This window comes from Myiozetetes cayanensis, unplaced genomic scaffold, assembly GCF_022539395.1.
Source record: "Myiozetetes cayanensis isolate MyiCay16 unplaced genomic scaffold, myiCay2020 scf2-11, whole genome shotgun sequence".
In the NCBI taxonomy this organism is placed as follows: domain Eukaryota; kingdom Metazoa; phylum Chordata; class Aves; order Passeriformes; family Tyrannidae; genus Myiozetetes; species Myiozetetes cayanensis.
Genome location: NW_026087411.1, coordinates 1,748,359 through 1,892,537, shown reverse-complemented (window position 1 = coordinate 1,892,537; position 144,179 = coordinate 1,748,359). Strand labels below are relative to the sequence as shown.

At 44.8% G+C, this 144,179-nt stretch overlaps 1 long non-coding RNA gene across 2 annotated transcripts; it reads left to right on the top strand.

Annotated features, from left to right (window-relative positions):
• The first annotated feature begins 61,786 nt into the window (after window positions 1–61,786).
• LOC126639605 (uncharacterized) lies at window positions 61,787–117,300 on the top strand. Of its 2 annotated transcripts, none has more exons than XR_007628847.1 (8): window positions 61,787–61,849; window positions 82,385–82,501; window positions 82,606–82,788; window positions 83,825–89,477; window positions 96,547–96,636; window positions 101,486–103,819; window positions 115,885–115,963; window positions 116,431–117,300. It is a non-coding gene; the product is annotated as an uncharacterized LOC126639605 (long non-coding RNA). The 2 variants fall into 2 exon arrangements; XR_007628846.1 differs by lacking the exon at window positions 61,787–61,849 and adding an exon at window positions 75,209–75,313.
• The last annotated feature ends 26,879 nt before the right edge of the window (window positions 117,301–144,179 follow it).

The window sequence follows — 144,179 nt, the reverse complement described above, 5'->3', positions numbered from 1 at the left end:
GGAGAGCAGCCTGTGCATTTAATTATAATACTGAATATTAATTAATAAAAAACATCAAAAATAAGTTGCTGGCTGCTGTATAATTAGGTATCTACACCCATCAGATCAAAGTATGTAAATGAACTACATTCTAATAAGCCCCACTGTTTAGCTCGAGAATGATAATGAATCTAATTTGCCTGCCTTAACTTAGCCAAAGCCACTAACTGTGATTTTCTTCTCTTTGTACCTTTTTTTGAGTTGGTACAAAACCGAGCTAATCAATAATGGGGGAGAGTCTCCTGAGTGATTCCCACTAATGCTAATGGGAGTTAATTGCTTATATTTAGAGGAGACTGTGCAGTTCTGGCACCCCAGTGAATATAAATTACACAGACTGCACAATGGGCTAAATCATCCCCACCCACAGGAGGAGGGAAGTTCCTTTGGGAAAACCGCTTTATTCCTTCTGTGGCATCTTGTCCTGCTGCTCACATGGGGGGTTTGTTGGCCAGGTGAGAGGGGTCTCACAGGGAACATCACCAGTGGTCTTGGGACCTGTGGGATGTGTCCTTGGTGTCCATGGCCCCCTTGGGGTTTGGCAGTGCTGGGTAACCAGAGAAAGGCAAAGCGTCTTGACCCTGCTCTCACTTTTCCTGTCCTCGCCTTTCACTTGCCTTTTATCCTCCTCTTCACTTCCTTGCACCAGCCCTGGGGCACAGATGGAAACCCTGCCACAGACTGTTGGCTGCAGGAAGTCCCCAGAGTCACTGGCACAGGGCACAGCTGCTCCGGGCTTTCGTTTGCCCTGTGCTGTGTTGGCATCTGCTCCCGGGGGTTTGGCACTGAAGGGCTTGGGAAGTGCAGCTGGAAGAATGGGATCAGCTCAGGGCATTTACAGCTCCTGAGGCTTCATGAGGTGGGGTCAGGAAGCCCCAGGGTGCTGTGCTCTTCCTTCGTCCTCTGGGCTGGGGAAAGGGCCTGGAGAGAGTTCTGGGGGTTGGTCTGGAACCTCGGGGGTGCCCCATGGTGGAATCAGCCTCTGCTGGGTGACGTCCCAGGAGCAGCCGACTCTCTGTTCCCCTCCTTGCTGCCACAGGCCTGGCACTAATGAGGGGAAACCAAGTTTTTCATGTGATCAGGAGTTTGTCAGAGCCTGTTTGGAAGGGCTGTGCAGTGAGGCTGGATTGCTAATTCTCCTTATTAGCATCATGTAGAGCCCAAGTTCTGCCACTTCACTTCTTACTCTCCGAACATCCTATTTAAATTAAATCGGCCAGACATGCCTTTATCCATTTTTAAACAAGAAACAAGACAAAACAAACAAAAGCTATCACAGTTTAGCTGAGTCTGTGAAAAGTGCTGTATTATCTGAGCTACAAAAAAACCCCCGTAGACTTATTTGAAGATGAAATTTTGCATATTGTTAGTCTGTAATTTAGGCACTTCAGGGTTTAAAAAATTATATGGCTGAGTTATTTACAGCAGAAGAGAGGGAGTTGTGTGGAAAGATTAGCTTCTTGTCATCATGTTTTTAAATCTGTAATGGCCATAATGGATCCGGCTGTACAGTGGTAATTTGCAAAGCCCCATTGATTTCAATGAAAGTGCAATGAGGACCCTGAAAGGTATTGGGAGGGCTGATGCTTCCAAATGGAGGGAGATTAGAAAGGCCAATATTAGCAGAAGGAACAAATAGAAATGGATGGGATTAGACAGCAGGTTTATTACCCAGAACTCCAGGCACAGGTTAGCTGGTCACTGCAGCAAAATCGCCCTGAATTTAAGCAGAACACAACAGTTTGCGTGCTTCCATTGCAGGTGTTTGAGTCATAAATATCATTTAAATTTCATCTCTTATGCTCTTCAAACTGGTGTTCAGTGCTTTGGAGGTCATTCATTGCTGTTACTTTTTATCAAGTGAGCAGGACAGGATGAGCTGCCCTGCAGCTTTGCCAAACCTGACCCGCTGGAGCACAACTTGTCTGGCTCCCTGTAGCTCCTGCTTTTGGAAAGCTGTGGCTGAAGTGACCCAGCTGTGTCCAGACATGAGGTTAGGAAGGAGGAAAAGGCAAACTCTTTGGATAGACCTTGGGAAGCTCCCCACAGAGGTGGTTTGTGTGTTGGGGACGCTGCCGAGGAGCTCTCCATTTCTCTGCTATGAGAACCAGCCCTGGCCAAAGGAAGCTTTGGAAGCTCTGTGTGGGTCAGGAGGAGATGAAGTTAGAAGTGTGTTCAAGAACTCTCTTGGTTACTGGGCATAGGGGAGTGCTGGGACAGCAGTACATGCAGTGAATTAGTGTCCTGTCTGGTTGCTCCCTCAATTCCAGACATGTCCCAGCTCAGCTGTTCCCCCTCTGGCACCATGAAATGAGGCTGCTTTTGAGCTCCTTTTGAGTTTTTCACTATCACGTGAAGTCACTTCACAAAGTCCTCTCATTGCTATTTCCTAAATCCTTCCCCAGAGGAACGTCCTGTTCCTGGGAAGGGAGAAGTGATGTTTTCCTGTGACATTTCTGTGGCAGCATCTCAAGACCATTCCAAACAGAAATGGTGTTTCCTTGTACTCTTGTGTGAGGATCTCCCCCAAATATTACCAGTGGCAACTTCCAGCAATCAGTAATTAGCACCATCAAGGCATAAGTCAGTGAAAAACTGACAATTATTCCCAAATAACGAGTATCCAACATCTCATTACTTCTATTAAAAATTATCACCTGAGATTCAGAGGGATTCTGTTTGCATATGAGGGTTATAAGTACGTGAAGACAGTTTCTGGTTTGTTAAGGCCTGCTGTACAGAAGGCACTTCATGCTAACTTTATATCGTGCTGAAGAAGAGTTTTCTCCTTTTAATTCCTCTCTTAAGCTCTGTTGGGACAGGATGTTATGCAAAAACGCAACACCAGCTGGTGTGCAGAGTCCCTAAGGAGTCAAATTCTTACTGTAAATCATGAATTTTCTAGATTTGTGTTGTGGTGTTAAACTAAGGGAACTGTCCCGAGGTTCTAGAAACAATTTCTTTTATATCAGCTTGTCCTTGAGTAACAGTGTGTTACTGTTCTCAGCAGTGACAGAGGCACAGGAAGTTTTATGTCTGGCACTGAACATGAAAAAGGAGCAATCCTGCCAAAGAATAAAAAGAAATATCAAGATAATATCAAGAAATACTACAATTAATTTCAGGGTGTTCCGTGTCTCTGCATTTTGAGGGCTAAAACCACCAAGGAAGTTAAATAGTTGTGTCAGTGCTGCTTAAATAGAACCAGTTTTACATGACTGAGCTACAGAAGGTCTGAATCACCAAACATCTCATTTTAGCAGTTAACAGTAAAAGTAATACAATCTACCTTTGTAGATAGTCAGGGGTATCTAGATTGCTTTTAAATTCCAACTTCCCTCTTGTAAATGGTGTTACGAATAAGTACCACAACACATAATGCACACAAACACAGTGGAGCTCCTGGGTGACACTTGTCTTTATTGTGGTAAATCTCTTGACTTAAATGGGGATAACTCGTGTAAAGGACGGACATTCAGATCAGAGATAGAGTGCTGGGAAGCTGATTTCTGTGTGCTTAAGCTGGACATAAGTGCAGGTTTTCAATCCAGAGTGTATTTTGTTGTGAACCGTGTTCTTAGACTTGAAAGTACTGCAAGCTCTTTATCTGACACTGCCAGTCCTGTGCAGGGTTTCAGTGGAGGAACATCTCGATTGCATCGGTGAGAATGACACCAGTGACAGAGCCACGATCTATCCTCACACCTACACGCCTCTTTCCTTTTGGCTTTGGTTTATCCAGGAAAAACGTGCCAGATCTTTAGAGCTGAGGTGTAAGCAGCAACAAATGGGCTTAATTCCAGAGTACAGAGACTGGTCCTTATTTTTGTATTTCAGAGCATTGTCTGTACTCTGAGATACAGGCTGAGGCATAACATTTCCTGGCTAAAAGGAAAAGAAGAGAAGTTGCATAAGAAATTTAAAGTTAAGGTATTTCCCCAGAACTTCCTCTGATTATTAATTGTAATAATGCCAAAGCCCCAGATGTTTTCCTTACCTATGAAGTTATACCAAGTACACCTCAGCTGTGTCTCAGGTGCAGTTGTTTTTAGTTATTCTGCAGACAGTGGGCTCCTCTTTTTTCAATTGATTTATTTTACAAACCCACAGTTTAGAGTAGCTCAGTGTTACACTGTGTTGTGTGACACTCTGGTGTCTCTGTGGTCCTTCAGCTTTCTCAAAATCCCAGTTCACAGAGGAGTGCTGTGTGTTTGCAGCCAGGCCTGAGGATGGCTGGGTGTTTTATACCTGTCCAGTTCCTCAGAGCATGTGACAAATGGGGACAGTGTTTCTGGAGTGAGTCCAGCCTTAAGGTGCATGAGGCATCTTGCAGGATGAATGCAAGGAGTGCCACAGCTCAGAAATGTGGGAAGCTGATGGAAGCCAACAGGGAGCTGGTTAAATCTACTTCACTTGAGTGGCCAGCCTAGGAGCACAAAAAGGTCAATATATCCATAATAATTATTATAATTTACTGTTTAAAATATGCCAAGTTCTGTAGGAAGAAAAAAAAATAAAAAGAACTAGTTTCTTTTAAAAAAACTTCTAAATTACAGCTTCAAAGCATTAACTTGTCTAGTAGCTTCCTAATTTCCCCGAGGATCTAAGAAATAGGCATTAGGATTCCTGGAGCAAGACAAAGACTTTTAAAATTCTAGATTTTTAATATACAAGCATTTTATATATGTTCCTGAAATGGAGCAGCTAATTTGGTGTGACTGTAGCTGGTTCCTGGAGCCTGTACAAAAGCAGTTGTAGTTATAGGAAGAGTGTACTGTGTTTTTACCTTCAGCACTTGGAAGAAACAAACCTATTTCCATTTTGCATGGCTCTTTGGCAAAATGTGTGGCTTGTGGAGAAGAATGACTTCTATTTCTGAACTTGGAAGGTTGTACAGGTTGTAAATAATACTCATCTTCTGCGTTCAACATGTTTATTTTCTATGGCAAACAAATGTACTCCGTGGTGATGACAATGAGGGAAAAGTGATGTGCCAACTGCATCCTACTTGCTCCTAATTCAGCTTAACAGGAAGCATTAAATTAGGAGTGTTGCAGTACCTTCCCATCAGAGAATATTCAGGAGCATGCGAGGATCTGTGTCTGCTGGTAAAGCAAACAGTGTTTGTGGGAAGAACTGTTGTATGTTGAGGGGCTAACCTAAAGACCTCTCAGCTTGGAGCAATCAGGGATGAGATTATTAGGAAAGGGGAGAATTGAACAGGAGCACTGATTCATCACAGCACCTAAGTATAGAATAAAGAGGCCACCATTTCTAGGGACTATTTTTGTTTTGTGTTTAGGCAGGAGAACGTCCATGTGGTCACACCCAACAGTGGTAAGGAAATACTTTCCATTCCAACCATAATTCAGGAGAATAATTATTGGGAATTTCTCGGTGGGGAATGGCAGGATAAAATGTGTGTCCCTGGGTTTGTTGTGGATGATCTGTGAGCTCTGAGGAGACACCATGGCCTCAAGGGCTAATGAGATTCTTGGCCCTGAGATTCAGGGCATAGGCTTGGCTTGGCACACAGCTGAGGTGGGGAACTCTTGGAGCATCTGGGACTGGTGGAAGGTGTCCTTGCTACAGCAGGGGGGTGGAACAATGTGATCTTTAAGGTCCCTTCCAACCCAACCGTTCTGTGATTGCTCCTGTTTCTCTGTTCTAACATCCCAGCCCCGGAGCCACAAGCTCATGGTATGAGAGGGAGTTTTACTGTAAAATATATACAAGGTTCTTTAATGCCTCGAGGTAGCGCCTAGGGAGTAAGCCACAGGCTTGTTCCCACGAGGCGCTTTTAGTGATACTTTAGTCATACTTTAGTGGTACTTTAGTGATACTTTGGTGATACTTTGGTGGTACTTTAGTGATACTTTAGTGATACTTTGGTGGTACTTTAGTGGTACTTTAGTGATTCTTTAGTGATTTTTTAGTGGTACTTCAGTGACTGGCGGCCCGGCCCGGGCCGTGTGGGGGGTTTGTTTTCCCGCCGTTGCTCCGGGGCTGCCCCGGGCGCGCTGCAGGGGCTGCCGTGAGGGACGCGGAGCCGCCTCAGCTCCAGGAGGAGCCGCCGGCCCTTCCCCAACACACACACCCCAACACACGAGGGGTTCTGACCAATAATTACCCACCTGCTGTCCCACACCTGCTCTGGAGGTCAGTGCAGTCCTGCCTTCTGATCTTCTCTCCCTGATATCGCGAGCAAGCGTCAAAATGAGCCCTGCAGACCTGCAGTTAGTCAGGATTAAATCCCTCCTGCATTTCCTCTCGAGGCATTTCATTGTCAGAGTTGACTCTACTGAAACAGGTAGGAAACAGTTATTACTATCCTTACCCTGTGTTTATCCGTGTGACTAGAGGGGCAGCTCCTCTGCTTGGCTTGTTGTTAATTTGGTTAATTGGATGTGCATTCATTTACACCCTGTTGAATTTGGTTGCTAGTGTGAAGGTATTGTTCCTTGGACATTTAATTTCAGTGGTTTGTTTGAGTAAACATTGTTTCCAAGGCCAGTGTATTAGGCCTTTACGTAAATGCTGAATAACTTTTATCAAAATAAGAAAAAAAGAAGAAAATCATTATTGCCATGTAATTTAAATGTTGGCCTTAGAAGAACACAGCGTAATAGAACTTTGCAAGGTAAAATGTGTCCTGACTAAGAGGCTTTATGAACTTGAGGCTATACAAGTTAGAAAGGTTAAAGCTTAATAACGTCATGAAATCTATATGGATATGTAGAAAATATTTGCTTTCTTTTTGAGGTGCAAATTAGAAGTTCATATCTATTGTTTTTCATTGAAAATATGGAAACATTTAGAGGTTATTGATGTAAGAGGTATTAATGGTCTGAAATACCTTGGATACAGTTTATCTTTGGCAATGGATTTGAGGTCATTTTATTACCTGCTATTTCAAGAACTATCCTTGGGCCCCATCGATTTCAAAACTGGGTGGTAAAGAAATGTACGTGACATCAATTACGCTGTGAAAAAACTCAGTTCTTTTCAAGCATTTTAAAAGACTTTGTTATTAAATTAGTCACAAGCTACAAAATACCACAAGAAAGAAAAGAAAAGATATTGTTGTTGGTTCAGGGGCTGATGAGGGAAATTGAGAATCTGGTGAAACAAAATTTGAATTTGAACAAAATCGTGATTTCTTAACTGCTGCCGTAGGAATGGAGCAGCAATCCCATCGGAGAAGGGCTTGCATTTGTCAGTTCTTGTGTTCTCTGTCCTCAGCTTGAACTGGGCTGAGGGACTCCTGCTATGGGAGGGGACATGGGCAACAAAAAAAGGGACAAAGGCAATAAAAAAATGCAGGATGCACCACGTAGAGGAAAAAGTGTCAGAAAAGGCTGCAGAAAAATACACAAGTTTAGCTTCTTGCTCTAGGGAAAAACATCATATTTAGCTCTCTTAATGAGAACTAGAACCATATTTCATTTTATAAACAAATATTTTCTTTAAAACAATTCACACGAGTGATTTATCATTTTAAAACCATTTATATGGAGAAAAAGCAAAAAAAGAGGGAGTTTTGTTTCCTGGATGAAAGCATAGCTCACTATTTAACTTCTGCTTTTATTTTGATGCATATATTAATCCTCTGACCACAGATCTGAGGAAAAAAATCCTGTTTTATATGCACATAATACAATAAGCCCGTTGCACCCTCTGATACAAGTGTGAGCCTGGCAAGCCCTTGAATATTGAATTCTCCTGTTCTGGAGCCTTGGAGGTTTGAAAGCAGAGATTCAGAGCTCATCCCTGACAGACAGCAGGATGCCTGGAGTCTGTCCTGTTGCACAGCCCAGCCCAATCCCAGCATTAGCCCTTTCCCAGGATTAGCCCCTTCCCAGGACCAGCACAAGTCCTGCAGCATCACTGTTGGTTTTCTCCTGGTCCACAGCTTAAATACCAACAGTTTGGGTCCCACCTGTGGCAAATCTGATCCGCTCAGAGGACATGGAATGCTGCCCAGAGGGAGAAGCCTAACCTGGGATTTGCATCCCGCATGAGCAGGGTTTTTGACACAGCAGCACGAGGGATTTTATGGGAGTCCCTCTCTTTCCTACAGGTGGTTTGCAGGGCCTGCTGTTCTGGGCAATAGGAGGAGAGCAAATAACATGGGAAAACTGTTGAGTCTTGGGTGGTGAGCAGGGGGAGGTTGACATTTTGGCAGGCAGGAGTTTGTTGGGAGGCGCTGGGGATCTCCTGGGCTGTTGCTGGCAGAGTTGGGGGGCAGATCCTTCCCTTCCCCACAGCACCCCTTTCCTGCAGCCCCAGGGCGAGACTGGAGGGGGCTGTGGGTGCTCCCACCCCTGTGCTGCCCAGGTGGGGTGGCAGGGATGGGAGCAGGGGCTGTCACAGCAATGAGGCAGATAAATAGGAGCTGAAAGGCTCTCAGTGAATGCCGAGCAGGGCAGTAATCCCGGGCAAGCTTTGCTCTTGGCAAACATTTATTCAATGGCTCTTTAATAGCTCCTGACTGACAGCAAGGCTGGAGTGTAATCCAAGTCATTCCCTCCCCCCGTCCCTCCGTCACTCTGGAGAGAGTTCCCTCTCCCGTGAACTGCGAGGGAGAAAGGATATAACTGTTCTTTCTGGAAATTCCACTTGAACCCGGGTTCAAGGATAAATATTACCTCCCCTCGGATATGTTAACTATTTTTTAATGATGTGATCTGATATTTTACCAGTGTACTCAGAGCAACAGAGCTTTGGGTTTGTTGTTTAAATATCTTTGATGGTATGTCATAACAAATTAGTTTCTAAATGTTGCCAATTTGGCAGACAAAGCTGATTATTTCCTGCAATCACACTGCATATGTGCACAAGATTATAATTAATGACCAGGGATGCCAAGCACACTTTAATAATGATCCTTCAGCATTTAAGGGACTGTTAGAGTTATTGGCATTTGTGCCTTGTGTTGCAGAGGAGAGGGGCAATGAATACTGATAGATCTATCAGTGTCAGGGAATCCAATAGTTCCCTGATTTTCCTTATAAATTGGAGGATTCACTGGGAGTTATTGACAAAGCAGCTGCAGTGAATATTAACAGTGTTTGTGCTGCTTTCACTGGAGCAGCACGAACTCCTAATTAGGTTGGAATTGCTCTTTTGGCAACTTTGCAAGGCGCTTTTCCTCAGCATATTGTCCGTTTTGTGTAAGGATTGCAAGGAAATCAGGGACGGGTTTTTTGAAGAGCACCTGAATGTCAAGACAGCAGAGGGTTGGATCAGAATAAAAACTGAAGTGGGAAGGCACAGTGGATGGTTAAAGAAAATAAAGGTAAAGCTTGTGAGAAACCCCAACAGAAATGGGACATGGAACCAACTTGAGGGCTCTTCTCAGGACCCTCCAGGAAACTCTCTTGTTGAAATTGTTGGTAGTAAATGTGATCTAGGTAAAAATCTATACTTTTTTTTAAAATTACCACTTTATGGACAATGTCTTGGCTATAGATATTTTCATCCATATTTCTGGAGAAGTTTATTAAAAAGGCAGGTTTTTTGTAAAATGGTATAATTCAAACTGGGTGAGGGTGAAAAGTTAATCATCAGTTATTTTACTTCTTGTCAACTTTGGTTTTCAGATTTGTTTCATTCAGATCTAATTCTTCACCCCTAAATTTTCAATATGATTTCTGAATAGGATCCTGGGATTTTTGATTATATTTTGAGGGTGAACTCATTTCAGTAAAGAAACATTTTTTAAAGAGGACAGACTTCAGCTCATTTTCTTCAGCAAGTTGTCTTACTTGTCAGATTTTATGGAGACAGGCTTGGGGATTGATACATATGCCTTAAATTAAAACCCACTTAGCTCAGGTATCTCTGAGGGAGGAATTTCCCAAGAAAGGGAAAGCTGTGTTGGTGCTGATACATCTCATTAAGTGCAAACCACAAAGTTCCAACCCACAGAAAGTTCAGTTTTGCTCTGACTCGTGTAATTGAACCAAATTCGAGTGTGTGCTGGGTTTTACTGAGCAGGCAGGGGCGTGTGAAGGAAGGGGATGGCAATGGGAATTAAACCCCTCGGCTGTTTGCTCGGGGCAGTGCTGGGAGTGACAGGAGGGGCTGGAATGTGTGCCCTGCAGTCCCAGGGACAGGCAGGGAGCTCCCTGCAAGAGGGGACACCGGTGCTGAGTGGGTGTGACCTTTGCATTTCCTTGGGCTGACTTACAGGGCATGGTTTTCTTAATTGTACGCGATGATCTTTATGCCTGAAACGCTGCGAGAACTGGAGGTGGGAGAAAGGAAAGGAACAATATCATAAAGGAGGTTTGTTAAAGGAACTGTGAAGATGAAATCCGAGCAGGGCTTCTGTCCTTGTAAATATTGGCCCTCCTTTCAGAAGTTCCACACGGGTCTTTGTTTGGAGGATCCAGGATGACCTGGGTGCACTCAGAGAGCGGCGGGGCCTCTGCTTCTCCCTGCAGGTCTGGGCAGTTTGGGTTGGGGGCTTCTGAAACAGGATAGTCACAATTTTTTAGTCATTTCTTTAAAGGAAAAAAGTCTCCTCTTGCTGTGAAGGCCTGGAGGGACTGGCTTTGCCAGAAAACAAAGTCCCTTGGGCTCAGGGGATCTCCCACCTTCTGCCCTTGGCCTCAGAGGGGTCAGGTACATCTCCTGCAGCTCAGCTTTCCACACTGGGAGATCACCTGCTGATATGTAAATCTGCTCCCAGTGACACTGCCCAAAACACCTGGTTATTATTCACTCCTAAAAAGGAATTAAAATTTCCCTGGTGATAAAAGTTCTGTTATTGTGAGCAAGTAAGGATATAAGAGAGGGCTGGCACGCAGAGAGGTGCCGGTGTCTGAGCTGCTGCTGCTGCTGATCAATAACCATCTCTCCCTGTAATCGTCCCAGCTTGTTTACTGCTGGCCATGGGAGTTATTGATCTTCTCTCTCGGCTGTCTTTGTGTTCTTCCAGTTTCTAATTCAGGGCTTTTTTTCTCGTGGAGAGTTTAAATAAAAGCTTGAGAAGGATTATCAAACTGAGCCTGGAGAAGAGGGGGCTTAAAGGCAGCGTTCACACCCCCCTGAGAAAATAAATCCATAGACCTGATGACCATCCCAGGACAGCAAACTAGTGCCCAGCTTCACTTTAGATTTCATGAAGTAAAATATAATCTTTCTCATAACTAATCCTAAGAAATCTCTGACGTAATCACTTCTTTTGACGTGCTCTCTGGGAGTGCCTTTGAATTGTGGAACTGGAATGGAGATGTGCTGCCCTACCAGTGATGCACAAACTTTTCCTTTCTCACACCACCCTTCTGAGCAGCAAAACACTGATTTAAATACCTGAAAGAGGATTTAAGGCTCATAGGTTTTAACCTAGCTCGCTGATGAAACGATGAATTCCCCCATCCTGAGCTTTTTGCATTTCTCTTCATAACTTTATCAAGACCTTAGAGCAATAACTTTAAGAGTGGCCCTTCTTCTCCTTTCCCTACTTTCATCCCTGGCACCAGGTATTAAAGTGGCTTGTTTCCAGATAAGAAAAATATACATCATATAAAATATCTGTTCTTTTCTAAATGGCTTGCACATCTCATTAACTCAATATTTTTTCCCATTGGTCACTTTGGATTTATTACTTTCCAACCATAATTTTTTGAATTTAATTTTGACCTGGCATTAGCCTAACATTAAATTCTGATCTCCCCTCCACCCGAGATGGGCTGGGGAGGAAGCCATTTTGCATGACATTATCATCCTATCAAATTTAACTAATTTAGAGGTGACATGAATAAAATATTCATTAAGAGTCCAGTAAGCCTTTGTCTGTGATCTTTAGTGATGTCCCCATTAACTTTCAGTTGACTCTCAGCTGGAAACAGCAACCTCTGTTTCTGAGCCTTTCTGGAACCACTTTGATTTCCATGGAGAACACAACCTGTCTTCTGGCTCTCTTAACTCATTATTTGGTAAAGCTCCCTTTTATTGCCTGTCTCTGGGCTAAAATACTTCCCCTCATAACAGTCTGGAGTCCTGGTGCACTGATTATCAGAGCAGGAAGATATGATGGCATTATCCAGCTTCCTTTACCAATTCCTGGGGGAATTCAGCAGCTCTTTGGGGGATTCAGTGTTTGCTGTTTAGTTAAGGAACTTCTCACTGGTTGCTTTGCATCATTCCTTGCTCTTGAAGTTCCCTGAGTCTCCTTAGAAGAAAGGTACTGGGAATCATGAATTCATCTACCAGAGAAGTTGTGTTTAGTCCTTAGGACAGGAGTGATACAAATATGGATTTATAACCTGCCTCATTTGCATAAAAAGGCCCAAGAAATAATCTTTCAGATGTCTTGCACTTACACAGGAGTTACTACTGTTGTAAAATGGTCTGCAATCTTTGAAATGTAATTCCTTTCTAAGGAGAGAAAAGTCAATATCAGGACACATCAGTAGCTCCACGGCTGTTCTTATATTTGGCTCTGCACTAAGGAATGCAGCCAGGTTGGGATCTTTTGCCACAGTAATCAGTGAAGTGCTTCATTCTGGGCTGGATTCTGCTTGTAAATGGGGATAGCTCAGCCTTACCAGGACCTGCATTGATTCGTCCTGGGTTAAAACCCAGCCCAGACTTGACAGGAGAACACAGGCAGAGGATATTCTTGTGCACTTTTACTGTTTGTAATTGCAGCTGGAAATATCTCGTACATAAGCTTATATTGAATAATAAACAGACATCAAAATTCCGTTGGGCATTTTAAATTTGGTTTGTGGCTCATATGAAACTCTTGGATATTTAGAAATTGTCTATTCCCAAGTTACAGGTGTGATGTTATAACAGTGTGATGGAATCATAACTCTTCTACACACTCTGGGTTTGCCTTATTGATTGTGAAATGAGGGGATAATTCCAGGGGCTTTTTTCCTTAGAGATTGTCAGATTAAGGGTTTTCCTGCTTTCCAAAGTTAATAACCAAACTCAGTTGATGCCACTGGGGTGGGGATTGGTCCATAATACAAACACTTGTCATTCTTCTCCCCCTTTCAAATGGGAGTACTCTGGATTACTTTAACTGAAGTTCAACATTTCTTTCTTTTTCAGACCCTAGCACCTGAAGCTTTTATGATTTATAAAACCTTGAATTATTTTAAAAAGCAATTTCAAAAATCTGTTTATCTGTATATGTAATTTGGACAAAAATAGCAGTAAGTTGATAACAGCAGAAATGAATCTTCCTAGCCCGGTGTCCAAACCTGAATTCTTCCAATTTTCTCACTAAAACTGGTGAAACTTCTGTTCCCATAAGAGAAATTGGGGCAGTCCCAGGGAAGTCACAATGTTTTCCCTCAGCAGAGCTGAGTTTTGAGCAGGCCCAGCCTCCTCCTCACCAAGCCTGACTACCAGGAATCAGAGAGGATGAGATGGAACCCTCTGTGTTATTAGTGATGGGGTTTAATTGGTTGTGTAGGAACACAGTGATCACTGGTCTGGCATTTCCAAAAAGCTGAGGCCCCGTTAGATCTTCCTCATATTTACATTCAGGGATAAATTGCAGATTTGTTTGCCAGCTCTCCATTTTCTGCCATAATCAGTACTCAAGTGACAGTGATGTTACTCCAACTCATCCACAGGCAGGGATCTCATAGATTAAAAACCAAACAATGAAACCCACAACCAGAACAACTCCCAACATGCCCACAGGGATTTAATACCTTTGCAGGTTGGGTTCAATTTTTAAGGAGTCCAGTGAGTGCACAAAAATCAAAATTAAATTAAAATCAAATGCACTCAAGTCAATACAGCGTAAATGAATTTAGCAGATACATACCTTGAAAATTCCCTCAGGGTCAGCCAGGAAAACTCTGCCAATATGTGCCAAAGGGCCAGCAAAAGGCCCAGCAGGAATTACAGAGCGGAGGCAAATGTTTAGTGCTAAGTTTTGCTTTCTGTATCTTTCCTGTACACAAATATCAAGCCCAGGAAATGAGTATTTCTCATCTCTGCGGCAGCGAGAATTTATGAATCCAATAATTTCTCAGATGCTCCTTGAAAAATGTTTCTTTATCCAAAGGTTAACTCCTGTAGGAGTGCAAACCTCTAAATTTTCTGCCTTGCTCTATTAGTTGGTACAGCTGGATTCGCTGGGGTTATAAATCTCTCCGTTTTCTGCTCTAGAACAGAATAATCCCTGCAATCTCACAGATATAAATGGAATTGCTAATTTTCCATAAATCTGCGGTAACAGGTGATGGTGTCGTGGTCCCCAGTGCCCATCATTTCTGCAGTAATAAATGACACTACAGAGGACTCACTTTGGGCTGTAAAATTTACTGTTCAGGGCACAGGTTTTAACCCCCAAAGTACTTAAGCAGTCCCCCTGTCTTTGCTGCTGTCACTGCTGCACCACAGCATCTGTTCCTGGGGTGGGATCAGGGCCATCCAGAGCCACACAAGTTATTTATGGGCTGGTTTGGGCAGCAAATGGAGAGTGGTTTTCCTACTTGTATTTTCAGCCTGGCAGTTTTCAGTCCAGAGGGGCAAATTCAGGCCATTTGTAAGAGCCCAGGGACAGATGCAATTGCCCTGAAGTTCCCTTCCTGCCCAAACTCAAGCCTGAAATTGAACTGTGAGGTCAGACAAGGGCACAGATGCCACAGTCCCTGAAGGAAATGGGCTCTGCTGCCTGTGGAGGCTTCAGAGCTCCTGCCCAGCTGCTGCTGAGGGCCCAGGGACTCCCTAATTGCCTAAATTCCCTAAAGATCAGGCAGAACTGGCTCATTTTTCTGCCATTTTTGGCATTCCAGTCTGCAAACCTAGTGTGTTTTTTTGGGGGGTGGGACAGGTAGATTAACTTTGGAAGCACCACATTTTATAGATAAATCAGCCCAGTTCAGCACAACTTAAATCCAAAGAGTCAAATGCTGCATTTAATAGTAACTTTGAGTCCCAGTCATGCAGTTCACTCATGACCTTCACAGTTCATCCAATCCAATCCATGCATTCATCTTTCCAGGAACAAGGCCCAGAAGGGAATGGCTGGGAAGGGACACGAGGGCCTGGAGAGCTGTTCTTACTTGTCCAAGATGTTAAAAATGGCTCCAAGTGTAGAAAACACCTCTGGAGTCCCAGTTCAGGGACCTGCAGACATGGCTTGGGCTTACAGTGCCAGCAGAGTAACACTGGAAAATATTAAATATGTTAGAAACAGGCTGAAAGGGAAAGTTGTATTAACAAGAGATGTCTCTCTGAGCTGTATCAATTTTCAGCTCTGGGTGGAAGAAACTCTCCAGGCAGACATTTAAACATATTATTGTCTTCTATTTCCTCAACAGATCTACCTAACACGCTTTATGAGAGCAGTTGAGGAGGGAAGAAGTCAATTAAAATCTGAATCTCATGCAGTTAGAGAAGATTAAAATAACCCTTCTTCGTTACCCTGAGCTCGATGCTCACACCCAAAGCACAGGAGCACCTGAGCCTCCCTTTGAATCCTGGACTGCACTTCCCTGAACGTGTTCAGAGAACTGGCCCGAGGTTAACAAAGTACAGGAACAAAGCTCTTTTGCTTAACATGCTTCCAGTTGTTCAGCGAGGGACGAGTGATGGGTCAGGAGGCAGCTCCTGGGCTGCTCTCAGCCACAACAAACCCCTGTGCTGGACACATCAGCATCTTACGCTGCTTTCTTAAGGATCTGTCTGTCTGTGGGGGCTGGGGTGTGAGGAGTGAATCCAAGAGGAACCATTTGCGTGACAGATTGATGGGACTTTGCTGAGCTGTGTGACTTTGTGGGAGTCACTTTGTGCCTCAGTTTCCCTCTTGTCAAGTGCAGACATTGGGATTGTCCTCTCTCTGAAGTAGTTTCAGATCTGCAGGCAAAACTCCGTGGAAGGGGACTGAAATAAAAAGGCAGTGCCCATCCTAAAGAGGTTCTTTAGGAACAGGGCAGTTCTTTTCACACTCACATTTCAGCTTTGTGCCAGCTGGACTGCTCCACTTTATTCCAGGGAACACTGGCCAAGGAATCCCTACCTGGATCCATCAAATATGGCCTATCCCGTTGTCCTGTCAATACCTTGCCATGAGCAGTGCAAGTGTGAATTTTTGCTTCACTAAATGTCAGTTGGGTGTGCTCTTGCCCTTCAGCCAAAAACACCATTGAGCTTTTTCCAGGATGCCTGAGGTAACTGCTTGATCTTCCTGAGGTTTCCCTCTAAAGGAAGACTTCTGCTCCTTTCCATGCAGTGGGCACAGGATTAAGTATTGGTAGCAGAGCAAATACTAAATATATGTTTATTCTGTAGGTTTCTGAGTGACAGAAAGGCCAGAATCCATGTCCTGGTACTGACATTTGATTTAACATACTAACATTTTGCACAAAAAAGAGGCGCTGGCACTGCACAAAATAGATCTTGTGCATTGGGAGCACATCTGGGAAATAGGATTGCACATACACAAGTGTGGGCACTGAAGGGAAATGCTCAAGAAATGCCTTTAGACCAAAATCTGCTCCCTTTGATGTCAGTGAAGTCCCACTGTCCTAATCCCAGTGCCAGCAGAGGTGTCTGAGTGGGACCATCTCTGTACAAAGGGGAAAAAGAAATACAAGTCTCCCAGTGAAATCCTTACAGGGGATACAGGCTTTGATACAGGAATTAGAAGACAAATAGGAATGTAAACAAAAATAAAAATTCTGTGATCTTCACACCTCAAATTGCAGGAAAGTGTCCATGCCCAAATCTATGCAGAAAATGAAAAGCCAATCAAGTGAAGGCCCAAGTGATGCAGTAAAGGGGCTGTAAATGCAGGCAGGTGCAGGGGGAGTTTGAAGGTAGAAGAGTCAGAGGTAATTAAAAAGTACAATGGATATTCTGTTAAGAGTATTAGGAAGTAAATGAGAAATGGATGAGTTAAAAAGAGAAAGGGAAAGATCAATAGTGAGAGAGAAGTAGGTAAATAAAATTCCACTGGAGACATAACAGATGTCTCTGTTTGAGCCCGGTGTGGATCAGTGAGCTGGGGATGCTGTGCTGGGTACAGGGAAGGGGCCATTCCTGGGGCTCCAGGGGAAGGTGCTGCAGGAAGTGTCAGAGGAAGCAGCACCACCTTACCAGGCAGGGAGGGTATTTAGCCAAGAGTCTGGAAGGAATTGGGGAGTGCAGTAGCTGAGTCAAGTTGGATTTTACAGACTCATTACAACCAGTAAATACCTCAGGAAGTGCAGAGTAACATCTGTCTCACATTCCAGCCACTTTCCAGTACTTCCCGCTTTGTTTGAAATGGGAATCCAGGCTGGAATGTAGAGGCATCTTGGGTAATGCTTTCCAGGAGGAAGGAGCCAGGACACCTTCTGGAAACACAGGCTGGAGCCAGTGCTCCCACTAAGGGCCCTCTCACAAACTGCATCTGAACTTGCTCCTGTCCAGCTCTTTGGTAAATTGGTCTGATGCTGAATAATGTGCCTAATTCAGTCACGCTCCACACCCTGGCTCTGCTTTCTGTATATATAATAACACATCTCAGTACAGGATCTTCTTGAAGTAGTAGAGTGTGACTTCCAAGATTTTGGCAATTGTGGACTTCGTTTTCTATCTCTTTTTTGCTTCTGCAAGAAGGGCCAAGCCTTTGTGGAAATAGGTGGGATTCCCATTACTTTCCTCATTATTTTGTGGATACACACAAAAACATTGCTTTGATTAATGGGCTGCAAATTGTGATAGAAGGATTTTCTGTCTGACAGGCTTCCAAATCCTGCAGAACATCTAGGAGCTGCTCCTCAAGATAATTCCATCATTTAAAAAAAAAAAAAGGAAAAAAGAAACAGAGACAGATGTCTTTTCACCTTCTATCCACCTGTTAAATAAATTTGTCATTTCTACAGCCAATTCAGGGAAGGAGTTATCGGATCCTTTCCTTGGAGACCCAGGTGTAACCCTGCAGGTCTCTGGGGTCAAGCTCATGCCTCCTCAGGAAAGCTCCCTGCACAATTTGCTAGTCAGGGCAGTCATTATCAACCAGCCTGGCACAGGCCTCCAGGGCTTTCCCATTGCCCAGGCTCTGAACTGTGCTGCCCAGTCCTCCTCTCACCAATTATAAGTTCTGTACAGTTTTTTAAAAGACTGCAAAAACATATCAACATCATTCCCTTCCTTGTAATGAGGAAGCAATTTTACCTTATTATAACTGACTAAATATGCATGGGCTGACCCAGTAGGACCCTCATTCACCCTTATTCTTTCCCTCTGGAAATCATATTCCATTTTCATCGTTTCCGTTTCAAATTTCTCTTCCTCCCCATCCTTCCTCTGCACTCTCTCTTGATCCCAATCTTGTTCCATCTTTGTCTTTCCCGTGCTGAATTGAACTCCTCATGCTCCTGCTCTCATTCCAGCTTCCTTTGTGTTTGATGCTCCCTCACACCGTTTGCAATCGTCTCCTTTTTACCTTGAGCCTTTTGAACACCTGGCTTAGCATTTTATGCAGTGGGTTTGCAGCTCAGGCTTCAATTAGTTGATAGGAGTCATTAATGCTGTTTCCTGCCTCCCCAGATGGAATTCCCCACTGAGTTACTCCGAGGACTCCCAGAGTGGACCTGGATCCTCCCTGGGAGTTTGTGTGTAGCTGTGGCTGTCTGGAGACCACAGGCTGGACTGGGAGGGAATTTACAGCTTTGTGAAAATCACTTTCCAGCCTCCTTAGAAGCATCTGCTGAGATTGTTTAGCAGGGTGTGTGAAACCCCCTTTCCCAGTGCCAAAATGCTGGATGTTCTCCATGCCCATCGTGCCCCAGGCCTTGGCAGGGGAATGAGGGAGGTGCTGCACAGTAGGACAAGGAGACTCTGAAACCCCTCAGAAAATCTGTGCCCTGAAAAGCGCCCTGGGCCTTGACATCAAAGATAAGAGGGCACATCAAGGCTGTGAATCCTTGTGACCACTGGAGATAACCCCCAGCTGGTCTCAGATTGGTCTTGGGTCTTGCATTTACAGAAGTGACGTAGCTTTGAGAGCTCTACCTGGGCTAAACTGGCAGTTCTGTCAGCTGAGTACCCGACCCAGGTGCCAGCAAAGGGACAGAGACACTCCCAAAGCTGCCAAAGGCTCTTAGACCAGCACACGTTCCCAACTGCCCAAGTCCTGATACAGGGCTGTGGTGAACACTCCACACCCACAGGGACAAGGGAAATACAGAATGGACAGGTGTGAGGTGTGAGCAGACAGCTCAGAAAGCTGAGGCACTGCCCCTGTCCTGTGACAGGCTGACCACATCTAAACCAGTGCTGCCAGTCTGGGGGTTACTGCACTAGGGACAGAAGGTGCTTTGTTTGGGTTGACCAAACTCTCTCTTTCTATATTTTATGCCCCACATGTATCATTTGACATTCGACAAATACTGCTCTCCTTTCAGCGTTTGAAAAGCATGACAAGCAGCCACATTTTCACATGCAGGTCAGATCTCCCCTGATCTCTGACAAGGTGAGCAGCCCAGCAGACCTTGGCTGTTAGGTGTGGGAGACAGGAAAATGAGTGAAAGCATCCAAGTATCTCTGTAATGTGCCTTCAGCCAGAGGTGGAGTGCTCCCAGCTGGTGCTGGGAGAGCAGCACCACATTTCTGTGTGGCCCTGTCTTCAGTCTTCCACAGGGCTGTGTGTACGTCTTGTTTGGAGGAGTTGAGGCTGAGAAAGGATCAGCCTGGATATTTCCCTTTATCGATCTCTGCTCGTGTTCACACGCGCAGAGAAATTCTCTCTGTGCAAACAAGCTGAACTAATTGAGCCAGTGGAGTGAGCATCTCTTAACAGCTCCTTATTATCATCTGTCTCCTCTTCAGATGCTTTCTGCTGTGCCACACATTGAGCTCTGTCTGCTGGAGAAGTAAAAAAGGTCAACTGAAGGTGAGAATGCTTCATTCATAATTTTGATGAGTTACTCAGCCCCACTGTATCATCACCCCTCGGAAACATATGTTTTCTGATGGCAGTTTAGAAAATATTCAGCACATCTCGACAGTCTCTCCTAAGTGATACAGATCAGTTGTCACACTTTGTCATGTGGCATCAGGTTGTGCAGTGCAGTGAATTTGCTGTGGTGTGATGTATTACAGCCATTTGAGAGCCCATCCTGATAATTCCTGTGTCTCTAAAGTTAATGCTGCATGATGTGTCTTCCCAGGAGTCAGGAGTGTTTTAGTGTATCCCCCTCTGAGTTACAGTTTAAAGGTTTTCTCAGGAAATACCTGGTCACCCACCTCCTACTCACTCTGATAGGAGCATGTTAAACATAACTTCTGATTAAATAGTTATTTGAGAAGGCATACCAATTTTTGGCTTTTCAAGGTGAGTATTCTCAAAACTCCTTTTTGCCCAGGGAAGCTGCACCTCCCACATCCAGGTGTTGGAACTTGGTGTTTCCCTTAGGGAATTCCAGGGACTGTGCTGCCATCAAAGACAGATAGAGGAGAAAATTTTGCCAAACCTTTCTGTTTACTGTTGTCTTACCAAAAAAACCTAATGTCCATAACTGGGTTTTAATTTAATTAACTTCACTGAAAAGATTTTCACAGTAGAATTTTGCAGCAGTTGGACAGAGACCTTACCTGATACTCTTTTAATTTGTGATAGTCCTCTATTTGGAGGAGAGTTGAGCCACTGAAAGAGAAAGCTCTTTAAAAGTGTGTGTAACCCAGACCATTGGGAAGGTTATCAGCATCTCAGCTACCAGGAGAGTTAGACTGGACAGGGCACACAGAGCTGCATTCACAGCTCCACGGTCACCCAGTTTGTTGGGACCACGTCAAGCCTTCCTAATTCCAGGTGCACAATGTAAGGCTCACGTATTTCAATCTGGTCTCCTAAATCTGCATGTTGGATATGGCCCCCAAACCTTTTGAACAGTGTCTGACGGGTCTCAAGCAGCCTCTGCATCCTCCCCCACCCTCAAGCCCCCACTGTAACACATGGGGGAGCTGAAGGAACCATTTTTTGGGTTTGCCCCCAGTGGGTGAACACTGGAGGGGTTCACTGGAGGTGAAACTTTCCAGACTTCAAAAATAATCCAACTTTATCCCAGCACTCAAAATGCTTTAGAAAAAAAAATGAAATTGTGAGAGTTTACAGCCACATTTACAAACACCTGCTGGGCGAGGAGAGTTTTGTTGTGGCTGTAAGAGCTGACAGAGGCTTAAAGGACAGGGCTGTGCAGCTCCCTGGTGCTGAGCTGCAGGGTGAGAACACCAGTCCCTGCTCCCATCCCGGGCAGAGCAGGTGGGAGAGCAGAGACACCACATTTGTTTGGAGCGGCCCAATGGTTTTCCTTGCTTTTCTTGCTGATTGCATCCTCTGAAATGCTGCAGGACTGGAAGGCTGGAGGCTCTTCCCTCGCTTGCCCCATAACACTGGCCTTAAACATCATTCTTTTTGGGTCTCTGTGCCGAGCGGTGCCAACTCTGTGGGGCCCCTCACAGGCAGAGGGGCTTTGCTTTATGGTGAACACATTTCTGAAGCACAGCAAGCCCTTGCTTTCCCAGCCTCCTGCTGAACATTCGGAGGTTTGTGCAGGGCTGAGCCAACATGGAAGGTGCCATTATGGATTCGGAGCCATCCATTGCGGTGCTTAACTGCATCTGCTTTCCCACCACCACCTCATCAGTGGCAATTTGGAAATTGTAACCACAAAACAAGGAGCAGGCCAAGTGTGTAACCAGCACATCCAAATGATCTCACCCCCCTGGTTTCTATAGGTTCTAATAGCCTAATAAATGGGTTTTTAGTACTGAGCTAAGTACAGTCATACATAATTGCCATTATTCTCACATTAAGCTGCAGGGAAGTGGCAAACCCAATTAGATTAAATCCTACCGGGTCTCCTTGGGATTTGTGGTAGACATTTAAAGCACAGAGACATGTCACTTCCAGAGACCAATTTGCTTGTACCTGTCTGCTTAGATTTATTGTGATTTGTCCTTGGTTTTGTGTGTGTTTGTTTGCAGAAGGCAGCTCCAGATGCAAAACACGTCAGTGGAGCTTTGGAACATTATTTTTAATTAGCTGGGTTTGGTTTCTAGTACCATGCTTGAATTGCTTCTGGGCTACTAATGGAGTGTGGAAAATAAATATTGTTGCTCTCAGATCTGTTTTTTCTGGTTGTAGAAAACTTGCCATGCTTTGGCAGGGAGGCTTTATGTGCCAGGAGCCTCAGAACAGGGGGCAGCCAGTCCAGACAGAAAGTTACCGCTGAGTTGTCCTCAGTTTTGTTCTCCTTTCTAAAACCCAGATAGAAATCCTAATTACACCAGAAAATATTACAGAAACTGCAGGGAAAAGTTGAATTTATTTTTGTTTCTTTCTGCATTTGACCTGAAATGGGCAAAGTTTACCTCAAGCAGCAGTTGGAAGAAATAGAACATAAATCAGACACTGAAATGGGGGTCCTAATCCCAAGGAAGAGAATTTGCTTCTCTCTGCCAGGTGTAGTTTTGTGTTCTCCTCTACATTTGTATGAGGAAACAGCAAACCCTTTTCTTCTCCTCTGTGTTCTGTGCTTGTGGAAGTGACTGTACAGGAAGCAGCAGATGAAGGGCCGAGGATGGGATATGCAGACAATTGCTTGTTTTCTTTGCAGGAAAACATCACTCAGAAATCATTACCAGGCTAAGATATATCACACAGGACACATTTCTTCTTTCAGAGGGAGGAAACAACACAGATTGACACCAAAGAGCGGAGTTCAAAGTTTCCACAAAGCCAGGGCTGCCTCCATCTGACAAATCCTACAGTTAAATTCCCAGTGAGGGAGCCTAAAGCCCTGCAGCCCTGGGAGCATTTGGGTTGGGATAATTGTGGTTGCAAATAGCAGGAATGGCAGTAGGGATGCCATCTGCTGCTCGCAGGGTGAACAGCTGGGAATGAGGCTCCAGGAACACTTCCCTCAGAGTCGTTGCTGGGTTTGTGTGGCTCTGTGTGTGTGCATGGATGTCACATTTTACACGTGGATATCACGTGGCAGTGACGCATTTGGGGCAGTGCAGCTCACCAAGGGTCTGAGCTGCAGAGTGGGTAAAGGCAGGAATGAGGTCATGGGGTGAGAGAGCAGCAAATGGGAATTCCATGTTTTGTGATCCTGTTTGCTCATCCCAAATGTACTGAAAATTTCTAAATACTCTCCTGATTGCTGCAGTGTCTCCCCTGGGGGACTCCAAACCACCCCAGTGGCTGAAGGAGCACAGTGGGACCCCTGCCAGTCCCACTCACAGCCACGTGTGCCATGTCAGCGCCATCAGATCCCAGGGCTGTGCCACAGCATCTCCAGTCCTGTGGCAGGAGAAACTCCTTCCTGAAATGTGGCCAAGGAGAAGTTAGTTTAGTCGTGTCAGTGGTTATTTAGATACCAATAACAGACTGTGGGAACACAATTATGTCATCATTTATGTCTGCCTGGTGAACTGCTGGGACCAGTGTGATGGTTTGGAAAACAAGTCAGAAGGTGTCTGTTCAGTGGCCTCTTCTATTGATTGTTATCAAACAACAACTCATAATTTTGCACAGGGAGAATTTTGTGACTGCAGTGATCTGAAGAATGTCTCTGCTCACAAACCAAGCTGCTTATTTAATGAAGTACTTCTGGCTCTTTGGATTTAATAATTCCAATTAAATTGTTATGGTTATGACTTGCATTTGGATTATGCCCACAGTCTCAGTTGTGAGAGGACTTCACAAGCACGTGGAAGGACACATTGCATTGGTTTTATCCAAACAGTGCTGAGCACAAGCACCTTCTGCTGCTTTGTGGCTGCTCAGTGAATGTGAAAAGCAGTGTGGTTGTCACAAAGAAGGGCCAAGAGTCCAATTTTAGACACTTGAGTTCAAAAATTCCTCTGGGATTGTGAGCGTTATCTTTAAACACAGTGTGGATTCTGTTCTAGCTGTGTTTTGAGACCCCCCTCGAGTGAGAAATGGGGTCTTTAAGCAAAGACCACCAGCTACTCTGGCCAGGCAGATGTTGTAGGCTCCTAAATCTGTTCCTCCTACTGAAAGAATCCCTGTTGGTTTTATGGCACAGCCTTGCCTGCAGGGGGCCCATGGGGCAGCTTCTCCGGGGACTGAGAGGGGCAGATGGAGCCTCGGGGAGAAGGGACTGAACGTTCCAAAGGGAAAGCCCGGGGAGATGGAGGTTATTGTTTGAGTTGCTGGGAAGAGAGAAAGGAAAACTTCCCTGCACTTGCAGTGTTAGGCAGGTGGTCACATGACGCAGTTTTGTAGAGAGGAAAGGAACGAACCAGCGTCAGGGGTTCTCGGCTAGCTTTTAGCTGTTAGGGTAGCAGCCGAGGAGAAGGCTAGCAGGTAAAGTTCAGGGAATGACGCAGCCCCAAGAAGAGACACACGACAAGCATCCAAACACCTGCACAGCCAAGGACTGATTCAACTTTATTAACACAAAATGGTGGGTTTTATAGGGTCTGTTGGGGTAGGTTCTAGAAACTGGGTGGAGATGGGGCGGAGCATGCAAATCTGCTAACAGCTACTGGTTAAGGGTTCATGAATAAACATTAAGAGGCAGGGATAAGGGAGGAGATAACTGGGGGAAACATGATTGGTCCGTACCTCAGGGTACACGGAGCAATGAGGGGATTGTCTCTATGCCTGGCAGGCAAAAAGTCCATAAGAGAAAATGGGGGAAATCAACCTACGAATAGGTTTCACAAGCTTAACACAGCTACCACTGTAAAGTCTTTAATCATTATGGTTGTTGCAGAGGCAATAGCAGAGTTGGTCTTCCAGTCTTCAAACGAAACTTCTCCCTTCCCTTGGTCCTTCCATGCGGCGAATGCTGTTTCCTGGTTTTCCTCATCCCCAACAGTCACACAACCAGGAGCTGAAGCTGTAGAAACTTTGGCTGGGAAAGAACCACGTTTGGATAATGGCAGCTGGATCTCATGGAGCATTGAGGATACCTGGGTTTTTATAGCCATCGGTGAGTAAAATGCACCTGACACTTCCAGTTCTGTCACTTCAGAGTGTGACAACCAGAAATCCATTTTTTTCTTGCTTTGAGAGAGCCATGTGCTCCAAGATCCTGTTGTCCTCCTGGATGGCACCCAGAGGATGGGAATGAGTGCTCATGGTTGGAAGGAGGGCTGTGACTTGTCTGTAAGAAAGGATGAACTCTCCTGGCATTAGAACTGTGGGTAGAATTGTGATGTCAGTCTGGTGATGGTCCCACAGGAAATCCCAGGGGATTCCTTATCCTCAGGGATGCTGCTGAGCCCCTCAGATCCTTCAGCAGGAGTGTTTTGCTGAGGCAATCACTTCCTCAGCCCCAGAATCAGCTGGATCTCTGTTCCTGGCCAGTTCTGCATCCACTGAGGGACTGTGGCTCAAAAGCTCTGCAGGATTGTACAGAATGTCCCATCTTTACCTTCTGGATCACCTCTGGTCATGAAACTGAGATTGAGCAGAGCTATTACTATTAATAAAAATTAGGGCTGTTACTGATCCAGGCTTCTTTCCAATGTGAACAGTGTCTGGATGAAATTACAGCAATCTGCAAACTTAATTTGCATTCCTGTCTTTGCTAGATGGTGGGTTAACCTTTCTCCTAGCATTTTTTGTCCCAGGTTGTTGTACATCTTTACCTGTTTGACACTGATACCTGAAATCACCTCCCAGATTGCACCTCCAGAGGCTTGTTGGGTTCCCAGCCCTGCACTGGCTCAGACACAGCAGCTTTCAGTGTTTTGGAAGCTTTTTACACATGTCAAAATAGGAAACCAGATACTGGTTAGGGCACTCTGCACTAATCCATTAGCTCGTGTGGGGCTGACAGCACATTCAAAGGGAGTGATTTCCCCCTCCATGTGAAAGATGGGATCTTTTCCAACTGTGTTTTATGCCTGTCACTGAGTTCAGCAATCCTTTGGTGAGAGGTGTGTGAACCACACGGGGCAAAGCTGATAAAAGCCAGGCCAGCACTGAGTGGAAAAGTCAGGTGGAGGGGTTGTAGTTTGAAGATGCATCTCCAAATAGAGCCAGGCAAGGTTTGACCCTGGAATTTTTGCATATGGAACTTATCTTTTCATGCTCTACCTGTGCAGAGGTAGAGCTGGAGATGTTGGAGAGAGGGGCAGCTGATGGTCATGACAGATGACCCCCCCAGCTCTGACTGATGAGGTTCTCCTTTAAAGGGAAAAGAGATTTTTCCAAGTGCTTTCCCCAGATAAGCCTTTAATGACAGTGCTGGGAACTGGCTGGTACGAGGACCACACAGATATTCCTCAGGAACTGCCGTGGCTGGTTCTGTACCTTGGCCAAAGGACTGCTTAGGATCTGCCAGTGCAGAGAGCAGATGTCAGGAATAATTTAGGAATGCTCGGATAACTTTTGCATATTGGTACCACCAAGAAATTTTAACATCTACAGAGAAAGAGTTGGTTATTTAACTTAATTGTATTAATTTATTGCAATTGTAATAATTTATTGCAATCATGAGATATTATTCTATTTCCTACAAAGTGAAGGAAGGAATCTTCATTTTATATTTTTGGTATAAATAGGTGAATTCTTGGTATGAATAAAAGCAGCTGCAAAACTGGTACCAACACATCCATCCCTGTTTCACTTATCTACTGTGCCAAATTATTTACATTGTTTTTCTTGAAGACCTATACTCTTGTCTGCTTAGTGTGGGCCAGGTCCCACTGCTGTACACCTGTATTCTGTTTACTCTCCCTGGTGTCCCATTTTTCCCCTCACTCTCTTGACATGTTTTCCTGAGCTCCTTTAATATGTACTTTGGCAAAGCTTCCTCATCTTCCCCTTGGTTTTCTTGGGAAGTTTACACAAATTATTTTTTCCACTTGTTTCCCTGAAATTTTCTCTGATCATTATTAGCTTTGGGCTAAGTTTTATTTCTCGTGAGTTCGTGTTTCACATCATTCACTCTCCCCTAAATCGTTGACTGCTCTCGGTGCTATGGCGAGCACAGGCCACCAGAGGACTCTGTTTGCCACCCTAAAGCAGCGCTCTGGAATCGGGCTTTTGCTCTTCTGTCTTTTTAAGGGATATATTTGTACAGAGTGCACAAATATACTCGTGTGCACAACCGTCCTCATTTACAGGATGACATTCAGCAGTCAGAAGTGCAGTCCAAATGATGGTGAAGCCCCTACAGAAAATGTGGTCTTGTGTTCTGCTTCCTGTAGACCAAAAATACATCATCTGGGCACATCTGCCCAGCTCTGTACACGAGTATTTGCTGCAGTGTTGAGATCCTGGCTGCAGTTCTGGCCTGCACTGCCTCCTTTGGTTCTGGGCTTTTCAAATACCCCAGTGATGTAAGTAAGGGGATTTCAGAGGCTCTCAAGGATTAATGATTTTAAAAACCTTTCCCCCAGCTTTTCCCACTGGACTCTCACAGGAAACTTTCCCATCTTGAAAGGTGTATTGGATTTGGATCCATTCCAAAGACTTTCAAATCAGTTTTGAGGGTAAGGAGATCCTTGCTGTAATTTGAAGGAAAGGAGCCAGAATAAAGCAGATTATATCTCTGTTGTCTTGGGGCAGACAAGACAGAACTGCGATTCAGAGCCATTCTTTGGGGTTTTTTCCAACCTGTTTTTGTCCCAGAACAGCAGAGATTGTGCTGTTGGTCTCCATGGCTGCTCACCCAGCGGTGAAAATTGTCCCTCCCCTGCAGCCAAGTCACAGCTGCCAGGGGGTCCCTGCCCTCTGCTTGCTGTCCCAACAGAGCCCAGCAGAGGCACAGGGGACTCGGGCAGCCAGGGAGGATTTACAGCTCATCAGCTCGATGGAAAACAACCAAACTGCCCCCCGGGTTCCTCAGTCCTACAGGGAGTGCTCAGAGTCTGCTCCAGTGAGCACAGGGCCCTCAGAGAACCTCCTGCTAATGACTGGGTTTGGTTTATAACCCAGTGACACGCTGGAATGTTCTGATCCCATGAACTCACTCTTTAAAAAGAGCAGATACTTGGCATTCTGAGAACATTTCAGCATGATCTACTGCAGCCAAAAAAAGAGCCCTGGATGGCAATAACCCCTGCTCTGAGGAGGGGCAAATGAAGTGAGCAGAGAGGGGGCTCTTCAGTGGGTTTGTGGTGTCTGTGATGCCCTCCTGGTTTCCTTCTGGTTCGTTTGGGCTCTGCTTGGTCCTTACCAGCAGCCTCCAGTGTTGGAAGGCCAGTTAGAAATGATTTCAAGTAGGAATGATTCTGTAGCTGCTGATGCAGTGTTTGGATGCCTTTCATGAAATCAGTCAGTTCTGCAGTCTGTGAAGGAAGAGGAAAACTTGAGAACATTGTTCCTAGATTTTTATGATCAGTAATTTTTAGTAGTTTTTTCTGGACTTACTGGAATTCTGTGAGGAGCTGAGGGTTTGTACAGAAGAACAGCACAAGAACACAAACAAACCCCCTTCAAGAATCAATTTTGAGTCTTGACAGCACTGAATTAGAAGCGTGCTTTGTTTTCAAGAGACAGAGCACAGGTATTATAGCCCAGACTGGGTCATTTTCTATCCACATTTCCTGACCGTAACTTGTGCTTATCCAGTTTCTTCCTTTTGAGAACGTATTTCTGTCTTTTCGTGGACACAACACATCTACTGCCTTTGAAGTCTGTAGTGAAATAGGAAATTATCTTTTCTTCTGTTCCATTTCTTCTCCCTGCTCTATTGAGCACAATGTAAAGAATGCACAAAGGAACCCAGCAAAAGTGTTTAAATACCATTTGTGTCTTGAGTTGAGTTCTGGTCACCCTTGCACTGGGATCCAGAGGGTAGAAACTTCTTTGAAGAAAAAATAACAGCTCTTAATAATCCCAGAAGTTCCCAATGAAGAAAAATACTAATTGATGAATTTCAGGGAGTTTCATGCTGAGCTTTGAGTATGAAAATACTTTGACATGGGCAGTGCCACTTTCTGTCAAAGCAACCTGCATAATTTTTAAATATCATCTAAAAATCTAAACATCCTCCTTGACAAGGTATAGAACTTACATTGGAACAGTGTTAATCTGGTTTAATCACTCTAATTACAAAAATGGCTCTTCTCCATTCTCCATGTGAAGCCCAGGAGTGGAATTTGGCAGAACTGCCTGTAAAACACAGCATTTGTGGCTCCCATTTGACATGTCTTTGATGTTGTTGGCAGGGCCAGGGCACACCAAGATCAGAATCAGATCAAATCAGTCGTAAGGGGTGTGCACAAAAGTGAGAAGTTTACATTATTATATATACTGTGTGAAGCAAAGGCCCTCAAGTCAGGAGAATGTTGTGCTTGTGAGAACGTTTGGAAAGCAGCTGAGGGCAGGGATGGTGTGGTGTGACTGACTCTGGAGAGCAGTGCAGGCACCTTAGTGCAGGACAGAAGGTGCTGTGAGTGCTGTTAAATCTATTCCTGCCCTGAGTGCTCTGGGAATTGCTCTGTGAGAGGGAGTTCAGGTCCCCTGGGTGACACAGCCCAGGGACTGCCCTGCACACCCCTCAGGCAGCTGTTGCTGCCTCCCAGAGGGGTTCAGCTCTGGGATACCGACTTCAAAAGAGCACAGCAAAGGCATTTCCTGAACCACAGGCAATATCTGGGACTAGATCAATGTCGTAAGGATTTATGGAGATGGGAAAACTACCCAGTGATCCGTGGCTGCCTGTCTTGATATCAGAGTTGGCAGGAGAAATAACAATTCTGTTCTGCAACAAGTGTCATGATTTCCACATTTATTTTTACTTTAGACTGAAATAAACCCAAGGCTCCTCTTTTTTTAAATACTGACGTGAAACTCTCTGGGTTTCAGATCAAAAGTATCAAGTGTGCTCCACCTAGCAGGGAGTTTGGCCTGCACATATTAAAATGTTAATGTCTGCGGTCCCTGTAGAATCTCCCAGCTCTCATGAAACAGAGTTTCACTGAGCAAGTGGTTCCTGTCCCCTCATACAGACAGAGGCATTTTTATACACTGTATATTATGCTAAAGTGAGGGATGTGATTAATTATTGCCTAAACGCACGTATTTCCCATAGGGCCACTTGACATCCCCTCGCTCATGGCTCTGCCTTTGTCTCTGCCTGCTTTGTGCCTTCCTCAGGGAGCGGAACTTGTTTGGTTTGGGATTTCTCATGGGCACTTTTACAGCACAGTCCAATCACTCTGCAAACCACTCACACACTGCCAGTGGGGCTGACAGCAAATTGTTTGAATGCCTAACAATATAGAATAAACATGTAACGAAAACCATTGCCAGCACCGCAGCAGGAGGGCTCATTTTGGTTTACAGACATCCCCTGAAAGTGGGAAATGCGGGAGGGCAGTGTGGGAATGATGCTGTGTGTGCTGCAGCTCCCTCCCTATGGCTGTTGGTGTCACTGGAAGGTACAGCAAACACTGGCCCAGGTTTCAAGGGGAGGATTTGTGATCCCTGAGCACCACCAGGGGCTCGTTTGGCTTGGCCAAGCCGCCGTGTGGGCACAGGCACAGCCGGGACTGCTCTCGGGTCCGTGGGCTGGTGCCATCCGGGCACTGAAAACCCAACCCGGAGCTCCCTGAGCTGCAGCACTTGCCCAGCCCTTGCTGGTCCCTGATGAGACAGGGGGGTGTCCAGGGAATAATTTCTGAGACAATTCCATAAAAAGAGGAATGAGGCACAGAGCTGCTGTTGGATTGTCCTGGGGGAATCTCAGATGCACAACTGCCCCAGTTCCTTGTGTGGCTCCCTATGTGGCTCTCTGTGTGGGTCTGTGTGTGGCCATGCTGTGCTTCTGGGGCTGCTGGAGGTGAGAAAAGGACTCTGTGCCTGACTTCATCAGCTGATAGAGGCATTGTTATTCATCTCCCAGCACCTTGTGTAGGGATGCAAAGAGCTTCTGGAGTTACCGACTTCCATTCCCTGCTGTAGCAGGGCCTGTGTGGTGGGAACATGCAGTCACACTCACTTCTGTTCCAGTTGCACTTTCCTGACCATTATTTCTCCCATATTTCCCTTTTTTCCTAGGCCCAGTACAGCCCTCAGCCTTCTGATCCCTTTCCCCATGCCAGTAGTCTGAGATGCATGAGTTTGCTTGGCAGTATTTCCAGAACCAGAAGACAGTTGTTTTCTTAAAAATTAGAGTATTTGTGGCCTTGCCAGCAGTAATGACTGAGACTGAGCTGCTCCCACCCCCCTGAATCAGGCTGGCAGTAAGATAATGGCATTTGTGTTACACTCCCAGTGTTGTAGGCTGAAATGAAATAAAAAATCACGGGGCAGTTCAAAGCAATTAAAGTGTGAGGGCCTGGCTCAGCTTTCCAAACATACCTACGTGTTTATCTTCCCCCCAGCATCAATCAGCTCTGGCTCACAGAGCTGTGCTGGATGAGGAATGGCTCTTAACAGAGACTCTTGCAGTCCTGGTGTGTTTATTTAATGTGGCAAAAGAAATCTATAACTCCCTGTATGTGTGTGTATGAGAATCTCATCACTCACACAGTTCTGCTGTCTGGGCTGAGCAATTCACAACCCTTACTAAGAGTTCTCTGTCCTGCACTGCAGCACCTTAAAGAACACCCTGCCTGGATAGGGGAAGGCAGCAGAATGAGGGGCTTGCCCGTTCCCCTGGGTATCTGTGTTTGTGCACAGTTCAACACTTGTGCCTTTTCCCACAGGGATCATCACAGGACGAGCTCCTTCCATGTCCTGATCAGCTGTGGGCACGTGAAGTTTAATTTCATATCCAGCCCTCACTCAGTGGAAGATCCTTTCCAGCAGCAGAGGAGGCAGTGATGAGGGAGCAGGTGAGTTCCCACTGTAGGGAAGATCTCTAAGATCTGTTCAAATCCACTTGTAGGTCACTTCACGCCCCAAGAAATTATCAAAGCCCTGCAGGGGCATCCACAATCCCAAGATTCAGCCCCTTTAACAGAGTTAAAGGCTGCTGCCTGCTTTCAACAAGTGAAAGCTTTTTAGATTTCAAGTCTATTTTAAAAATGCAAACCTTTGGTTTGGAAAGGTCAGGGGTTTTTTTTGGCTTTCAGGAGATGAGAGCCTTGAGAGTGTGTTGGTTGTAGCTGAAAAGAATCCCTACCAAAGGAGGCTTAAAGCAGGAGTGGGTGCCCAGAGATGTCACTGGATAGAAAGAGTTTGTGTGATGGTTCTGGATGGACTGCAGGACCTGGAAAAATGTGCAGTTGATGTGGGTGAGCATCTCCAGGTTCCTCTGCAAATGTTACCCAGTCAGGGATTTCCCACTTTCCCTGGAATGTGGGACAATTTAACAGCAACTCATTGCACATCATTTCTTTGAAAACTGTATGGAAAGGCTGGTTCATTTTAGCCTGGAGCTCAGATGGCATTTCAGGGGATGTTGGAAATTTCTGGAAGCGTTTTAATACATTTAAAAATGGACATGATTCTGCCTCATACACAAACCTAAATCAGTAAATTCCACTGTATTACTCCATATTTTTTCTCTCTGATGTTAGACCTTTACCAGGCTCTTCAAGACTGATACAGACCTGGAAATAAATATGGACAAAATTAAATACTACTTTTTGTTTAATATTTCGGCCCATTTTAGTATGACAGGCAGTGTCAGTTTGGATGTAACTACCCACTGTTCCACATAGTTTTTGGTAGCTGAATCCAATTTTCTTGGATTACAGAAGGGGGCAGTGATGGTTCATTTTTTGGAACTGGAATCCCCAGCTGAGAAAAGCTTTGCCTTTATTGAACACAGAAATAGAAAAGCCCAAGACTGCTCTTGCTATTTTGCTTCCTCCCCTTACAATCCTTCTTCCTCCTGGTTACTTGATTTTCTCAAGGAAAAAGGTCCCATCTAGGAGGGAACATGAAGGATTGCACAGTGTTCCTGTCACCACTACATGGCCCCTTAGCAAAGTCATGAAATATTTATATTATTATTATTATACAATAAAACAACCCCTGGGAACTGGGGTTCATGATTGCTTGGTGTCTTCTGCATAGCCCAGCCTTTTTGGGGCAGAATTCTATCCTGTCATTCTACCCTTCTCCAACAGTCTCTGCTGTTGGAGAAGCCTAAATACTTCTTAAAAGCCTTATAATTAATAAACCAAGTTGACTTTTGTAGAGTGAAATCAAAATAAAGCCTGTGATATGTTTATTTCTAGCCAGTTATTAAAACCTTCCATTCCAAATTTGGTAAGATCATATACACACAGCCCTCAACACATTCCTGGGTGAAAATGCTTGTTGTAACAATTACTTTATTGTGCATACAATCAACTTTCAAAAGAATTCTCCAGGAAAAGAATAATTCTGGAACATTTCTCAAGTTATAGAAGGGCATACAATCTTCGATTTTTTACTAAAACACACAGGGAAGAAAAGTGATCTTATCCTGGATTTGTTTTGAACTTCAGTGCCCACATCAGCACTATTTTAATGAGATAACTTCTCCCAGGTGTCCTGCCACAGGATCAGGGCCTCTCCTGGAAGTACAGCTGCTCACAAATCTTATTTCCTGATGCAGCCCTGGAGGGTTTGGGGGGTGTCCTCTTGGGGTTATCTGAAAGTGCTCTGACTTGTGTTTTCTCCCAGCAGGGTCTGCAGGTGTTCCCAGGGCAGTGGTGCAGCTGAGAGCATTTACCTGGGTCCACCAGAGCCTGGAGGGCAGGAAATGTGGGACATCCTCTGCCCGAAGCAGCCAGAGGGGTAAGTGCTCTGTGTGTGGCAGCAGTTTCAGTTTACTATAAATATATATATATATTTACTATAAAAATATATATAATAACTGTTAAATGTCCTAAAAGAAGCTTCTCTGAACTCTGTAAGTTTTTAAGTGGGGGCATCAAAGCCCCTGAGATTAAACACAACATAGGTTTCATGTGTTTAAACTTAACAGTGTTATGTCTGTGGACCCAAGCTGGGAAATTGTACCAAATACACAGTTCAGAGCAGTTAAGAAATGGAGCTGGAAGAGTTTCAGGTGGTGTTCTTGAAAGATGGTGTTAATGAAGTTGGTCTCTGCTTTTGGTGGATCAAACAGTCCCTTGATTTCCCTTATTCAGGGATCAGCAGGGTGACATTAAGGATTTGTGGATGCTCTGCTTTGCCAAGGTCATTTCAATTAACCAAAAAATAACAGCAGGCGATAGAATATTGGATTTAAAACCCGGATAACAGTGGGGATAAATGAGGAATAATTCCAACTGCATGTGCCAGAGGTGTTGGTATGGATAAGTACTATCACACTTCATTTTATACAGAGGTATGTGGAAAGCCTTTAAAATAAACTCATTTATTTAGGCAGTCAATCTCTGCTGAACAGCCAGAAGCCAGTGTGTCATGTGCTGATGGCTGTTTTTAAAATGGCTTTACAAATGTCTTTTGTTTTCCGGTTTTTAAGCTCCATTAAATTGGTCAAAGTGCTGCTCCCTGGGTGGGTGAACCAGGCAGAGCAGCAGCAGAGAAGAGACACTTGTGATGGAGGGCCAGCAAAGGCTGCTCTGGGAATGATTTCTACGTGTTAATTTTATTAAGACAGTTGAACTCTCTGTAACTCCAAATAAAGAATCACTTCAGAGTTACTTTTATTAGGAGGCAGATAAATAAGGATGGGATCCATAAAAACCCTGCAATTGAAGCAAATCATGTCAGGGACAAACTGAATGCATCCCAGATACTCATGATTCCACTAAATATGTAAGGATGGCATTCCCAGATGGATTTGGCTGCTTTGGCAATGCACACTCTGCTTCTCTGTCCTCACTTTTGATGCCAATGCCTGGAAAATATTCCTTTAATTAGCTAAGATCAGCTTTATTTGAAAAAGCCAAACTGTGGCCCCTGTAGCTTGGTGGGGAATGTGGATTGAACCCAGAGCAGCTTCACCTGGTGCTCCTCAACTCCAACCCCTCTGCCCAACAGAACAGCCCTGGCAGCTCTGGTGTGCTCTAAGAGATTCATTTTTCCCTCTGCATTTTAAAACAAAGGCAGAACTTACAGAAATTCCTGAGGTAAACAGAGGCACCTGGAGCTTGGCTGGGAAGAGCAGAGGGAAGTTGCTGTAGTGGGCAGAATTCCCGTCTGACATGGGCATTATTCACTATTGTAGCACAGCAAATACTGGTTAGTGGAACAGAAGGAATTAGAATGAATATTTTATCCTTCTACCAGAATAGGTGCTTAACTACTCCTAATTGTGAGTGCACTCTCAGTGTTTCCTGGAACATGGCAGGCTTTTTGTGTGCCGTGTATTCCAGTCCAGTATTCCCACTGTCAGAGCATTCCTGTCTCACTGGAAGGGCTGGGTTCAAGCTCCAGCCTCTCCTGGTTAGATCTGCACAACCTCCTGCCCTGTTTAGGACTGAACATGGCATTGGGGGAGCAGTTGTTGCCTCCCTCTTCACCTGTTTTCCACTCCCTGTCAGTGGAAGTGACACATCCGTAGATAAGGGTCACGGAACACTGGGATGAGTCAGGAGGCTTCTGTCGGTTCTTTTGGTTTAGATGTGTCACTAATTAGTGAATTGAGCTGCTCAAAAAGGTAACAGTAAATATTTCCATAATCTACCAGTGTGACATGTTATTACATACCCTGACAACGTTAACATTTCCAACTTTATTTTAACCCCGAGTGTTTGGGGCTGTAACAGTTCATTTAGCATTTATCTTTCTGTAGGCCAGAAATACCACCTGAGGTGCAATCTGCTGCTTGGCACTTGGGTTTTTACAGGGGTGGGAAAGATGTGAAGGACACAGACAGACAGCACCTGCTTTTCACATCCAGAGAGGTTTGAGGTGGATGGATCAGGTCTGCAGAGGAGCACACTCCTCTCTTTCTTCATCATTAGCACAAAGAAGAAACTGCTTTCTCTGAACCCAGTGCCACACAATTCCTTGGAGCTTGACCTCAGAACGTAACCCTGCAGCAGCTCTGAAGAGCAGGAGGATTGGAGAGTGTTACTTTTAAGAGCCCAAACTTGTTGCTAAACAGTTCCTGACTTTGCCTGGGGGTTGTCAGAGGAGAAGGTGCAGCTGGTGCTGCCGAGAATCCGCAGTAGCAGAGGAGAATCCTCAGCAGCACGGAGCTCTTGGGAGCACTGGGGAGACACTGCTGCTGTTGATGACATGTGCCTTGATAAGACTGATCCCTACCAAGAGCAGTAGTGCTGATTGCAATGCCAGTACTAACTCCTACAAGCTGACTTGGCCTGTGTTCTCCCCAGAAAAGGGTCACTTACTTGCCTTGTTCTTTAACCATTTAGGCACCCAGTGCTTATGAAATGGCAGATATTCTCAAGCTGCTTTTCATTTAGGAGTGATGTTTGCCCCTGTATGTGTAGACCAGTTTTCAGCCCTGCCTCGTGGATGTTTGAGCTCATCCCAAGGTCTTGATTTCTGGATGAAAAGTTGCATTTCCTTTGAACCTGCTTGGTAGATTTCCCTGTGTTGCTATCACAGTCACTTTGAAAACAAGCTTCAGACTCTTCATGATATTCCTCTATTTTTTGCTACTTTAACCATCGCTCTTAACCACATTCTTCAAATGCAGTGGAGGATTGTGGGGGCATTTACTCCTTTCTGTATTATTTAGCACATAAGGGCTTCTGAGGCTCAGTTGCAGCTGTTTGGGTCCATATGTCAGACACAGGACATAAAGATGTTTTTACACCTTGTCTTTCCCCAGGGTTTTGATTTCTGGCTGAAATGTTGCCTTGGCTTTGAAGCTGCTTGGGAGATTTTGCTGCATTAACATGATGGTCAGTAGTAGTGAGTTTACTGTGCTGAGCACTGAGTGTGAGAGGCTGCAGAAAGGCCCTGCCATTGCATTGCTGTGAAAGGAAAAAAGGGATTTTGACCCTGGGCAGTTGTATCCTTTAGATTTTCTGGATGCCTCTCCAAGAACTGGAGGTTCAGCAGTGCTTCAGGGGTTACTTCAGTAATAGAGCTGGATTAGGAGCTTGCCCTTTTTTATTCTTTGCAGTTGTGGTTTAAAAGGAAACTTTATGAAACCACTGCAGAAAGGAGGAAATGGCACTGAACAGACTGACAGGGAAAAAGATCCTGGGAGGAATTTCTGATTTCCAGGCACCAGTTGTAGGAACTCTTCCCAAACCTGTATTAGTTCCATGCCTGCATCTCTGATGAACATGGCCTGAGTCTTATCTGAGTTAATTTTTTAATGTTTCATGTATTAAAATACAATCATTCCATAACCTCGTGTTAACTGCAGGAAAAGTTTCTGATGTAGAACAGTTTCCTAGAAGGGAAGAAACACTCTGGGCATAGTTTGAAAGTGTAAGTAAAACAGAATAATTCTGCAGATCTTCCAAATAGCTTTGTTGTTTTTCTTCAGACCCTCCAGTTTTCCTTTTGTGACTGTTTCAATAAATATTCTGGCACTTTGATGACAAAGAAAATCGAGCAAATATTGATCCGTTGATATAAAACCAATACTGAGCTGCAATCATGAGTAGATGTGACCCTCTATTGCTTCTATTCTGATTGGAAAACTAGAAAAAAAAAAAAATGGGGTTTTCAAATTGGTTTTAACAAATAGTTTTCCAGATCAGCAATTTGGGACCCATTACTTTCATCAAACTATATGCAAGTTACTAATTCACAGATTCTTTTCTAAATAAGTGACAATATTAATTTGCAGAAAACTGAAGCTTCAGGCAAATTAGGAGTCCCAGACAATGAGAAAATATTCACACTGCAGTTGTATAAGGTTTGATGGGATTCAGGGGAATACCCTTTGCCTTTGGAAAACTCAGTGCAAGGAATTCGCAGTGAAGTAGGTGTGACTGATAGCAATATATATATATATATATAAAATAAGGTGTGTTGAATTGAAGTGGCAGGGAGGGGTAGAAGAGTTGAAGGTGCTTAAATTCTTTTCCCTCAGTCTTGGAAAAAAAGCATCCAAGTTTTCTGTGAGGGAAGGAGATTGATGTGACTGGAGGTAATTGTGTCTCTGACCTATGGACTGCATTTCTTAAGCTGGGCTTGTGAATTGCAAAAGTTGAATTCCTTTTGAAACCTCGTTAGGAACTACCTCCTGAGAATGCAGCAGTATGAACTGAGCCCTGGTTTTATTAGAGCAGCTGCTGGGAGGGTGACTTTGGTTCATGTAATTGCTTGGGGACCTCTGTCTGATCTCTTCACTCGAAGCTGATACTGCAGGCTTTAATTGAGTCAGGCTCCTCTGGAAGTGCTGATTGTTTATATCATGAGATTCATTTCCAGAGCTGAATATCTTGGCCTTTGTCTCAGAGAAAAATTGATTTTACACCCCTGCATACAGCCCTGCTGACAGCAGCACTTACTGATGCCCCTCCAGCCTGGAGACTTGGCATTTCCAGGATCAACTCCCCTTTGCAGGTGGTTCAGATGCAGGGATGATCTCTGTCCCTTTCTAAAATCCACCACACCAAGGGAGCCCAGATCTCAAATCCAAGAAAATGAGATTGGCAGCCTATTAAAAAAACAAAAACAAAACCAAAAAAAAACCCCACTGTATTGTTTGTTTTCCCACTTTCCACTTTGAGTTGTCTTATGAGCATATTACTAATGCTTCTTAAACTCGGGATAATCACAGAATGTCTGAAATCCTCCTGGAGATGAGGTGAAAATCAGTGACAATTCCGTGCTTCAAGTAACATTTTGACTTAGAGATGGCAATTCCAGGGGCAGCAGATTCAGAGGGATGACAGGAATCTTGAAGGGGTTGGGGTTGATTGGTAAAAATAAGGAAAGCCCTGTGGGAAGGGAGCAGGCAGAATAAAGGGCAGATAAGGCAAAATAATGCCATGAATAGCAGCTTGTCTTGTACACATCCCAGAGCCCAGGCTGTGTGTGAGGTCAGGGCAGGTGGGGACTGCAGGGTGCTCTGATCAGTGCAGGTTATCAGGACAGAAGTATTTGAGTGATCCTGTGCTGAAAGGAGTCTTGGCATGAATGAAACCCTCTGTGTAGGTTTAGTAACACAGAGCCTTTCTGGTCCCTGGTGTCAATCTTCTTTAGGCAGGTGCTGTACAGCCCTGCTCCTGCCAGGTTTCATCTCTGCTGCTGTGAAATGTGGTGCTTGGCTGGCGCTTGTAAAGCTGCTTTGCACTGAAGGAAAAACCTTGGTATTGATGAGACAACAGAGTTTTATTTTTAAATTCCTTGAACCTTCTGTAGCTGAGGAAACACAGAACAGTTTGGCTCAGTCATGCTGCTGTTCAGTACTCAAAAGTAGGTGCAAGGAAGACGAAAGGAATTCCTGCAGAAGGAGGAACCCAGTGAGAGTATCTGTTTATTATTATTTCTGTTTATCTGTCTGTTTGTTGCAGGAGGGAGGTAACTGATGCTGGTGGTAGAGCTTTTCTTAGAGCCTGCTTCAGGAAAAAGCAGTAAAGTCTTGGATTTTTGGAGAGTCATTGCTGATCTTGGATCTTTGCAATCCCCCTTTGTGTTTTACACTCCGGCTGTTACTGCAAACACAGCCTGGTTTAAAATAGAAATTACACAGCACTGGTTAGGAAGCACATGTGTTTTGTTGGCTCAGGGTTGGATGTCCTGGGGTTTTTTTGGTTGTTTTCCTCTTTGCCTTGCCTTCCTTTGGCAGCTTTCATGGACTAGAAGACCTGTCAGGATAAGTCCAAGGTCTCTGTGCGTTTATCAGGGGTGTTGGCTGCCTGTCACCACGTGGCTGCTGCAAGTTTAGGTGATGTCACGAGCTTGAGTCTCCAGCCACATTCCTTTAGTGACCTACCTTGGATTTAATCTGAAAGGATTCTGTCTGCAAAGCATTTACATTCCCTTGGGATTTGTCAGGACGATGACAAGGTATTACTGCCCGTCTTACAATGATATCTGCAGTAACGAGCTAGATAAATGTAAATGCTCCCTGCACTGGAGATGAAATCCTGTCTGAGAGTTATCCATTGCCTCCCGAGGAAAAGTATTTGAGTGGAAAGAACATACAGTGAGCATTTGAGCCGATCCCTTTGATCACGGTGACATTCCAGATATCCAGTTTCTCCTCCTCTTTGAGAACATGAGGTGCTATTTCCCACCCCCAGGATGGAGCACTGGCAGAGCAGAGGCTGCTCTCAGTGCCTGGCTCTGGAAGGTGCATTTTTGTCAAGGCAGAACTGATTAAAAGTCATTAATGATTAATGTATGATTCGCACACTGAGCGTTTGTTGTTGGGGCTGAAATCTCTATTTGACTTCAGCCTGATGGAATATTCTCAGGGACATGAAGCAAAACCACTTCAGTACTTTTTGCAGTGAAAGGATTTAAAGCAAGAAAGGTTTTCCAGCTGCTGAAAAATGGAGACCACCTATCTTTGATCAGGTTTCTTTAGTCCAACAGTGTTTTAGAAGGGAAGGTTGGTTTAAAATGAAAATTTTCAAGCCTGAATTTTAAGAAAAATAAATTTGAAGATAAGGTTTCCTGAATAATTGTCCTTTATAATATGTATAATAATCTGTAGCAAACAGATTAGTTTGAAGCTTAATCAGACAACACTGTCAGTACTTAAACCTGAAAAAAGAGTCCTCGTCAGAGGAGGGAGCCCTTGATGCCATTCAGAAGGCTGAATACAATTCTCCACACCTTCCTCATACACTTCCAGATTCCATACAGACACCTTGCAGCTTTGCTGAATGCTTTGATCTGATTCTCAGATTGCCCAAAATCCCAGTCCTGAGCTGGAGGGAAAAAGCTGCAGCCACAGTGGTGTGAAAGGGGCAAAGCAGAAGAGGCAGAGTCCAAGCCAGTCTGCCTGCACTGCTTGGGAAGAGCTGCTACAGCTCATGGTGTGAAGTCTCTTGGCCCTAAGTGGATTTCAAGTCTTAATTTAGGTGGCATTAAAAGAAAAATAAAAGAATCAATATCAATTTGTAGAACAGCTCTGTCTTAGTGCATTCTTTGTTTTGTGTGTCACCCACACAACAAAAAAGGGAGGAACATGCAGCAGTTTAATTGTGTAAAATTTTCCTAAAATGGCTTCTTGTGCTCTTCTTCTTTGGTTTGTGGTGAGATCTCCTCTTTAACATTCTGCTTGTAGACTCAGGGCTTTGCTGACCTGCTAAAAAAGGCTTTACTGTGCTGTTCCAAATGCATCCAAATGCAGGTGTTTGTGCCATGCAGGGTATGTCAGGCCATCCCCAGCAGGTTCACAAGAGGTTCTGTGGTTCTGAGCTTCAGCCTGTGCAGTATCCAGGCTTTCCAGGTCCATCCTAAATGCACATTAAAGAGATGGATGGAAGAAGCTGAAGGGGGATGTCTCCTCTTACATGGCAATTTAGGTGTTTTGGTGACAAGTCTAGGAAACAGAACTAAAGAGATAAAGGACTAAGAGATTAAAAACTGCTGCTGTGGTTTTCTGCAGAGTCCTTGGACTCTGTCCACCAAATAAAAGAAAATGTTTTATTCAATTTGGAATTATATTTCAGATTAAATATTTAATTTCAAGTGTTAAATTTCTTTTCCTCAACACACTCTTTTTTTTCTTTTCCCTCCTTAAACTCTTGATGAATACTGTTCATCCAAAAATAATCCTCCAGTGATGATTTCTTTCAGGAGCACTTCTGTTTTCAGCCTATAGAAACAATTTTATCTTCTTGCTGTTACGGCAGTGACAGATGATATTTTCTTTTTCTCTGCATTTAGACACCTTATATTACCCAGCTCACTGAGGTAAAAAAGACCCTTCACATGTTGAAGCTTCAAAACCTTTGATGTGCTTAGAAAAGAAATTACATTATTTATTGTCATTTTCCCCTCATTTTTTATCATTACAACGGTAATCACTTTTTGCATAAGGTTATTTCTGAGAGCTATAAAAGGAAGAAAAAAATGGCTTGTTTTGCTTGAGACCAGGAAGGCTGTTTCCTGATGAATTTTCGTATCGAAACTGCTGTGCTTGGATTGCTTCTGCACTACGAGACAGCTGAGCTGTATGTATAATATATCAGAAGGGATAAACGATGCACACTGAAAATGATACCCTGAATTCTGGAGATGGGACTTGTGGAACAGGAGAGAACAAAGAGAGCTCGTCAGTATGGTAGTTGAGGGGTCTGAGGTTTTTCTTCGTGCACACACACAGGTTATTTGTTTAAAATTCCATGTATATATGAATTGTGTGGGTGCTGAATTTTGGCGCCGCCATTTTCTGAACTGCCATCCTGAGCCACGTTGCATTATTTGGAAGGGATGCACTTGGGGGTGAGGGGGCTCGAGTCCCCACTGCCCTGAGTGTGGTAATCTCACCATCCCAGACCATAGCCACCAGGTAGGTTTTGCTCTCAGATCCCTGGGAAATGTGTTTTCCTGTGTAAGACACTAGGTGTTTGCTGTTTCAGATGATTTTCTCAGGCCAGGGGACCCTTTTGCCCCTCAGATGAGGCTGAGGGGCTGAGAGGCCTGTCCGTGCCACACCCGCCTCCCCTCACAGCGCCCGCAGCCCCGGCTGCTTCCCAAAGCTCTTAGGGCAGTTTGCACTGCAGATATTTTGGGAATTGAGCTTGGTCCTTGGATCAGGAGGCTTTTCCCACAACTTGCCAAGGGCCTTGGCAGCTGGGCTGTAATTTTTCCCCTCAGAGTTGTGAGGAAAAGCGTGCTGGGAATGTGCCGATGAGGGCAGTCAATGGCGACTGGGCTGCCTCAGGTGAGTCTGGGCTGTTTGGGGACATGAGTGTTTGATAACATGTGCTAGTTTCTGTTTTCAAGGTAGTTAAAATGTAAATATTTATTTTTAACCCCCTGAACACAGTGAGTGAGTTGCTGAGGGGAGTTTGTGTTTAAAAAAACCCAAAAAACAACAAAACAAAAACACCCCCCCCCCAAAAAAAACACCACACCATGGGTGTAACTTGCATAATTAGAAGAGCACTGGTAAATACAAAATGACTTGAGAGAAATTCGTATTCAGCAAATCTACAAGTATTGTATAGAAAAGCTAATGTGTGTCTCTGTGTGTCGGTACTTTCTTCCTTTAAGTTATTATTTATTATTGCCGCTACTGGTTTTAGTCTTATCCATTGAAGTTCTTTCTTTCATAATGTCCTGGGTAGAGCACTGGATTATTCATCTCTTACATGTTTTATTTTCATGATACCATGTAGCACAGCGATATTGATAAAACCTTGTTTTATCCCTTTACAATGTTCTTGACTCAAGGTAACCTTGACATTCACTCTCTGGGACTTGATTCATTTTCAAAAGTTAAATGGCTTTGTTAATTAACAAACAATTTAGGCTTTTTTACCAAAATTGGTGAAATCAGCCTTTTTGCTGTTGGGGGATCTAAAATGAGAGTGACCCAATTGCTGTTTCCCTGAACTAATTTAGAAAGGGAACTTGAAGTACCGTGAGGCAAACTTTGGTTTATTGCAGTATTTTATGTATCCCATTACCTTCTTCAGTTGTCTTAGCAATGCAGGAGCAAAATGGTGGTGAGCCTTGGTTTGCTGTTCATGGTTTAAATAAGGCAAATAAAACTTTTTAAAAGATAAGTATGGTTGATACATAGCGCAAGCCTAACTGTGCTATGCTTCCGGGACTCCTTTGAATTCCTGTTCCTGAAAATGAAAGAATCACTCTATGTGTCAGATGCAGAGGGAATTTCCTGTGTGGGGAAAGAAAAAAAAAACAAAACCACACACAAAAATAAAACCCAAACCAGAAAACAACCCACCCTAATTAAACTTCCTGCTGAAAGGAAGTCTGCAGGGAGTCAGAGGAGCTTCTCTGAAATTGCCAGATGTGGAATTTGAATTTTGGGCACTTACTCATGGAAATCATTGGGTTTGTGTGGAGTTTTTGTGTGCTCTTTCCCCCCCCCTCCCCTCTCCTTTAATTAGTGTCATATTTATGATCCTCGTTGGTTCCAAACTGGTGTGATTCCACCCTGAATTCAGTGTCACAGTGGCATCCCACCTGTGTGTGCTGTTCAAGGAGTGTCATCAGGGACTGGGGCAAAAAATGAGTAGCTGGAGATTTAGGATCAGTCAGGAATGCCTTGTTACTCTCTTTCTAAATACAGTTAGATTTTTTTTTTTTAAATTATTTTGGGGGAGTGGGGGTAAAAGGAAGTATCAAAAAATCAGGCGAGAGAGATGTATGAGGTACTGTCCTAAGAAATTACTGAAAGTTGCTCACTTGATCTGTGTAGTAGTTATTGCCACAGGCTGGCATTTCATGACAAACAGTCCAAAGATTCCCTTAAAAAGATAAAACATGGGGCGGTTGGGGATGATTCATCTGTAGCTCTTTCTTCCGTCTCTCCACCTTTCCCTCCAGCCGTACAACTGCAGCTCCTTCTTTAGTGTTACATTGAGACAAGCTCTGATAAACCACTTAACCTCCTTTCCCTAAAAGCCCTTTGTAAATAAGTATCACATGGACAACCTTTTGGGCACGGTTCAGTTCAGAGTTGAGGTACAAGTGTGGTTACCTGGGTGCTCTTATTCGGCTCTCAGCACAGCTGCCCAGAATTTCCCAGAATTCCTCCCAGAATTTCCATCTGTGGCTATTTAGGAGCCCATGTCTGTACAGTGCTTATGTGGACATGCCAAACCTAGCTGATAAAGTGCTAACTGTTGTCCATCTTGATCCGTAAGCAGCATCAGATGGAACTGGTTCCTGGTGTAGGCATTGGTGCTGTGCAGGTGCCCAGTTATGTCATGAAATGGCCCAGTTCCTCCTGTTCCTTTGGTCCCTTTTTGGTTTTATTTCCCTGCTACAAATCATTTCTCCAAATTATGTTTTTGAAGTGCACTCCAGGCGGCTTTTTCTGTTTCCCATAGTTTTCAATTTAGTAATTTAGCAAGGCTGAAACCTCGTGCTGCAATCCGTCCTTTCAGCAGGAAGCCCCTAATCTTCTGTAGCTGTTTGGTTGAACTCAGCAATTACTGAAAATAACCTCTGTAATTTTCCAGCATCTTCCCCTCACAGTGATTTCCCAGTGCACTTGTCAGATGTGCAGTTTCACTATGAAGTTATGTAAATCAAGCTAAATGGACATTTGTCCACCGCGTAGTTACCATTAACTGGTGATAGTAAAGAAGCCTAATTAGCTGCTGTAAGGCACAAGGGGATGGTTTCAAATTTCCTAAACTGGTGGAGATAGAAAATAGAATTTTGGTTACACAAGGTCGACAGTAAATCACTTATTAATCTTAGAACAGTATTTGACCCAAATTTATTAATTTGGTTTTTTTCAAATCCATGGAAGTAAATGAGATTTCAGGATCAGCCAGTGTTGGCGATTATTTGATTTCATGGGAAGTAAAAAACTGAGGCTTAGCAAACATTTGGATTTTTGTTTTTCCTTCTAGTGAAACAATGAGAGTGAAGTCAAGCAATGTGAATTGTTTGTAATTCCCTCTGGAAAAGCTTCAAACATGTAACCTCAAGATAGAAAAGCAAATGCATCTTGTGTTAATCAGGCAGAACAAGGAGTAGGAAAATAGGAGACTGGATGGAAACATTTGACTGATCTCAACCATGTGAGAAGTGAATATTGTATACATTTATACTAATTAACTTGCTTCCTGAATTACTCTGAGTTGTGTTATTGTTGCCACTGGAACACAAAAGTTTCAAGGTGCTAGCAGGGAACACAAAAGAAAGTTTCTTTCTACACACTGTTTATCTGTGAGAATGAACCCTTCCCTCTCTCCAGGAAAAATAAATTAAAAATTGTTAATATAATGAGAAGAGGGAACAATCCCAGAGGTGTTTGTGGATCAATGTTATGTTGAAAATAAGAGGTTTGATGTTCCCAGAGGTTACAAATGGTATAAACTGATGTGTAAAGAAAGAATTTCCTCTGCAAGAAGCACTTGAAGCACTACCATGAATTCACAGCTGCTTTTGCAGTTGAGTTCCAGGTCAGGTCAAGTGTCTTCTGAGTAGTGTCTTCTGCTTGATGGCTTTGCAAAGGGCTGCGAAACAAGGTTGGCATCAGGGCAGGATTATACTTGGCAACAGGGATGGAGGGTACTCGCTGCAGCCAGGGAAACCTTCACTCCAAATGAGTTAGGTCCTGAGGAGAGGAAAAAAAAAAAAGGAAAAATAAGTTTAAACCTTCTAAAACACAAGGGATGATGACTAAGAAAATCTCTCTGGGTGAACAAGGTGTTATTGTAAAGTATAACCTAACAGCAGCAGTTAAAATGACCTAAAATTGTGCAGCTGTACCGAAGTTCCATGTGTCAGGTTAGCATTTCTGGTTTATTTCCTGTTTGAGTTCTTCTATTTCACACTATAACTGCATGAAACTCTTACTGAGAGCAGGGCCCAAATGTTGCTGCTGATTGTTATGTTTTGTTGTTGTGCAGAAGGGAAATAATACCTGACTTATTGTGATAGAAACGCTGTGGAGACAAATGCAAGCATCAGGATTGGATTTAAATGATGTTGCTACAAGTGTGATGAATTTTTCCCTTTTCCTAAACCCCCTGCAAGGCTTCTGGTGCAATATTCTGCAGTCTGTGTACAATCCAACCTTCCTGAAGTCAGAGAAATTTATAGTTTTGTGCTTTTGTCACTCAGAGCAAGGTCAAAACTGTTTCCCAGAAGGAAAACAAAGACTGCTTGTTCTCAAAGGAAGGCAAAGAGACTCTGAGCACAGTTCCAGGTAGAGTCTCAAACACTGCAGATTCCCGGAACTGCTTCTCTACTTTATCTCTTGGAATCACAGAATCCTTTAGATGATAAAGATTTCTGGAGGCCTCCATTCCAACTCAGGCCAGTCACATTGCTCAGGGCCTTGGCCAGCAGAATTTAAGGGGATCTGTGGCTTCTCTGGGCCCCTGTCTCTGAGCTTTGTGGTGAAAGACCTTTCCTCCTCTCATCAGAATTTCCTGTGCCCCAAGCTTGCTTTTAACTTGCTAATAGATGCTATCTTGTCTATACAGGCAAGACAGAAAGGATTGTCCCCCCTCCTTGGTGACTCACTGATGTGGTTTGACACGAGATACCGAACACTCATCCCTATTTATACACCAACTGACATGTGTGATGCAAATGGATAAATATAGGGAATTCTGGCTCCTGATAGAGACCAGATATGATGGGAATCACTTTGGAGTGGCTTTGGAGTGATTTCCATGTTGTTTGTACCAGGCTTATCCTCAGTCACTCCTGCTGAATCTGTTAATGCACTTTTAATCATAACATGCTTTCAGATAGTTTAAAAAGTGGCCCCACTGTGAGAACTGTAATTTGCTGTTAATAAAATGTTAATACAAAAGAACTTGCCATTCCTGTGTGGTTGTCACTCCTGTTTTCTGAGGGGCAGAACCTCGAGCACAGGTATGTAAATACCTGCCTCGGGGCTGCCCCCAGCACTGGTAATTACAGCAGTTACAGTCATTAATTAATGAATTCTGCTTGGCTAAGGGTGTGCACCTGGAGGCTCTGGAGCTCATGGTGCACCCACTTCTCTGATGGCCCCTTAGGAAAAAAAATCCTCCTTAAAAAGCCTTAAATACTTTTTTTTTTTCGTTTTCGCCTATTAAGAGTGGGATTTCCATCACACAAATCAGTGTGTAGTGCATGAGCTGCAGTGGGGAAATACACGACTGTGCAGGCACTTGGACATTTACTGGAGCTTGCAGTTTGTCCCAATGCACTTGGTTTAAAAATATATTTTAAAAAATAATTTAATAAAAGAGTTTTCCCATTCCATGAGACTTGTGCTCATTCCTGCTTTGCTTTAGGTCAAAAACTGTCTTTACTTTGGATTTTTTCTAGGTTGTGATGAGAGAGGAAATGTTTATCTTCAGTTCTCTAATGTAGCAATTTAAATCTGGATTTCAGGTGATGCTGACTTTAATGATTAATGGTCACTTGACTACTTTAGGGTGTAAATCTTTTTCTTTTCATCTTGAAATTCCATCGAATACCTAAAGGCTTAATTTCAAAAAGTAGCAGAAGCTCTGGATTTAAGTATCTGCTGCTTTTTCTTCCGATAGAAATAGCACATGAATTGTTGGGGGTGGAACCCTAATGGATATCACATCTCAGAGGGGAAAATAAGGGCTCAAATCCCCACAGTAACTTCCAGGAGAAGGTATATTCAAGAGAGGAAAAGTAGCATTTAAATGCCTTTGAAAACTCAGTTCTCTCTGTGGTGAAATTGTTAAGTGTGTTATAGGTTACGAGCAATGCCTTAAAGAAATTGAAGGAGCCAATTTACAATAGTAAGCAAATTTATTAGTAAGCGGTAGATAAACAATCGGCGCGCCGGGAGGGGGGGGCTGTTTAGAACAAAAGAAAGTTCTCTCACAGCTCGCCGCCGCCGCCGCCCCTCAAGCTCTCAAACTTCCCCTTTTGAATCCCCCGGTTCACCGTCCAGACATGCTCAGTACATAGGTTCTTATCCATACATAGTCCGGGGCATGTGCTTTTTGCACATGCTCAGTTGCAAAGTTTTCCCCATGCATGTTCCTGGGCTGTGTTACCGGCGTCCGTGGTCTGGGGGTTTCTTTGTGGGCCGGGGTCTCTGTGATGAAGATTTTTAGTCTTCCTCGATGTCCGCTAGATGAACCCGGCTTGGAGCATGCGCCTTTAGTAGGTATTTTTCCTCCCCTTCCAGTCTTATCGTCTATATAAATCACTTTGACTTCTTGTTTAGAGGAAGCTCCTCAGTATCCCCAGCTGGTGCCGTTTGATTACAGTGCCAGACTTCCCTCCCCCCTTTCTTATCAGCCTCGAGAACAAACGCCAGCTTGTTAGAGGCAGTTAACAGATATGTGGGAAATCACATATCAATGTCCTGAAGTTTTACTAAGTTTAACAAAAAAGAATCCCCTCTAAAATGTAGCTTATTACAATCCATTTTTTTTTTTTTTTTTAATTGATTCTGTTCGTGGAATCTCTCTAAGACATTTCTTGCTCTTTGGAGAGTCTGAGTGTTTTCTCCTTCTGCAACTGGTTCGTATTGTGTTCGTAATACTAGCAGATGGGCTGCTTCCAAGCGTTGTTTTATAATAGTGATCAATCGATTAAAAATACATGGACCAAATGTTAAACCTATGATTAAGAGGATCAGGGGTCCTGCAATTGTGGACAACAAGGTAGTTATCCAAGGGGAGTGATCAAACATAGATTCATACCAACTTCGTTGCATTTCACGTTCCTTTTGTCGTTTTTCTAGTCCTTCCCTCAGCTTAGACATCGTATCTTTAACCACTCCTGTATGATCTGCGAAAACACAACACTCCTCCCGCAAAGCAGCACACAACCCTCCCTGTTGTAAGAACAGTAAGTCTAGTCCCCGTCTATTTTGTAGTACAACTTCCGATAGAGATTTTACAGATTTTTCTAGGGCCGTCATTGCTGTTTCTATTCTAGCCAAATCTTCATCCACAGCCTCTCTTAGGGATTGAAACCTGTGGTTTTGCTGTATGAGAGAGGATATCCCAGTTCCTGCCCCAACCGCTCCAATAGCCATAAGGGCTGCTACAGTAAATGTCGTGAAGGGTTCACGCCTTTGTAAATGATGAGACTGAGTGGTTTGATAGTCATATACATAATTTTCCGGATGATAGATAAGTCTTGGTACAATAATCACTTGGATACAATATTCAGTAGTCGCATTAAAGATTTTTAGAGACACACAAGGAGTAATGCCTGCCCGAGAACAAAGCCATTTGGCATTCTTAGCAGGCAATAACCATTCCGCTGCTGTAGTTTGTCCTTTCGGGTCTTTTTCAATAGTGTTACACAGGTGTCGTTTGTTGGTGGGGATGTTACCTATACACCTTCCCACCCCTGATATTTGCGACATGGTCAAACCTCGTTTATTTTCCTCATTCCACAAACATGGGGCTGGATTGGCACCAGTAAGTTTTGTAACCTCAGTCGGAATCCCAATTGCTTCATAAAAAGGTGGCCTGATGTCATAGCATAACCAACAGTGTTCGGTTATATTGGGGTTGGTAAAATTCAACACATGATAGCTAGCTTGTAATATGTTCCATAAGGGATTGACTCGTGGGGCAGGTGTTGAAACTTCCCCTTCTATTTGGGCATCCAGATTAGAGTTTATGGCTGAGACAACCCCAGGGGTAGAGGCAACTAAAGCTTTATCTTTCTTTATTTCTTTCGCTATAGCTGGGTTTGGTCCAATTCCAGATGGTTGGCTCTGTACTGGTTCTTTTTTTATTAAAATGTGTCCCCCCTTATCAGAGCGAGGGCCCGGTTGGTAGAGTCGCACCCCCCACATTTTCCCAAGAATCCATCCTAAGTCTCCCGGATTTGTGATGTTTAAATACAAAAACTTACAATCTCCCCTATCTGTTATTTCCCAGACTCTATCAATTTGCGGAGGTTGACATCCAAAGGGTCCCCAGGTTGCTGTTAAAAACTTGTCTTTTCCCCCTCCCGGGGCCCAGTAATTTGATATAGTCTCACAGCCCCAGTAGGCGCAATAAAAATGCCCTGGGTAATTACAATACGACTTCCCGGGATTTGAAGCTGGACAAAAGTAATATCCCATGAGTCTCTGGCAGGATTGTATGGGTACTAACTCACACAGATGTACTCGAAAACTGGGCGCGCCAGGAGTAATGAGAGTTCGTATTACCCGACCTGTATCAACCTGTTTCAGTGACCATTGAAAGGGCTGATGGCTGATGCTGGACCCCACGGCTGCTTTAACTATAGTAGGGGCAGATATTAGTAAAATTATCCAAATATGGAATGATGGTGGAAACCTCTGGGGAATACAAATCCGTATATGCGCCAATTCCCTTCTATCCCCACTTGGAAGTGTATTTTGTCTCCCATTAGCACTTGCCAAGAGATCAGACGACTCACGCTCCTGTTCTGACACAGCTCTGCTCCCACTGCCTACTCCGGTGCGTGAAGCAGCAGGGTTCTGCATCTTCTTCGCAGCAGTTGTGTTTCTCAGGGGCGAGTTCTCAGTCTGTCATGAGGCTCCTCAATCCTCAGTTTTCACAGAGGGGTATACTGGCAGTTGTGCTACGTGAGAATATAAAACACTTGTAGGGTTAGATTCAAGAGGGGATATGTGGTGTAGTGTGGGCTGCCCCTTCCAATATTCCCTCCAATTTTAGGGCTTATTTGTTTTCGGTCCCTTCCCTTTCTGGGTTAAATCCACCAACAGTCCTTACTTGGAAAAATAATCTGTTTAGTTGATTCTCAAGCGAATCAAAGGTAGAGGTGATGTTCCTATATACGCCACAAGGGGGAAGTACAGCTCTACAATCTTCTACAAGTTAGTCTTCTCTAAAGAATTGCTCCAAAGTGGAGGGGTTAAAACCGTGTTCTCTCAGATATTCCCATTCATCCTCAAATATTTCCCAAGTTTGTGGAATTCCCAACCTCCTCCCACAGCGGATAGTAATTATTTCAACTCTTTCTAGTTCATAACCTGTCAGGAATCTACTTTCCCTACAAATCATGCAGTGCACATGACGAAGTACAGAATAACAAAACCACCTTACCCCACATTTTTGGCATTTACATTCCACCCAAGCATCATGTCTGTCGTAAGGATGACCCAGGCAAGGTATAATCCAAAAATTGTGATTTGGTACCAATATATCAGTTTCTACTTCACAGCAGAAAGGGAGGAATACAGGGTTACCAAGTATACGATATATACCAGAGCCTCCTGTTTGATGTGGTATCAGTCCTGTGATCCACGGAGCACAATTAGTATATATAAGAGTATTCTCAGATGATATTTGAAACCATCGATATAAACTACGCCTTACAGTCCCATCGGTATTCATTCATTCCTTCTTTTTCTTCAGTACGAATCTGAGGCTTCCTGGAGTCCCTGCTACTTCCCAGTTGTCGTCCCTTAGAGGTCCTTTGATCCGCGAGGCATGTGTCCACCCCCGTTCTGCAGTCCGGACAGCAGTTTCTGTAGTGATTAAAACAAGAAAAGGTCCTTCCCAATTGGGAGTGAGAGAGGTCTCTTTCCAAGTTTTTATTAACACCATATCCCCTGGTTTCACGGAATGCATGGATATGTCTAATGGAGGTCTTTGTGTCACCATTCCTTTTTTTCGCAGCTCTTCCCTCCTTTTCATTAATTGTATTATATATGGGTTGATGTTATTCTCATCTAGCACAGGGTGATTTGCCGGGCATTCCATGTCATATGGCATACCATATAACATTTCAAATGGTGATATTCCTGTGTCTGTTCGAGGCTGGGTTCTTATGTTTAGTAGGGCCATTGGCAAACATTTAACCCAAGACATTTTAGTTTCTGACATTAGTTTGGTCAATTGTTTCTTTATTTCTCCATTCATTCTTTCCACCTTGCCAGAACTTTGGGGGTGCCAGGGAGTATGATACTCCCATTTAGTTCCAAAAGGGGCTAATGTCTCCTGTACCACTTTAGATATGAAGTGAGGGCCTCTGTCTGAGTCTATAGTTTCAATGTTTCCATATCGTGGCATAATATGTTCCAGGATCACTTTTACCACCGTATTAGCTGTTGCCCGGGCTGTAGGAAAGGCCTCTACATAATGAGTGAGATGATCTACTAATACTAATAAATGTTTATAACGGCCCACCTTAGGGAGATCGGTGAAATCTACTTGGATTTTTGCAAACGGCCTATGTGCCAGGTCTCGTCCCCCTGGGATACGCTGCCTAAGATGCTGCTTGTTAATTTTCTGACATTTCACACAACTCCGTACTACTCCCTTAGCTACATTATAGACTCCAATACACATATATTTAATTGCAAAGTGATCAACTAGTGCTTGAGTACCCCAGTGTGTTTTACCATGCATGCCTTTCATTATTTTCCAGGTTAGTGCTTTAGGCAACACCCGTCGCCCATCAGGCAGCTCCCATCCCCCTGACTTTTCAATCACTCCCATTTCTTTGAGTTTCTCAGTTTCCTGTTTGGTAAACTGAGGTGTTAAAGTTTTCTCCTGTCCTTTATTCCCCCTTAAGTCAGTTAATAAGGCTGCAGCTTTAGCCTCTTGGTCAGCTAAGTTATTTCCCCGTATTTCAGGACTCATTCCTTTCTGATGTCCCCTAATATGCACCACTGCTATTTGCTCAGGTCCTCTTATAGCTTGTAGAGTCCTTATAATAAGTTCCTCATGAATTAATCCCTTCCCCTGTGAGTTAATAAGTCCCCTTTCCTCCCAGATTTTTCCAAAAGTGTGTATAACTCCATATGCATACTTTGAATCCGTAAATATTGTGCCTCTTTTCTCTCTCAGAAGTTCTAATGCTCGTAGTACTGCATACAATTCACATGCCTGTGCTGACCAGGTAGGGTTAAGGGATCCAGATTCTATTAATCTCAGTCCTTTACCATCCACTACAGCATATCCTGATCTCCTCTTCCCTTCTATAACTCGGGAAGAGCCATCTACAAATAATTTCTCTCCTTCTTCTAATTCTGTTTCCTCCAAATCTGGTCTGAGTTTAGTTTGTTCTTCGATTGCCTGAAGACAATCATGGGTTAAATCCTCTTCAGGACTCCCATATAAAAACTGTGCTGGATTCTGCAAGTTAGTTGTTCCTATTTCCAATGAGGGAGAATTTATTAATATTCCCTCATATTTCAGGAGTCTGGCATCAGTAATCCACTTTTCAGCTTTCTGTTGAAGCACCCCCCAAATATTATGGGGGGTATAAACTTTCAATTCTCCTCCAAATGTTATTTTGTTTGCTTCTTCTATAATTAGTGCAGCAGCTACCACCGCCTGCAAACACGTAGGCCACCCTCTGCTAACCGGATCCAGTAATTTAGAAATATATCCCACAGGCTTTTTCTTTCCCGCCCATTCCTGAGTTAAAACTCCATATGCTGTCCCATTATCCATGGCCACAAACAGATAAAAAGGTCTCTTTACATCAGGTAAACTTAAAACGGGAGCATTCACCAAATCAGTTTTAAGGCACTCTAATTTTTCCTCATCTTCCGGAGTCCATTTTAAGGATCCACCCGTAGTCAGTTTTTGGTATAAAAATCTCACCTTGGAACTATAGTTTTCGATCCACTGTCTGCAGTATCCAAACAATCCCAACAACTGTCTCACCTGTCGCTTACTACTGGGAGCTTTCAGTGACAGAATTCCATTAACTCTCTCCGGATCCAGTTTCTTAGTACCCTTGTGGATCCAATGACCCAGGTATTTCACCTCCTGTTCCACAAATTGTAACTTAGATTTAGAAACCTTCAGACCCTGAATACTCAAAAAGTTTAGCATTCTAACAGTTTCTTTCCTCACCACTTCCTGGTCTTTCCCTGCTAGTAACAAATCATCTACATATTGAAGCAATATTACCCCCTCAGGTAACTGATATTCTCTAAAGATTCGCTCTAAAGCTTGTCCAAATAGGTTAGGTGACTCAGTGAAGCCCTGGGGCAGCACACACCACCTAAGTTGCTGCTTCCTGAATGTATCAGGATCTTCCCACTCAAACGCAAAATAATCTCTGCAATTCTCCTTGAGGGGACATGTCCAAAATGCGTCTTTAAAATCTATTACACTGTACCACTGATACTCAGGGCTCAATTGACTTAGTAAAGTATGGGGGTTTGCAACTACTGGAAATCTACTTACAGTCCTTTTATTAATTTCCCTTAGGTCATGTACTAACCGATAACTTCCATCTGCCTTCTTAACTGGCAGGATGGGAGTATTAAAAGGGGACATACAGGGCTCAAGCAACCCCCGTTTTAATAATCGGTCGATTTCAGGTTTCAGCCCTTTCCTGCTTTCGCTAGGTAAGGGATATTGCTTGATTCTTACAGGAATCTCCGGGTTTTTAATAGTAACTTCAAATGGTTCAATATCTAGTTTTCCCACAGTCTCCGGAGTGTACCAGACTTCAGGGTTAATCTGTTTCTCGTCCACCTCTGTAAGGGGACACAGTTTAATTTTCAATTCTCTTTCTTCAACTTCTAATTTTATTCCCAACTCCACGATCAAATCTCTCCCTAACAGATTATATTCAGCCTCAGGCAACAGTAACAGTGTCCCAGTCCCATATTTACAATTTGACTCTATCAATACACTCTTTATAACGGGGACCTTGAAAGGCTCCCCTTTCGCTCCAACCACACTAACCTTTTCTCCTGATATTTCACATCCAGGTGGCAAAAATTGTATAGTAGACCTTTCAGCTCCAGTATCCACTAAAAAGGTCACCTCCTGGTGCTGGGGACCCACTTTCAGAGTTATCAAGGGCTCTTTTTTACCTGGAGTCTCCAGCGCGAAGAGCCCCTGACTCCCCTATTCCTCCTTAAATTCCTTCTCATCTTGAATCCGTTTCCTACATTCCCTCCTTATATGTCCTCTCTTTCCACAATAGTGCATTTTGTTCTACACGAGCTATGAATATTTCAGTTTTTCCTCTTGCTTTGGAATGCAAAGAGATACTGAATTATCAAAATCTGCCACGGGGCAGCAGATCTGAATTTCAATCAATTTTGCTAAATACCCGGCAATGAAAGGTTTTTTAAAGGCTCTATTCAATATTTTTCACGTGCAAGGAAACGTGATCTCGAGGCTTCGAGATCATCAAGCAATGAGTTTGGAGCCCGAGAGCTGTAATCACCAGCTGCTCCACATCACTGACAACCCGGAGCGGGGGCACCATCGGCACCTCCCCGCTCCCGCTCCGCCCGTGGAGCAGCTTCCTTGGAACCAGCAGGAGAAAGTTCTTTCACCTGCCCAGCTAAAACACAGGGACAGAACGAGCTGCACCCAGAGAGACACCAACCAAGCTTTTCCAAACACCCCTGAAAAGGCAGGAGTGGCTCGGAGCCCGTGCTGGGGCACTGCCCATCTGTGCTCCCTCGGGACCGGCTCCAAAATGTCTGGATCGGGACAGCACCTGTACTGGGTGAAAACCCGCAATGGATTTTTTTCTGGAGTCTGGAATGGGGGGAAACCCAGACTGGATTTTTTTCTGGGGTCTGGAATGAGGGAAAACCCAGACTGAATTCTGATTGGAATTTCAGAATGGGGGGAAACCCAGACCAGATCATGGACAGAATCTGGAATGAGCTTTGTCCCTGTGTTCAGGCATAGCATAGCCCTTCTTTGCTCTCCAGGTACTGCTTCTGAAAGGTCCAGGTGAAAAAAGCTGAGAAGTGAAAATTGATTTCTCAAAAATTGTTTTCTCAAAAAACCCATCCCATAAATCTGCCATTCTCTGTATCCAGCAGTCCCAGGACCAGAGGATGCAGAAGCTGTTAGCTGGGACCGTGGGGCAAGGAAGGAATAAACAGAAGTTGTGTTTCCAGGTACCCAGGGGACAGTGAAATTGTGTGTAAAATACTGAAAAGTGGCTGTTTTCAGAATTTGGGACCAGCACCTGGAGCCTGAGAGCGTGTCATTGGCAGCAGATATCTGAAAATAACCAGGAGAAGATGGGGATTCCAGGGGTTTTCTTTCAGAGCGTCAGTCAAAAGCTTTGAAGGGATAAGGATCATAAAGAGATGTGAAGTGAGGTACGAAAGAGTGCTGGTTGTAAAAACCTGCCCAGTGATACTTATCAGCTCTGTTTGGATTGGCCTCCTTTGGGATCAGTCTGACACCATCAAGAATTACCTTGCTAAGGCAGGATCTCAGAAGAAAAACCTCTTCCAATTACATTGAAAGATTTGGGGTTTTACTCCTGTGTTTAAACACTGTCTTTGTCACTGCCTTGGAGACTGGTAGAAGTGTTCCACTTGACTGTGCTGTCAGGCAGCTCTAGATGGATGTTGCTCCTTTAATTGGTGATGCTGTGCTGGCATGGAGGAAGGAATTAGGGTCAGTTTAGTAATTTATTTTAGGAGTGTAAAATCCGTGTCTCTGCAGTGCCAGTACAGTCAGTGGGGCACACAGAGTGCTGCTGTTTGGCTGGGATGGATCAATTTGTGTGTGCTACAAACCAAACCAACCTGTCCAATGCACCTCCTGCTCATCCCCGAGGTAGTGGTGTGTCCCACATTTCCTATGGACACCAAGGAAGTGGAGCCTCAGATATTCCCAGGTGTGTGTGAAAGTAGAGGCAGAGCAAGAGGGTCAGGCTTGTTTCCTCTCACAAACCTAGTCCATGGAAAAATGCTCCAGTGAGCTTGGGGAAACCCTGAGCAGGGACCAGATCTCCATCCTTGGATGCATTCAAAGCTTGGCTGGACCAGCCCTCAGCAACCTGCTGTCCTTTTGGCTATGGTTAGACCAGGTAAACTGCAACCAGTGCCATGCCATGCTTGTAATTCCAGAGACAGGAACAGCTCAGGTTTCCAGAATTCCAGTGCTTAGTCTGGTCTCCATGTCTATGCAAGGTAAATACATATTTTTCCATTAAAGAGGAAAAAATTAAACTTTGTGGCACATTTTATTTTACCTCGAATGCTGTGGGAGAGGACTTGAGAGCCAAGTCACACTTGTAGGCATCTCAGTTCAATCTGTGTCTTGACAGTCAGGGCAAAGCTGGTGCAGTTGGTGTGAAAGGAGAGTGACCACTGAGCACAAACAAGGGTGTTTATTGAAGGGTTTACACACCAGCCACCTCCTGCATCTGTGAAGTGCAGCTGCCTCTGGTTTTACAGACCCCTAGCCCTATCATGGAGTGAGTGTTTTATCCAGCAGTCAGTCCTGCAGCCCTTGGCTCAGCCAGGGAGCCATGGCACTGGTAACCATGGCACCCTGCTCTTTGCATTTAGCAGCCTCCTCACACTTCGGGTTGTGCTGGCCTGAAAAAGCCAAACCAGGATCAGATCCCTGTCTCTTGTCTTTCTGAGGGCTCTGGGGTGCGTGGAGCAGTTGTTTTGGCAGCAGGCAGTGTTTGTGAGGAAGGCAGAGGCTGTTTGGGGATCAGTGCAGTGCTGTCCAGAGCAGTTGTTTTGGCAGCAGGCAGTGTTTGTGAGGAAGGCAGAGGCTGTTTGGTGATCAGTGCAGTGCTGTCCAACACAGAAGTCCCTGCTGTGCCCTCGTGCTCTTCCCTGGTATTTTGGGTGTCCCTGGGGAGGGATTGGCTGCTGGGAGCTGGGAAGCTCCCCCAGGCCCTGTGTGTGCTGTGCCATCTGGCAGCAAACATTGACTTCTCAGTGCCATCCCCAGGGATGAGTTTATTTTATCCACCCGTGGCTTTCCATTAAAGACACATCAATCCCCCTCCCAGGAGGATGCCCTGATGGCTGGGTTATCCACTCTTACACACACATGCTCTGCTCCTCACAGATTTTGGGAATGGCTTGTTTTGTTTTTACAGCGTGGAGGGGATTTCTCAGCTCTCAGTCTCCCCTGTCCTCACACAGATGCCATCCAGGCATCTCCCTTGGAGGTGAAAAATACAGCTGAAACCTCTTGGACTGGTTAGGGAGTTGCAAAAATCTTTCATGTCTTCGTGGCAGATTTATCACCGAGCTGTCACGTAAAAAGGGAGGTGCTGGTGGCTGTGCTTTGAAAGAAATGCTTAGTTACAAAAAGGGGAAAGAAAAAAAAGGCGCGAAGGAGGCTTTGACAGACCCAGCTGTCCCAGTGTGGGAGAGGAGACAGCTCTGCCCGGCCCCAAGGAGGGTGTGAATGGTGGATTAGTGACAGCAGCTCCCACTCTTGCTTGGGTCTTCCTGTGTGGGATGGTTCACAGAGCCCCTTCCTGGGGGCCTGTGAGTCACATGGATCATCTCAGAGCCGTCCTGGCACCGTGCAAAATTCTCCTGCTGCTTTTTCGGGGGGTGCTGGTGCCCAGGTGAGAGCTGAAAATAGGATATGGCGTGGAAATGAGGGCAACTTTGCTATTAATGAAAACCAGAAGGGTTTCTTGGGGGGAAAAAAAATTAGCAATGCCAATTATAGGTTGAGATGCGACTTTTCCTCTGTGTTTCTCGGTGGAGAGATTTAATGAAGATTAGTTGTTAATTTTGCTCTTCCTGCAGAGACATTCTCTTCCCACAGTAAAGTGAGACCCAAATTAGGTTGTTTATCAGGGACTGACATTTTTTTTGGAAGTGACTGATGAAGACCTTGCTTAAGGCTGTTAATAGTTTTTTATATTTTTTTAGCTGAAAACTTTAGGAGCCTTCCTAAAAAAAGCAAATACCTGGCACATGGAAGGAGCCCGTTGAGGAATCGCTTTGAGACAAGAAAATATTCCATGCTGCTCTGTTCTGATCCAAGTTTAGCTTGTGCCTCCACTCATTGCCTGGATACATCTCAACTTGCTTTTTTTTTAACCAAACTGGATTGCTGGAGCAAAATGAAGCATAAAGCCCCAACCTAATGTTTGCAAAATGCCCTAATTTTGGTTAAAGAGCAGCTATTTTCCTTGAGCCTGTGCCTGCCACGGGCTGACAGAAATCAGATCTTCCCTGGGAATTGCCTTAATGAAGTTGAACGTTTCCCTTAACAAGAGAGAAATAACTGTATTGGTGGATGGCATTAGACTGAAAAATAGACCTTTTGGTTTTTTAGTAACAAAAATACCATTTCCTTAAGCTTTGCCTTACCCCAAGTACGTAGAGATGAGTCAGAAGGCTCTGGAAGACACGTGTTGGCACGGAATGGCACAGATCTTTGGGAGCTGGGCTATCCTGGATGCTGGAGTGCATTTCTGATGGAATTACACATTGCTCCTCTATAAATACCCAGAGTCTTTGTGGTGATTAGTGCTTTTCAGAGAATAAGGAGTGAATTAATACCCATTAAGTTGCATTACAGAAATAGAACCACTTTCACAGCGTTGGAGGCTGCTTTGCCAACAACGCTGTGCTGGGGACTGGGAACAGTTTCAAGCTACTTAGAATTAATGAATAAGAATTATTATGTATAAACATCATCTTTTTTGGTATTATTTAAGAGGATGGTTCTGGCAGTCTTGCTGATGTTGAGCTATAACAAGATAGGTATTAACAATTTTGACATTAATTATATAACATCCCATTTGTCACTTTTTTTTTTAAAGGAACATTTTACCCACCTTTAAGCTAATGAGTTGTGGAATTCCACAGTGATTGATGCCTGTTTAGGCTCATAATTCAGCATTTCTACCGTGTGAGATCACTTGGTATGAGGCAAAGGAGAACTGTGCCTGTTCTTAGGTGGTACCAAGAATGCAGAAAGGTTAATGTAACATTGCCCAGTGACAGAAAGAAGTAATTTCCATATCTCTGTTTATGTGCAGCATTTTCTTGGCTTGCCCTGTAAAACACGGCTGTCAAAAGTATTTACATTATGACTCTACCTGACAAGTCACATAACTGAGGTAACTTTATTTTTTTTAAACATACTAAATCCTACAATGAGTTAGCATTGAAACAGTTGTATTAGTTATAATGGTTATTCTCAAATATATTCTCAAGTTACAGTAGTTGTATTTTCCAAGTGTTCTGCATTTTGCTCACTGCACGTTGTCACCAGAGACTGGCAATGAGGGGTTTTCTGGAAGAGCCCTGAAACAGAAGAACACAGATCTTTAAACTGTGTTTCTTCCCTTTTTAAAGACCCTGTGTTGTAAGGACATCTGCGTAGCACTGAAAAAACTAGGAAGAACAGCATACTTTGAGGATGAACAGTGTATCCATTGATCCTGGAAATGGTCAGAAGGGAAGGATGAACCCCTGGATTGACTTCAGTGTGCTGGCCTGGGGACATCACTGTGCCCACAAGGTTTATGTTCTAGATGGAAACCTGCAGGTGTTGGAAAGCCAGCAGGAATCAGGCAGTGCTGGTGGGCAGAGCCCTGGCAGATTCCTGGGGAGCAGGAGTGTGGGGCAGGAGCCATTTCCCTGGGATAACCTGCTGAGGTTGTTGGGCACGCCCGAGTTCCACAGATCAAGAACAGGTTGCACTTCCTGACATCAGCAAGTGCTTCCTTAGCAGAGGTGCAGGATTTCAGTCAGGTTAAAACACTGGTATCATTAATATCTCATTTTCCACTGGAAGCTGTTCCAGTATCCAGACCAGCAGGTAACCTCTGAACTTGGTGTCCCCAGGCTGGCAGCAGTGAAGGGAATCCCCTGTACCACTGGACTTGGCCCTTTGCTGGGGGGACACCCAGACATGTCATTCAGACCCATTTCTTATTCCCACCTTTCCCAGGCTTTCACTGGATCGTGTGTGTCCATTGATTCCTGTGCCTGTGACACCATCTTTGTATTTCCTGTCAGTTCTGAGCAAGAGAAGGTGAAGCCCCAACCCTGCCAAGCACATTTGCATCGCCCTTTGTGAGCAGTGTTTTGATCTTTACTGCCCCAAACAAACAGTGTCACGTTTTCCTCTTGCTCTCTCACTGCAAGGAAGAAGCAGAACAAGGGGAAGAACAGAGCTGGATTTCTCCTTCCCTTTGCTCTGTTCAGCCCTGCCTGTGATTGCTGGGTATCACCTCGTGCTGTTTTGTAGCAACACACAGAAAGAAAGCTTTTCCTTTTGATTAAACGCCAACAAAGCCCCAGGATGGCAGAGCACAGAAAGAGCAGCTGACAGCCCTTTTATATTCCTGTGCAGACACAAACAGGGGCACAGATCTTCCCCGAGCAGGGTTTGCTCCAGACAAATCATCTGAGAGCAGACCCAACCCGTGCTGCCGAGGCTTAATTAATTCTATTAAAAATACTAATTTAATTACCGACCAAAATTAATGAGGGGAACGACCTCCCGCCACCTGCTGTGGGAAATTGTTTGTGGGAAGGCTCAGGCAGTTTTTAAATGCTGGTCGGGAGTTTGGGTGTGTTATTTTCTGTGTGTATTTTCTGAGTCCCCAGGGATGCTTTGCTGCCCTGTGGTTTGGGATGGCATTGACTATCCAGGGATCAGCCTCCTGGATCCTCTCCTGTCCCAGGGACAAGAGCTGGCCCTGCCACCACTAGAGGACACCCTCGCATTTAGGATGTAGATCTTGCCTTACATCATCCCAGCCGGGGTGAAGCAGGTGTGTCTGCTGGGAGGCTTCAGAACACGCTGAGCACACTCGAGGACTGTTTTAAAAGGGGGTTAGTGCTTGGATATGAAGCTATTTATTGAGGACAACTTCAAAACCTATTGGGGCCTCAAATGAATTAAATGTTCCCTATCTTAGCCCAGGTAGTTATTTTTATTTTTGTTTTCCTTAAAATACTGAGCGGTATCTGAAATATTTCTTGTTTTCTCAGGGTTTACACAATTAAGGTGTTTGGAAATCGTTCTGTATCCAGTTAGAGTTGCTTTAATGATGCTGAAGGAAACTTAGGGAGGTTTTCAAAATATTCAGCATTGACCTGCTCCTGCAGCAGCTGAAATGCTCTGCTGAGGAGGGGCAGAGCTGGGCAGCTCTAATTGTAAAATCAGCCTCTCTGTCCCTCCTCCCCTGGTGCTGAAGCAAGAGCAATTCCAGGGCAGTGCAAAATAAAAATAGCCTGAATTTTAACACAGGGTTACGGGGCTTGTGTTACTGTAGCCTGTAATTTGTGGGAAGCAAAATGTAAAGGTTTGCAGAGGGCACCAGGCAGCAATACATCCAGCTGAATCAGATCTTACCTGGGGGACAGAACCTGAGCTAGAGAGGAATAAATATCCTGGAGCTTGGAAAGAGGGAGATGCAGCAGAAGCCGGGGCAGCGATTCAGGAGAGCCTGGACACCAGGGCTGGCAGGAATGGCCCCAGGGAGAGAGATGTGGAGTGCTCTCTGAGGAGCTCAGGGGATAATTGGGTGCTGTCGAGTGAACAAAGCACTGGCAAATCATGTCTGTAAATCTGCAGCTTGGGCAAGGAGCTTGGAAAACAAACCCTCCAAGAGGGACGGCTGAGGATTGAAAACAGGCAGGGAGAGCTTGTACAGGAGGGGCCATATCAGAGGTGGTGCTGCTCGTGGTCCCCTGTGATCCTGACCAGGAGAAACAGCATTCCTGGGTGGAGCAGAGGGCAGGTCTCCAGTGGGCCTCGCTGGGAGAGGGGTCTTGCAGTTTGTTTTAGGGAAAAGAACAATGTAATGCGTGTTTGTGGTTAATGAGTGATGTGGCTGAAGAAAGCAACAAGTCTTGGTTGCCTTGGGAGAAGTTCATTTTTCCTGTTGATAATTGATCACCCTTCACAGCCAGAAATACGTGTTGGGTATCTTCTGTTTTGGATATTGGGATTAACTGTCTACATCTAAGGCTGTAGGTCTTGGAACAGATCCTGCTGGGCTCCACTTCCAGGAACACAGGAACAAACTGTCCACATCAAGTCTAAAAAAAAAAAAACACCCAACATTTCCCAGAATCTGAGCACCTTGAGATATTCCTGCAGGACCGTGGGTTGCATTGTGTCAGCACCCCAAAGACAGCGCAGTGTTGTGTTTGTTGTGTGGATTGTCACGTTCCCAGATCCCCGAGTGACTGAGCTTTCTCCGCGTGAAAAATCGTGAAATGCACATTTTTGCAGCCCAACTCTGTCACTGAGAAAAGCCATGAATAATTCTGAGGCAGGAACAGACCTGAGGACTCTGCAGTCTGCTCACAAGCAGCAGAAGTTTCCCTGAATAAATAATTGTTTGGGAATCAGCCAGGCCATTCCACTTGTTCCCACATCCTTCTCAGAAGAGGAGTTTGGCCTACAGGGAAACTACTCACAGGTACAGGCTTTCGGAACACTCTTTGGATGGAATATTTAAGGGAATGAAAACAAGATATTATGTACTGAGCAGTGAACAAGAGAGAGCAAAATGCAGCTCTTTGGTGGCGGACCATTAAGGTGCAGTTGTGCTGTCAGAGCAGGGAGGATGAATGCAGATGCACCTCTGGGGCCACTCTTATTTCCTTGCAGTGTTTCACAGGTGTGAGGGAGCTGCTCCTGGCAGAGCATTCCAGAGGAATGCCTGGCATTGCTCTCTTGGCTGCTGTCCCACCACTGTGGCCAGGCTATGGCACGTCCAGGAGAGAGAATAGTGAGCTCAAAGTATTTGGCACTGCAAAAATTCATGGCTGGTGGATCAGCCTCAGCTTTCTTCCAGCTTACAAACAGAGCAAAGCTATTCCCTAGGACTGCTCCAGTGGAAGAGGGAAGCATAAAAGGGAAAAGATGTCATTTCGGCCTTGTATCCTGAGTTTCATCAGCTCTTTGTGTGGGGCCACCAAGAATCCCACCCTCTCCAGAACTGAGCAGGGGGTCTTTAAAGCAGGCTAATGCTAAGGAAGCAGTGCTGTGTGTATGAAACCCTTCAGTGGGTGAACAGCAGTGAGTTCCCCAGAAATGGGGAATGCCCTGAGGAGGCTGCCTGTGGGACATAATACCAAAAGCAGGGCACGTGACAGAGCCTGAATTGCTCCCTGGAACAGCCCTTCTCCCTCTGCAGACAGCAGGCACACTGCTCTGGTGGAGGGTGTCCAGGGGCACTGGTCTCCTCAGGTGTGCTCTGGGGCTCTGTGTCCAGCAGGGTGCAAGGGGCTGTGTTTGGGGGGCTGGCAGAGAGCCCCAAATATCCCCCTTTGCTCTGGGTGTCACACAGGGTTTGCAGAGCTGCTGCTTGGAGGAGTCACCTTTTCCTTCTGGGGCCAGGCAGGAAAATGCTTCTGTCATTTGTGTTACTGTGCAGAGAAAAGAAGAAGTTGTGCTGCAGAATCCCTGCTGTCAGTGGGGAAAAGTGGCAGTGAGTTGTGTTCCTGGAATGGCACAAGGTGACACCAGCTGGGGTGTCACCTTTGTCCAGTGAGATCACCCCACTTAAAGTTTGGGCACATCCTGATTCCGTGGCATGGGGAGGAACAGGATGAACAGGAGAGCACCATCAGGTCCCAGTCCAAGTTTGTTCTGCTTTGAGGCTGCATTATTTCCAGTACTTCTGGAGGAATTTTGGTAGATGTTTAACATATGTAAACATGCTGGGCTCCCACAGGTCCTCTGAGGTGCAGTGCTTTGGGGGAGTTGTGTTGCCACAAATCTGTTGAGTTTTACTTCATCCCTGATTTTTTTTCCAGTCATTCCTGAGGAAAAAAAAAGTACCATGCTGAGTGCACCCTGTAGTGATTTTGTGCCCAAGGATGAACCCTGCACACCTTTGTTCCTCCAAGCACTGGTTCTACTGAGCAGCCCCCCAGAGCTCCCAGCCAGGTGTGTTGAAGTCCTTCTTTCCATTTTACACGTGCATTTGTGAGCAAATGACCACAGGCTTCATGGCCCCAGCTTTGCCTCCCAAATTACACTCTATTAATCTTCATTTCTAAAACAAAAATCATACCTGGTGCCTCAGGCAAGGTTCCTCTCAGTGCAGTTTCCCTACTGAGCTGAACAGCAGGTGTAAAACAAAAGGGTTTTGTTGTACTAAGAAAGCAGAGAGTAAAATGCTTTATCTTCTGTTGGCTGCTCCATCAGTTGAACAGGTGTCAGTGTTCAATTATTGCAGGGAACCCATTCCTTTGGATCCCGGGTAGTGAAAGACAGCCAGGAGGTAAGAGAAGAACATACCACGGTCTTTAGGTCCTGTCATCTGCCAAAGGTTTCCAAAACACCAAGAATTCAGCTCAGTCCTTTCTGGTGAAGGGGAGTGAATTGCTGGAGGTCCAGCTCCTGGAGGAGCTTCAGGGTGTTAACCCAGCTCCACTCCGTCTGTCCCTGTGAAATTATGGCCAGAGTTCCTCCTCAGATAGCTTTATATTTGTATTTCTATTAAATATTTATTGTTCCTCCTCCTGCAAGGAGCCATTATGTGGTAGACATGCTATATATTTTCATATTCCTATTTTTCTCCTGGTTTACATGTGCTAGTACCCGAAATAAACACGCTCAATCATAAAACAAAATCTAATTTCCACGGTTGGTTGAGCATTTTCTTTCCTGAGGTTTGATACAATTAGCATTTTTTATTTCCAAAACATGGTAATTTCCTTGAAAATGAAGGGAAAGTAAAGAGAAACAGGGCAGATATTTCCAAGGCAGTGCAGAAACATGGTAGTAACAGCAATGCTGTGCCCTAGGATGCCTCTGTCTGTGAGTACCTTAAAATGCAGGACATCCATTAATTATAAATGCACAGGCCCAGCATCAAAAGGAGGGGTTGAAGAGAGCTCAGAGCAGGAGCAGAAGGCAGGAATTGCAAAAGAGAGGTGAGAGGGGGATGTAGAGGCAGGGTGGTTTTGCATGGTTGGATTGCTGATTAAAGCTCATCCTCAGCGGGGCAACTCCTGGAAATGAACTTGGCAAGTGAGACTGTCCCGGCTCTTCCAAGTGCAGCAGCTTCAGGGGCTCATTTTCAGGGAATGTCCCCAAGCTGATGAAGTGCTGGTGGCTTTTCCACGTTTCCGTGTGCTAATTCACATGGAAACACAGGGGTGTGAGATTCAGTTGGGTTGCAGCTTTTACTGCAAATTTAATCACAAATGTAAAGTAAGCAAGTACATCTCCCAGGTAATGAACTCCAAACCTAGCACTGGGTTGTCTTGGTGGAATGTTTCTTGCCCAGATTTATCCCATGTACTCATTAAACTGATCTAAATGTTCTTTTAGAACCCATAGATTTTTTTACTGCCCTATTAAATCTAAATTAAATGCTTTTTGAGGCATTTATAGTGCTATCATTCGCTCCAGCAGGGAATATGCAAAAGAAATGCTTTAAAACAAATCAGGGTGTATTCCTAGGAACTCTTAAATAAAGGCAGGGAAAAGCCAGGACTGCACTGGGTATCACTGCAGGTGATGTACGTGAGGAGCTCTGCTGTTTGATTTTGGGTCTGCTGATTAAAAAATTAAAATCTAAATTAGATTTGGATGGGAGCCATGAGCAGCTCCATCTGTACAGGGGTACTGGCAAACAGGGTTCAGACTGTGTTTGGGGTGTTCTAGGTGTGGTTGATCTCCCAACCCCACCCTTGTCAGGTCTCTGGTGGCACTGGAGAAGGTGCCCAGTGACTCTGTGCCTCTGCCCCTTGCTGCTTGGAGCTTCCTTTCCCAGTGGGAATGCTCAGACCTGGTGTTGCTGTTGCTGCCAACTCAGATCTTTCCACGGTGTAAGAAAGAACCCGAATTCCAAGAGCTGTAACCTGCTGCTGTTTCCACGGGATTGGAAAGTTTCTGTACACCAGATTGAGGATGTTCTCACCTTTGGGATTCTAGCTGGGGCTGTCCCCCCTCCTGCATTCAGGATGGGGGGACAGGAGCTTTGCACTGCTGCAGGTAACTTTTTACAGTGTATTGGAGACTTTGTCCTGCTCAGAAAATCCCCAAGGATATAAATCCTGTCCCTCCCAAAATCACAGTGAGATTAGGATGTCACAGGTGATGTCCTTTGCCTTTGGGCCTCTGACAGAACTGCCTGAATTATTAAAAATAAAAGAGAAAGAAAAGCCAAATGGAAGGCGGCAGCAGCAGCACAACCTGCTCATTTCATTGGCAGCCAGGGCTGAATTGGTGCTTGGACTTATTTGCTTTTACACCACAGCAACAAACACCTCGGCCCTGCCCTTGTCATTCCAGTGCTGAGGTTTCATTTCAAACCCCCTTTTTTTCAGTTTCGTTTTAAACCTGCTTTCCTTCTCCCTGAGTGGATGCAGAGTTCTCCCTGATAACACCATGGGGGTTGCTATGGCTACAGCTTCTCACTGGGGAGCTGGAGAGCGGGAAAAGGAGAAAAAGGACTCCCAAACTCCTGTTGGATGTTCTTAGGAAAAGCAGGCAGCCATGGATATATGGATCAGCTCCCTGCTGCTGGGAGGCTGTATTCCTGCAGCCTTTGGTTGCTCCATCAGTATCCAGCTTGTGTCACACAGTCAGGAACCAGGAATGTGGTGGGTATTTGAGAGTTCTCCAGACCTGGAGCAGAACTCGTGGTGTTGCTGCTGTTCTGGTTCACATATTCCATTCTTCCACATCTTTTTGTCTTCCTTCTTGCTCTCCTGGACTCCATGGAGTTTTGAAGTATAGGTAGTTCAGTATCTTTGGCTGTTATCTCCTCAGCAGTTAAATTTGGGGTTATGGAAATTCCTGAAACCAGAGTATGAGGATTAGGATTTGAGGGTATTTTTTTAAGTATTTAATATATTTCTGGGAATTAAGGCATTTTAGGGAGGGGGGGAAATAGGCACAAAATCTCTAAGAGATCATCTCTGTCTCACTGATTTCCAGTGATACAGTGATTGTGCTCTCAAGGTATTTGAAAAAATATCTGTAATTCCTTTAGAAAGTTCAGAGCACGTGGTGCATTCACAGATTTTTATTGTCATATATTCTTGTTGTTCCTAGTTTTTAGTGTTCTATATTTAATTTTGCTGGCTGAGTATGGAGGCAGGTTCTTGTGCAAAGTGTGGTCAGTTGGGCTTTGAGAAGAACAGTCAGGTGGAGGTGCTGGGCCAGGGAACTCAGCACAGCACAGGGGTTTTCCATATTTTCCATATTTTCAACATTCCATGGGGGAATGTTACTTTCAAGTTACTTAAGAGCTTAGATTGCTTGTGAATTCCTGGCCTTTAACACTCAGATATTAACAGACTGGTTTAAAAAATAATATATTTATAGTGATCTCAGAAACAATTTAAATTATATTAAAAAGGATTTACTATTCAGAATACATTTTAGCATTGAAAGATGTTATTTGTAATTTGCAATGTGATGCCCTCAGGAGGAAAATGATGTGGTGGGATAATCTGAGCCCACCAGCCCAGGAGGTTCCTTGCAACCCAGCATTACAGTGTTTGAGTCCAGAAGAAATTCTTAATTCCCTCAGAAGGAAAAATCATGGGTATGGAATCTGTGCAATTCCTGGCAGGTTTTGTTCCATGTAGAATGGGACATGGAATCCTGGATAGGTCCCTAAAACACAGGGGCTGGAACTCACCCCTGCCCCAAAACTGCAAGGACAGAGATTACTGGAGGTTTATACATATTCAAGTACTAGATATAAATAGGATTATTTGAGAACTGCCCTGGATGGCTTTGAACTGTACCTTTAAAAGGAATAATAGTGCTTTGTCAGATATTTTGGAGGGAGGAAACAGGGGCTGTCATCTGGTTGGTTGATGGTTTTTCCAGTGTGTTGGTTCCACCTTCCTGCTCCTCCACAGATTCCGTTCTCCAGCAGGAGAGCCGGTGGGATGTGGTGGGATTGTTGCTGCTGTTCTCCCCCCTTCCCCTGGTGGAATTATCCAAGTCTGTGTTTGCCTTGTCCCTTCTACAAGACTTGAGGGCAGCCTGGACTGGGTGTTTGATCAACCTTCTTAGTGTGGGATGATCACTGGTTTGCCACAGGTAACGAGAACTTCACAAAAGCCAACGCTAATTGCTTATTTCAGATGTTGGGATCTTTACAGCAATATTTCAGTCATTAAAAAGTGAAAAATAAAAGAGAACTATTTATCTTGCACAAGGTGATCATTAGATACCACTGAAACAGGCTTTTGAAGATCTCCCAGCGTGGCCATTTCGGCAGAACATGCCCTTTTAAGGTACTGGTTTGTTTTTGTTGGGTTTAATTTGGCAGCCAGACTCGGAGTATTCCCACTCACTCCTGGTTGTGCAGCAACTGCTGCTCTTCCCTGATTTATTATTCAGGAGATCATTAGTGCTGGTTGTGGGAGCTGGCCCGGGAAGGGCTCCCCCTTCCCAGCCCCAGCTTGTTTTGGGGGTGTCTTCGGGAAGGCATTTCAGTTATCCTTTGGCCTCACCCCAGAGGGGAGCCTTTCCTGGGAACACGAGGGGGTGTCCCTGGCCCGTGGACAGATGGCTGCAGAACTGTGTGGATGAGGAGATCTCTCAGCAGGGAAAGGAGCAGGAGCCAGGACATGGGCTGGCACAGCAGCAGCCCTGGGTGCCAGGTGCTGCCTTCCTGTGCCAAGTCCAGCATTCCTGCTCTTCCACTTCTCCTGCTCCTTCAGCCACTGAAAGCCGAAGGACCCCGGAAGAAAATCAGAATGTCTTTCTTTAGTCAGACTAAGACAGAAAAAGGGTAAATTTGACTGAGGGGCATTTAAAAAAAAAGTTCTGAAGATTTATCTTCTTAATGACTCACAAATTTATTTGGATTCCTTTGAGTGTCTTAGTCCTTTTGTCACATTTGCAGAAGCAAATCCTCTGCTCTCTCGTAACTCTTAGTGCTGTTTAATCATCTCTTACACCCCTTTTATGGGGCCAGGCTGGCCTGAGCCTTGCAGAGAGCCCCAGATGTTCTGCTGAGCCTTCATCCTCTTATTTCTGAGGAGACACTTGGCTTCAGGACATCATTCAAATTTGTAGTCAAATGACAGCACGTTTTGGATGTTTGCAGATGTTTTGGGAAATGGGGCAATGAATTTTGATTTTTTGTTGTTGTTGGTTTTTCCCTTCTCTTGTATTGCCTGTTGAGCAAATCATAAATAGGAAAAGTCATAGGAAATGCAGTAAAATGGGGAGGCAAAAAGCTGCTTCAGTGATGGCTTTGGCATAAAATTCACCCAAAAGCCTCAGACCTTCTCCTTTCTCCATCTGCTGCTTTATTGAGTACAGAAATTCAGAGCCCAGTGTGCAGAACACACCTCGTAAGCAATGGGGAGCAGGAATTCCCTTGTACTTTCTGTGGAATTCTTCCAAGGACAATTCTGTTCCCCATTTTACATGTTATTGTGTAGATGATGCTTTGTCAGAATTCCTGTTAAGTGTCAATTATGTCCATCTTTTATTAATAAGAAATGACCTCTAAGGTGAATAGTCCTGACGAGCAGGACACACAGGTGATTCTGCTCTGCTAAAAGGTGTTTTTTGAAGTAATTATTCTGGTTAAATTACTTTTTCCTGGCAATGAACATTAACCCTTCTCACTGCTGTTGTGCAATAGCCCGTGTCAAAAGACAGGCAGAGATCTTCAGATATTTAGAGACACTTGGAGAAGTCCAACTGTTGTCTTGGCACCACCCTCGGTGCAGCCAAGGAAAAGACCACACTTGAATGATAAATGAAGCAGCAAAGCAAAAACAAGTGTTGTGAATCAATCTGGGCTGTGAAATCCCCCCCTCAAACCATTTCTAGTTGTTTCTGTGGGCAAGGATCGTTCAGTCTGCAGGGCCATTGTGTTGTATTTGAGTACAGTAACTGGTTTAAGTGCTGTTATTCATCTTTCCAAGGTGTAATTCATAAAATATATTTATTTATTTTTATTTAACTTACTCCAGTAGGTACCAGAGGAGGTTTCTTGTCTGCATTGGTTGCTACCACCACCAAAGCCTGTTGAACAGGCAGCAGTAGAATCACAGAATTCCAGAATGGTTTGGGTTGGAAGGGACCTTGAAGCCCACCCAGTGCCAACCCCTGCCCTGGGCAGGGACACCTCCCACTATCCTGGGACACTTCCCACTATCCTGGGACACTTCCCACTATCCTGGGACACCCTCCACCAGCCCAGGTTGCTCCAAGCCCTGTCCAGCCTGGCCCGGGACACTCCAGGGATGGGGCAGCCACAGCTGCTCTGGGCAACCTGAGCATTTATTTGCCTATGTGAGTGTTCTTTACTGGGTTAAATGCAAATTCATTGCTGCATTCTGTAGAAGGGGAACTTGCCATGTTAAGCTGGGGGCTTTAGTACAACTCAGGTGCCCCAGGGGAGAGGTGGGAGCTGCAGAAGCCTTGGAAGAGTTACCTTTATGGTACTCTAAATACAGGGTCTTCACTGGTTCTAATTGTGAATTAATACTGGGAAGTAAAAAATAAAAGAGAAATGGGATGTGGCACAAAATATTTAATAGATTTCTGTCTTTGTAATAACCAGAAATGTTAGAAATCCAGGCTTTTTTTCTGAAACAGTATCCATTTCCCTATTTTTATAAAACATTTCCATATTAGTGGAGCCCTTTAAATTATGCAGTTGTTTTTATCTCATTGATTTTTCTCTTTGAGTGTGATAAACATTTATTCCATGAACCTAATTTTCTCTGAATTTAGTGGGAAAAACTTCTCCACAAAAACATATAAAAAACCCATCAGTGTGAAGACCTCCAGAGCCATTAGTTAAAGTACATAAAACTGCACTAATAACTAGATAGCAGATCAATCTTCCGTGCAGACCACGGGAACATTCATATTGTTGGCTCAGTTCTAAAATTAATGGGCTTTGCATTGCTTTGTGAAAAAGCAATTAATGACCTGCCTTTGATCAGTTCTCCACAGACATAAAATGAACTGGCCCTGGAAAGATGGAGAGGAAGAAAATCAGAAGTTTGTTGATAAAGCTCTCGATTCTTTCAGGATGAAAAACGAGCCGAATGTGAAATCCTGGTCACGCTGAATTTAATGACCATTTGCATTCAGGGGAGCAGAGTTTACCAGCACTGGAATGTTGGGGTACAAGTCATTCCACAAAGCCCCGTTAGGAAAATTGGATGACAACCTTTTCCAGTGGAACCAAAGACTAAAGAACTCAATTTATATGTTGGCAGAGAGAAATTATTTTGCAAAGTCTACTTGGTCAGAGCTGTTAAATTTTACCCCTTTAGTTCTGTGGGGTGCAAAATGCTGGTGGTTTTGCTCATTTTATCTAAACCTCTTGTGCCTTCAAATCCAGACTGGGAATTAGCAGCATTCCCATAGGTCGTGGCTCCATGGAGTGTGCAGACAGCTGGGATGGGGATGGAAACCAGGAATTCCTGAGCACAGCAGCTCTGCTTGGCCCTCTGGAAACACAGCAGCAAGTGGAAGGGGAGCAAGGAATTAAACCCACAATATTTGGGTTTATTTTGGGAAGTTTGCTTTTTCCAAAGTGAATGCCAGGGATGCTGGAATGAATCTTTTCTCTCCCTCATTCTCTGTAAAACCAGTAGTTGCACACAGGCAGTGAAAGGTATTTGTTTGAGCACAGCAAGCAGACAGTTCTTGGGAAAAGATTGGCAGCTGGGAACAGGCTGGCATTTGTTGTGGTGGGAGAACACTGCACCTGTGCTGAGGAGGTGTCTGGCTTGGGTACTGTAGTGCTTTGCTTCGTTTCATTTCAGTCTGGGTTTGGCCAGGCAGATACCTATGAAATACAACAATTCCTGAGTCTGGATGAGCTCTTTGCCTTCCTTCCCCCTGTTAATAATCCTGGAAATCCCCATGGAAATCACATCCTCAGCCTCAATGTTGCCATCTCCTTAACAGCAGAGAATGTGAACCCTTGTCCTAAAATCACTTCAGGAAATGTGGTTTCTTTCCATTCACCACTGCTTGCTGCTTCTTTTGGAGTGATTTGGTGCAAGATGAAGACGTGAGAAATGAGTAACTTTGTGCACTTTGGGACGTGTTCCTTGGGCTGACACAGCTGAGAGATTCTGACTTCATGGCTGATAAAGTATCCAGCATGTCTTTATAGCTAGAGGTGTGGCCCCGTCCTGGCATTCCCAGGAATCCTAATGCTGGTGGAACAGAAAGCAGCTCGTGCAGCCTGAGTTTGCCTTTTCCTTTCCAGCTTCATTTGCCTCCAAGCTGAACACCAGTGCTGGGAGGGTTTAAGGCACAACTGTGCAGCTTCACTTCCTTAACTCTGGCTTTTGTCTGGAGCCTGTTGGCAGCTGGGAGCACATGGGGTATGCTCAGGAACCGTGTCAGAATGGGGCTCCATCCACAACAGTCCATGGAATTATCACTGCACCTGCTTAACTGTTCCTCTGTGGGACCAGATGAGTCATCTGGGCATTATTTAATGATCCCCATGGAGTTCTTCTGCAATTCAGTGACTCCACAGATGGAAATGGATGAGCTTTTAGTACCAGATGATTGGAGTTGAATGTTTGGTGGACGTATTTTCCTGTGAAAAAGAAAACAGCCTCATTCTGTGCCCACTTTCCCTCCCTTTTCTCATGGTGTTTCCTGACCAACAAATACCACCAGAAAAAAAGCAACGTTTGCATCACTGTATTTAACTGAAGAAAAGCTGGAATGTGTCCCCAGTTACTGAACTTTGAGTATTGTGTTAAATATCTTGCTATAAATTGCAGATAAGCCATGTCAGAAGCTGAACAGTTGCCATAGAGAACCTTCTACCGTGGCTGTGAAAAAATGGACTCTTTCTGAAGTAAGACCATGTATTTGCTCATGTGTTGCCACACACAGAGGTATAAAATTCCCCAAAGCATTGACTTCCAGACATACAACAGCCAGTTGCTGACTTGCTCTGTGTTGCCTTTTGCTCATAGCAGAGCAAGAAAAGGAAATCTTGCAAACATCCTTTGAGATCTTTATTTTTTGGTACCAGCAGAGTCATTGTTAAATCTGAACATTTCTATTTACTGTGTGCAAGGGCAGTTTGTGGCCTTTGTACCCGATGAACAAAAAATCCATTGGGCTTTTGCTTGGAATTTGGCATCTCTGTGAGCAGAGATCTCCCTGGGGACTGGCAGAGGAGACCTGAAACATGAGCTTGATATCAGCTGCAATGCAGAAATGCAGCTGCTCCTGCTGACCTTCAGGAACAGATTGGCTTCCCTCAGACTCCTGAGCTGGGAACAAACACCACCTAGAAAGTTTAGGAATAAGAAAGAACAGTCCCTTTCTTTAGAGGAGGGGCTATTCCATCACCCTGTCAGGAGGCAGAGATGTGGGAAATATGTCAGTCTGGGATGGCTGCTGTTTGGGGGCCAGTCCTTGTTGTCACATGCAGCAGTGGTGACACAGGATGGATGGTAGGTACCTCTCCTCACCCCTGTTTCCAGAGGAAAATCTTTCCCAAGTGGGAAAGCTGGGAATGCACAAGACTCATGGCAGACCTCTGTGCTAACTTCAGGCAGGTATTCACCGACAGATCCAGGGGTTTCTGCACTCTGGCATTAGGGTTGTGCTCCCTGGGTTCTGTGGGAGTCAGGTGCTTGATATATGTGGAAATTTCCTCTTCCTCAGCTTGCAGCTTTCCCAGTTAGCACATTTCAGAGCTCTGCCTCTGACACTTGCTGGGTCAGTTTATCCAGCAGGGCTGCAATTGGAGTGGGAAGCAGAACCTGGACTGTGCAAGCAGAAAATTCCAAAGGAAAAGGCTGTTGTAGCTTGGCACAGCTCAACCCTTAGATTGTCAAAGCTGCTGTTGGCAGAGAGGAGCTGGAGGAGTGACTTGTGTTCCTCACCAGGCCTCTTAGGGCATTCCTGCAGCTCCACACATGTCCTGGATGGCAGTGGCTGTGCTGAGGAGACACCAGCTGTGTTCCTGTGCCCTGTGCTCCACTGCAAATTCCATCCCTTTCCCTCACTCACAGGCAGCAGTTGGAGCAGGACTGGCCTGGGGAGCAGGGCTTGAGGGAGAGGGAACTGAAGAACATGTTGGGGTAGAGGCTAAAAGGGAGCTCATTCTTTCCTGCACACGCATTTCCAGTCTTTCTGGCTTTTTTTCTTTATTTTTCTTTTTTCCTCTGACAATATATTCACTGATGTCACCACTGCTGCTTTGTGTCTGTCAAACCCTGCCATCAGTCAACACTTAATTCCTTTGCTTGTTTATGAAGCTGAACACTTTAAAAACTCAGAGGTGAGATCAGACAACTCTTTAGGGGATGGTCAGAATGTGTAGTGAATGAAAAACTGATGTTATCTGTCAGTGAAGTGAGTGGGACGTGGACTCAGGGATCTCAGTGGGAGCGGGACAAGCCCAGGTGGGTGAGGGAAAGACATTGAGGTGGGGTTGCTGAAGGATGTGTTGAGTTTCCTGGATTAAAAAGGCCTGGTTTGATATTTTGTGCTCCCTGAAGCTGTGATTGTGCAGCTGCACTTAATCCTGAACTGAGCCCCATGACCATTGCCGTGGATTTGGGCGGATTGATTTCCGCGAAGAAACCCAAGTACGTGCATTTTTGTTGGATCCAGAGCTTTATTTAGGATTCTGTTTGAAAAACAGGCGAGCAAAGTGTTATTTACTCATCCGGTGGGATAGTCCAGCAAAATTTCTTTGGGTGCACAGAGCGTAAATATTTAGTGGCAAACACGGCCATCCTGGGGAACTGTGCTCGTAAATAATGACAACCCAACTGAGCTTCCCAAACTCCTCACAAAGGCAGGGAAGTTCCATCTTCATTCAGAGATGGAAAGGACTTCACGGGAGGTGCCTGAGGTCACAAAATAACTGGATTAGGTGTGAAACCTGAGCTGACTGTCCACCCAAAATTGAAATGTAATTGTGTCTGTTCAGTTGTAACTTGATTTTCATCCCTGATTAATGCTCAGATTTAACGGGTAAGAAGGTCAGATCTTTCTGACGGAAACATTTTTAGTCACATTCACTCTTTTTCTCTAAGGCTCATTTTGAATCACTGACAATCTATAGCTCCACTAATTGTGACTAATTGTGCCGCTCTGTTGGTAAAGTAACTTCATTTCTCTATGGATTTTTGATGTTTTGATGTAGTATTTAACAGTGCCACTTCAATACCACGTTTAAATTGTCCCCTTTTGATTTCTCACCATCTCTTGCCTCCTTGGAGCGGCACAAACCCACTTAGAACAAGAGCAGACACAGCACTGACTCCAGACCACACGTGGGGCTGGGAGGGACGGAGTTTCATCTGAGGATAGGAATATTTTAGTGGAAGCAGTGACACAAACTGGAGGCTGATTGCAAACAGCCCCCAAGTCCTGGCACTCCGCTACCTCTTCAGATGCTTGAAGGAGCCATCCCAAATCTGCAGGAACACACTTTAATTTTGTCATTTAAATTGCATCACTCACTTAATGAGCTATTTGGCTGATTGTAATGATGAAAACACTGTGATACACTCGGTAAAGCCTTAGAAGACCTAGGACAGGGTATATTACCAATAATATTGGATGTTTTCCTTATCATTTTCACTACAGTAATTTATTTCAAACCAATGAGAATAGAACTGTGTTTCTTCAATTGCAAAACACTTTTAACTCAATCAGATTCTCTTCCCAGAGATTATTAATGACTTTTTCTTTGTTGCCCATCCCTCTGAAGCGGTTACTTTAATTATGGATCTTGATTTAATAGATGTAAGGCATTTTGTAACAGAAACCTCTGCTATTTATAGAATGACTTTCAGTGTTTCCTGGGATGCTGCAGTGGGTTCTTAGCAAAGCTCAACCTAATCCTCCAGTCCACAGCTGTTCCCAGCTCGAGTAGCTCAGAAATGCTTAATAATGAGGGGCGTGCAAATGCACTCAGCATTTGAAAGGGCTTGCTCTGGGGCACTCTTACACCTTTGAAATATTCCAGGGAATTGCTACTTTTATTGAAATTTGGGTGATGAAATCAGAGCTTTCCTTTGACATATCCCTGTCCTCTTCTGGCTTTTCCTGGAGATACCAGAGTGCCTCCAGGTCCAGTCAGAACTCGGAGCAGAACTCCTCAAAACAAATTCTCTTGTCTTTGCAGGGTAAGTGCTTTAGAAAAGGTACTGCTCCTGCCTGAATGTGGGATAGTTTAAAAATCCTTCATATGGTGAAACTGCACTTTCTATAGTTTATATGTTCTACGAGAGGGAAATGTCTCCTGTTCAGCGTCATGAGTGGTGTGAACACCCCCACTGTTTATTATTTGAATGGAGCAGAATTTGGTCTCTGGTCACAAACTTCACATGAGGTTTGCAATTGTGATATTATATGAAAGTGCTGCTCCAAAAACTCGCCATTCAGGAAGTTAATTGGAGTTTTTCCACCCACCCCTTGGCAGAACACAGGGAAAACTGCTCTGAGGTGCCAGTGCCCCTCACTTCCAACAAGGTCTTCAGCAAAAACCATCTTCTTCCAGTCTGAAACCATCCCCATCATAAAGCAGGGCAGTGTCATTCCCCAGCTCTGCTGTTGTCCTGGGAACATGCAGGTCAAACTGCCCTGAGGTGAGGATTCTCCCTGCTCCTGGTGGGCAGGAGCTCTGTCACAAGTGCTGTGACACTTCCCATGCCCTTTGTTTTCGTGAGTCTCTGATGAGGAAATGGAGTTGAGAACACCTCATTTGTGGGATTGTTCACCCTGTGAGACAGCAGTAGCAGTGCATCATTTGCAAGTGCTCTATAGATAGAACTGTCTTTGCATGAATGAGTGATCAAATAAGTGGGATTTGTTCAGATCAGCTCATGAAAAATAAAGGGGCCAGATGAACCCATTGAACACACTCCCCCATCTGTAGTGTTTATGATTTCAGTGCTGTGTCACTGCTGTCCCATCCCATGATGGGATTTTGTGGTCTTATTCCTAGGAAAATAATCTCCACTAGTCAGCACCTAGGTGTCTGGAGTTCTGTGACTACATTTCCCTGGCAGGAGGTGTCTCTGGGTTTTCTGCAGGATGAGGGAGGAACAGGCAGTCTGGGAATGCAGCTTCCCATAGGGCTAACCAAAACCATCAGTTCCTGCTTTTAAATGCAGCAGCACTGCATGAGAACAGCCTGTGCTGCTGCAGCAGCTTATTTACTGAGCCAGACAACAGGGAAACATTCCCTCCTGGTGGGAATGTTTGGGGGCTTGGAGAGGAATGATGGGAGCACTTCTGCCAGGAGGCTTTGTGGCTCTGCCTCTGCTCCAGGAGGCTGGAGAGTGCCCAGTTATCATGCCAGGTGTCCAGGCAGTGCCAGTGTCCTCACCTGGGCTCAGGAGCGAGGAGGTTGCTGGTGAGGGATGTGGGAGGCTCTGGGGCTGCTGGGGGAGCAGGAGCAGGGAAGTGAAGGGATTCTGGATCCAGTCAGCCCAAATGACTCCTGGAGAGCCACGAGTTCTGCCAGACTCCGTGGCAGTAAAGCTGCAGAGCCCTGGGGGAAAGATGTGGGAGAGGCAGTGACAGTGGTGAGCCTTTGATGGGCTAGTGAGCAAATCAGCCCCTCGGCTGCTCCAAAGGTCACTCTGACACAACCTCCTCACTCAAAGCTCTCTTGTAAGAACCCTCTGCAACCCCAGTTCAACCCAGTGTGATTTGACTGCAGGCAAGAGCAGCAGATACTCTCCCAACACATCCCACAGAGGTCTCCCCTCCCTCCTGTATGGGAATGTGGGATCTTCCTCCTGCCTTTGAGTTCACACCACTAGTAAGGACATGACAGGATGGGCTGCAGGAGTCCCACAGCTCCAGCATCCAGAAGGCTCTCAGGGCCCTTGGAGCTGGATGGAAACCACTGGAACCAGCTGTGGGCATCCCAGACTCTCCTCAGAGCCCCCTGCAGACAATTCCTGGTGCTGGCACCTTCCAGAGTTCTGTGGGTGACCCTTGGCCAGCACAGACCCTTCTTCCCCTCCTGACCCCCACAGCAGGGTGATGGTCACCCTGCTCCAGCATTTCCCACCCAGGGAATGGCTCTTGGGATCCATCCTTGTCCTTACACCACCTGGGAGCCAAAGGCCTGGGGGCAGCAGGTCCCTGAATCCCTGGTCCTTTTCCTCCTCATCCTCCTTCTCCTTTGCCACCTCAGCGTGGGCACAGGCACTGCAGCTGTGTGTAACCTCTCTGAGCCACAGACTGTGTGTTCCTGTGGTTTTCCAGGGCTAAAAATCGTATTTTAAGAGATAATAATGTCTGAGTAAGAGATGTTGGTGTTCTATTCTGTGAAACCCATGTCCCATTTCCACTGCATTTTCAACAGAAACCAAACATGTCCCATTAAACCCAATAAAAACTGTAACCAACTGCCTTGACAGGGCACGTTAGAAATACAGCTTCTTTCCCCCCCTCAACTGCACAGAAGGTTTATTGGTGATATTTCCTGTTAGCCTAAAGCATCTTTTTGAGGAACAAGTGTCTCTCTGGGGGCTGTTCATCAGCATCCCATCGAGCCGAAATGTGCCCAGAGCGGGTCGGGAGTACTTTGAAGCCACACTGGGTACATTTTGATGTACAAATTATGCAGGGCAAGAGGGGATCACACTCAGTGGAGTAACTCCAGAAATAATTGAAAGCAGGACCCGCTCCTGGTACTTTGTAAATAGCAGCAATAACTCTTGAGGTCTCACCCATTATTTCAGCTTTTAATATTCTGCTGGGCCGTTCTGTGGCCAGGAGTGAAAAGTGAAATCCTTTCACATCTCTGGTGAGCAGAAAGCTTGAAGGGGTAAATCTGAGCTAAAGAGGAATAATTTACTTTTTCAGAAGTCACTTTCATCCAGGGGAATTGAAATCTTACTTTTAATCTTTCAAATTGACCCTGAACCTTGCATTCACTTTATGTTGTATACTGTAATTATATAAAATTATGTGTTATAATATTTGATAAGTAGAGCCGCACTGTGGACAAAATGAAGTGTGGAGAGTGTTTTGGAGGAGATAGAAGCAACTTAATGTGAAGTCTATGAAAAATCTAATCAATAAGATAACAATTTCCAAATAAAAACATGAGCTGCAGGGGAGGCCGATAAATCCCATCAGTTGTGTGGAGCAGCACTATTGGATTAAACTGTACAGTGGGGAGAAGCAGAACACATCAGACACAAAGAATTCATTCTCTCAGTCGTTTATTCTGGTTTATGCTGGAGTGCAGGAATGGCTTTGCCCTGCCAGGGTTGGGCAGGGAGGAGAGGAGCGTGTGTGGTGATTGCAGAGCAGCACAGGCACAGCAGCTTTCCAGTGTCACCCCCTGCCTTTGGAGAGGAGCCCCATCCCACCCTTCCACAGCCCTCTGATCCCTCCTCATGCACAAACTGGGGCTGTTGGCACAGCTTAGTGCTGTTCTCTTGGGCAAGATTGAAATGGTTTCCTCCCTGAGAGCCAATTCCTCATAATCTACCTACCTGAGACACAGAGAAGGAAATTAGGGAGAGTGAGAGTTTCTTCTGCAGTTGCTTAATATTCCCTCAATGGTATTTAATTCACTTTACTACAGAGGTGCATTTGGAAAGATTCAACGTGTGTGTATATATATATATATACACACACACCCAAATTAATGGACTGTCTTTAGTTCCTCAGTATTCCAGGCCATTCCCCAGGAGCTGGAGTCAGTTTGGTGAATTCCATGGTGCTTCTTAGCTGGGGAGAGCAGCTCCTGACCAGCTTTATTGTCCTTTTAGTGTCTCAACTTGAGGGTGTTAGGGCTCTAAAATGATTTATAATTATGTGCTAAACTGGAGTCGTTTCAGTCATTTGGTTGAGGCCTCTGTGGATGAAGTGGAGCTTTGCTGGGGCTGTATTTTCTTGGAATATACTCCCTGTGCCTCTGCAGCTCCTCAAGAAATGAGGATACAAACCATCTGGTAGAGCCTGGGATGCCAAAGTGCTTTTTTAACCTCTCAGTGATAATTCAGATGTTTTACAGCAGCATCTCCCAAAACACCATGAAAATCTTCTCCAGTTTTCCTGTCTGTTATTTCTTGTAGTAAAATGTTCTGTCGGTGACTGGAGTGATGAAGTTACTGTTGCTAAAGAGCAGTGGTCTCTCTTTATTCCCTATCCACATTTTCCTTCCCCTGTCTGCCAAAGGAAAGACCATTTCCTTTGAGGTGAAGTTGGGTTAAGCTCAGGTGATTTTATTTCTGTGTATTTTCCTGTGTAATTGTCTGCAGGACAGTCACTTCTAACAACATTTTTACATCTAGAAACGTTAATATCTAAATGTGGGGAAAAGGCTTTTCAGTTTTGTGTTTCACACTGTACCAAAAGCCCCATTCTTAGCAGTGTGTAGTTCTAAAGCTCTACAGGACCTGTGATTTTTTATTATTCATTAACTGACTCACAGATTCTTTGAGGGAAGAGCAGTTGCTTGGTGAGTTTGGGTCACCAGGCACATCTGTGCCTGGAAAAAACCAGGAGAAATCACAAAACACAAGGCATAATGTCCAGGGTTTGTTCAGTTACCTTTGAAACCATAAAAGGACAATTCCCTTCCATTTCTTAAATGTTCAATCACTTGTAATTGTACAGAAAATCAAAGTGGAAGCCCCAGAATCAATAATACCTTAGAAACCAAAGAAATCTGAAAACCACCGAGCCTGGGAGATCCTGAAAAGAAGGAAAAGAAAGACACTGCTCCATATTCATGAGGCTTTCTGGAGATGAACCTCAGAGTGAGGAGAAGTGTCTGAGTGGGAAATGCCCACGTTCATTAATCTGCTCAGAACTCCAGGGCAGCACAGCAGCTTTTTGGGAGCACAGCAGTTTTTGGGAGCACAGCTCCAGGGGAAGGAGCTCTGTCTCTCTTGCTCCTCAGTGGGTGTGAGCAGATGCTGCTCAGGTAGGATCCACCAGACAGACTTGCTGAGCCTGTGATAAGTAAGAAAAAAAATAAGGTGGTTTTTAAAGGTTTTTTTTCATTCTCTCTCTCTGAGGGATTCATGTTCTGTTTTATTTCTTGTTTAAAAACTATCCCCACTAGGAAGGTTTTAACTCCACCATAGACTTTTGGGCTAGTTTGGCGGTTCCAGGAATGGAGGGTCATCTGAACACAGGGAAAAAAACTGTACAAACCCACAAAATAGCAATTCCCAGCAATCTGTGGGAATCTGGGAGAGTTCTTGTGATAACAAGGCCGTCAGCTGCCGCTCTGGCTGCCATGGAAACAGGGGAGACTGCTTTCAATCCGTTCCTAGGCCAGAAAAAGTAGGAAAAAAAGAGAATAGGCTTTGGTGGGATGACTCATTTAAAGGACTTGTCCCTTGTCTTTTGTCAGTGCCTGTAACTGCTGCCCTGGCAGAGGGACTGGGAGGTGTCTCAGGGCTGCTCAGTGCCTGCCACAGAAGAAACACTGGGGATTTCTGAGTCTCCAGGCTCCTAATTTATGAAGGAGGTGAGTATCGAGTAGTTGAGGGTATTTTAAAATTAATCTTCAATTTGATTTTTAAGTAAATTTTAAATTAATTTTTAAATTCTTCTCCCATTCGTACCGAGCAGGTTAATGCACCTGGTTTGGTGCTGTTTCAGAGCCAGTGCCTCAGTGCTGGACACACAAAACCCTGGCCATCAGTGGCAGGAATGATGCACCATCAGGGAATTCCCAGCACTTCCTGCATCCTCCTGTGGGCAGCATTGGCAAGGAAATGGCTGCTGATCAGCCCAGCAGGCACAGAGTGCAAGGTGAGGGCATTTCTTTTCTCTAATTCTATTTTTGGTCCGTGGTGCAGCTTGAACTGCAGTTTGGGCTCCCTGGAGCTGCAAATCTGGGGCCAAAGCACTCAATTCCTGGTGCTCTTCCATAGGAGAGGGGCAGGAGAACATTTCAGTTGTGCTCCTGCAGATCTGAGCATTTGAGAAACTGGAAGGGAACAACCCCGAGCACCAGAAGATCAGACTTTGCTGGTGTTGTTGTTATTATTTCCTCATTTAAAACCAGCTGAAATGCACTGAGAGCCTTGCAGAGGATGAATTGTTGTTTGTGCTCCAAGGGATTTCCTGGCTGCTGTAGCCAGGGCTCATCCAGAGGGCCAGGAAGAGCCTGTGACCCCAAAGAGGGAGGAAAGGGAAACCACTGACATCACCATGAACTCCTGCCTTGGTTTTTGTACTCAGATATCCCAAATTATAGATATTTTTACGTGTTTCAGTGCCACCCCTCATCCATATTCTTAGTAAAACATCACAACAAGGAATTTCTCGCTCCAGAAGTAATTGCTGGGAATCAGTGGGACGGCTCTACCCTTTGGAGCCTCCTGAATGTGCTGTGCAGAGGGTTGGAGTTGTTGTCATAGAGATGCTGTGATTGCTGCACTGAATGTACAGAATCCACAGGACTGTTCACGTGCTGAGTGTTGTGGCTCTGAGAGAACATCTGCACATTTCCATGTGGAGTGTCCTCAGCTTTCTGGGCTGGGCTTTTCCCGCAAACTCCGAGAATGAAAGTGGAGAGATGAATGGGAGGTTGTTGTAAGACATAACGATCCCATCCTTACGTAAGATCTACGACAAAAATCCGGATTTCTCTGCGAGCTGCACGTGTCCCTCAGTAACACAGCCATTTGTTATGCCTAAGCTGATGTTTTTGCAATTTCTTTGCATTTGACTCATATTGTTTCTATGCTGGTGTGGAGATGAACCGAGGAGACAGATAATCTGGAGCAGCACATCCTTGCTCTCCGTGCTTTATCCATTTGTTTCTGTTCTCCGTGATTTTCAGGGTCTGTTGGAAAATAATTTAAATAAATTGGCACATACGAACCTTGAAGGAAACCTAAACAACTTTGGCAGGTAATGGGAAAAATGTTTCTTAAAACTGCCAAGTTGCCACTGCAGAGCCTTCGGCTGATGAGCTGCTCTCTGGCTCAGTGGAAATCGACTGCTCCCAAATCCTTGAGAGCAAATCACTGGATGTAACGTGGAAAGGCTGCTCTTTGTTGGGATATGGGGAGAGTTTGTGGAGAACAATAGTATTTATTTACAGATTATTTATTTACAGCCAAGGTTGGCTGTGTGGTTCCATATTAGCCCTGCCAGGTGTTGGTGTTTGGAGGGATAAGGGTGTGAGGGAACTGTGCTGGAATGAGAGGTGACTCTGGGTTCTCTCCAGGGGGATGCTGCCTTATCCAAACAATCAAGGTAGGAAGTCACAGGAAATCCCTGCAGTGGGTATCTGCTGGCTGGAATCTCCAGGAAGGAGGAGCACAGTTTATTTCCATAGGAAATGAGAATTCCCTTTTTTCTTCTCTTCTCTTTCTATCTTTCTTTCTTCTCTTTTCTCACATGAGAAAGTCTTCTTTGAGAAGGGTTTGTTTAACTCAGCTCAAAGCTCTCCAGGTACTTGATATCCTGGCACTTCTGTGATGTTCCAGCACTGCATTAAACTGTTCCATTTTTAGTCCTGCAAGCCCAAGTGTGCAAAGCAAAATCCTTGCGTGGGGCTTTATCCCCCATTCCCCCAGTGTTGGGGGGAACCCCAAAAGGCCCAGCTGAGCTCTGCATCTGCCAGTTGTGTACAGAGAAAACAGCAATTAGAGGAGGGGAAGAAGAAGGATGACAAAGCTTTGACATGTTATCGTTCTCCCCGCTGGGAAATGATTATCCAGAGGGAGCTGGAGCTGTGGGAAGCCACCCAGCCATCCTTCAAAACGGGAATCCTTGTCACTCACTGCAGACCCCATTCCTTTCCTGGGCTGGGGTGTTTCATTTATTTCAATTAATGGGCATGCTTGAGCTCAGAAAATATTCACTTCTTGCTTTATTTTTTCCCTTTTAGTGTATTTTAGTGCCTGTGACTTGTGCCAGCATTGGTATTTCTCACCATGATGTGTCTTCTGTGACAGGGAAGGTCACCCAAGTGGAGATGCATCGTCCATTTTTCGAGGCACTGTGGGGTTCTCAGCCCTGCCTCTGTCCCACTGCTGCTTGTCTTGTTCCCATGTGCAACTCCCAATTAACACCCATTAATTAATAATGCCGGGGGGTGGGGCTCTTCCATTAGCTGTTCCTGGTTTCAGCAGGGATAAATCACACTGAACACTGAGGGGATTGTGCTGGTCCATGATGGAGGACATAAAAAATACACTAGCAGATTTTAAATAGTCATAACATTCATAGAAGATTTTGTATAGTGAATAAAACTGCTACTTCACTTCTTTGTGAAGCACTAACAGGGCTCTGTGTGCCTTGGGCTCAGTGCAGGGACGGTGATCAGCTCATGGAGAAATAGCTGATTGGTCTTGTTTTACAGTTTAATTGTTTGCAGGGTTTGGCAGTGGAGTTTGGCCTTTGGAAACTGTCAATTTGAAATGTATTGGTCTGTACAAAATTGCAGATGAAAGGTTGAATGCAGTTATCCCCCATGGGGGCAAACACTTGGTCACTGAAGTCAGGAATCCACAAACTCCATGTATGATCACAAACAGGAGCATTTCTGGTTTACAGATCAGCTCCTAAAGTGAAAATATATGATTTTATTCCTATACTACTCCCACTTTCATGCAGGATCAGGTTTCCCATTGCTGAGGAATATTTCTTTTCAGTTTAGGTAATTTTTTTTATAGGGAAAAAAAAATACTTCTTTATGCTGGGAGCTGCTTTACAAATGGAAAATTACCTTTCTCACCATCAGCTTTTCCAAGTCTTTTGCAAAGATAAATCAGGGACTCTATTTCATTTTAACTAATCACATGTTATTCCAGTTTTGTAGATTAAATACAGACTGGCAGTGGGACTTCAGAATTCACAGTTTCAGGGTTCCTGAAATCATCTTGAAAGAAAGAAATTGAAATGATTTCTTGTTTCCCACCTTGTGTTGCTTTGATTGCAAACTCTTGGCAGGGCAAGAGGAGATAAATTGATTTTCAGGGAATTCCATTTAAGAATTGTTGGAGTTTGGGTGTTTAGGAACCTCTTCCTACCTCAGCCTTTCCAGCTGTCCAGGAATTATCATCAGGAGGAAGGTACAGCATTGCAGATGTCCAAACTGTGAGTTGATCACGTGTATCATCTGCACCCACCTCATCAGCCAAAAATTAGGAAAAGCAAGGTAAGCAGTTGAGGAAACGTTCCCAAAATTGCCATGTGCTGTCTGCCCTGCTGGACTTCAGTGTTATTTAAATGTCACCCAAAAAATATGATATTTGAGTATGATAAATGAGATGCCCATTGCAGTGAGCTCACACACCTGAAAGCAAATACTGCTACCCATGCAGTTCTTAAATGGCATTTCAGAGAATTGTATCACTCAGAATTCACAATTATGCAGACAAAATAGATCATTCAAAAAGGGAGTGATTGGGACACAGTATGGCTTTTTTTTTTTTTCAGATTTGGTGCCTGTTATGTTTTTATTCCATCCTCCTTTGTCCTGATTTAGTGGAGATAATTTGAGCCTGGCTGCAGCTTCCTGAGGAATCCCTTCTAGTTCTTTCTCTCTGATGTGTTGCACACATCCCTTCTCCCCACCTTCTCCTAACCCCGTTGAAACCCCTTGCTGAGAGAACCAGAGGTTCTACAAAGTTCCCTGTGCCTGAGAGAATCATTGGGAAGCAAGAGGCAAAGTGCTGAAAAGGCCCAGTGCAGGTGCAGCCGATTGCAGTGGGATGTGTGTGCTGGGGGGTCAGCAGGGCTTGCATTTGGAAGGCTGCAGCACCAGGATTAAAGCCTCTTCCTCAGCAATTTTTCCTGGAGGAAAATGAAGATATCCTGGCCCAGGGCTCCCTTCCCATGGCGTTTTACTTGGAGGCAGGAGGAAGTTGCTGGAGGTATTTGGACACTCTGCTTTAATCAGTTGCTGTCTCTCCCATTTTGCTCATTACCAGAGTGATGAGCCCTGTTAAAGCCCCTGTTAAATCCTCAAAGAAAATGTTCCTTGCACCAAAAGAGCCTCAGCAGAACAGACTGTTTAAGCTTTATCCCCAGCAGTTTAAATAAGGCATTACCTCTCCCTTGTCTGAGGGGATGAGCAGAGCTGGAATTCAGCAGGTGGGAGATGCAGGATCAGCTTTGGAGCTGGCTCAGTAACAGCTCAGTGTGTGATGGTGCTGGGTCCCCCTTTCAAACCCGCAGTGATTTATTTATTTTTCAAAGAAAAATGATGCCCTGTTTTGTTGAAGTCACGTATGGAAGCAAAAGGAAAGATAAAATAGCAAGAGGAGGCACCACTTCTTTCTGCTGATGAGGCAGCTGATGGATGGCTCTCTGGGGACCTGCCTGAACTCGCTGTTCTGCCCACCAAATGAAGATAAATCATTGGTGAAGGGTTTGTGGAGTACATGCCCCAAATCAATTATGCTCAACATGGAGATCTATTAATCTATTCCTTCCTGTTCCCTCTCCCCAGCCTCCTTCCAGTGGCTTGTTATCATTCCAAACACAGGGTAGTTAACTGGTGGTACGGTTAGCACTGAAATCAGAGTTGTGAGGAGTCCTTTCACCCCTTCCCTGTGCTCTGCCCAATCACCTTAACTCAGGTTTATAAATTGCTCCTCAAAAACTCCCAGAGTGTCTCCAGTGAAATGGTCCCATGGACACCGACCTTTCTGCAGGGCCTTGGTGGGTGTTGTCACCTTTCCTTGGAAACACAAAGATCCCTGTATGGAGGAAAAACAAATCAGGCATATTTAAGGCTGTAGAGTTGAAAACACTGCAATGAAAAAGTCATATCCAGGAAATTGTCTCCATGGAATGATTTTTCGGGGAAATGCAGTGGAGTTCAGAGCCAGACTGTATTAGATGCTCTCAGTTCCCAGGGAAAAATAGTCCATTCGTGGTCAATGCCTAACCAAGGAAGATGAGGGAGGCAGAGCAAGCATTGAAAGGAGGGTAAATAACAGCTGGGAATTAAAAATTTTAAATTCTGAGGTCACCTTATGTTTCTAAACCAGAAACATTTCCATGGGCAGCAGCTGACTCCATCCCCCTCCTCCCACCTGATATTTCCCCACGTGAACAGTGTTAAGGTTGTTAATCCAGCAGGTAGGCAGAGCATTCCAAATGAATCCCAAATCCCAGCAGGGATCAGTTTCATCCTGGCAGAGAATGGCTGGCATTAGAATGACCCAGTAGTTCTGGTGACGTAAAGAGCAGCCTGTTTTAGGGTGATTTTTGTGGCTGTAAGTTCAAGGAGCCATGTAAAGCCCGTGATCCCATGAGAACATATTCCCTGGGAGAATCCCCTGAAGGATGGGAGGCACTGGGGCATCTTTGCAGCCTCTAAGGATGGAGAAAAATCACCTTGATTTGAAAAGGTGATGCTTTGCAGCTCCACAGGTTGGAGCTTTCACCCAGACATGCCCAGACCCCTGTCTGAGACCTCTGGGGTTGTCCTAGAAAGTGTTTGAAATGCTGTTTTTGTCTTTGAGTAGCTCAGAGTTCCTGTCAATAAAAGCCAGAGATACAAAAGCAATACTTGGAGTCTTTAGGAGCAGGGTTGCAGTTTCATGGCTCTGAATTTCATTGACTTTCTAAACAGCATTGAGCTTTTGTTGGTAATTCATTCCAAGCAAGTAGCCACTGCATAAATCCTTAGTTCTGTGATAGAGCCCATGCATACAAAATTAAACTGGATGGAATCTGTAAGGTTGGGGTGCAATTTCCAGCTTTTATGCTCAGCCTTTCTTCTGATGGAATTAATAGATGTTTGGGATTGTTGCAGCTGCAGTCAAATTCTGTAACGTATTGATTAGTAGTGTATTGACAAAAATTGGTCTCTTTGTTAACAAGAAACAACACAGTGATTAATAGGTTACAGAAGTTGTACACAGTGTGCAGACAGATGTTTGAAGAAGTGAAGCATCCCAGACAATCAATTATGATGGAAACAGGAGTGACATTTTCCAGCTCAGTGTTGAGCAGCAGCAGCAGAAAGTGACCCTGGTGTTTTAGGGAAGGACTAACTTATTTTCATTCTGTTCTTGTTTATTGTTATTATTTTTTTTCAATTTATTTATTATTATTATATGAATTTGTTGAGTGGATTTTCCAGCCACCAAGAAAAGGGCTTTTCTCAGGTTGTACCATCAGGAATTTCTGATTCCAGGTAGATCCAGTTTGGCAGAGCAAGCCCTGAAACTGCCTCCAGCTCTCTGATGTGATCCAAGTCACACCTATGTTTGACATCAGCATGACAAGAGAAGGAAGTCTGGTTTAAATACAGGAAAATGACTTCAGAATACATTACATGAGCTTTATTTAGTGTAAGGAATTTTTTTCTGCGTGAATTCACATGGGAAAGCGCTGTCAGTGAGGATGTTACTGTTTTCCTGCCTTTTTCAATCTGCCACATAAAACCACAAAGGTTATTGTTGTTAAGATTTCCAGTTTGTTTTCTCCATTTTCAGATGTCATTCAGAGAAAGAAGCTCTACAAAGGTAAGAACTGAGCCCGAGTGTCAAACTTGCCCAGCTCCACTCCTCTTTTTTTACTTTCCTCAGTGTAGGAATAAAGAGGCAGAATGAACAGAAAGGAGTCAGAGCTTATGAGGGAGAAGGAGGAATAAAAGAACACCTTTTTTTAGCTGAAACCTGGCTTAGGGAAGCATTGAGTTTCTTAGCACTGCTTAGGGCTGAAAAGATCTATTCACAGTAAACTCCAGCCCCCGAAAATGATTTTTTTTCTCATTTGGCTTTCCAGGCCTATTTTTCATTTTCCATGTGTTCTGTGGCAACAAATGTATTCCATGGAAGTTTCCCCTCTTCCCAGTACCATCCCCCTTTATGGGTAAGGGACTTAATGGACTTTACTCCCCGAGACAGAATAAGAAAATACTACAATAATGACACTTGGCACAATGTTTCCAGAGCCCTGTGCCATTTTTACTTTCACTAAACAATATATTCATGTGGGTATTCTCCTAAATCACTGTGAATTCAGCAAACACAATACTGAGGGCAGAGAAAACCAGTCTGATATGGCTCAGTGAAAACACCTTTATTTCTTCTGAGACTGGGGCTTTCAGGCCTGAAGGACTGAAAAAAACCTCCCCTTATTTAGGGAGAGTAGATGGCTGTCTAAGGATTGTGCCTTGTTCAGAATCTGGGAAATAAGTATTTTCCAAGGAAGGATGGGACATATTATCCATACACTGATATCCACATGCTCTGGATTAAACCTGATGGTTTGTGAGGGCCGTCCCTAATGCAGTGATCCCCCTCAGCTGTGGTGTGAGGGCACTGCTGAGGGTGCAGCACCTGCAGCTGGGCCTCCTCCACCCCTTGCCCGGCTCCATTGCCCTTCCAGCAGCCACACGGGGCTGTTGTTCCTGCTCTGTTTCCAGAACATTTGTGTTTTGGATCCCTCATGGCTTCAGGATGCTGCTCTGTGGAGGTAAGAGCCTGGGACTGAGCCTGCCCTCATGAGGGGTCTGGTCTGGGGAGAGGGCGGGAAAAGGGAGCTGGGACTTTAACTCAGGCATGAGACATTGTGAGACATTTGTGTTGGCTTCAATATGTCCCTGCTTTAGGAGGTTTAGTTTAACATTCTGTGTATTTAGATATGAGGTTTAATTGAATTTTCTGTGTGTTTCAATGTGCTGTTTTTTCGTGGGGTTTTCTGCTAGTTTTGTTTCTTGTGTTTTTTTTTTGTTCTCAGGCTTTTAATGGTTTGATCTGTAAAAATACTTAAATTAGGAACAACTTGTGTGGAACACTTGCTTTGTCCTGGAGTACCCCTGAGAAGTGTGGTCCTTTAACACATAAAGGGGGACTTTGTTTGTGGGGTTTGGGAGTTTTTTCCCACATGTCAGTAATGGCGGTCTGAGGGGAAGAGCTGTGTTTGCACCGCGAGGTAGCTCTGGATTGGGTGGAAAGCCCCTCTTGAGTGAATGAAACAGCAAAAAACATCCTAGGAAACAACAAACTCCCATAGTCTGCATTAAACACAGTTTATGGAGTTGATACAAAGACTTTGAAATAAACTGCAGTTCAAGAACAGGTGAAGAACACCTGATGGTTTGTGAGGGCCGTCCCTAATGCAGTGATCCCCCTCAGCTGTGGTGTGAGGGCACTGCTGAGGGTGCAGCACCTGCAGCTGGGCCTCCTCCACCCCTTGCCCGGCTCCATTGCCCTTCCAGCAGCCACACGGGGCTGTTCTCCTGCTCTGTTTCCAGAACATTTGTGTTTTGGATCCCTCATGGCTTCAGGATGCTGCTCTGTGGAGGTGAGAGCCTGGGGCTGAGCCTGCCCTCATGAGGTTTGGGGAGAGGGCTGGAAAAGGGAGCTGGAACTCAGACATGAGACATTGTGAGGCATTTATGTTGGCTTCAATATGTCCCTGCTTTAGGAGGTTTAATTTAACATTCTGTGTCTTTGGATATGAGGTTTAATTGAATGTTCTGTGTATTTGGATGTGCTGGTTTTTTGTGGGGTTTGTTGTTGGTTCTTGTGGGGTTTTTTGCTCTCAGGCTTTTAATGGTTTGATCTGTAAAAATATTTAAATTAGGAACAACTTGTGTGGAACACTTGCTTTGTCCTGGAGTACCCCTGAGAAGTGTGGCCCTTTAATATGTAAGGGGGCACTTTGTTTGTGGTTTTTCAGTGGGTTTTTCCAACGTGTCAGTAATGGCGGACTGAGGGGAAGAGCTGTGTTTGCACTGGGAGGTAGCTCCGGTTTGGGTGGAAAGGCCTCTCTTGCCTCATTTTGCGAGTATTGGAAGAACTGTGGCTCAAAACTTTGCTGTTCCTGGGTCTCTTTTAAAGGTTTTTTTCCTGCGTGGTAGCGATAAACAGAATTAAAAGTGGCTTATCTTGTCGTAGAAAATAAAACTGAACCCTTTGCATCCACCTGTTGCTTGTAAACTGTGCTTTGCAAAACCGCTTGGCAGTGGCAGTCAAAGAGCAAAGCTGGGTTTGCTGGTGGTGGATGGGCCCTTAGAGGAAGGTTTGGACTGTGGCAGTGCCATTGTTGCCAAATGAAACGTTCCTTAGACATTTATCATGCGCTGTTTGTAAATAGCCAGTAAATATATGCAAGAGCTTGTTAGTGTTTTCTTCCCCATCTTGCTTCTGAAATGGTGCGTTACCGGCTGCTCGTGGCATTCATTTTTAATATGGAAATCATTTCGCTGTGAAAATCAATAACAGTATTTTGTGAGGCTGTTGGAGTGAACAGAACATGTGTTTAATGGGTTGTGGGGATCCATGTCAGAACAGCTAAAAAAGCTTTGCTGCAGAAACCGGTACTAATGTGGTTGTGGAAGAAGAACCGTCAAAAATAATATCCTACAGAAGGAAAATAGTAGGTGCATGGTAACACTGGAGTTTTGAACTTTTAGTATTTAACCCATAAAATGGGTTTTTCTAATAATAAATTAGGGTTTCTTTATTTAAAAACAATCTCTTACCATAGTATTTTTCTTAATGAGCGTTTGAACCTCCTGCTATGCTACAGAAACCACAAATCTGAGCTACTTCTGTTTTAAAAAGTAAACTACAGAAGACCCCCAAAGGTCAGGCTTAAAATATACTCCTGGTGCTCTTTGCTTGTTCAAGACCTGTGGTTCAGTTTTTTCCTGTTGAGAATTATTGTAGAGCTTTTTTGTCGTTTTTCTTCCTGTAAATATCTGGTGGGGTTTTTTTATTCCCTGGAGGAAAAGCTGATACATAATTCCAAATATGCACCTCATGGTGTTATTCAATTAAAAAAAAAAAAATCTCTAAATCCCAAAGCCATCCTAGCTAATGATGTTTGATGCCTGCTGATTGAAATTATGACTAACAGAATAATAGATGTTACTTGTACTTACTTAGGATGTCGTCTAATCAAGTGTTAGAAATGCATTTAACTTTGCCCACAGAAACTCAGTTTCTTGATCAACTGTGTGTGTTAGTCTCATATTTTGGGAAAAAAATACTTGGAACAACAGTCTTTTAAGATTAATTACCCCCTATCTAACTATTGATTACTAACCTTTTCCTCCTGCCTTATGAAAATACCTTGATTTTTATTTTGATGACCCTTTCTAGCAGTGAAATGGGGAGCTCAAAAGGACCTTAAAGAAGTATAAAACAACACTTTAGTGGCTGGGGGAAATAGCTGGAAGTGGGGGGGGTTGCTGGAAAAAAATTGCAAAAGCTGAATTTATTCTGTTTGGCAGGAGACAAGAACAGTCCAAATGGACAGTGCAAAACACTGAAGGTCGGAGCATTTTGCTATCTCAGCATCCTCTGGTGCTTTAATGAGCATTTTTTGATTATTCATCCAATTATATAACACCTTCAGCTGATTTTACTTGCAAATACAGTCAAATGTGCCAGAGGACTCTGCAGTTCTTCATTTCCCCAATATTTCATGAGTTTTAGTGAAGTCATTATAACAGTGGCCTTTACGTGCTCGATAAATCCCAGGCATCAATTATATCCTCGGAAATAAAAGGGACGTTATTTGGGACTGTGGAGATGACAATAGAGACATTATTTTCTCCCCAGAAAGAACTTCTTGTGCAGGTCTGAGCAGTGACTTTCTGGGGCTGAGGTGAAAGTCCTTGAGTTTGTACTGGATCAGAACCTGCTGCTGCCCTTTCCTTACTCAGGAGATGGAAGGCTCTGCTTCCACACTCCTGGCTTTGCTGGGAGTCAAGCCCAGCATTTCCCAAAAGGAATCTCCACTGCTACCCCCCCTCAACCCCAGGTTTGAGGACTCCACTTGCTTCCCCCAGTGGAAAATGCTGCTCATGAACACCCGCCTCAGCAATTCCAGAGCCACTGGCACTTGATCCAGGAATATTCCCGTGTTCAGGGAGGTACAATGTGGTGCTTCCAGCTGGTGTTGGTGGAGCTCTGTTTTAACTGGATCTGGCAGCTGAAGTTTAGCCATCTCTAGGCTCTTTCTCACAGATTAATTCTGGGCTCTTCTCCTCATTGGTACTTTGGATCTTGTTTTGAATCACCTTCCCTAACAGTCTTTTCCAGCTTGGAAAAGTCTTTACCATCCTGGTGCTGTCCTTGTGTTAGTTGTGGGCAGTTCCCTTGTGCCCAGGGGGTTCTACTAAAACCCTTTACCTGCAGCCCAAAACAAGGCAGTGATTAAAAGCCAGATCTGATCCTTGAAATCAGCCTTTGTGCTCCCTGGAACTGCCATTTCCATGTTTTCTGTGGGATGCAGGAGCCCCTTCAGCATCAATCACACCAGTGACTGGAAACTGGACTTACAGCAAGTGATCTCCCTAATCTTTCTTTCTGAACCTATTCTAGAAAGGCCAATATTTCTGCTTTCCCTCAGAAATTATTATCAGATGGAAGGAATAAATCACCAGGGACATTTTTGCATCCAAGATGCTGGAGGCAGCTGTTCTAGGAATTCCAGGGAACATCTGCTTCTGTGGCCTGGCTGCAAAAGCTGCTTGATCCAAATGCAGTGGCAGTTTGCAAAGACAAGTCCAGCGTCATCAACTTGGATTTTCAACTGTTTGACTGATTTCTTTTCTGGTAGGAACTAACCTTTCCAGTGGACTGATGTAGCCTTTATTTTTCCATGTGTGCCAGTTATTTCCACGTGCAATAATTTCAGAGTCCTCCAGATATTCATCCTAGATTGCAGATTGCTCTAGCAGGAGCTCAGTATCCCTTACTCCAGGAGCAAGAATTGTGCATTCAGTGCAAGTTTCCTTTAGAAATGGGAAAATCCTGCCAGTTTGAGTTGTCCTTGGGATTTAATAGCCCCAAAACAAAGCAGGATCCATGGCTAATAAGAACAGCCCTGGACTCTTCTAAAGACCTGCAGTGCAATCCTGGAACTGCCAGTCCTGTTTCAGCACTGCATCCTGCCCATGGTTCCCCAATTACATGTGGGACAAATGCAGAATTCCAGGTGCAGTATAAAAACCCTGGCAGATTCCTGAAGTGCCCAAACCAGAGTATTTAAACATTTCCCAATGAGGACTGGGAGTGTTTTTCTTGATTAAACTGTATCCAGTGTGCCGTGGTGTAAATCATATTCCCAGTTTCTCTGTGTTCACCTTGGGGTGTTTGTATCCCAGTGATGTTTATTTTAGTCCCATTTCCCACCCAGTAAGAGGAGCCACAGTCTGCAATCTTGAGATATCCTCTGTGCCATCTTTAGCCAGGGAATTTCTGGGTTAAGAGCATCCAAACAATTCTTTGGGTGAGGGGTGTTAGTCTGAGGAGCGTGTTCAAAGGACAAGGGTGTGTAAACTAGTGGGGTTAGAGATAGAGCAGTTTGTACATGGCTTCAAGTGATTCACTTCCAAACGCTCCTGGGGTGGTTTTGTGGATTCTGGTGAGTGTTTTGTGTCCTGTTTGGGGCTCTGTGCTCTCAGAAGAGTTGCACTGCGTGGTTTATGTAAATCGAATGATACCCGCTTTGATGGTGGGAACTCCCAGCAAAGAGTGACCCCTTTCCTCCAGCTGGAATTAAAAATGTTCTTTGATATGATGGGAATTGCCCAAACACTGGGATTTTTCTAAAGGCTTGAACGTCACTGAGATGTTGTGCTGCTGTGTGGGAGCAGATGTATTATTTAACACCAGAAACTGTGCCTGGCACCATTAGGAGGGGGGTTGGCTCCAGTGCATTGGAATTCTGTGTGGTGACACTTTGTGCTGCTGCTGAGGGGCTGTTGGGAGTGAACTGTTCTGCGTGGTGATGAATCCCTCAGGCACAGGGTTTGCCTTTCCCTCTCTCCCATGGAGGGAGATCCCTCACTCTGCTCTGCTCCAGCAGAACCTGCAATTAGAGCTTTGCTGGAAGGGGTTGGCCTCTGCTCTGCACTGCCCTCATGGGTGTGAGTGGGAAGAAAGCCACCTTGGGCTGCAAAATACAGATCCTTTTAATCTGGAGTTGCTCAGAAGAGGGTTTTTCAAGTGCCTAAAGTATTTTCCCCTGCATTTACTTTAATTATTATGAATTATACATCTTTATCATGCATCAAAATCCAAGCTGTGCCGTATTTTCTCCTGGTTTGTACTCTCATATGGCTCATCCAGGACATGTCAGGTCATAACCAAAGTGATTCCTTCCTGTCTGTCCTGGTTCCCTGAGGGCTGCACAATACTTTGTACTCCTAAAAGGAAAGCATTCCAGGGACCCTGACCAAACATTCCAGGTCATGGAGACAAAGGTTCTCCCCCATTCCAGATCCAGGACCCAATCTAGTCTAGGTTTTCCCCCATTCCATTTTCCAGCCCTCAGGTAGCACCTTTTTAAGGACATTATAGCAAGAATGATATTTTATAGTCCTTCCACCCCCATCCAGTGTCATCTTTTCTTGGGTAATGAGTGGGATGTACTTTCAAGGACTGCACTTCCAAATATCCCATTTTTTTGAGGTAATTACCAGCAGAGAAACCATCCTTCACCTTTAATTGTTGAAGAGAGCCACATCCCCCAGCAGGAGCCCAGGCACAGACACCCTGGGATTGATATCTGCTGGGCTTTGTTCCCAGTAAACAAGGCTGGAACCCCATCCATTCCTTGTGTCCTCAGGGTGCCCAGGACAGCTTTTAATGGGATGGGAGCCCTCCTGCCCAGGCAATGAGGCTGTTTCTCTCCTCAGGAAGAACAAATCTGCTCTTGGTCTAAGGTCTAATTCAATTTTTCTGGTGCAAAAGGAGTTTAATCTTGGTAGATCCCTCCCCTTCTCCTTAACTTCCAGCTAAATTTCTTGGTTCTTGCTTTGCAAACTCTCCCATCCCGAGTCTCTGATTCCAGTGGGGTCAGGAATTTGCAGCTGTGATTTACAAGGCTGTAGAGCTGCAGTGGGTTTGGGAGATGCTCACTCAGATCCCAACAAAAGGAGGGGTTTTCCAACAAATCACGGCAGAGTTTGGAAACAAATACTTGTGATACTCTACATACAAACCATCAGAAAGTCCTAATCTGAAGGGGTCTGCATTTCGTGGTACAAAGCAGGGTTAATAGTGTCAGGCTGATATTTGCATTAGCTACCTAATTATTTAATTCATCTGAATGTTAAATGTCTGGGTTTTATGTTAATTGGGCACATTTCTGGCAAGGGAAAGATAACATCTGACAGTGACATTTAGTGACGCTTGAGTCTAGCTCACGTTGGAGCAATAATTTCTGTTCTGGTATTAGGGCAGGCTGAAAATGCAAGTGTTCAGGTGCTTTGGGAGTGGCTCCCCACAACCCCCAGCTGCAGGGCAGGGATGGACAGAACTCACCCTGTGCCACCACTGTCCTTTCCTTCTCTTCTGATGATGAAAATACAAGGATACACTTTCTCCTCCTCTGCCCTCCATTGTGCTCCTGGCAGCCAGAACAGAAGGAATAAATTGTAATTTTCCAAACCCCTTAATTTAATGGTTGTGTTTGGTCTGTGTTACCAGGCTTACCTTTTACATCCCATTAATTTAAAGCAATTCCTAAAAGTGTTGAACTTGGTGGAGTTCTGGGGGAAAAGAGCTCCTTCATTTTAATAATTCAGTGGCAACAAACCCGTTAAACAAACCCACTGTTTTTTCCACCACTTGGTTAGAAGGAGGTAGCCCCAGGTGGCTCTGACGTGGGTTGGGTTGTTTGCAAGTTGTGAATGATAAACTGTAGAATTTTCCCCTGCCCCTTGGCTGTTTATTTTCCCCCAAAGACCACTCAGGGCAGTCAGTGGGCCCCAAGGCTGAGCTGTTTGTGTCCCAGGAGCTGCTGACAGCACAGGCCCAACCCTGGGGCTGAGGAGGGGGGTGGGGCTGTCCATGAACCAAACCAGTCCTGGAAGATCTGCAATCCACTTCTTCCTGCATCACCAGTGCCACTGACTCAGCCAGAAGTGTCTCAGTCACGATGCCATCAGAACACTGGAGGTTCCTCCCTTGGCAGAGTCGGGTTTGGTGGCAACGAGACTCTTTGTGTTGGAGAGACCCAGTTGTGAGACTGATTAATGTGTTGGAAATCCAGAGGCATGAGGGGTGTGTTAAGCATTCAGGGTGGTGTAAATGCCAATTCTTTTGTTACCCAAAAGAGAAATCTGACCTCTCCCCAGGTAGGAATATTTAGCTACAGCCTGACTTAGGTGTGTTGGAGGATTAGAATCCAGAGCTATTTATTGTATTGCTTCTGGACTCCTTATTTGTCTTTCTGGTCCTGGGCAATTGGATCCAAGTCTCTTAGAGCAGAGAACAGCATTGGCTGCATTTACACAGTGACTGAAAGGATGCACTGAGGAAGTGGGAGATTGGAGTTCCTCTGTCTTTGTGTGTGTCCAGAAGTGGGATTTACAGGCACCATAAATCCCTTCTTGCTGTGGAGAGGAGCAGTGGGATTGCTGCACTAAGGACACAGGAATATAACTTCACATCCCGGTGGTGAAGGTACTTTCCAGGAGGGGAGCAGTCCTGGGTTTCAGACAGTCAGAATTGTCCTGGGTGGATTTGTGTGCACTGGGATGGCAGGAGTGAAGGGAGTTGGTGTTCTCAGCTCCAGAAATCCAACCCAAAAGTGACCTGTGCAGTACATACAAAACAGCCATAGTTTGGACCAGTGATTTAGACACCTAAAAGCTTCAGTTTGGAGGCAGCATTTCCTGCTGAGTTATTGACTGTATCTGTACCTCCCTGCACAGAGCTCCAGGTAGAATAATTTGTTTGTATTGACAAGAGCTGAGGTGGAAGTAAATTAATTTAGTCAAGCTCATTGATTTTCCCCCACTTATGAAGAAGGGAGGTGAGATCATCTCGATGCTGCCATCACAAGGCTTCTCTCAAAGGGTCATATTCTGCTTTTTCTGAAGGTAGTTCAACAAAAATAATGGTGTGTTTGCTGAATTTTCCCAAAGAGGAGCCAGTTCTGACACGGCACTTAAATGAAGGGTGACTTTCACTAAAAGCTGAACCATGTTTGGAAATCAGAGTGATGGAAATCAGAGATTCCACAATCTCAACAGAGTGAGCAGTGAACCTGGGAGTAAAACACCAGGAGCGGGAATTTTACAGCTTCAAAGCGTATTTGTGTTCTGTCTCTAGTCTGGAAATATGGAGTAATCAGAACTGCAGGGTGGAATTTATCTCAACATGTCATGGAGAAACTCTGCTTGTCAATTATGACCTGTGAGCCTGCAGTACCTTTCCAGTTAGGACATGCCTTGGGAATGTGGGATAAAAATGGATCCATTATTTACCTGTGGATATCTCAATTATTGCTCTCCTTGATTGGTCTTGTTCTTTTCATTGTTGGCCTTCTGAGGGAGATTAAAATTAGTCATATATTGAGTGGTTCTTACCATTTACCCCAGGTGTGGGTTGGTATTTGTGTGACTCCCCACGGCAGAGATTTTTGACATACTCCTTAGTCTTCATCTGTCAGTGAAATGGGGAATTTCAGCAGCATGGCTGATTAATAACTCCAAAAAAAAAAAAAAAAAGCCCTTTTGTGCTAAGGGTGATGTAAGTGCAATTACATCTCATGTCAGCGTGGAAAAGGTGTGATATCCACTCATTTGTGCAGCCAAAGGATTTAACTGGGAGTTATTACAGGGCACAGTGTAATTGCCATTAAAATGCACAGGTTTCTGATAGGAAAAGTCCTCATACCTCAAGTGGCAGTAACAGGTGAATCAGTCGTGTTAAATCTCCAGCGTCAGGATTCTCGTTGTGCCAAACCAGAACTGCCAGTGCTGTCAGTGCTCAGCTGGTTAAACTCAGAACTCCTGCAGAGTCCATGGGTGGGTTCAGGCTGTTGTCCAGGGGTAGATGTGCAGCTTGCAAAGCCAGTTGTCTGTGAGTGGGAAGGAAAACTAATCCTGTCCTGCTTTGCTACTGAGGCTGGCAAGGAAATCAGGATGTTTTCTCTCGGCCCAGCGTGGGGAGCAGAGTTGCCTGGCCCTGTGGGAATTAAGGCAGTTGCAGAGCTCAGTCTAAGTGTGCAAAGCACTTCCAGCTTTCCCTAATTGGAACTATGAGAGAATAAAGCCCGTTATTTTCTGGGGTGATGTAGAAACACCTCCCAGCCACTCGTCCCTCTTTGGAGGCATTTTATAAGCGAGTGATATTTCCTGGCTGCCAGCAGTTACCATAAATTGATAAATAACCCATTTATGCCACATTGAGTTGGAGTGTGTTGAATTGTGAGTACAAGGGCTCCAAATAACCAGGCAAAGGAGAGCAAAGAGTGATAAGAGAACAGCAAATCTGATCCAAACCTGCTCCGTGGGCAGAGTGCAGGTCGATAATATTGTGCCGCTGGACACAAATAAAGGAGTTTGGGTCATAAAACAACTGAAAAATGGGCACGTTTGTCTTTCCTCACCACTTCTCTGCTGCCTCTGGAGAAGAGGAGCAGCCCAGAGATCCTGTAACGTGCAGAGTCATGTGTGGAAACATAAATCCAGAAGAGGAGAGAGCTCAGGGGGATGTCCCCAAGTGGCACCTGACCTGTGTCCCCCGGGAGATGGGTGTTGGAGAGAGAGGGAATTCTGATGGCAGCTGGAATGAACTCTTTGCCTTTTTATTTAGAAACTGCTCTGGTGTTACAGGTGTCTTTGAGGATATAAAAGTTGTAATCTTGGTCTGCTTTTGTGGAGCTGGTTAGTGTTGGATTTATGGCAGCACCACCACGTTCCTTCCATATCCGAGGCCGATACATCTTCAGGAGCTTCTCCTAAACTGATTCAGGAGCTGCTGCAAGAGAGGTGGAATGAGGACAGTTCAGCTCCCTGTGCTGCTCTGACTGGACAGAGCAGACATTCCTTGCCTTGAAATCCTCATTAATTTGGGGATTTGTTTGGCTAAAACAGTGTCTTTTGCTCTGTGAACATCAGAAGTGCTGACCTTTTCTACAAAACAGGCACTGTAGTCATTTCCCCCCCTATTTTTCATGGCCAGTTGTCATTTGTTGTTCAAAGCCCTTGAAGGTTATCCTATTGTTTGAAAACTTGAGAGGCTTCTTCAAAGAAGGAAACTGTGAAGAAAATGTTTGAGCCCATAATCCTGTTTAGACATGGGATTTTAGAGGTGAGAGGTCACCTCTTAGTTAAGGACTCCTTAATCGATTGTTGTTAAGGAAAATAACAGAAGAAAGTGGGGAGTGGGTAACACATCATTTTGATTCCTTTCAATTAAAATGCTGCAGTATTTTTATTTTCAAATAAATGAACCCAGTTTTAAAAAGTGCCTGATTTTCTGGGCTGATCATCCAAATAGGAATCACATTTATTTAGAGTAACCTTAGTGGTTTAAAATACTGCAATTTGAGTTTTCTCTGCTGTCAGGGTTGGAATGGAAACAAAAGCCATCTGCCTTTTAGCTTGTCAGGAGATATCCATCATCCCACTGGCAATTTTGTTCACTGTGCTCCCAACTGATGGGTTCCCTCTGACTAAATTCCCTGGAAAAGCGCAGAATCCATATGTTTACTTTTCTCAGAAATGGCACTGGAAAGCGCAGCATAATGAAACAAAATAAATACATTTCAGGCACTGAAGATGGAGAAATAACAAAGGAAAAGAAGCCCAGAGGATTTGTTCAAATGAACAAGGCAATTTCAGGTTGTATATAGTTATATATCTGAAAACTCAAGATTCACTGGGTAAATGAATGTGGTCTTTTCTTACTGTAATTTAGAGTTTTGCTGGTTGGGTTTGGGTTCCCAGAAGTGACCTGGGAATCAATGGGTCAGGTTAGAGGGGCACAGACGTGACCCCGTGTGTTGGAGTGACCGGGGCAAGGAGCAAACAGTGATCTGAAATGTGTTGCTGCTTGTGCTTTTACCCCCTACAGCAGTAATTTAGGGTGATGGATTTTAATCAGTGCTTTGTGGAAATAGTTAAAGTCCCAAAATGGCTTCTGTCAAACTTGCCTGCTTTCAGATACCCAGAACTTCCCCTGGCAGCACGGATGGTCTGGGTTTGACCTAGACCCAAAGCACATTTCTTGGCCTGGTGACTTAGTTTTATGCATTGTTTAAAAAAATAAAAAGCCTTGGCTTCCTTTGAGTCATGACCATCATAAAAACTGCACTTTGGGTTACACTTTATGAGGTAAAATTGCAAATTTCCTGTCCTTGGCTTTCCACGAGAGACCGGTTAAGGTTGAACCTCCAGACCTGCCCCAGAGCCAGCCACGTCCTGTCCATAGTTCCATGTGTTTAAACTTCCCCTTCGTGAGGACCCACCAGGATGAGGATTTGCAGGTCTCATAAAGCAATTTTCTATTTTAACAGCTTTGAAAAATAACCCAGTTTTACATATTCAACATTCTGATGTTAAAAACATACAATGTTTTGAACAAAGGAAGGTGATTGTTTCTCTTTTTTAAATCCAGATGAGGTGGGCTGTGAGTAACTTCGATGGCAAATTAGTTGTAGATGGTTTCTGCTGTTTTTTGCAATGGCTGAGGAGCCAATTTCTCTTGTAGCTGATTCTGGCAGGTTTGTTCCACTTAATGGTAAAAGGTCAATTGCATGAGAATAAAAAGGAAGAAAAAATCTGAAATGGCATCTTTGAACTAGACAGACAGTGAAATTAAAATTCTAAATGGTTGATAGGAGGCTTGAAGTGTCCCCTGAACAGAAGACTAAATTCGGTCACCTCCTTTATGGAAGAATCTTTTGTTGAAGGTTGACTTTTCTATCTTTTTGCTGAATTTCCATCGGCTATTTCATTGTCTAATTACTGCTGGTAAAAGTTATTTATTTCTTTTGTCTAACAGCCCTATCTGCAAGTTCTGTGCCCTCCTTGACCACAGAAAAACCTCTTCCCTTCATTTCATTGCCTATATTATAAGCACACTCAGTGTTGTTTCCTTTGCATCTTGATTTCAGCAATAAATATTGCCTGGAACTTTAGATCTAATTATTGAAGTCACTTGGGAATCTCCTACATGCATAAAGATGATCAAAACCCTTAATTTTTGTTTATAGTCTCAGTTCTAATTAATGCACATCTTTGTCTTAGAAAAATTACCCCCTTTCTGATATTTTTTGCATGCTTTATAGTTTGGGATCATCTCTGTGTTCCATCAATATCCAATTGGATTTTTTCCTCCAGTTCATTAATAAAGATATTAAATTGTAGCAGCCAGCACAGCAACAACCACTGCTGGATCTGTTGTTTCCCCTTCAAGTCTGTACCCTTTTGTTTCCTTCACAGTTAAACATTTCCAGTGTTTGTCTCCACATTGATCAGGTATGGTCTTGCCTGATTCCTGACTTTAAAATGTCCTGGCTATGAAATTTTAGTCCAATTAAAAACATCTTTCTCCTTCTCCCTCGTTCCCCTTTTCCCCATCCCAGCAAATGTTTTTCCTCATTTGTATTTTTTGCAAAATAATTTAATTTCATCCAAATGTTCGATCTCTGCCAAAGCCGAGAGGGACCTGAAGTGGAACACAGGGGTGAGAGGTGGGAGTATCCATGGAAACAACTTCCCTGCAGATGTTTGGATATTCCTGGAACATGGTTCTGGTTCACACCTGACCAGCACAGCCTGAACTCTGTTTGGTGCCATAGTAGGGAAGAGATTACATTTTCCTCCATGTTTCCTTATCTCAAGTTGCATCCTTAGCTCCCTTCTCTCCCATTTTGCTCTGTTTATTTTAAAGCAGCTCTGTTAAATCCTTGCCTTAACCTTTTATCATTCCCTCTCCTTGACCCTGAGCTGATCCACAGCAAGGACTGCAGCCAAACCCAGCCTGACTGAGCCAGCCAGCACTTCCAGTCAGGAACATCATCCCTGGGATTACATGGACAAGGAGATGAAAAGCAACCAGAACTGAACAGCCCAACAGCCTTCTCCCAGTGCAGCCCTCAAGTAAGTCTCCCTTGAATTAAAGACATATCTAAAAGATCTCAAATGATTGTTTTTTTCCTGTTTATGCTTTTTCTCTCTGGTTTCATTTGGGCCCTTGGGTCTAAGCCAATTTTTAAAGTTCTACCTGCTCCAGGGGCCCCTCACGTGCTCCTCTAAGGAGCCTGGCACCATACAGGCAGATTCCAGTGAAAAAATTGGGGCTTTAGGCAATTTATGATTCCCAGCAGGAGGCAGTGTTTTTAATCTACTCATATAAACTAAGCTCTGAGTCTAATTTTTTATTAGTTGCTTCATTGATAAAAGACAGCAAAGAGAAATGAGCTGACAGGAGAATTGTTGGCTTGGTGTCCCCCCTTCATCCCCTCCTCTGCTTCCTTCCTCTGGTTTGGTAGCCAAAATAACTGAGTATTTATGGAGTAAATTCTTATTTTAATAAGTATTAACCAGGCAATGTGTAATTACCGACACAGGAGCAGAAAACAAGTTGTTGTCAGTAAATGGGACACTGAAAATTAATGGGGTTTGCCTGACACCAGGTCAAAGAGCTCTTTAACTTTGTTCTCTCTGTTTAACTCACTGGCCTGATAATGCTGGAAATAAATCCTTCAGGAAGGTGCTCTGGATTGTGTCTTAATCCATGGCAGTTACATCTTGTGCCCTGAAACAACTACAAAGAAATGGAGCTTCATGTGTAGTTTGCTGAATAAATCTTGGTGGTGTCGTGTTTTTGGCACCAGTCTGAGGAAGCTGAGTTTGGTATTTGCCATTAAATCCTTTGCAGGATATTTAAAATTAACATTTTTTAACAAAAAAAAAGAAAATCTAGACCCTGTTAATGAGTTTAAGATATTTTTTTTTCACTCAAACAGTAGTTGTGGAATAGCCTGAGTAAATGTAATTAATAAGTTGATGTTTCCCTCAGGGACTGCTTTGGCTGTAGGAATTGTTCCTGGGTGATTCCCAACACTGCTAGTTTGGTTGGGTTTCCCACAATCCTGTGGGATTGTGAGACATTTACATTATAAAGGACTGAAAAATCTGGTCACTGGAGTCAGGATAATTACAAGTAATTATTATGGTAATTAATAATGGTAATTTTAGTGCCAATGGGTCCCATCCTTTCAATTAGCTGGGAATGAGATTGAAGGTCTTCTGGCAGAAAAGAAGGTTTTTGGTTGACTTTGCTTATATCCCTGGAGAGGAGAGGAATTACAGTAGGAAGGAGCCTGTGACTGCCATTGTGGTTTGTAACTGGGTTTGTTGCTGTTCCCTTATTTTTCCAGGGTCAGTTGTATAATTTGTTGACATCATTAGTTACCGGTAACTGTGTCTAACCTGCTTTTTGCTTGAAGTTTACCATTGCCTGTTGAGCCAGAAAAAAGGCTGGTGTACCCAAAGCTGCATTTGCTGGTTTAATAGGGCCTGAAAACTTGCTCATAGCAGGGGAAAATTGATTAAAGAGGCTTGTTCCTGGGAAAAATCCATTCTGCTCCTTGGGAAAGCAAGAACAAAGACCGTGTTTAATTCTCCTGAGCTGCCACCTGAGGGCCAAGCCAAGGACAGCCAAAGCAGTCACTTCACCTGGGCAGTGCCTGGAGTGACCTTGGGAACAGAGTTCTATGGAGAATAACCCTTAAAACGACAGGGAGGGGATGGTGAAGGTGGTAACTACTAAGGTGGGCAGAGTGCCTGTAAATGCCTGTATAAAATTGTGTTGGGCCTCATCTACTGGTGCTTTTTAAACTCCTTAAAAATTCCAACTCCAAGGGTGCCCGAGCTCAGGGAGTGTTGAGCTGATCCTCTCAGGGACAGGCTGTGACTCCTGGGATGGGCCTGTGCAGGACTGAGGGTGGCACTGGGTGGTCCTTGTGGGTCCCCTCCAGCTCAGCATGTCCTGGGATTCTGGGACTTCTTCCTGTGCTACTGATCCTGCTGTTCCCAGTGAATCCCTGGGAGCTGATGGCCCGTGTGCAGGGTGGGTTTGCAAGGAGCAGGTGGGAGGCTGCGACTCAGGAATCATTTCTCAGGGCACTAATCAACCGTGCAGTAGTTTCCTACTGCAGCTCAACCTGTCATCCTGAAATCCTGACAGCGGGAGATGGGAATGCTCTGCAGATAGAGGCCTGCTCATGGGGAAAACTGGAGCCTGGGACTGATGGCACTGAAGGCTTTGTGCCAGTGCAGGGCCATGTGTGCTGCTCCTCCCTGTTGCTTCCCGGGAGCTCCTGGTGCTGCTGATCCCACTCCGAGGGGTTGATCAGCACAGCCCGTTCCTGCTGCTGCAGCAGGGGCACCATCCCATCTTCACAGGCAGGTCACTGTTTTGGGGTTGGGTTTGTCCCACTCTGATTTCTGTAGAAGCATCCAATCCTGGGAAGTTCTATAGCTGTCACACTGGAGCTTGTGGAGCTGTTTTCCCTCCTTTTCCCTCAGTCACACTCGGAGGGGCAGTGCCATCCTCTTTCATTTTGGCTAATCAAGCCACAGTCTCTGAGTTTCCCCAATTACTCTGGTAATCCTTTCCAACCCAGTTTGACTTTCTGACTCTCTTGAAGACTTTGCTCAGCCTCTCCAATGAGGCAAATAGGCCCTTGTCCAGCAGCTTGAAAGTTGAAAATAACCCCCATAGCTTTAATTCCTCCTTTTTGTCACTGAGGGGGAGCTTAGTCAGTCTGAGATCACCTGGGTGGGTGTTCAGGGAGTGTTTCAATGGACACAGTTACACCAGAACACTTTGCTGCTTCCTGAGCCTGAGTCTGTACCTTGTCCTGCTGAGTTGCACCCCGTTCTGGTTTCCCTCATTGCTCATAAACTCGGGGTTACTTAACCAATATACAGGTTGTGATGCATTTTTGTAGGCTGACTAAAGAAAATCAATATTGGAAGATAATTCTGCTGAGAAAAATGGGTGAATTTAACGGGGGGGAGCTGAACTTTGTAATTAGCACCTTCTGCAGCACTTGAGGATCTGTTTGTGTAAATTGGCTTTGTACCAAACAGCAGTAAATTTGATTTCTGCAGGGTTTAGATGTTGCAGGAGATATTTTCCAGTTTCATTTCCACCTGTCCTGTGCAGCCAGCGGAGTGCAAAAGGCTAAACAAGAGCTTTGCACTCCAGCAAAATTCTTTTGGATTATATGATTTAATAAAATAAAATTCCCTTCTGAGTTGGTATAAATAGGCATAACTTTTGACTTCTGGAGGCTCTTCTTGCTTAGAGTGGTGAAGGCTGTGTCTCCAATATGTTATTTTTTGGTGACATTTTCTACCACAGGTGCTTTTAAATGGAAAGTAGTGCTCAATTTAAAGGGAAAGGGGACAAAAAAATCAATGCAAAGATTTTTCCACTCTGCAAACTTTAGGCATTTAAAAATTCACCTGAGGAAAGAAGGTTCTTTTGGCTGCTGGTGCTGCCGAGTTGATATTTATCTGGGTACAAATGACCTGCACTTGGATCACGAAGCTCAAGATAATTTAAGACCTGCCCTTATCAGAAGTTGTTATTAATTTTGGATGATTTTAGACCGGGTTCTCAATGAAAATTCAGTGTGGGAATGGCAATGGGACTTCCTGGGTGAGAAGTTCTTTCTCTGGGTGGGGAAGTCCTCATTGCATCAAGGACTATTTATTAAACTATTCTATATTAAGTCTGAGCTGCAGCTTTTTAAACAAGAAATACCAAAAATAGGAGCATTGGAGAACAGTTATTTCTGAGCAATATTTGTGAGCCAGATTTTGTGATTCTTTTTTTTTTATATATATAACCAGAGATGTTTCCTGATGTGTGAAAAGTGTGTTTTCAGGAGGTCTAACAGGTCTGTGTAAAACATTTTGCTGTAATGATGGATTAATATCCTTGTGCTAACTAAGGCTTAAAGCCTAATTCAGCTTCATTAATCCAGCCAGTTCATTGTGCATCCCACTGCCATCCTGCTCAGGCACAGGAGTGGGACCCCTGATATCCTGGAATGCCTGTCACCCCCAGACCATTTTCTGTGAGCATGGAATTCCACAAGTCAGCACTGCCTGAAATTCCCAAACCTTTGGCTGTTGAAGTGGTCACAATCCAGGCTGGCTGCTCGGATAGACCCATTCGTGGAGACTGGGCAGGTTTGCTTTGGATTGCTTTCCTGTTGCAGATACCCAGGAAATGCTCCTGAAAGTGAGTCCAGGCCATGGAGTTAATGCAGAGCCAAACAGCCTTTCCATTGCCAGTGACCAACTGGCTGCGCTGCAGCACTGATGAATTAAACCCTGGGCAGAGCTGCAGCCCTTCCTGCTGCCACCTGCACCCACAGCCACTGCCGTGGGGGTGGCCTGGCTGGCACCTCTGTCTCCAGGGCCAGCATTCCCTGCCTTTCCCACACATCCCTCTGAACTCCTCATGGCCTTTCCCCCTTGGCATCCACCAAAGCAGTCAGCTCTGCTGGAAGATTTGTGCTTGTCCATCATCAGTTTATGAGGGAGAGGGTTGGAGCATCTTACAGTGGGGTCTGGGGATTAACATCAAATAATCGTAGAAAATAATAATGAAAGCAGCTGTGGTTGGGTGCTCTCAAAGCTCTGCACAGTCAGGATCTGCAGAGGGGGGGCAACTCTGTGCTTTAGGAAATAAATAACTCTTTTCCAGCTGGTCTGATGAACACAAAGGAGAAGGAATATTTAATTAATTATAATTATACCCTTGCAGAGGGACCAAGTTCCAGACTGTACAACTGCAGGAGACACACCTGGAAACCCCACTGGATAGGGCCCCTAATCCACATTGTCCAGCCATATATTGCATTTCTGAACAACCCCTTTCCTGCTCTGTGTTCACACAATTATTTCCATGGACATAACTCTGGATTTGGGAAGTTGCAAGAAGTGGATGTTGACCCCACATTCCACCCCCTCACAATTAGTTGACATTATTAATAGTTAATAAGCATTGCTTGAGTCCTCTCTAGGTTTTCTTAGCAACTGATCCAGCTGCCCAAAGGTGCTTAATGTCAATTATACCAATCCATCTCTCTCCTGTAAAGTACATTTAGAGAGGTGGCACAAGCTGCTGCTGCACTGAGCTCTTTAGCAGCATTAAAACTGGAAAACTCGACATGTTTCAAGTGCTGTTTAACAATTAATTTGCCTGAATATCAAATCTGATTTCAACACCTTCAGTCAAAACAGAGGCGTGCCTGAGGAATTGCAGATGGAATGTTTAACCCCAGTGACATTACATGGGATGTCACCCCAGCTGGGTGGCCATCAGAAGGAGCTGGTTGTGTCATTAGTTTGGCATTGCAGACCTGGCTGATTTTTCCCTGTGCCCTAAAACTGCTTCACTTGTGAACCAGCAGCGCATTTACAGCCCTGGCAAAGGTCACTCAGAGCAGGAAGAACTCTGTGCTGCACCAGCCTTGATCCCAGGCCTTCTGAGTCTGACAAATATTGGGGAAAAGGGCTCTTTTTAATCTGGTTTTCAGAAATTAAACCCTTTTTAGGGTACATTATCCTGCCTCTTGAAAACACCAAAGCACAGGCTGGGTGCCAGGATGTACCAAGCTGCTTTCTGAGGTACCAGCTCTCACCATGAGTCAGGTTTGAAGGGGTTAAAAGATGTGCTGGGAAACTCTTTGATCAAAGGAGCCTTTGGAAATGTGACAGTCTGCATCTCTAAGTTGCTGTGTCAGGTTCATCCCAGCCTGGCATCCCACTCTGACACCATTCTGCCATCCCAACGTGCTCATCTCAAAATCCAAATTCCCCAGGAGGATACTTAGGCATTTAAAGGTGTTTTTTCCTAACTGAGACATATCACAAGTATTTAAAAAAAGGAAATTAAACAACTGCAGAGCAGATTTTTTTTTTCCCCAGACTTTGCCAAGGTTTTTGTTCCATGTGAGGATATGAGGGAAGGATGACTGTAATGAATGTCACGTGCCTTTGATTCACCTGCTTGGATTTAGTCTTTTACTGTTGAATTACACCTTTCAGGGCAGGAAGAGCAGGAAATGAAGCAGCAATGAGTGATAAAGGAGAGTTTGGGGGAAAATATATCAAGGAGGCTTCAGGAAACAGCAAGATGTTCTGGCTTAAGGAATGTTTAGCAATTTGGGTTTGTTGGGATTCTTGTTTTACTTCCTAAAGCTCTGCTTGAGCTGAGCCAGAGCTGGAGGGCAGGTTTAGCAGGTGAATGTTGGGAAGGGATGGCCTTCAGACAAACCCTTGCTGGGAAACTTTGGGGCTCTGATTTATTTTCAGAGCGGTTTTAGATGGTGCCATAAAGTGTCATGTTGCAAAGTGCTGTTTGGAATCAGTCACAGTGAATGTAGCAGGATGTAAATACCCCTGGAAGGGCCTGAGGCTCAGTTGCTGACAGCAGGGAAATGGGTGCGTAAGGATTGATGCATGGGAACGAATTCCAGGAGAAACCCAAGGGTCTGGCTGAGGAGCTGTGACAGTTGCTGATGTTTTGGGTGCTCTCAGTCCACGCTGCATGAGTGGGTTCCTCTCAAAAACACTGAATATTAAGCCCCTCATGAGTGGTTTTAAAGGGCTGCTCTGTTAAACCCAACCAGTAAGGTCTGGGTGACACAAAGGTGGCAGCAGATGCGAAAGCAGCATTTGGCCCCTATTTTGGGACAACGCTTCTCTGCTTTGCTGTGACTCTGCTGTGGCATTTCCCTCCAGGAGAGCAAAGGCTCTGAGTTCCAGGCTGGGGGTTTGCAGCCAGGGAAAGGCTCCAGAGCTGAGCACAGGAGCTGCCAAAGGCCAGAGCCTTGAATTCAGAGAAAGCTGGGACAGGAACACTGGATTTAGGTGAAGCATGTGAGCAGCAGATGGTTGGGGATACACTGCAGGATGTGGAAACCACGGTGGGGTGTCAGGGGAGCAGGTCACCCACAGGTGAAGTGTTAGAATTGTGTGGGATAATCCACAATCTCAGCTCTGAAACAGGGCTGGTTGTGATCCCTTCACAAACATGAGGGCTTTGTAAGGAACTGGGAATGCAGAGTGAGTGTTCAGGGGGCAGGAGAGCAGGAACATTCTTCTCTTCAGTTCCACGAAGCTCCGTGGTTTGGTGTCTTTCTCAGTAGCTCAGCTGACCTATTTTCACTTAATTCCTTGGAACTGCCACACTGTAAATGCACTTAAGCTGGAGGAAACAATTAGTTTGATTCTTGGAGACTCTCTGCAGCATTTGGTCCTGCAACAGCTGTAGCAGTCACAACTTCTTGGCAATTGTATATATTGTTTTAAAATTAGATAAATGCACTGTTCTTATCTCTTGTCTATCCCAAAGCATGTGGAACGTAGGGAACCTGCTGATTTTAGGTCTTTTGTGTGTGTGTGTGTGTGTGTAATGGACTTCAAAGGAATGAAAACAGAGTGACTGTAATTTAGTAGTTTGGGAAGAGGCCAAACATTAACCTTTAATTATTAGTCACAAACTGTCGCGGGTTGAGGCGGGACACGACACAAAACCCTTGTGGATCCAGAGGCTGGAACACTTTATTGCACGATGTCTGCTACTTTTATACACTTTTTAGGCTACACATGTCAACTCTCCACTGGTTCCCACATACATAAATATTCTTCCATTGACCACTAACGGTGTTCTATAACTCTGCTTACTGCGCATGTCACGAAACACATTTTGCTGTGCTCAGCACATTTTACCGGAAAACCAGATTGTTACAACTTCCGGGTCCGGGCGTAATTCTCGCCTGAACAAAGGTTCCTACTTAGCTTTAACTCTTCCCGAATCCCCCAGGCCAGCTGGGGGAGAGCCACCACAACAAACTGTGCTGTCAAGACTGTGAAGAACTGGAGGAAAGTTCCATGAGCACAAACTGCACAGCTGGGCTGAGAGGACAAGAGAGCTGCTGGTGAAACTCCTGTGACGGTGGGGAATTGTAATTCCCAGTAAAGATGTCAGGGATCCATCCCTCGGGTACAGATGTCTGGAGGCAAAGGGTGCATTTTCACCCCCTGCAGCCTCCTCAGGAGTTTTGTGTCTCTGTCTCCCACACTGGGTGAATAACCTGCATTCAGTGGTTGTTCTGTGAGTGTTGGGAGATCAGCACTGAGCTACTGCAACCCCATGTGAACCATACCTGGAACCATTTAATTCCTGCTGGGGAAAGGGAAGATGAGTTGGACTGTAAGTGGTGACTTGGCCATCTGTGTAATATCATTGTGGGCACAGCTTGAGGCTCAGCTCACCAGAGGAGGATTCAGCTCTTCCCATCCCCAACCAAACATCACTTTATTTCCTAGGGGTCTTTTTTTCCATCTTCCCCCTCACTTTTGTGAGCACATATGGGAGGTTTCGAGGCGTTTCTGCAAGTTTTAAGGACTAACTTATGGAACAATAAAAGTCCATGTGCTGGTATAATAAAGAAATGCTCCTGAGAATGTATAAAGCACACCCTGGAAGGGAGGGGGCCAAAATGACAACAGCTGGAAAACTGTAATGGGGGAAATCATAGGGATTAAAGCCAATTGTAGGAAAAAACTACTGTTGTGCTTTAAAGCATGTGCCTTATAAAGTATATGCTTAATTGCACCTCGTTTTTTATAGAGGGCTGTTATAGGTGGTTGTCTCTTTCCCAAACACAGGCCTTGCTTATGAAGTTTTGGGGGAGTTTTTTGGGAGCAGACAGGACCACGTCACTCCTGAGGTCCTGCCCAGCTCAGCTGGGCAGTAGATCCAGAACTTTTTGTTAATCAACTAAAAGCCTCAAAAGGCAAGGGCCTTTCAGGCTGCCTGGGGAAACTTTGTATCCTGCCAATGTGGCTTTTAAAATGCCAGTTTTAGCTGTTAGATTGCCAACTGTAGCTTTTTAAAATGCTTTTCTCAGCTCCATTTATTCTTAGAAGGTGACACAGAAAGAGGCACAGAACATCAGATTGGGACAATATTCTTTTTTATTCTTTTTTATTTTTTTAAAGCACTTACAAACTGCATTTCATCCTGTGAGTTTGTTGAGGTGGATTTGTCTGTGATGCTCACGTAGACCATTTACTCATATGTGGAAGTGCAAGTATATCCTGTCCCAGAAAAGATCCCTTGTAATTAGCATTTCCCTGGGAACAGCAGCTATAGAGCTGTAGGGCCATCTGAGCTGTATTGAGTATCAGTTGTGGTTCCTCTTACATCTTTATAAACTCAGAGTGACTTTGGAATTACAGGTGTAGGAATGTTGGTTTAAATTTGTTTGTTGCTGCAAACCCCTCCAATCTGCAGCCCTGAGCTCTCAGTGCAGGTGGAGGTGCTTTGTTCCAAGCAATGACATTGGGTCTCTTCCTTTTTACCCAAAACTTTATTACACATAAAAGAGTGAAAATAACTGTTTGACACAGATTTTTATTTGTGCTGCCTTGGAGAAATGTGTGTACAGATGGAGGTTACAGGGGCAGGGCAGTGACCCTCAAATTGGGTTACCTTTGAGCAGCCTGATCTCCCCTGAACTGTTAATTGGGAGCAGTGGGGGCTCAGCCCTTGGCCCTGCACTTGGTTCCCATCCACCAGAAGGGAGGGAGGTGGTGAAAATACCCTTGACAATCTCTTTACTTCCCACTGAATCAAAACAGGAGTGAAACAACCCGTATTTGAAAGCACCTCATTTACATTACTGTTGTAAAACGTTCCTGCTTGGGAGTCCCAGTTTGGCCTGACAGTCAGGAGGGAGTGTTGTGCCAGGGGATGGGATCATCCTGCTGTGTTCTCCTCTGCTGAGGTTCCTTTCCTGAGAGTCTTTAAAAAATGAACTGACCAGTGAGTTGCATTCTGTGATCCTGGATGTTGCCAAGTTGTCGGCATTAGCTGTGGCTTTGAACGTGTCATAGGTGTGAATTTTCCAGGATTTCCTAACGGTCAGGGCACCACCCAGAGCATTGGGGCTTTCAGAGTTCTAGTCCAAAGCCTTGTGTTTCAGGCTCTTCCTGTTTTGCTCAGGCTTCCTGAAGTTGGTCAAACCCTCCTGCTGGGATGTGTGTCCCAGGGGTTTGAAGCCAGCTGTTTCCTCAGAAAAGTGAGAAACCACATCATTCTCTCTTCAGATCCTTGGGGATTCAGAGGAGGAAAACATGGGGCCAGAAAATTGATAATCTCTATTTTGTGTGTTCAGTTTCCCCTCTCAGCACTTCTCTCGTCCCCATCCAAAGGAAGTGTGAGCATCTTTATCCTGTCCCTGCAGGGTGTGAAATGCAGAGGCAGCAGCTGGAAGACAATCTGCACTACATGGGACCTTTGAGGTGATGAGATTTTTCATCCTCTGAGGAAAGCCCTGTTTCAGAGGTTGGGAAGGGGAGCCAGTGCCTAATTAGAACTGGCTGTGGCTGTGCTTCAGTAGGGACCTCTCCTCTGAGTGTGCCAAAGTTGAAAAGGAGCCCGTGGTTATTTTAAAATTAATTATCACTCCTCTGAAGCCCCGCTGAAAAAAGAACAGCTCTGCAAAAAAAAGGCAATAAAATTGCTCCCAGACGAGGCAAAATGCACCATATGTCAGGGACACCTCGGAGCTGGGGGGGAGCTGCCTCCTTCCTGCCACGTGCTGTTGGTGCTGAGGAATTCCAGGACACCTTGTGTTTCCACTGGTGCTCAGTGGGTCTGGTTAACCAGGAATTCCTGATCCTGCAATTACCTGCAGCACTTGCAGTTGTAAGGTGAATATTGGAGATGTTATTCAGTCATTCACACCACACACCACACAGCAAAGCTTTCAGAGAGGCCCCCCCTGAGCAATTCCCTTGGCAGAGAACATCTCCAGGTGGGAATTTCCCTCTGGAAAAGGAGGCAGGCCTGGCACACACTGTTGGAAGGGTGGCTGGAGGTAACCTGTGCTCCACCAGGACACCCCCAGCCAAGGACACCACGGGAGCCAGCAGGGACAAAAAGGGAATTGAAATGTTTGGCCTTGGAGAGAGGGAGAGAATTCTGCCTTAAATCCCTGGGGATGGGGGGATTTGTCCTTTTAGAAAGCTCTGTTTCTGATCACTCTTTTTGTGCAACACCATCCCAAGCATTCAAATCATATCAAATTATATTACATTAAATGCAGCACCCAGGGGGTGATTTGTCCAAGAAGTTGTGTTGGAAAAAGGTGCAGGAAAATACTTGCAGCAGAGCCTCAGGGCAGTAAAGCAGCTGCTCCAAAAGTGCTGGGAATTCTTTTCTTTTATCTTCCTTATCTTTGTCCTCATGGATAATGAACAGGCCAAGCCAACTGTTGCCTGCTCATGTGGATCTGTGACTTGTAGGAACAGCAGAGCCACCTCAGCGTTGCCATGGAGTGCAGGTGAAAGCCTTGTCAGAGGGGCCTGCTATTTATGGACGTGCTATGGGAGCTGAGTGGGGGTTTCCCTGTGGATCCGTGTCCCAGAGAACCCACTGCACTGCAGGTGAGGAGCTGGAGCTGTGGTTTAGAGTCTGCATCAACAAACCTCTTGAAGTTCGTTGATTAAAGCTCGGCAAAAAGTTCTTTTTGATGGTAAGCCAGACAGGTCTGACCTCTCCCTGACTCTGCAGAGAGAGCTTAACCCCAGGCTGCGATTTCCAAGGGGCCTGGCAGATATTCCAGGCTTTTCACCTCCTTGTCCTCCAGCTCTGGCCAGAGGGAGCAGCTCCCATAGTCATCAGGAACTTCCCATAACCAAAATAGGAGGAGGAGGTATCACCTGCAACCCACAGGTGGGAAAGCTGGTGCCAGATGCCTTCTCTAAGCATTATTTGTCCTCTTTGCTGCTTGGTAGGAGTGCCCTCCCTGCAGGGGGAGCAGGGACAGGATGCACAGCTCCTGGGATCAGCCAGGGCACTGGCTCTGCACTGTAGTGGTTTCAGGCTCATTATTTCCAGAAGAACAAAAAGAAGGTGGAGACATTTAATAGGATCAGTTCCCCTTGAAGGTAATTCCAGATGTTTCTGTGGTTAATGAGCAAGTCCCAGGAGCTGAAAGGAGGCGGTGGTTCTGGTAATGCTGTCAAGAGCTGCACAGAAATGACTGAACGTGTAAGAACAAAGTCATGGGCTGGTACATAATTAACAGAAAGTTCTCAGCTATTGTCATTTGTGTTCACAGGAAGGTGATTCAGTTCTTTGCTTATTGGACTTGGTCAGCTTTCCAGGGCTGAAGCAGAATCTGATGGAATGACAGAGCTGTAAGTCCCTAATTCCTATCCAAGGAGCTTCCTTGGCATCACCAGGGCAGGGACAGATGCACTTGGGATCAGTGGGAATGGGAAAATTCCCCATGTGGATGCTTTGGAGTTCAAAAGAAATGCAAAGCCTCCATCCATACACTGTTAAATCTGGTATCCCAAACCACAGGACATTTGTTCCCACTTTGTAGAGCTGTAGGTAGCTTCCAATCTTCACCTGCTGGAGATGCTCTCTCTTAACCTTGGCAAATGTTTCTGTGATTTATCCCTCATTCCCATCCTGTGAACTCTGGAACTTGTGGCAAAGCCTCTCCCAGGGATGTTTGTGTTTTATACCAGCTCGCCCATGGATTTGGGTTACTGGGGTGTTCCTGCTGTGCCCACTGGTGGTTTGGAGATGCTGTTCTTGCAGTGGCTCAGCTGGGAAATCTTGATTTACTCAGCCTCTTCTTTTTTTCCTTAAACAGCTGTGGCAGCTGCAGAGCAGGGCTGGGTTTCTGAGAGGAGCTGTCCTGCACGGAGAATCCCTGGGATCTGCTGGCTGCCCTGGAGAGGGAGGGCAGTGTCCCTGCCTGGCCACCTCAGGGCTGTTTCCCAGAAGATGGAGCTCTTTCCCCAGCACTGCTGATGGACACCCTGTAGGTTCAGTATCATATCAAATATGGGCATTCTTACAGATGGCAGAATTATTCTTCAGAGCTGAGAGAAAGGAGCAAAGAATGCACATGATGACCATAGTTATTTTATTATAAAAGACAAGTCTGAGTTATTTTTTTATCAGTAACTTCTGCTTAACAGTAATAATGATACATGGAATTATTGAAGAGTCCAGATGCCAACCTTGTTTTTCCCTTTGAAGCTCCACGTGACTCTTGGCAGGTTTGGGTCTTTAAAGCTTTGCCATTTTCTTGCGTTTCTCCCTTGATTGGAGGGGTGGTGGTTTGTTTCACTGACAGCAGTCGCTCCCTTCGTGCTGGAAGCAAATCCGTAACTTCTCTGGGTGCAGGGGGGTCTTTATTTCTGCTGTGCTTTGCTTTCCACCTCTGAATGACAAAGCTGAGAGGGGCAGAAGTTGTCATTACTGACCCCCAGAAGTGTCTCAGCCCTGCTGGTTTGGCTGCTGTGGACGTTGTGCCTCTCATGTCATCGCTGTGGCTCGGATCTCGTTTTTACAGCTCACGTGTGTTATCTGAGCTGCACAAGAGATTAAAAAGAAGGGAAGTTTTATAAGCACTGACATGGTTGTCATGACTACCTAAACCACTTTGCTGGTACCGTACAAGTCTTTCACTTTATCTGTGGCTTTTATATTAAAAAACACCTTTTTTTTTTTTCTTTTTTTTTGCATGAGACTCCAAAAAAGCAGAGCTGAAGAAATCTCTATAAACATAAATATGGGGGGTGGGGGGTGTAGCATCCAGGTGAAGATAATGCTCATCCCCTCAGTCAAATAACAAATCTGTGTGGTAAATTCTTTGGACAGAGAGAGGCAAGTCCAAGCCATCCTCTGCTTTTGCCTGGACTGACAGACAGGATCTGAAGTCCTGGCCATCAGGGCTGCAAATGATGGAATGGAGTACCCTACTCTGCCTTATTGTGAGGGGTTGGTGTCCCCCCCAGGCTGCAGCATGAGAAAGTTTAAAATTTAAGTTATAAATATGCAATTTATATAAAAATTTATTTAAATTTAGATTTTAGGTCTATATTACAGGCCCGTAAAGCTGGGACACAGGAATGCTCCTTGCGAGGCACTTGGAAAAGTGCAGTTGAGCCTCCAAAGCCTTTGTTGGTGCGTTTTTTAGGCGTGTTTCAGGTAAGCCTTGTAGTGTTTTTAAGGTTCTCTGAGTTTACCTCATTTCTAAGGAAAAAAACCCTGGAGACCTGTAGGTAAATGTGGGTTTGAGTGTCCACTTTGTTGCACAAATGGTTGATCAAAAATGTTGTACAGTAGTCGATCCTGAGCAAACAATTCTGCAGCTCTCAGACTCTGATAATCTGTGGCCTGAGTATGTAATGCTGCAAAGGTTGTTTGGAAACTTTAAAGCCCTGTCCTGTCGTGCAAGGCCCGAGCCACTGGAGCCCAGGGATGGTGTCAGCACAGCCCTCCTGGGCTCAGTCGTAGCACCGTGTGTGGAAAGCAGGTGGTGGAGGCGAGGCTGGAGCCCAAACTGCTGGGAAAGCATTCCAAGGCACTTGGTGGATAGAAATGGAGCCAGGTGTGTGTATTGACCAGCGGATGGAGTTCAGGACGGGCCCCTTTGCCCCCCCAGCCCCAGGAGCTGCAGTGCCCCCTCTCCTGCCCCAACGCTGGGCCTGAAAGGGGGGAACGGGAGGGGAGGGAAGGGAAGGGGCCGGGAGTGCTCCGGGTGCTTTTTTGCAGCCGGCATTGGAACAATGCGACCTTGGACCAGAGCAGCTCCGTGGAACAACCTGCGGGACAGCGGGGAATGAACCTCGGCCACAGCGGGGACACGGCACACAGGGGGAGAATCAACACAATTGGGGGGTGAAATAAAGACAATTTGGGGGCTGTATAATAAAGACAATTTGAGGGGGTGTGAAATAAAGACAATTTGGGGGTGTGAAATAAAGACAATTTGAGGGGGTGTGAAATAAAGACAATTTGAGGGGGGTGAAATAAAGACAATTTGAGGGGGTGTGAAATAAAGACAGTTGGAGGGGGTTTGAAATAAGGCCAATTTGGGGGTTGGGTGGGATGCACTCAGTGCCCCCCTGGGGCTGCAGCCAGAGGTGCCAGTGGGACCTGGAGCTCCTCCCCAAGTGCCGGCACTGGATCCTTCCCTGGAGTGATGGAACCTCTGTGGAGGTGGGTGGGGGTGTGTGTGGGGGGTGTGAGAGGTGTGTGTGTGTGTGGGATGTATGAAACTATCCTCCTAATGTAAACAATCCCCCCTAATGTAAACAATCCCCCCTAATGTTTTTTTCCCCTGATTTTTTTTCCTCTTTATTTTTTCCCCCCATTTTTTGTACACCCATTTTTTTCTCGGATTTTTTTCTACCCCCCCATGTTTTTTTTCCTGATTTTTTGTACCTCCCCATTTTTTTATCTTTTTTTTTTGTACCACTCTATTTTTTTCCTCCCATTTTTTGTTCCCCCCATTTTTTCCTCCCCATTTTTTGAACCTCCGATTTTTTCCTCCCCCCATTTTATGTACCTTTCAATTTCCCCCCCCCCTATTTTTAGTACCCACTGATTTTTTGCCCCTGATTTTTTGTACACTTCCATTTTCCCCCCCTCATTTTTTGGACCTTTCAATTTTTTCCTCCCCATTTTTTCCTCCCCCTAATTTTTGCACCCCAATTTTTTCCCCCCATTTTTGTACCCCCCGATTTTTTCCTTCCCATTTTTTGAACCCTTGATTTTTTCCTCCCTGTTTTTTGTACCCCCGATTTTTTGCCCCTTATTTTTTTGAAACCCACATTTTTTTACCCCCCATTTTTTCCCCCCATTTTTTTATCTTGATTTTTTGTACACCACCATTTTTTCCCCCATTTTTGGTACCCCCCGATTTTTTCCTCCTCATTTTTGAACCCTTTTTTCCTCCTATTTTTGTACCCCTGATTTTTGCTCCCGATTTTTTGAACCCCCATTTTTGTACACCCCATTTTTTTCTACACCCTAATTTTTTATCTTGATTTTTGTACACCATTTTCCTATTTTTCCCCCATTTTTGTACACCCCATTTTTCCCCCGATTTTTTGTACACCTATTTTTCCTATTTTTTGTACACCCCCATTTTTCCCCCATTTTTTACATCCTTTTCCTGATTTTTGTACAACTCAATTTTTTCCCCATTTTTACCCCATTTTTTCACCCCATTTTTTCCCCGTTTTTGTACACCTCCATTTTTCCCCCAATTTTTGTACACCCCGATATTTTGCCCCCCATTTTTTGTACACACCCATTTTTTTATCTTGATTTTTTACACCATTTTTTTCTCCCGATTTTTTGTACACCTCCATTTTTTTACTCCCATTTTTTTTACCCCCTGATTTTTTCCTCCCCATTTATAGAACGCCCGATTTTTCCTATTTTTTGTACACCCCGATTTTTTTACCCCCGATTTTTTTGTACACCCCCATTTCCCCCATTTTCTGTACACCCCCATTTTTTCCCCCTGATTTTTTGTACCTCCCAATTTTTTTCCTCCCATTTTTTGTACCCTTCAATTTTTTCCTTTCCATTTTTTATACACCCCCATTTCTTTTCCCGATTTTTTGAACCCACCAATTTTTCTCCTTTGATTTTTTATACACCCCCATTTTTTTCTCCCGATTTTTTTGTACACCCCAATTTTTTTCCCCCCATTTTTTGTACCACTCAATTTTTTCCCCCTATTTTTTGTACACCCCATTTTTTTATCTTTATTTTTTGTACACCCCCCATTTCTTTCCCCCATTTTTTGTACACCCCCATTTTTTTATCTTGATTTTTTGTACCTCCCAATTTTTTTCCCCTGATTTTTTATATCACTCAAATTTTTTGCCCCGATTTTTTGTACACCCCCTTTTTTCCCCTGGATTTTTTGTACCTCCCAATTTTTTCCTCCCATTTTTTGTACCCTTCAATTTTTTCCTTTCCATTTTTTATACACCCCCATTTCTTTTCCCGATTTTTTGAACCCACCAATTTTTCTCCTTTGATTTTTTTATACACCCCCATTTTTTTCCCCGATTTTTGTACCCTCAGTTTTCCCCCATTTTTACCCCCATTTTTCTCCTGATTTTTGTACACCCCCATTTTTCCCCTGATTTTTGTACACCCTCAATTTTTTCCCCCATTTTTGTACACCCCATTTTTTTCTTGATTTTTTGTACACCCCATTTTTTTCCCCCGATTTTTGTACACCCTCATTTTTTATCTCGATTTTTGTACACCCCATTTCTTTCCCCGATTTTTTGTACACCCCATTTTTTCATCTTGATTTTTGTACACCCCATTTTTTTCCCCCATTTTTTGTACACCCTCATTTTTTTATCTTGATTTTTGTACCTCCCCATTTTTTTCCCTGATTTTTTATATCACTCAATTTTTGCCCCGATTTTTGTACACCCCTTTTTTTCCCTGGATTTTTGTACACCCCATTTTTTTCCCCGATTTTTGTACACCCCGATTTTTCCCCCATTTTTGTACAACTCCATTTTTTCCCCATGATTTTTTGTACACCCCCATAGGTTTTTTCCTGATTTTTTGTACACCCCTATTTTTTTCCCTTGATTTTTTTGTACACCCACATTTTTTCTCCCCATTTTTTTCTACACCCCCATTCTTTGTGCACCGCATTTTTTTCCCCCATTCTTTTACACCCCAATTTCCCCCCCCCATTTTTTAAACTACCCCATTTTTTTCCCTTGATTTTTTCTACCACTCTATTTTTTTCCCCTGGATTTTTTACCCTCCCATATTTTTTTCCTGATTTTTTGTACCCCCCGATTTTTCCCCCTCATTTTTTGTACACCCCCATCTTTTATTCCTGATTTTTTTGTACACACCCATTTTTTCTCTGATTTTTTCTACACCATAATTTTTTTACCCTTGATTTTTTGTACACCCCATATTTTTTTCCCCTTGACTTTTTGTACACCCCCATTTTTTTGACTCAATTTTTTGTACCACCCCATTTTTTTCCCCCGATTTTTTCTATCTCCTTATTTTTTCCCCCGATTTTTTGTAACCCCCATTTTTTTCCCTTGATTTTTTTGTACCACTCATTTTTTCCCCCCCGATTTTTTGTACCTCCCAATTTTTTCCCCCATTTTTTCTACACCCCCATTTTTTTATCTTGATTTTTGTGCCTCCCAATTTTTTCCCTTGATTTTTCGTACACACCCATTTTTATCCCTGATTTTTTGTACCACCCAATTTTTTTCCCCCGATTTTTTGTACCACCCCATTTTTCCCCGATTTTTCGTACCATTCTAATTTTTCTCCCGATTTTTTTTACACCCCCATTTTTTTCTACACACTAATTTTTTATCAACAATTTTTTGCACCCAATTTTTTCCCCCTGATTTTTTGTACCCCCCACCACATGCGTGACATCACGTGCACTTAGTGTGTTCGATGTCACGCCAAGCACACAAGTGACGTCGTATGTTAGCATTTTTGAGGCACACACTTGACATGTGTTAGCGTGTTCGACCCCACACGCGTGATGTCACGTGTTCTTAGTGTGTTCAACATCACGCCAAGCACACACGTGACGGTGCGTGTTGTTAGCATGGTGGACTCCACATGCGTGAGGTCGGGTGTTGTTAGCGTGTTGGACTGAACACGCGTGAGGTCATGAATTCTTAGCGTGTTGGACCCCACACGCGTGACATCGGTGTTCAGCGCAGACGCATGACGTCGCCTGTTCTTAGCATGTTGGACCTTACACGCGTGACATCGCGTGTTCTTAGCGTTTGACATCACGCCAAGCACACATGTCACGTTGCGTGTTCTTAGCGTGTTGGACCAAACACGCGTGACGTCATGTGTTCTTAGCTTGTTTGATGCACACATGTGACATCGCGTGTTCTTAGCGTGTTGGACGCAAACGTGTGATGTCACGTGTTCTTAGCATGTTGGACCGAACACGCATGACGTTGTGTGTTCTTAGCGTGTTTGAGGTACACACATGACGTCACCTGTTAGTGTTTTGGAGCCCACACGCGTGATGTTGCGTGTTCTTAGCATGTTCTACCCACACGAGTGACGTCGTGTGTTCTTAGCGTGTTCGACTTCACACCAAGCACGTGTGACATCGCGTGTTTGACGCACATGCATGACATCACGTGGTCTTAGCGTGTTGGACCGAACGCGCGTGATGTCGCGTGTTCTTAGCTTGTTTGATGCACACGCGTGACGGCGCATGTTCTTAGTGTGTTGGAATAAACACGCGTGACTCGCGTGATCTTAGCGTGTTGGGCGCACACGCGTGATGTCGCGTGTTCTTAGTGTGTTCCACCCCACACGCGTGACATCGCGTGTTCTTAGCATGTTGAACCGAACACACGTGATGTCGCGTGTTTTTAGCATGTTGGGCACACACACGTGATGTTGCGTGTTCTTAGCGTGTTTTACCCCACCTGCGTGACGTCACGTTTTTAGCGTGTTGGACCGAACGCGTGACGTTGCATGTTTTTAGTGTGTTAGACACACACGCGTGATATTGCGTGTTCTTAGTGTGATGGACGCACACACGTGACGTTGCTTGTTCTTAGCATGTAGGACTCTCCACGTGTGATGTCGTCTGTTCTTAGCGCGTTGGAGCGAACACGCGTGACATCGCGTGTTCGACACCACACACCAAAGTCACGCTTGACGTCACGTGTTCTTAGTGTTCAACTGCACACGCCTGATGGTCGCGTGTCCTTACCATGTTTGACACGACACGCCAAGGTGTTGCTAAGCTCACACGTGGCAGTCGTGTTTTCTTAGTGTGACCTTGGTGTGTGCTTAGTGTGTTCTACACAACGTGCCAAGGTCACGCTAAGAACATGCAACTGTCATGTGACAGTCTTGACCCCGGTGGGCCACGCTGGAGTGATGTTCGTGTGTTCTTGGCATGATTTTCGCATGTTCTTAGTGTGACGTTGGCATCCATCCCACACACACACATCCCCATCCCACACACCCCCATTTCCCCCCACCTCTCACATCCCACACACACACAGCCCCAACCCACACCCATCCCACGCAATCACATCCCACACACACACCAGCTCACACACACCTCCCACATCCCACACATCCCCCACACACACCCATCCCACCCACCCCCCACATCACACGCACACACACACATCACACACACACACACCCCCACACACACATCACACACACACACATCACACACACACACCATCCCCCACACACACACCCCCACACACTCACAACACACTCAGACACACACACACCACCCCCACACACATCACACACACAGACACACACCCCACACACACTCACATCACACACACACACCCCCCACACACATCACACACCCCCCACTCCTATCACACACAGACACACCACCCACACAACCCACACCCATCCCACGCACTGACACCCCACACACACCCACCTCCCATACATCCCACACACACACACCTCTCACACCCCACACTGCCCCCCACACACACCCCCATCTTCCACACACCCCACACACACGCAATCCCACACACACACCTCTCACACCCCCACCACCCCCCACACATCACACACACACACCCATTCCACACCCCCCTCACATCACACTCACATCCCCCAACTCACACCCATCTCACACCCACCCCCAACTCAAACACACTCTCCACACACCCTCTCCCGATACATCACACACACACCTATCCCACACTCCACCCACACCCCCACCCACCTCCACAGAGGTTCCATCGCTCTGGGGAAGGATCCAGTGCCGGCACTTGGGGAGGAGCTCCAGGTCCCGCTGGCCCCTCTGGCTGCAGCCCCAGGGGGGCACTGAATGTGTCCCACCCAACCCCCAAATTGGCCTTATTTCAAACCCCCTCAAATTGTCTTTATTTTACAGCCCCCCAAATCGTCTTTATTTCACTCCCCAATTGTCTTCATTCTGCGCCTGTGTGCCGTGTCCCCGCTGTGGCCGAGGTTCATTCCCCACTCTCTGTCCCGCAGGTTGTTCCACGGAGCAGGATTGGCGTTTGTTTCTCGTGACAACACAGCCAGAAGCAGGAATCTCAAATGTGTGTCTAAATGCTCACCTGTTCCCAAGGCTTTCTCTCAGGCAATAGGTGAGACAAATGAGGAATACAAAGGAACAATAAGGAAAAGCAAGGAAAAGCACCAAGTGTGTCTGTAAAAAGAAGAGCTCCAGCATGCTCTGGGCTCAGGGTCCCCAGAACAACAAGGGTCAATTTAAGATAAAGTTTTGTTGCCAGGAGACTGGAACCACGGACCAGAAACGCTGATTAGCTGAAGCACTTGAGGGGCGAGGAAAAGAGACACCTCAGTGTCTGTGTTGTGTCACAACATAAACCGGCACAGCTGTTTTGGAAAAGTTAAATACAACGATTCAAATCCTGACAGCACCAACCCAGGGCACGTGCTCACAGACTCTGAGGGAAAGTTTGATTAGAAAACATTGCTGGAGTTCATTACTTGGGTGAGCCGGGAGTTAAATCACTGGAGGAGGGCAAAGATAAAGAGGTTAAACTTACCCAGCTCTGTCCTTCTTTTGGCACTAAATAAACCCAAACCTGCTGGAGGTTGGGCAGCCAAGGTAAGAGGAGTTTGTATAACCTGTGTGTGCACAGCTTTGTGCTTTCCTAAGCAGCCAGAAACTTCTGCAGAGAGTCATTACAGCATAAAAAAAAAAGGCATTTTAAGGTCCATGTGGGCATCAAAGAGGAAAGTTTAGAGAGAAATCTGAAAGAAATCAAATAAAAGGAAATCAGGATAGAATTTCAGAAGATACAGGTCTGGCCATCAGGTCCTTATAATGGTAACTGGAAGATAATAACTTGCCAAGAACTTAAAAAGCTCCTCTTTCCTGTTCCTCTGGAAAGGCTGTCGTGGTCAGAGCAAAAGAAAATTGCCCACCGTGAGGTAGGTTTGGATTCCTTGCTGTCATTTTGTTCCCAACAAAGCTGGCAAACACCTGTGGAAAAGAAAACATCTGCAAAATGCTTCTGTAGAGGTGGGGAGAAGTAAAACCATTCCCTTATGTTCATCTGCTTTTAAACCAGGTGGGGGGAGAATCTGGACCTGGGAAAGCTTTTGCAGCTCCTAAAAAACTCCTGTAGCCTATTCAATAATGATAGTAGAATAAAATCAATGATTTATACAGAGCATTCTTAAAAATTGCAAATGTAATTGAATTATTTTGCCAGTGGAGAAATGGGGAATAAATGAGTTGTGCTTGCTTAACCTAATTTTGGTTTCTTAGCACGAGGTTTATAATTGCTTTAAGTAAGCAAGTTATTTGTATTCATTAGCAGTAATTGAGGAGTAAATGTGATAGGAACATATTTTCTCTTGGAAAACTCTACCAGTGAGTCTGTGATCTCAACTGCATCGTTGCCGAGACTGAGCCATCCTCAACAGAATGGATCCATCAGTAATTACCCTGCAGGTCAGATGGATACACAGACACCCCTGAAATCCTGGGGGAGAACAGGCAGCGAGTTTTTATTGATAGTTCTCCTCTAATCTGAATTTATTGTGGCTTTGGCTGCTCTGCCAGAAATACAGACTGGGAGTGGGTCTGTTTTGTCCCTGTGGGCTGGGATGAACCTGCAGTGTGTGACTCCAGACACCAAAGGGCTCACACTGGGCTCTCCTTGTGGGACACCAGTGGGGATTCCCAGCTCTGCTATTCCCAGCTCTGAGGGGACTGGACACACAGTTCCTGACCCTTGGGTCCCTCTGCCTCTCCAGATGCTGTTCCCAGTAATGTTTGGGATCAGCTGTGCTGTTCTGCTGAGTGATACCACTGTAAATACCACCTGAAGGCTTGGCTTCCTGGAAAAATGGGTGTTCGTTAGAGGCTGGATCCCACCAGGAATTATTTGTCACTGGCTATTGGCTCGTGTATCCCTCCCTCTACTTCAGCTCCTGGAAATCCTACATAAAACTGCCTTGGAAAATCCCACCATGTCCTCCCAGCCCCAGAGGAGTCACTGGGGCTGCTTTGAACAACCTGTGGCATGAGCCAGCAGGGAATGCCCTCAGAAACTCCTCAAAGCTGGAAGTCATCAAGGAATTTTAAAAGCCAAGAGTTCCTAAGAATTAAGGGTTTTTTTCCCAGGCAAATACCAGAGTGCATGGCACAGAACATGCCCTTGGAGCTCACCCCCAGGCAAGCAGGGAGGGAGAAATTACAGCCACAAAGCAAACTGTGGGGACGGACCTTGCCTGTTTGCTTTGTTCTCAGTTCAATTCTCAAACACCTGCCATGAGGTTTCTATGGGAAAATAAACCAAATTATCCCCCAGGAAAGGACATACCTGTTGCCTGTTGCAGGAATCTCTTCACTGCACGAGGGTTTTCCTTGCTGGCCAAGCAGGGACTGCTGCCCAAGGGATTAGTGATGTCCATGGAGCAGCCAACCATCTGCAACAAAGACCTGCATTTGCTCAGATACAAAAGCAAGCTGAGGATTACAAGGGCCCAGGGCTCCTTATCTCCACACAGCCCTTGTTTCAGCTTTCTTACCTCTTCTTAAAGGCTTGGAACAAATACCATTGAATTGATTTAAAGCTTCAGAATGTTTGCTGCTAAAGTATTCACACTGCTTAGAAAAGAGAAGGGATTATTTGGCTTTTAAGCCTGTAATGTGAAAAGATCCCTATTGTCCACCACCTTACAGATTTCAGACAGTTATTTTATATATATATATATTTATTTATATTTATTTAGCCCGTCCCTATAGAGATCACTTCTCAGCCACTACCTGGAGGTGCACACATATTTGGAAGCTGCCTGTTGCTGTCGTTTTGTGTCAATGCACACATGCAGATGCAGAGGGAGGCCCTTAATTTGGGCTCAGTGGAGCTGCTTGCTTGAGCCCTTTCTTGTGCCTGAGCTGCACTTGGAGCTGGCTTTTCTGGCAGTGCTGCCTGTGAGTGCAGAGGATGAAGCAGAGTCTGCAGGAGTGTTGTAAACCCTCTGTACTCACAGATTATGTTTCTGGCCGTAGGATTTGGTGGTTTCTTAGTGCTGAGCTGCCTGTCCAGAGCTGGTGGCTGCATTTACACATTTACTGGGCACAGGGACTCTGTGTAAGTGCTCTGTTCTGCAGAGTCAGGGAAGATATTGTCAGGAGCTGCCCCCCAGGCAGATGGACGAGCAGATGTGGCTCACCTGCCGGGCAAGAATTGATCCAGCCCCGGCTTTCCAGGCAGAGGGATCGAAGCTCTGAGCACTCGGGCTGTCCTTCTGTTAAAGCCACACTGTCCATGATCTGCCCCAAATCCCATTCACCCTCCCAGACAACGGGGCTGCCCTCAGTGGGGAGAGCAGTGACCACTGGGAGGATCATTAGCAGGATTTACTCAGAGAGAGGTGCTGGGTTCCCAAGCAGAGATAAGGCTGATGTGTTAATACCTTACTGCCACTGGGGTTTGTGGCTGGGACACTGCTGTCACCTCTGCAGTTCAGCTGTGCCTTGTAAGCTGCTTAAATATTCAATGGTTATTGATTCCTTATCCTGGGAAACCTGAGAGCTTAAGCCAACTGAAACCTTGCAGGAGAGACTTGGTCCTGGATAAAACTGGAAGTGATGGGGTCTGAGGGAAGAAATGTTGTGAAACAGCTGGAGGGGGAGCGGGAGAATGGATATTACTGCCACCAGGGGATTACTTAATGCTAAAACATGCAGAACAGCCTGAGAATCTTGGTTTGCCTTGGTCTGTGGTGGTTTGGGACCCAAGGCAGGTGCGGGGGGCTGCAGCTGCAGAGGATTTGCTGGTGGAGGCCATTGGTGCTAGAGGAGTTTGCTCTGCAGTTAAACAAACAGAGGGACTTGTCATGCATTTAGAAATAAGGGGGTTCCCACCTCAGAGCCTGGAGCTGGAGGATGTTCCTTGTCCTGTGGTTCTGGTTGTCCCTCAGTGACTTCTATCAGCTACCAAGAGTCTCCAGGAAAGGCTCCTCAGCATTAAGTGCTCAGCCCTTGTAGACCTTCAGGAAGACACCAAGGAAGTAAAGAACATATTTTGGCAGTGGTTTTGCATCCAGCCCTGGCCCTTTGATGTGGAAAGTGTAACCTGCAACATTCTCACTCCATAGCAGCACAGCCAAGCCCACAGCTTAAGTTCAAGTGTTGGAGAGAGGGAAGTCCAGTTTGCAGAGTGGATTTACACTCCCCAGAGTTTGGGCAGGTTCTGTTTTTAACGCAATTCTCTTCACTCTCTCTTTCAGGTTACAAACTCCCTGCCACACACTTCGGTTTTCTCACAGGACTGGCTTCGATATTGCTCTCCAGGCTGTATTTTCCCTTCATTTTTAAATAATCAGACATTTTAAAGTGAGCAAGCTGCTGATTACTGACTAATTGGCTTTAGCAAACAGATCTTGCAGGCTGGTTACCGAGAGCCAACCCTTATTAAGATGCCCACACACGCAGGAGCTGCTCCCCCTCCTTGGAAGCTGCTCTTACATCTCTTTAGCCACTTAGAAAATAACCCTAAGTGAATTAGGATTGATTCCTTCACCTTCTAATAACAACACTTGCCCCTCCAAATCACCCAGGCATTCCTGACTGAGGGTGGAATGGAAAACATGTATGGAGAGGATGGAATTTGGTGTTGCTGAGGGTTGAACATCCATGGCAGGGTTTGCTCCCTACCTGGGCAACCAGAAGCATATTTCTAGGTACAAGAAATAGGTTTGCCTTCCATGTTCCATGTTTTCCTGAGTTATGTTTGTTTGTTACATGGGCAACAAAGATTCATTCACACTGGGCAGGTTTCAGTCAAGTCCAGCCCCTCACGGCATTCCCCCCTTTTGCTAAATATGTGGGTTCATACCCCACTCTCTTGGAGGGGATTTCTTTATCCATTTTGCTGAGCTGCTCAGGAAATTAATTGCTTTTATTACAGGCTAAAGGCCCTTAAATGCAGATACAGCTGAGAGAAAGAAAGACATAAAATTGTTCCGATTTTCTGAGCAATTTCTGTTTCCACCTGAATAGTAATTCCCTTCCTCAGCCTTAAATGGGCTCAAACTCCCTTCCTTCCTTCCTGCAAATGCTGGAACCCCAAAGCAGAACAGTATTTCATGCTGGACAACTTACAGAGGTGGTGCTGTGCATCCTGAAAATCCTCGTGCAAGGGCCTGGATTCCTTGTGCTGTTGCCAGAAGTGTTGCTGTAAAATAAAAATAACAATAATAATAATAATAATTAAAAAAGTGCACGGGAATAGAAGTTGTCGTTTAGAAATGCTGAGCAGCTTTTTTTGGGCCCAGAATTTGAGAAGCTACAGGAAGCTACTCTTAGGTGACTTCTCCTGGTAAAGGTCACACAAATATTCCAAAAATGCCACCAAGAGCCTTTGCAGGGCATTCAAAACCCAATCAAAGTGCACCAGTGAAATGAGCTCTGCTGTTACTTGTTCAGTGCTCCTGATCTGCAGATCCTGTTTTAAGTTAAAATGTTCATAGCACAGGATGAATCTTTACCCATCTCATTGCTGGCACTGCACAACAATAACCACCACCAGTTTAATTATTGCCCCAACAATAACCACCACCAGTTTAATTATTGCCCCTCCCCCCAGATTAAACAGAATGATTTGGAATATTAAAAACCTCTCGTGCTACAGCAGGAGAAGCTTCCTGGTCTCTTGTTTTGCTCCTGGATGGAGGATCAAACCCTGGCTGTGTGCTTGTTGCAGGAAGCAAGGGCAGCAAAACTCACTCCCCTGTACCTGATTTTCATTCCTGGGAAATCAAACAATCCCGGTTTTATTCTCCAGGGGAATAAGAGGCCCCAGTGCAGCCTGTTGCTGTTGATGGCACTGGCATCAATAGGGGCACAGTTTGATTGTCCTCTCAGCTGGAAGTGCTTCCAGGAGTGGTGTTCACAACAGCAGAGTCCCCAGGGAATGATGGAGCTGGGAGCACACTTGTTCTCCCGTGGGAGAAATGCCAGGAAACGCTGGCCCTGCTGAAGCCACAAATGCATCCCTTGCATTCTCAGTAGTATTAAATGGGTGCTTTTTCTTCCCCCTTCACTCCCAGCAGCAGCAGGCACCTGGAATTGCCCTGAGCCCATCTTAACACCACTATAGTTGACTCAGTCAGCCTTTCCCCCCTTTCTCTGTGGAACTCACTTTTTTGGTGTTGTTTAGGGTGGTCTTTTGTTTCACTTATTGTTGAAAGTGAATCATTTCACGTCTGTGATTCTCTTTTCATAATTAGGCATCAGTCAGGTCCCTTGCTTTCCCTAGAGCAGTTTTAGCACTTCCCCCACGTGCTGTTCCTACTCAGCCACACGATTTCCTTTTTTTTTTTTTCTTTTTCAATTATAGAGAGGGAAATGTTAGCACAGTTCAGCTTCTTATAAATCATTGATCCAGATCATTAACTGAGCACTGAACATCAGCAGGGAACAGGGGATATTTCACACAGTGCTAAGAGAGATTGGCTTTCAAGGCAGTTTTTCATAAACCCATGGAAGCTTTAGGTTGGAAAGGCCCTCTGAGATCAGAGTCTACCCATGACCCCAGCACTGCCAAGGCCACCACTAACCCGTGCCAAGTGCCACATCCACAGGGCTTTGGAATCCCTGGTGCTCCAGGGTGCAAGAGGGGGCTTTCCTCAGAGTCTGCCACTAATTGCTAGTGATGGATTACATGTAAAATTCACTTTCCTGTGGAAAAACTCCTCCTTTGTGGTGAGAAATGAAAATAATTCTTCTCTGGTCCAGCTGAATGTATTGGTGATTAATATCAAATTAAGATAAATCAGCTGTGAACAGTGCACTCAGTATGCTCTGCAATCAATCAAGTGAGCATCACACCCTCTTAATTCCTGGGTTTCTCTTCCACCAGCCTGTTCAAAACAAGGAATAGAAACCAGAGACCTTAAAACGAGAGCAGAATTGGTGCCTCTTTACTGAGCATTCCAGGGACATGTTCAGTTCATGGTGGAGCTTTTCATGCTCCGAACACAAACACTGCTCCCAATGCAGCAACAGAGGCACTGGCAAGGCCAGTTCTGCTCCTGTGCTTCCTGTTTTCCATAATCCAGCTCTGCTCTTACTTCCCTGTTCAGAAGATGCTGCTTTCTGCCTCCTGCAGCACCAAACTCCTGCACCAGGACCAAGGGAAGGCTAAACAAAACACTGCTCCCATGGATAAAAACCTGCAGCAAGAAGGCAGCTCCAATTGAAGTGTTTGCTACTGTATTAACGTTTCAGTGACAAATTAAATCTCGTTCCCAAGCTCAGTTTCTGCCTTTCTCAGCCTCTTAATGAGGGTGATCTGTCTGCTGAGCATGTCAAACAGTGCTTCCAGAATAGAATAAATTCTTAATAATGCAATCAGGTAGTTAAACATTAGCACTTGCAAAAATTTTGGGCACGAAATGTTCTCATTAAAGGCAGTTTCTGCCTTGTTTATGGCAAAGAGGGTCAGGAATGCTGAGGCAGCAAGATGAGAGTCTCCTTCAAAACCACCCAAATCCATATTTCAGTGATGTGGCAATGCTGGAAGGGCTGGAGGAAACCAAGCCCGTATCCAGGAATGTCTTCATTCAGCTGGAGCTGAAAGAGTGCTCAGAGGCTCTAGCAAAGGTCCCTGAATCCTTACAAGGATGAAAATCAAATGCCCTGCAAATGGGGGGTAGCTCCAGGAATCCAACAGGATGCTGGGACCCATTTTTAATCATTTGAATCCCTCCCTGGGATCCCAGTGTCTGCCACTTGCCTCAGCTCAATAAATACATCCCAAGTTTTCCTGCTCCTCCACTGAAATGGACTTTCCAAGGTTTAGAAGGAAGAGCTGCTTTGGAATGAATAATTGAACCATTCTATTTTCATTCCTCTAAGACAAAAACAGGACTTTTTTTTTTTCCCTAAACCACTTGAGTGTGAAGTTTGACTCCATCCAAAACATGCATAAATCTGGGCAAAGTTTATATTTAAAGACAGGGGCATTTTTCAGTGAAAAACATTAAGTTGGAAAGCATTAAATGTGAAATTTTCAGCCAGATGTAGTGAACAGGGTCCAAAAGCAACATCAATCAACATATTGCTGAAGAAAAGCCATAAATGGTGTAACATCATCCTGAAGTAAAATTTCAATGACAGCCCTAAGGCACGAAACAAATTGAGTTACAATTATCAAATAGGGCTGTCAATATTTTGATCCTCCAACTGAAGAAAATTCCAGTCCGGCTCCAATTTCACACATCATTGGGAACAATAACAAGCAGTGGCAGATAAGAACCACTCCATGTCCTAATCCCTGGGAATGTGAGCTGAGAGGAGCAATGAGACAATTGTCCCACTCAGCTAAAACTGAGAGCCTGTCACTGAGGCATTTTCTTAGGCTTGCTAATGGGCAATAATCTCCTATAAACTTCTAGTACCAGTAAGACTTTAAAATTGAAATATTGTGGACGTTTTTGGGAGGGGCCGCTCTCAAAACACTCCGTTTCTGCACTGTTGCTGCGTGCTCAGTGTTGGCTCCTGAAGTTACTGAATTAAAGAGCACAAAACTCCCCGAGTCAAACACGAGCTCGGCATCCTTTCCCTTTCCCATCGTTTTCTCTGGAGCCCAAATAGTCCTGATTAATTAATGGCAGCTCTGGGGGAAGGGAGATCAGAGATCCTACAGAACCTGCCCAGCTTCAGAACCAGCTGTAGTTGGAATTCATCAGAGTGCAGCATGTTTTTATGTTTTTGAGAAATGCACATTGACAACACAATCAAATATTTATCCTCCTCTAAAAAGCCGTAATTGCAAATCCATTCTCATCTTTACACGTTCAGTGCCACAGTTCCTGGATATTCAGGCAATTTCAGGTTTTATTTGTGATGTAAGATCTGTTCTTTCCTTTCCTGAAGGATGTTCCTTGACTGCCTTCACCCAGTTGGATGTCTATTGTGAAAGGAATGTTTTTACACCTTGTGTCCCTTGTCCTGATAAAAACTGGAGCTTCCCTTGCACACACAGGTACGAACCAGGGCCAGTTTGCTCCTTGTTTTTTAAATGGAGTGAGGAAAGTGGACATGTGGGGGCAGGAACTTTTTAAATTTACATTTTTTTAATGACCTAAAAAAGCTAATTCAGAGCCTCATTAAAGCCAATATTAAACCTACCTCTATTCAGGAAAGCAATTAAGCAGCTCAGAGATGAACATGTCCCTAAATGTCCTCCCAAATCACGGAGATTAGGGCTCATCACTCTGGATTAGACACTGGATTACAAATCAGAGGAAAAGATACTTCATTAGTGGGGTTATGTCAAGAAAAGGAAATTATACCATTTGATTGATGCACCCAATTAAAACTGTCTGATAGAGCTCAAAATGCAATCACAGGCACAGGGGAGCGCTCAGAAATGCTCTGAACAGCAATAATTGTTCATACAAATTATTTAGCAGAGATTTTGCAGAGCAAAATGTGCTGGGTAGATCTCAGCTGGTCAGACTGCCCAGACTGCCTGAATTATTCACTGCCCAGCCTTTGCTGGGCTGGGGGATCCCAGAAGTTATTGATGGGTACTTGAGGGATTCTGGGAAATGATGTTGCAGATAATGACAGAACAGCCAAGCAAAAATCCCAAGTCACAACACGGGTGGCAGACTAAAAGCTTCCTGGTGGGTATCTGTCCAAACCCTTTGTGGTTTGGAAAGCATGATTTATCGTTTTCTTTTTCCTCCCTTTACTTCCCCAGGTGGAACTCAGCAGCTTTTTAAGCTACAGCAGAATAAATTCTTGGTTCTTGGGACTGGGCAGTGTTGGGTGTAATATGTCATAAATACTTGAAAGTGCCTGACATCTACAGAGTAATCCAATTAATAAATAATACAGAGAGAATTAATAATATAACATGCAATTATACATGAGAATATATAATTAAAAATATATATGATAATATATAATTAATCACGTATAACACAATTAATAAATTAATCTCTATATCAGGTGATCAGAAGCAGCTTTTCCCAGTTCACTGACAGAGACACCAAATGCATCACCTTGAACTTCACCAGTGAAGTTCAAGTGTTTGGGAGGAAATTTCCTCCTGAACCTCCAAGATGGGACAGCAGTGTGACAAAAAAAATCCTCGGATGGCAACCTCCTCTGAAAGAGGGGAGGGAAATAGGACAAGGAACGTTCAGCCTCTAATTCCTCTGATTTGACATATGTTTTTAATCTCTTGGAAGGAGCAGGAGACTTTAAGCCTAGCAAGGATTAGTGTGAGAGTTCTCTGTTACTTGTGTTTTGTAAGCACAGGCTTAAGATTTGATGTGCCTTTACCACGTCCCAGATCTCCCGAACCTTATCCCCAAGTTATTTCTGGATTTGGCCCAGGTGCTAAATCAAAAATGGAGCAGTGCCTTTACATTCCCTCAGGATGGCAGGCAGGCTGTGGGTGTGAGTCTGTGACTGCCGTGTCTGCTGTGACCCCACGCACCCGCAGTGCCGGTGTGGGCTCTGCAGTGGGGTGTGGGCTGCAGGTGCCAGACAGTTCCCCCCAGTCCGTGCCTGTCTGCTCAGCAAACACACACTGGTACACAGTGCCACGCAAAAGAACTGTGGCTGATTTCAGAGCATCTCCTGGGAATTTCCATGCCAGCAGCCACATATGCTGCAGGCCCAGTTTTAACATCTGAGCGTGCAAAATGCCTGATGCTTTCATTCTACATCTTTAAAGCTTTTGTTTGCTGGAGCTCCTGCAGCTGACAGGACACACACAGGACAGTGTGGGGCACTGGGCAAGGAGGAGCTGGAGAAAGGTAATGACTAAAAATGAGCAAATTCCTGTCCCTTCTTAGGGCTCCTGTCCCTTCCCTGGGTGCTTTGGGAAGGCTCTTACATTGCAACACCAAACCCGTTTCCATCAGTGGCCTCAAAGCAACAGATGTTGGAGCGTTGCAGATTATTTAGACAATCTCCTCCTAGTCCACAACTGCTGCAGCAGCAGCCCCAAGGAAAAAGCAGAGTTGTGCTCACCCAGCTGGAAGTGCATCCCGTGACTGGAGCATCTGATGACAGGGCTTAGGGTGAGACCCAGCCTCTGGAATTGGAGCTGCTCCCAAAGCAGTTGCAGGAATTAAGCAGGAGTGATTTCTAACGAGCAGTTTCAATTGGTTCCTTGCTCCCTGGCAAAGGGAAAGAGACACAAAATCAATCAAAACTCGGTGTAAGTTATTCATCTGACTGTACTGAGTTTAGCCACAAGCCCCAAGCTGGCAGCAATAAAAGCCCCTTTGCTCTGAGGGGCAGCAGAGCCCACACCCCAAACGGGGCTGCAGAGTTCAAACCCTCCAGTTTGGGCCTCAGGTCCCTGTTTTCCTCCCCACATTCCAGCTAAACAAACATCTGCTGTTTCATTCCCCAGGTTATTTGAGGTGGGGAGAAGTAGAGGAACCATCACCATCTCACACCCAGCCTTAAAATGCACGGTACCATTTTGGATAGGGGAATGATAAATCTTTCAGAGGAACAAATGCTCCAATCCCAGAGCAATAGGCCAGGGAGACAGAGGTTTAATGAACTCTTTAGAGATGGGTTTTCAGCTGGTGTAAATTGGCTCAGCTTCAATGGAGCCCACAAAAAAAACCCTGCTTTATATAAATATACAGTAATGATCTCTCTCTCTCTCTTCTGTTGGGAAGCTTTTATCCTCAAAAGCCATGTTCCATGTGAATTATCTTCATCATTTTGAGATGTAGGCTCTGGCCTCTGTATTTAACTGCAGCACTTGCTATCAGAGAATCAGGCAGTGCTTCCTAAGGGGAGCTCATGCCTTGAATTCAGCTGTCACAGCCCCTCGAGCTGCCTTGGGTAATTGGCTCCTCACAAATCTTTATCTAAAATAGAAAGGCAAATAACTATTAAAACCTTAACCTAAAGTGAGGCAGTAAATTAGCCCACAAATTCCTTTTACTGCTCCGTTTTGCATGGATTTCCTCAGCCCATAAATCAGAGCTGAGGGAGAAGCTGGCAGGATCCAGGAGGATCCGGGAGGTCTGGAGCCATAAATGTGGGAGCTGGTTCCTGCACGGGGCTCTCAGCCTTGTAGGAGTGTTTCAGGTTTCATTTTTGAGCTGCAGGAGGACTTGAACAGTCCTGTAGTGATGTGGCTTTTATCTGAATAAAATATATTGATCTTTTTTTATCCCAACCCCACAGAAAATGGGCAATCCAACACCTCCGAGATTAAGGCACCCAGCTCAGTAGCTGGACTGGGAATTGTTGCAGGTAAAAATCCTTGTTTGCTGTATTCCTGTGATTTTTAAATACTGCACATTGTGTTCTCTGTTATGGAAGTAGGTCAAGGAGTTTGTTTTCTGGCATTTTCCCCTCTGTATCTCTGTTATACCTTTGCAGTCAGGTTCTTCTTTAAAGTACATGCCAATTAAAGGTTCAGACCTTTTGTCTTGGAGAGCAGGCTCTGGGTGTTAAGGCCTGAATTTGTATTTCAGTAGCTTGGTTGGAAGATAAACTTCAGAAAATTCCTGTTTTTCTGGACCTGGAGCACCTTGTTCTTTACAGCTGCTGTTCTTTAAATGCTGGGGTTTTGACATGTGTCTAATAGCAGATCCTTACACCAACTCACCCAATTTAGCCAATAAATATTTTGTAAGTCCCACAGACAAGATAAAACAACCCAATTTTCCTTCTCAGTACCAGGGTTGGATTTTGCCTCCCAATGTTTGAAATATAAGATGTGAAATGGCACCTTTTTTTACCTTTTCAAAACAGTGTGTGCAACCTTTGCTAAATTATAGGCTAGAGCTTATTAAAAACATGGTGTAAAAGATTAAAATCATGGGCTAAAATTGCTTGTGACCTTCAGACTCAGTGCAGGGAGGGCAGCTCCAAACTGCTCCTTGGTTTGGGAGGATTTCCTGTGACTTCAAGCCTCACATTCACTTCCTTGGGTGAGTTGGCTTTGCTTTGCTTTGTCCCATGAGGGACATCCCTCCCTGGGTGTCACTGCAGCCCTTCCCGTGGGGTGTTGAAATCCCCCGGTGCTTTAAGGAGTATCTAAAGCTAATTTGAATTTATTTCTTTTAACTCTGTTACATCCTTTTCCCTGGAAACACCCCCTGAGTGTTGCAGGCTGATTCAGCCCCTCAGCTCCCGTTTTCCCAGGGAATGTCCATGTGGACACATCCAGTGCAGAGGGAAAAGCACAGTCTGGCTCCTCAGGATGAGGAAGAGAGTCCCAGGTAACCATGGCAACCAGGCTGGCCCTGGGAGCAGCAAGGCTCCCAAAATTAAAATAGCCCCAATTCCCTACAACAGCCATTGACACTCCAGCTCCTTTGGAGGTTCCCCCTCGGATCTGTTCCTCAGGGCTGCTGACAGCAGTGGCTGTCACACCCAGCTAAGGATGTTTTTGTCTGCTGCATCATCGTTGATCTGCTGATACATCCAACAGTGGCTTCGAATTTAAGGGGAATATTTGAATTTCAAGGTGGAGAAACATCGAAGGCAATTTTGTGTTCCCCTAAAAAGTTTCCATCTGTCACACACTTCCAAAGCCCAGGGTCTCCCATCAATATTTATAGCACTCAGCTCAGTGTTTTCACAAAAGAGCTATTAATGCAACATCTCAGCTCTGGTGACAAGTTACATTTAGTGCTGTCAACAAACAAAGATGTTCTTTGTTTGCAAAATCCCCTCTTTTTTTTTTTTTTTAATGGACCATTAGGTTTCAGTTCTGAAGGAAATGTGCAGATAGGCTTTGCAGTATTTTCTGGAAGGCTACTGGAGAGGTGACAGAAGGAGGTTATGGATTAATTTTCCTAGGAGGTTAAATAAAGCTTTCTGTGCAGGTTTTTTGCTTGGGATTTGAAACCCCTGAATTCCTAAAGAGGACCAGGGAACTTCAGGAGGGGAAAGTCTCTGAAATAAGGATTTAATTTGTCACTGCTTATTTTTCTTCCCGTGTTAATCAGTCTCTTGTGAAGGGTTATCAGTGCCTGGGGAAGAACCCGCTCTAAACTAAACCAGGTTTAGTCTGGGGAAACCCTCCCAAAACTGCAGTTAAGATAAACACAGGGGGGTCTCTCTCCTGGGGTAAAAGGGCTCGTGATTTTCATTTTCTATTCATTCCATTTCCTCCACCATGCTGCCACCTGCTACATCTCTTGCATCGTTTGGAAAACCAGTCCAATGGAGAGAAATGGAAACACAGCCAGAGATCAACCAAACTGCTCTGACAGTGACAGTGATGGGAAAATAATCACTCTGAGCTGTGCTGGCTCCTTTGGCTCTCCCTCCAAGGTCATGGCTTCGAGTGTCTCTGCAAAAGCTGCACAGAACTGTGACCGAAGGAGGGGGGAAATCAGGAGGAAGAGCAAAATCTGGAACTCTTTTTAAAACACTCTCCAAACCCCAAGTAGCTGTCCATATCTAAGCTATGGGGCAGCCCTGAGCTGTCATTCCAGCTGCTGCACACTGCCTGCTCTGGGACAATTCAATCCAGCTCCAGATGACTTTAAACAGGGAGCTGGGAACCTCCCCAAAATGCAGCTTTGATCCCAGCTCTCCTGAGCTCAGTAATCACCCCCACTGAAATTCACTGCTGGATATGCTGAGACTCAGGAATCAAGGAAAAATCAAAAGGGAATTAATCACCTTACATTTTTTCCCTTGCTCAATTCCAGTCTCACAGCACAAGCCCAGTCAGGGAATGTTGTATTTGTGCACTTCAGTTGGATCTGCCGTGGAATATTTTGGCTAGCAGTGTGGGGAAAAGGCAGTTTGAGGTAACCTCCTGCCAAAGTAACTCTGATGTGTTGCTTTAGAAATGAGAGGCTCCAGCCTGGATTTAGGGAGCAGGGCCAGTGTCATGGCCTCAGCGGCAATGCCATCGTGGTGATCAGACCAAGGAGGACAGCGCTGATTTTAAGGGGTGTGTGGGTGGAGAAAAATAGGGAGATTGAAATAATCAACATGTAGCATCAGAAGTGAATCTGGTTTCCTTGGCAACTTCTGGAGTGTGGTCTGTGTATCCCTGAGAATTTGACTTGTAAGTGGGAGCAGGTACTTACTGGAGACTGGAATGCTTTGGAGGGAGAGAATTCCTGTTTCCTGGGTAGTCATTGTCTGCACCCTTGGGAACTGGGATGGTTGCTAAATTGTGTTATTTGAACACTTACAGCACAAGAGCTTTGGTTAAAAACACCTCCCCACCCCAAAATAGACCCAAAGCAGTTAAAAAGCAGGTAGAAAAGTACTTTGTTTTGGTGTTTGGGACACAGCAATCCTTGGAACTGGGATTTTCATCAGCCCCTCTGCTTCCAAGCATTAAATCATCGTGACTGAAGCATCAAAAGCTCACGAGGCTTTAGAAAATGGAAAGTGTTGGGTTGTTTAGCCTTTCCCATCCATCATTTCAATCTTTGCATGATATCTTCAAAGATTTTCTTTTAATAAAAATGGAATTGCTCTGCGATCCCACGAGAGGAAATAAAATTGCAAGATGTTAAAAATCACAAAGAATGACAATGAAGTCAAGTTACAGACTTAACTGGCTTTAAGTGGGAGCAAAAAGGGAAAAAACACCCCAAGAAAATATACAGTGACTCCTACGTAAAATATTATTGGGATATAAAAGTTTGAAATACATTCTCTAACAAGGCACTTTCCTACCTGTGGTAGCTGAAATGAAAATGGAGATAATTCTGCTTCATGTTTGGACACATTTCATGCTGCTTCCCATTTTGATTTGACCCGCTCACAGAAACTGCTTGAGCACAACATGTAAATAAAGCGGAGACAGCAACGAGCACAGAGGATTTACCTTCTGGTCCTGACTTCAGTGGGAGCTGTTGGTGCTGTTTGAACACCTGAGTGGAGGATCTCCCACGAGGCTGTCGCTGGAGGGCTTTCTTGGACGGAGCAAAATCTCTGCAGGAGTTGGGTGTGCTGAAAAAGATGATTTGTTGTGACTGTGGAGAACTCTGATCAGGACTGACATCAGAGCACCTCTGATAAACCAACCACAAGCAGTCAGTGAAGGAGCTGGTGGGGAGTTCCTTTAGCTCCTCCAAGGCACTCATGCAGACCTGAGGGCAGCTGCTCATTTTGCTGTGAATATTTCGTGGTGTGTTAACTCTTAGACTGACCCACTCAAATAGCCAGTTACTTTTACACTGGAATTTGGGTGTGACCTTTGTGAGCAGAGGACCTGAGAACACAGGGAAATGAATGAATTCTCTCTTCTCCCTAGGGTGAGATACTGAGGCAATAATTCCTCATTACAGAAGGGAAAAGAGGGCACCTGTCTCGTCCAATCTTTTAGCCTGTGGCTGAGCTGTGAACTAAGCCCAGCTCTGCAGAGCCAGGCTCATGCTGAAGCAAATAGGTCAGACTTGCTCTCCTTAGACCATTTAAAAAGCACATTCACGTTTTTTGGTCCAGGAGCCAAATTTCCCTTTGCAAACGTTGCCTCTCTTGCTCCCACAGGGCTCTCAGGGCTGTCTGAGGGGCTGTAACCACTGCCAAGGACAGCAGAGTTTCCCTGGCTGATTCTCTCCCGACTCCACTTTGTGTAGGACTGCCAGGAGGAAGAGCCTCTCTCACCTCACAGACGGTGCTGAAACACTTGCACAGCCTCCCATTAACACTGTGGCTTTGTTACTTCGGGAGAACACTTGCAAATAAAGTGTAGAAAGGTTCAAGTTACTGGTCCTGCCCACCCACAGCACAACCCCCTCCCAGGCCATCTCACAGCATCACATCGAGAACAAGTGTGTCCCCTGCTGTCACCACACTGGGGTGGGGCAGCACTACAGGGCTGACAGACCTGGCAACAACAGGGGATCATCTGCCCTCCTTTCTTCCTCCTGCTGGCTATGCTTCCATCCCTGTGTTCTACCACTCTTATTTCCATCCTTCTGTCCTTCCATCTGCTTCTCCCTCCTTCTTTCCACACTTCCTACCATTCATCTTTCTGTCCATCATTCTCCTCGTCTGTCCTTCTCTTCAAACTATCCATCCATCCATCCCTCCTTCCTTTCTTTTTTCTGTCCACCCTTCCTTCCAGCTGACTGTCCTTCCTTGCCATCCTTGCAGTGTCCCTGCTGCCCCTTGGATGAGGAGAGAGCAGTATCTGTTCTCTCATCCACAGTCTGGCTTTAGGCAGCGTGTGCTTTTGGCAGGAACCCCAGCCAGGATTGCTCCCATCAATCTCCCATTCCTGTAATGACACATTCAAATGGCACGGGGTTTACAGGCTGTGCTGGGAATTCTCCATCCACCTGCTCCCTCAAACCACGCTACATGTGTTCATCCTTCCCTTCTCCCATCCTTGGACCACACTGAGACACCAAGAATGAAAACAACACAGGTTTTTATCAACACAGCCCTGTTTTGTGCAGCATTCCAGCAAGCCTGGGTTGGATCTGTGTGGATCAGACACCCAACACTGTTCATCTGACATCAACAAAGGGAAAAGCACGTGGCTGATAACCAGCAACAGCACACACAAACCCCCTCCTGCCTCTCCCCAGCCATAAACTGGAGAGGACACTGGTGGTGAGCTGTGCAGTGAGTGCTGTTGGTGAGGACACTCACCCTGGGCAGGGACAGGCCTGAGCCTCAAGTGTCCAGAGGTTGCAGGAGCTCCCCAGAGCTGCAGTCTGGGACAAGGATATCCTGGGAATTGTCCCCAGCCTCACCCCTGCCAAACCTAAAGTGCTGTAAGTCCCATGCTGAACTGTGTCACTGGTGACACAGGGGCCTCACCACTCTCAGGTTCCTCACCTGCTCTGCAGGCAGAAGGTGCTGGGAATGCTAAAATTCAAACAGTAAATTAAACAAAGGCACCAAAATGTGCTTTATTTGGAACTGTAGCCTATTTCTTCAGGAGATCCTGTCTCAATCTGCACAAAGCCATTGCTTAGAATGGATAGGATTCCTTCAGCAGTAATCACGGCCTTTAAAGCAGCTTTTCTACAAGCACACATAACTCATATCCATAGGAAAGGGAAGTTTCCTTGGAGAAAACTGAAATGGGAGGGCACTGCTTCACCTGCACCCCGGGACACAGCTCTTTTGTTTGTCTCCCAGGATGCTGCAGGAACAGCAAAGTCCTGTCCTGTGCAAAGCACTGGGGTGTGTTTTAGAAACTCTGCACAATGTGGTGACATCCCTTCCTTCCCTCCACACCCCCAAAAGAAGAGACTAAAGAAAGTAAGGAAACCACTTGTGAATCCATCCCTCCCAGTGCTGTTTAACAAGCTGTACAGTTGCTTCTGGTGGGATAATGATTTCTTGATGGACTCTCACAAATGGGCTGTTTCCCACATTATCTGAAATAATTGCCTCAGAGTGACCACGAAAGGAACAGCAGGTAGGAAATGAGGCTGCAGTTGCCAAAACATAATGGATCATTTAGTCATCCTCTGCAGGTTGTAACACTTCTCTGGCCATCAGGAGGCCTGATGACTGCCCTGATGACAAACGTGGCTGGAGGAATCAGCTCATTTACATCGCTCACTATCACAAGAAGGCCCACAGAAAATAAACATGTAAAAATAGATGGATTCCAAATGGACTCCCAGGCACTCAAGCCTCTGGATTCACCGTTGGCTGGCACAGGAAGGGTCTCCCCTCCTGTTTGTGGCACTTTGACCACGTTGTCCCCAAGGCTTGCACTGCCAGAACACACAGGGCCAGCTGCAGCAATTCTAACTTCATTACCACCATTTCTTTGTGCATTTATACCCCTAAAAACACATTCCCACTGCTCCAAAATTTCCTCTTCCACACTGAATTTTTCTAGTTATGATCTAAACACACAAGTCATTTAACTTCAGCTCAATCTTTTCCTAGAAGAACCTTATAAGAAACCTTTCAACCTTCTCTTTTTTATATCTTTTAACATCTCCTTTCTTTTATTTTCACCTCAAAGCCATTTCCAGCCCTTCTTCCCCCACCAACCCAGACTGACAAACCCCCCAACCACTTAATATCCCAAAGCCTCCAAGGGTTTTCCCCTTTTTGCCAGGAAAACCCCCAAGTGAAGCACTGGCTCCATCCTTGTCCAGGGGACATCAAATAACCCTTTTTTGGGGTGAGCTGCTTTATGAAAACAAGCCATTTAAATCAAGGTATATTTTAATTGTGTCCTATGATAGACTTTGAGTTATATTCTCTGTCTGGAACTTTCCAAGAGGTATTGTGGCGTAAGTTTGAAAGCAGTCTGGATTTTCTGAGAGTGTTTTAGTGTCCTTGTGTAAGTTGTAATTAAGACTCAAAGAAATGTGTTCCATGCCTTCACCTGCACCTGTTGCTTCAATTCAGAAAAACTTAATGGATCTAAAGTTTTTCACTGTCCTGCATCCTTTGGCACATCCAGCCCAGGCTCCCTCCCCACAGGAGGCCTCCTTGCCCATCACAGAGCACCTTCTCCGAGCTCGAGTATTTACATTTTCAGGCTTTTTCTTGGATTTTCTTGGGGGTATTTTTGTGTGTCAGAGGCCTGTGTGTTGTCTCTCAGTTTCCTGTACACTTCTTGCATTATTTGCATTAATTTTTCC